This window comes from Camponotus floridanus, unplaced genomic scaffold (genome assembly GCF_003227725.1).
Source record: "Camponotus floridanus strain SB8 unplaced genomic scaffold, Cflo_v7.5 scaffold156, whole genome shotgun sequence".
Taxonomy (NCBI): domain Eukaryota; kingdom Metazoa; phylum Arthropoda; class Insecta; order Hymenoptera; family Formicidae; genus Camponotus; species Camponotus floridanus.
The window spans coordinates 560-118,931 of record NW_020229277.1 but is presented as its reverse complement, the minus strand read 5'-3'; the positions used below and the strand labels follow the sequence as shown (position 1 = coordinate 118,931).

Genomic DNA, 118,372 nt, shown 5'->3' with positions numbered 1-118,372 from the left:
AAATAAGCACGTCGCAATCGCGATTCAATACATAATATTCATATTTCAATTAGAAAAATATGTATCAATTACACATTATTCGCGAATGACTCATTTTTTTCGTTTCAATATTTTTGACATATTTCTATCAAATTAGTGATTCAATATTAGCTGTATATTCTTAATTTATTCTTACAATTAATTAAATATATTGTGCATGCAAATAGAAATAAAGTATGGCAAATTTTCGCAAACTCTCGAAACACAATAAATTATTCTTAAATTATATTTTGAACTAACATTTGTTTTGTAGTTATGAGTCAGACAAAAAAAAAACATTTCGCTCAAATAAAATCTATCGTTGATATTTCGCACATGTTTTGCACACAAATTTATATATGTACGTTCTTAAAACATAATATTTATTAGCGTATCGTGTTAGGATTTTGAAAAATCGTAAAGATAAAAGTACATAAAAGATGCAATTTTAACTTTTGAATATTTATGAATGTATTAAAAACGTAAACTAACAATAAACACATTTTTGTGAAAATCCTCACACACACAAGTTACATCCTTAAATTATTATTCTGAAGAAAGTCGGCGAAATTTGTGTCTTTTCGCAAGGTTGATCATTACCTTGGTGACACTCTCCTTCACAATTATGATTGGCGAATAATCTAGGTTGCACTATGTGCATGGTCAAATTGGCGCACGATGACGATTACAGTCGTTAATATCCGTGTCAGTTTCCGAAATACCAGACGTAGTTATTGCGAATATATCTGCTAACTTGTAGGACGCGTGTACAAACGCTGCGCTGGTTGAAAATAGAAATAGCGCTATATTTAGTCGACCTACGCTCGGTATCTAACTAAAAAGCTTAAGACTTTCGACTACGCGCACGTAGACATTCGGAGCACGTAGACTTCCTCTTTCGATTTTACGGTAGGTAAAATGACCCGGCGAAGCAATAAAGTGGGGTTCATAAGGTAAAAATATCGCTTACTGTAAACGCATGTGTCATTAAAACCGTGAGAACGATTTAGACTGCTGCTGAAAGCTGAAAGCGATATCGTTCGAATTTTTGCTGTAAAAAAATGTGTACAAAAAGTTACGCACCTTTTATGCTAATGTGCAATATTTTTGTGGAAATATATGAATATGACAAATGAGATGAATTGCGACTTAAGCATGTGATGCATTATGTTTAGTTTAAAATTAAATAGATGCTTGTAAATACATAGACATACACATGTACACACCCACACTATCGTTTCCAGTTGCCAAGATCTCTGGTATCAATGAACTCTAGCACAAACGAAATCTTTCGAAATAATTCATACTCTGTATGCTTCTAAAAATAATGCAAAGCCACTCTCACGAAATTACTTGCTTGTTACAAAATTGACAAATGATGGTTTAAAAATCATGTGAATTAATAGTCAAAGAAATAGAAATTTAATTATTATCAGATTCAGTTACTGAACTGACCTATTTATACGTATATTGTTTCCATTATTCTCTTACTCTCTCATTTATCAGCATACTCTTTGACATTTTGACATTATACATGTACATTTTATTTTCACATTAATGTGTAAAAGTTCATAGGTAATACCAGAGGATCGGGAAAGAATTATTTTATAAAAATAATTTATTACCTTTCTTTTTTTTCTATAGAGTAATTCGTTATTGTTATTAAATAGTAATGAATCGTTACAATTTCAATAATGTTATTTAATATTAATACAAAATAAAACATTCAAAATTTAAATACTCTCAAAATTTACATGTTTAAGAAATTAGAATTTACATACACTATTTTAAATTAAAATATATAAATATATATAAAAAATATATATAAAAATAATACAATTTTGATTACAATCTTAAAAGAATGCAAAATATCAAGATTTAAATGCTGTAAATATAAATACAAAAAGAACGAAAATGTTTTTATTTGTTTTTCCTTCAATAGATTTGTAAATATGATTAAAATCACATTTTTATGTATTTTTTACATATATTTAATCTTGAAAAATTTTTAAATCCTAAAACAATACACTCATTTTCACAATCTCGAACTCTTGAGTAATCACTAAATTATCTAACTACATATTTTTTTTAAATAGAGAGAAACGAGGTACAAAAAGTTTATATATAATGCCGCATTTCAACACAAAATGTGATCAATATGTTTCTCTGCATGAAAAATGTATCGAATAGATTCGAAGAAATAACAATAAAGATTAAATTCGTCACTCATTATCGAAAAGTGTAACTTTATAGTTTATTTTTCTCGTTAGAAATAAAATTTGTTTACCATACCATTATCGAAAAAAAATAACGTAACGAAAACAACATTACAAATAACGCATTATTTTTCAACCCTAAGTAATACATATGACAGTAGTCACCAATTTCGAAAAATTTTTGGCCATGCGCCACGTCAAATAGCCGACGCCATTATGCAGTCCAAAAAGTCTTCGATAAATATCTTCAAATTCGTTCTACAAAGTTTTATTTTCGCTTACCAGGCAATTGTCAGAGCGTGTCTTGTTTCATTGGTTATTTTCAACAAATCGAATTTTATTTTTTTCAAGATATTTATTATTTTTATTTTACCTCATTATTCTTTAATTTATCTAATATTTTTTACTTGATTGTGATTTATATTTTATTACGTATATATTTCATAATCAATAATAATATGCATGTGATATAAATTTCATAATATATAGAAATAATAGGTATAAAATAATAATAATAATAATAATTTTTATTTGTTTCAAAAATTGTTATGCGAATCCATTTTTTGATATATATTTAAACAAAAATCGCAGTAGTAATCTTTATAATAAAATTATAAATAAATAATAAATTAACTTTAGTTCTATAACATTATCTATAATATTTTTATAAATCTATTTTTAAATTAATTAATTTAAACTAAAAATTTGGCAAAATATATATAATTTGTATGTTATTTCTATCTCTTGTTAATCCTATAATTTTAAAACAGTTCTCTCGCGTGCTGCAGTTAAAAGACTAATTAAGATGTTTATCGGAAGCATCCAAGATAGTAGATTAACCGATAGTAATTAACCGCATGGCTATTTTCTTACAATTATTTATTAACACTATTATAAGATAGTTGCTGCACTTATGGATGTCAAATTAACATGCTACTTTTATCCAATATAAATCTAGATAGGATTTACAATTATTGCTCCAAATTATTGCTCCGGAAAATAGCATATACAACTTTTGTGAGTCTTAGGAATTGAAATAAAAATATGAATGTTTCTAGTATTAATCGACACTTAAATAATCAAGAATGCCTCTCGATTAAATCTTATCCTTGTAGCAATGCTGGTCTGTGAGCGAGGTGAAACGAAAAGTGATTCGAAGTAGTCCGAAATGTCGCAACAGCATCCGTCGAGGACACCTGGAGGCCACGTGCCTCCGGGGGGTGGCCGGTCAGGACGAGCTAATGCACCAAGCATGCCGAGCACCTTCAGGTCTGCCTCGCCGTATACACCCTCGTCGTCGCCTCATCCGCAAGGGCGGGTCCCCCGTGGACCTCCCACGCCGATTCACTCGGCTCGTCCTATGTCACCGCTTTCGTATCCTGGAATGATGATGCATCCGATGAGCCCGGTACCGATCGGGATGCCGATCTCGCCCGGCATGTCACCGGTCTTTGGCTGTCCTACTTCGAGTTACATCCAGTGTCCAAGACCACGGTGGCCCTCGCCGATCCCAGGCAGTCACGCACCGAAGCCGTTTATACCGATGCAGGTATTTAATCCTATGTATGACGAAGATCGATAATATTTGTTGGATCATTTAGATTCGGATGTTCAATTTAAGAATACATGAACAAATTGACTTAGTGTGAAGGAAAGATATATTTGGAAGAAAAACAGATTTGGAAAAAAAGTTAATAATTAGAATAATCACAGACTAATAGATTGTTCTCATGTTATTTTCTGAAGAAGATTAAGGAGAATAATTTGATGTAGAAATTAAGACGTAGCAAATAATTGTAAAACATTATTTTTCTTAACTTGCAGAGTTCCTTCAGAAGCGATTCGGCGTCGCCGATACCATGCGCGCCGCCGGAATATCTGATAGCACCCTATAGAGCCGGGGATTACGAATATATCGGGGTGCCCTTAGATCATACGCAGACAGACGAAGAAAGCAGTGGTCCTAGCACAGCCGAGATTATCGCCAGTCAGAGCCAAGATTACGTGGATGAAAAGCTTGCCGAATATCAAGCTACTATCCAGCAATTACAAGGTGAGTTGTACGATCCCCTATAGGGGATTGATTTGTTTTGCGATGGGATCGTATCGGTCATGTTACACAGGGAGCATAATGGACTAACATTAAACCCTCGCTCATCCTCCGATGAAATCCGTAATTATAGACTATTCCCCGATTCAAATCACGCGAAGCGTCGTTGTTACACACGCAAATTACGGGAGTATAATTGTTGAGATGGTATCGGAAGGATCTTCTGTGTTTCGTTAAAAAGAGAGATTCTTACCAAATATCATATGAAACTTATTTATTTCCTACATATATTTATTTCTGATATTTTCGTACAAATCGGTATAATATCAAATTCTGTGTACGTAGGAGAAATATGATTTCTCAAAAATATAATAATTAATATAATTGACATTAAGTATGATATTCTCACATTAAAAAAAATATTTAAATAAAAAATATAATAAATAAATATAATAAATATAATATAATAAATAAATATAATAAATATAATAAATAAAATATTTAAAAAAAGTATAGTACATTGTATTTGAAAGAGTGAAAATATACAGATGGCTTGAGAGTAAATTCTACATCTGCGATCCCGAATTTGTTAGAAAAAGGTGTAAGGAATAAACAGAAGTTAGTTATTGATATATTCACGATATGCATTCGCAGGCTCGTTTATGACTAATCGTTTTGCGCAGCTTGAGCATCTACTTGCGACATGACTCTCGCATTCTCGTCGAATCGAACTGTGGTGCAGAGAAAATAGGATAGAATCTGTAGAGTCGTGAACGAGTTATAAATAGAAGTGACGAACACCTGCTGCGCATTCGCAATCGTTACGTTCGCTTTTCCTGTCCGGAGACATTTCGTTGCTGGACATATTGCCTCGCTAATAGCGTGATAACACAAATGTCTCAAGATTGCTCTCGATTTCGACAAAATGTCTTCGACATTGTGCTCCAAAATTTGTTTTAGCTTGTTAGCTTAGTTTTTAGTTTTCAGAGAAAATTTCATTTTATCCTTTTACATCAAAACGTGAAATAAAATATTCTAATAAAATATTCTATAAAATATTATAATTAATTTCACTAATACTATTAAAATTTTTTACTGTTAAGTTTTCAAATTTTGGCAATATTTACATGCACATATACAAAATTTAAGATGCCTCTTAATATTATTTACAATAATAAGCATTTTATAGAAAAATTGTTTATGTTTATGTTTAATAATTATGTCAGAATAATTGGAATTTAAATCAATTGGAATTTAAATCAATTGGAATTTAAATATTAATAGCACATGACGAATCCAGATGCGTTCATTAAAATTCGCGGCTCGTCCTCGCCGCCTGGTTTACGTATGCTTAATAAATCTTGCAACTTGTGTGCAGCGTGAGCATGACTCATGCTTCAACGAGATAAATGTGTATGAAACTGACATCGCGCCTCCTGATTAAATCCAATGTCGGATAACTGGATTCCCAAGTTGACGATGCTGGATATCGCGTCTTGTATCAAAATGCAGGATGCTTTATGATTGTGGAGAACACTTTGTATGCCCCGTGAATTGCAACATGCAATGTTTAAGTGGTTGAAGTAGTTTAGTAGTTCATGACAATCATAATCGGCCAATATTAAAAATATTATATTGTTAGTTTCTAGATTTTTTAGGAAAAGAGGGATTCAGTTGATAACTATAATTTAGTTGTTATAAATAATAATAAATATGGACAATTAAGTTGCAATTTTTTCGATCTATAAAACAATCAAATCAATTGTGTTACATTCACGTGATTCAATTTCTGGGATTTGTATTTAATTACATCTGCTAATAAATAGCAATATATTCGAATTACATATTAATTATATATTATTATATATTAATTAAAATCTGGAGTTTTATCTTTTCTCTAGAGATCTTTAAATTGTCGTATAGTTTAGAAGAGAAGAGGAAGTATATGTGTTTTTATATCTTAGGATCTTAACTTTATATCAAATATTTTTAAATTATCTCATTTTGTTTCTATAACATCCCCAATTCGCCATACAATTTATTTCAGTACATTTTAACTTCAGTTTAACAAGAAGTAATAAATAAAATTTTAGAAGGAAAGAATAAAGAGAGAGTTAAATAACAGATATTGTAATCGTTCAATTCATAGTCCTCTGAAAAAGTGCTCCAAATTTTTGGATAAAAATAATCTTACCTGTATAAAGAATATTTATACATATACATCTGTATAAAAGTTTTCTTATCTACAGTTGTTATCATAGAGGTTTCTCCATCTTCCTTATGGTTACCATAAACTCGTTTATATGTCAAAACATATTTTAGATCCACGATTACACAATGAACGATTAATTGTAAAACCACCCGAAATTTCGACCTCTAAAAGGGGCAACACCTGAACCGAATCGATCGATCGGCGTCGCAGATAAACCGAGCGATCGAGGGCTCGGAAGGAAGAGGCAGGATATGAGAATTGATCGGACCGAGGAGAAAAAGAAGGCCACAGGATGAGCCATGAGTTCCCTTCTTCGGAGGGGGATAATCGGTTTTACAATCGGGTCTGCCAGCATGAACGCTGCGCATCGTTCCGTGTCGCGTCATCGCGAGCAGGGGGAATGGCGGTGATACGAGGTGGAGGAGACCTCGACAAGCCGGCAGTATCGAACCGCCGGTCGTCGCGCGCGGTCACCGTTTACATTCCGTATTTGTGCATTCCACATGCGCGCGTCCCATATAATACATATAAGTATACACGCATGTACATAGTACCGGCGCGCGCGCACCCGCCTTTGATGAAATCTATACGTAGGTGCGCGCTCTGCTGTCGTGGGTGCTGAAAAACCAGCCCCGAGAAATATTCCGAAGGATTGCTATCCATCGATTCGATTGATAAGACGCTGGTCGACTCTTTCCTAGTCGCCACTCGCAGGCTCGGAGTAACCACTGAAACGAGGTGACGTCGGCGCAACATATGCGTCATATGCAACCCAGTGTATAAGGTGTGGTGTCGAGAGAACAGGTGTTAGGTAGCCGAGTCCTAAAGCGTGAAACTAGAAGGAAGGGGAGAAGAGATCCCAGGTGAACTCGAGACATGTCGATTCCTGGGTGATGAAGTAGAAGAATAATCTCCCGAATATGTCGTGGACAACCCCACCTAGAGGTAGTCCGACTCCTCCGAGGGTGGATAGCCCAGGTGGTGGCGGCACTGGTGGTACCGGCGACACCGGCAGTCCTAGGACGCCACGCGGTGGCCGGCTGCGTGATCGGGTGAGCTTTTTCGAACAGATCTGGTCGGCTGGGCGTAGTCCTAGCACCGAGGATCTTTTGGAGAACGCGGATGCACGCAGATCCTTTCAGTCGCCCACGCACCGGCGACCATCCTCCAGAGCGAGCGACTCCTCGTTCGAGGAGAGCTTCGAGCGACTGGTGGAGGAGGGCGAGTTAAACGGCGCCAGGGTTGTAAAATTTGAGAAAATCACCGTGAAAAAGAGCGTCCGGGAGATCAGTCTGGATAATGCGAGCGGCGATGACACTGCGATCGTTCAGCAACACATGTTGACGGAGTCCAACAGGACTCCCAGCGAGGAACATCCTCTCGAGGACTCGGCCTATCAGAGTCATAGTCACGGTGTGCATAGTCATGGCAGTAAATCTAGCTCGGTTACTTCCTTTATGAGATTCCCCTCGGAAGAGAGTCTCTCGCATAGGAGATGCAGCAGTCCTCGACTCCAGCAATCGGGCCCAGACGATCGGCCACCCTCGGAGTGGTATGCCGAGTATCGGAATCAGAGTTTCCTAAATGTCGCAGCGAGAATCGACTATATGCGCAGCAGAAGCGAGTACGACGCTCACATTGCCGAGATCAAAGGTACAAATGTCATTGTCTTGATCCGAGACTTAAGAACTTCTAGGCTGCTGTCAATTCTCTTATCATCTCTAATGATGCTCTAGCACATCCACGCCGGCCGGCGAGATTCGTTTGATGATCTTTCAGAAATTATTGGAAATTTTCGCGCAAATATCTCTGATGGACAAATATTGTGGACACTATTTAATGATAGATTAATAAGTTGGTAATTGTAGTTATTGATTATCCGCAATATTTTCCGCAATATTATATTTGATTAAATAATAAGAGACATTTTAGCTTAGGATTATTTAATATATTGGATCTTGGGCATTTAACATGTGATACATTGAAAATTAGATTGACAGGAATTGCGGAATCGAATTTATTTAATTATTTGAAGTTAGATCATAGAACTGAATTAGATCATAGAACTTTCAAATTCTTAACCATCTTAGTTTTTTTTAAAATACACACATTTCATTTTAAAATAAATAGAATATAATATAATTTCTTGTAGGAAATTAGGGATAGTATTTCCTAAAATTTTTAATTCATAAATATATACATATATATAATTTCTACAGGATAATTATGATATTATGCATAACACTATTCATATTGATTCAATAAGAAATTACATATAAAACACTCATCTCAAAGTTCGTATCTCGTTCTCCTATTTCTAATGCTTTACCAAGATAGGAAATTGGAAAACAATTCTGCAATTATAACATTACATAATTTGAACATTCTTGATACATGTGTAGAAAATATAAATAAAATTTAAGATTAGATAAACATAAGTATCGTACGATAAATGAGACTACGATTCAAGTTATTTTCACTTTTCGCACGTCTGTAGCGAAATTCTGTCGTAATGTTGGCTCTCATCAATGACGGATTAATCGAGCCTGCCAAATTTTGAGAAGCAAGCTCATTAGCGAGGGTACGTGCCCACGCACCCTCTCATATCATATCTTCGCGCGTATGCACATGGAAAGGTTGCCGATCATCCTTAATGATAGAAAACTAGTATCTCTGGCATGAGTTGTGTGGCACTCTCGCATGCCGCAGTTTCTGCAATTTGCCTGATGAAGTGACGTGCATGTACTCCGTAACATGCGATCATACTTCATCATTTGTGAAATACCAATTATCAAGTAATTAAGAAACAATTTCGCAAACAAATATAGAATCCGCGGGACTAATGAAAATTGATACTAATGAACTTTGATCTTAAATAGTACAAGTTCATTTGCGACAAGTCTTTGTTTGATTTTTGATATCGTACTTTGTTTTGATCAAAGTTTTATCTTCTAAGATCTTATATCGTTAAAAAGTATAATGTATGTGTGCGAAAAGCTTAATGTGAAATTTTCAAGGCTATAACAAATTAAAATTCTTATCAAATTGTTCGAGGAAATTTATTTTAAATTTGCTTTTACTAAATTTATTTCTATTCTAAAAAGAAAGTTTGATATTTTAACGTAGCTAATAGTGTTAGAGAGAAAGAGATACACGCAATAATCACTATTATTTGTACGTTTACGTGTATAAATTACACACATGTTATTACGTATGTAAAAATTTTTATTTTTATCATTTAAATTATTTATTAATCTTATTTCTGATATCGATCAACGAGTATTTGACACGCTACGCTTCGAATTAAATGCCGCGATAAGACAACACCTTTCCATAAAGAATAGATATATTCGCATGTCTGATAAATCGCTTTGAGTTATCGTATGAATGTCAAGGCCAATGCTTAGTTATCTCTAATCTCAGGGCTGGCTCTTCGATTGGTGTTGAAGTCTTTAAGCCTACTTTACTGGTCAAACATGAAGTAGGTCAGCGGTTGGCCATTAGACATACTAGATCGGATTGTTGTCAGAAGAAAGGCTTCCCTTGTCATAACAATGTAATATACATATCTTACATATCCGCTGATTTCTGCACACATTTCTGAAATATAATAAGAATCCTCTCCTGAATTTTTTATTTTGCTAAACATTTGCTTGTTTATATATTTTTACATCAGTATTTTAATGATAAAATGCAAGAAATAAATGTTTTGCAAATTTTTATGCGATAGTAAAATAATACTAAAACTGTAATAATTTTAGTTTTATTATTTAGAAATAAATTTATTGGCTGTTTTTTATGACAATATATTTTTACACAATATATTTAATAGCCATATTGCGAGCATTAATTTAATAAAACATGATTTTCATGAAATATTGGCATCTATGGTTACAAACATGGTAAAGTAACTGAATAAAGTAACGTATCATATGTTATATCATGTTATCATATGTTATATGTATTAACATTTCAAAAGTAAAATATAAATGAAGCCAATATAATTATGAGACAAAGAAATAAAAAGAAATATAAATTTAAATCATTATGAATATTGCTTGCATTATAATTTATATCGATTTTGTCATTTATTCTTTACAAAAAGACTGTAATGATTAATATATTATAGTTTTTGCAGTTTATTCAATGGAATATATTCTTTGATAATAACTGTCGAATAACATTTTTTCGAACAAGGTACACTTATATATAGTATATAATACATATTCTGATAATTTTGTGACATGATTCAACAATTATTTGTAATCATTTTTTTTTTACAAAACGTAATGCAAAAAAATCCTAATGTTGTTTATTTTTTAATAAAAATTATGAATATTATTATTTATATCATAAAAAAATTTGTATAAAAATATGTCACTTAAATTACATAAAATGATTGAGAATAAATTATATATTACATGTATAAGAAATGATATAATTTAAATATTTTCAGGAAAATTAATAAATTTAAATTTAATTATAATAAACTTACTTAAACAATAAATTTTCGCCTTAAATTTTATTGAAACTAAAGACCGAAATGATTACAAAATCTTATATTTATAATTAATTCGAATCAATCGAACATTTCCAGAAGTTTTCGGATATATATTATAGAAATCTGTGATTCTTAAATCTAATGAACTGCCACACACAGTTACATATTATTGCAATATTTTAGTGAAAAATTCGATAATGCAAAATGTCGTCATAAATATGTAATATACTAATTTATAAGATTCATTCAGTTTTTTGGCTGTTTTCCTCTTTCATAATTCATTCTGTCTCGTCCGAGAAGAAGAGTCATCTGACCTCATTCTCAAGAACTTGTCCTACTTTATTGATGTTCTTTTCCCTTCTCTCATGAAAACCAAACTGACTCTAGACGTTGCCATCTCTTGCACGTACATATATCTTTTATGGTATCGTTTGACAATTACAAATATGGTAGCAAAATCATTTTATAGTATCCTTGCGAAAATAATTAAAATACATATTCTGGAAAACAATTCTGTTCTGTATTCTGTTTAAATAGAATAATCTGCTAAGAAACGCGTTATGCAAATAATTCAAGATTATGATATTATAATGAGATTCAAGATTATATATTCAAAAAGTAATAAAGATACTAAATATTTCACAACGTATGGTAGATATATATTTTCTTTGATATTATAGTTCTGGAGTGTGTATTGTTTTAGATTTTGCATAAACACAATGTACGTAATAATAATCAGGGATTTGCAAATTTATATGATTGAGATGAATCTACGCATTTAACTAACTATATTACACAGTTCAAAAATAACTTTTTTCGAATATAAGAACAAGAGTTACTTCCTGTAATTATTTTAATACTAAATATAATTCTATTTTTCAAATTGCTGCATCGTAATTTTGAGACAATTTAAAGTTATTAAAAAAAATTATAATTTTAATATATTTTTTTATGTTTTATTTACGATATATGCAGGTGTTAAACAAATTTTAGTTACAAAATTAAATATGTTGCTCAGATTTTTAGCTCTCAGAAATAATTCATTATGTCGAATAGAATTAATAAGATATTTAAGGTGAAATATAAGGTTTATTGCATTTATAAAGTTGAAAATTTTAACATTTTTAAAAATTAAGATTTTAAAATTTTACTTAATTTTTGCGTGCAATAAAATGTCTCCTACACGTTACATATTATAGTTACAAATATATGACAAAATATATTGAAATAGCTATTTATATTACAACATTTACATTTACGGCAAATTTCTCAGAACTGTGACATAATGAAATAATTTAAAAATTGACATTATATTTACCGCCCAAAAAACTACGAAAAAATATTAGTCCTGTTCTTTTTGTTGAATTATATTATTGGCCATGTCTACCTTACATGATTCTTTGTAACGGCACGCGATTGTTTTTGGGTACTGTAAACGACCAACATTTATTTCTTTCTTGCATGATTAGTTAAACAACGACAAGTAATATTTAGCGCTGAAAATGTTGCAATTCCCTTGTTATCATTTTGACCGTCGTATAGTTATCTTCCGTAACGCCTATAATGAGACCTATTAATATACTGCCTTTAGCCTTTAACTACCTTTTTCAAAGCAGACAAACTTGTGAATACAGAAGTACTTTACCATTTAGAATTGTCACGGAAACCGAGAATCACGACATTCGATATAGGGTCGACTGAAATTAAACTTACATAATCAATATGTCGCGTGTTTCTGCTTATGATAAAGATGCATCCGTGTTCTTTATCATAATGTCGATTGGAAAACGCAGTATAATAAAAAAGAAAAAGTAATTTTCCATATAAAAATAAATAAAAAATGTCGAGTAAAATTTTTGTTATTTTCAAGATTTTCTTTTCGAAAAAATTGATTATAAATTAATAATATATATTTACGCTTTTTTATGATTGAATTACTTTTAATAATCTTATATCATACATTATCGAATTTGTTTTGCAATTAAACAGTTCAATAAAAAATAATTTTTTTCTTGTGTGGTTTTTTTATTGAATTGTATTATTAAAGTACATATAAACAAATATATATAATAATACAATATTTTATTCAATAAAAAAACAATTTATATAATTTATATTACATTGAAAATAAAGGAAAAAAGACAAAGAAAGAGAGAGAGAGAAATTGTGTAAGATATATTAAGATGAACTTTATTTTTTCAATAGAGGGAATATTATATTTCCTTTTATACGTACATGTTTTATATAACTACTATCATATATAAATTTAATAAAATATAAAATACGATTAATGATTATTTAAATTTAAAAAATCATAAATATACTATCTTATTTTTTTCAATTTTCTCGAAATTTTCCTCTCTCTCATACAAAAATATTTCTCGATTTCAGTAATCAAATATCTGCTATTATATGAGAAAAATTTAATAACCAACATAAAAATAATATACGTGATAATATAGAAAGAAATAAAACTATTCAACAAAGGACTATTCAACGTTAGTGACATCATAGATAATCTTGTCGCAGAATTCTAAATGTTATTTTCGAAAGCGAATATATCGCGCATGTTACAAAATAATATTTCCGCTCGTTTATATTTATTTTGGATGTCGACACGGACATAAGTGCTTAACAAACATTACGCAAAGTATTTACATTTCACTCGATATAATTTCGAACATTTTCAAATACGAGGATCTATAATATATTTTGTCATATGAATCATGCTCTGATTGATTACATCTAAAATTAGAAATGATACAAGCGTAAAAGATTTTTATAAATATTTATAAAAATTTTGACAACAAATATTTACAAAAATTACTATATGCTAAATACATTGAAAGAGATCGTTTGTTGAATAAAATTTAAAATCAGTACAATAAGGAATATTCTTTTTTTAATTTGCAAACAAAGGAAGACTTGAAATTGAAATCCATCGATTTAAATGAAAATTGGTAAGATTAAATTAGTTTCCTAGAGTATAAACGAGTTCCCTTATTTGACTACAGGCAGTCAACCGATATATTTCAATGTTAAATTTGTGGCATCTTAAATACAATTTATTAGCATGTTTACGCTAGGGTGTTCATAATATATAGTGGGTATGAAATCTGCGCATTAATTTATAGACTTGAGTTTAATTCTTACATTTATCTTTTTTTGTATCATATAATAAATATTATATAATCTTTTATAACAAAATTAATATATTAAATATTACATATTAAACATTATATATATATATATATATATATATATATATATATACACATATATATTAAATTATTTTAAATATGGAAATAAAAAAAGTTTATCGTGAAAATAAAAACAAAGTTATCGTGATATTAGTTTTTAAGCCTTTCAAATTTTCGAATAATAATTATTATTCCGGACTTTAATGCATTTAAAAATTAAATATTAAAAAGAATGTTTAAAAAGAGATTATTTATTACTAATAATTTTATTTTATTCATGATAAAATTTTTATCCCAAAAATAAGACTACGTTAAAATATGAGTTAATATTAGTACTCTTTGTAAAAATCCTCTTGCCTAATTCTTGCTCTTAATATCATAATTCAAGGTAACCTAGACAGCGGAGAACTTTCGAAAATTATGTAATTGGCATTCATTAGAGACACGGCCTTTTGCGTATGTTTACTCGCCAAACAATCGTAACCATGACATTCATAATGAATGGTAATGAGAATACGTGGAAATATCCTGTCTTTTTAATGTTACTAACCGATCTGCAACGCAATAAATAGTTTCTAACTTTCGGCCTTAGTTTGCGATCAAACATCACAATATCTGTTATAAATAAAGCAATGATAAAGACCAGTGATAATAATTTACCAAACATATAGTTTTCCAAGCATATCGCTAAAGTTCAATAAGTCACTGTTTCTCTAAACCACTATCACGCATCGAGATTTCACAAGTTCTAATTATCATTAAAATTTATTTATTTTATCTCATTTATCAATTTTTCGATTTTTATTATAAAATCGATTTAATCCTGACTTTTATTATAAATAAAAAAAATATCTTATTATAAATTTTCGATTATAAAATCGACTTAATCCTAAGATATATTTTCGCTAAAATTATAGCAAATGAATTATATATACATTTATTAATACAAGATAACAAAAGAAGACATTTTCGGCATATTTTAATAATCTTTATCATAGAATAAGAGTGATTGCAACCAAAGGAACTTATTCATTTTCGATGTATTTTGCAAGAAAAAAGTTTATACATAATTTCTCGCTTCTGGCGTCATAATTTAATATAGCTACAGAGAATACAAAAGCTTTATAATATTCCGTTTTTTACCATCTAGTTATCTTTATATGGATAAAATGCGAATTTGAGATTATGCATTCTCGTTAATCTTATCGAGAAAAGATTTCGTAAAGCGGAACGCTGTAGCTTAAATACGAAAACAAATGCTCTTTTAATATTTTCTTGAACATTTTTTAATTGCAAATTTGTAAAGTCGTATAATTGATTTCTATATTTTTCGAGACAGTTTGTAAAAAAAAAATTAGAAAATTTATGTGAAAATAACTCGATTTATATATATCATCCGAGTGAGAAATTAAATAATGAGTTTCGAAGAATTCGTTAATTCCATAAATAAAGAAAAACTGTGTCAAACGATACGTTTTCGTTAATTGTCAGTTTTTGCTCATTATATTTGCGCATAATAAACGAATCGCGCGTTGATGCGTAGATCCCATGAGTCCACAAAATAATTGCATTACAACGTAGAGATATAATATGTTGCGACGAGACTCTATTGAGGGCTCGGTGAAAAGGAACTCTGTTTTACAAAGCAATGGTGTTGGTGTCCGCTGGTGACATCAAACGCCGTTTTATTTTGGGGACAGGCAGATTTTTGCTTCCAGGAATTATCAACACTATTTCGCAAGCGCATGTGTTGACAGAAAAAAGAATCACAATTTAAAATGCATACATTAAATTTTGCGGCTATGAATATTTTTATTGTAAAATAAATATTATCTTCGTATTTTTTTCATGTGCAAAGAGATAATTGAATATCCATTTAAAAGACCATTTTCAAAAATAAGCGAGATATTTTAACTTCATCACACATATATTTATTATAAAGATATGTGTAACTGAAAATATGTATAAATAAAGTGTTAAAAGTGATATTTTGTGAGAAAATTTTAAAACGTTTCTATTGCACAATCAAAAAACGTAATCTATTTCGTCGCTCATATTCTTCTATTGACTTTTACATAATTAGTTTTACTTCCTGCAAATCATATTGAGAATGAAGGCGCATATCACGAACAATTTATGTGACAATTTAATGTGACAATTTAATGTTCTTACGATTATGCACCTGCAGGTCCAACATCTGCCGGTTGCATTTATTCACGCTTATATCCCTCACACATTGTATAACACAACCTTAGGTGGGAAGATAGCAAAAGTGACGGTATATTTAAAAATAAAACGACACTAATGTATTTTGCGTAATCTTCATAATTGATTTCAACGATCCGATAAAAAGCCATGAGAAATTACGAACTCTATTTCACATGTCCTTCATCATACGCACAAATACACATTTCTTTATTTTTACGTAAAATATATATTCATTCTCAAAAAATATTTGCCGCAATTTCAAGGCTCAACTCCTAAATTTTACGAAAATAAATTCTTATTTAATTCAACCTTGCAATGGCAATAAAAATCAACATCTGACTTTTGTTTCTTCTTTTAGATGAACAAGAACGCGTGCAGAAAAAGACTTTCATAAACTGGATTAACTCTCATTTGTCGAAGGTGAGTCAAGAGTAAATATTTTTGCCTTCATAAAAGGTAGCGAAGATATTTGCGTGTAACAACCTGTGCTACGCGTTTACGATAGCGTACTATGTTTCATCGACGATAGTTGATAACGATAATGTGATAGAAACCATCGATGAGCCAACTCTACTTTTTTCTCGTTATGTAATGGTCTACATCCTTACGTGACGCGTAATAGAACGTGACGCTGTCTCTTGTATCATGCTATCGAAACTTGAACGGCTGATCTAGTCCGTACCTGGCTCTCGAGTTTCGATACTCCCCTACTTCCGCATCCTTCAGAACTTACCTTACTACGGAAACTCCACTTGTCATGTATCAAAAGTAGGAAAGTTGTTAAAACGAGCGGCCACCATTGGTGCGCAAAATAATCGTTTTGGCACGAAGTACATTATCAAACAAAGAGCAAGTAATGCAAATCTACTCTATGTATTGTTTTACAAATAAAAAAAATGTCTACCAATGCATAAAAATATAAGCATTGATGCATATAATATGGACATAAAATATTCTCTGAGAAAAACATGTCATTTTAAAAATAGTTTAAGATAATCATTTAATAAGAAAATGTTACCATTTCTTTTATGCTTTGTGAAAACAAATTTGATATAAGGTTTATACTTAACGAATAAAATCACAAAATTATTCATTGTTGTGAGTCCTTGAATATTCGAGCCATCAAAATATGCAATCTTTTTGATGACTTCCGTTCGACAACGTTTTTGATGTAAACTCGGAATAAATAATAATAATTAACAATAATTTCCTTTGTTTTTCAAAAATAATACATTAAACTTGAATGAATAAAATCATATTGCTATTTTTAAATGTACAATTTCGCTCACGTAATAAACACAGTGAAAGAATTAATTAATACCATGGAAAAGAGGCAACCAATAAATTTTGATTTTCGATTTAATTGACTTTACATTGTTTCCTGGAAAATGGAATTCCAATTTATCGAATGTTATATGAATCGTCTATCATTATATTATATAATTTAACAAATGTTTATTTTTGGCAGAGAGTTCCAACACTTCATATCAATGATTTAATCGAGGATTTGAAAGATGGCACGCGTCTTCTCGCGCTACTTGAAGTTCTTTCAGGGGAGAAACTGGTAATGAAATATTTACGAATCTAATCATTATTTGAAACAAATATTATTAAAATCTTTTGTCAAAATCATGTATAATCTTCCAGCCCGTAGAAAGAGGCCGTAATTTGAAGAGACCGCATTTTCTCAGTAATGCCAATACTGCGCTACAATTTTTACAAAGCAAAAAAGTAAGTATTGCATATTCTATTTTAAATTAATAAAATAAAATTTATTTATTAATTATTTATTTATTAATTAATATATTAAATTGAAAAAGTTGATATATACAAACTTTTTTATCTAATATTTTAGATCAAATTAGTGAACATAAATTCATCCGATTTGGTTGACGGACGACCGCCAGTAGTATTGGGTTTAATATGGACCATCATTCTGTATTTCCAGGTATTTATAGTCGTTCGGACATTAAAATTACATGTAAAAGAGCACCATTATAATTATTATACTACTTATATTACGGTAGCTGCTTAAATGTAGCGCTCATAATAAAAACATCACGTAATTAAAGTATTATATTTTGATTCAGCAGCACTATAACTCTTATACTACTATACGAGGATTAATTTTGCATTTTCTATTGCATTTTATGCTAAGTAAAAATTTAAGTTGGATTCACGAATTGATTGTCGAAATTAAACAAAAGAAAAATGTACGAGACTACAAAAAATTCTAAGCATATGTATAAATTCTAATTCTGTGATATAAATTCACATAGATATATTTAGCAAGTTTACTATCTCAAATTAATTCTTAAATGTTAATTATAATTGATAAAAATTGATAAAATTTTTTTCTGCAAGTTAAGTAACTCAACTGACGCGATGACGTGATTCAAATAAATTAATCCTCGTTGCAAAAATAGTAAGTTATGTCATTCTGCTAACCGTATGTTCCAATAAACAAGCTACGATCAAAGGATCGCAAGCGGGTGAGTAGTGAAAAAAAAACAAGATCGTTATGATCGTATAAATGATTTTGACGAGAAGACAAAGTGCACTTGCATGATATTGCGCATTTCATTAATACGCACGCCAGATTATTTTATTTCTAGGCTTGAAAAGGAGGAAACGTCATACTTGATTTAATTAAGCATTTTTTTTTTAGATCGAGGAGAACACGAGAGCTCTCGAATACCTTGGACAAACTTGGGGCAGCCAGAGCAGCCTGGAAAGCCTTGGCACTCAAGGCTCGGCGGCAAGCGAAAGAAAACGCATCAGTAGCGAAAAGTGGAAACAAGGAGCACGGAAAACCTTGCTTCAGTGGGTCACCAATGCCTTACCCAAGTCAGTACTTTATCGAGTCGCATTTTGTATAATATATTTACCTACGTGGAGTTCTTTATTTTACAATGTCGGGATTGGAAATTTTTTATTCTTCAGGGGTATTAATATTCAAGTTCGAGATTTTGGTGAAAGTTGGAGAGACGGAAATGCCTTCTTAGCTATTATCGATGCCATAAAGGCTAATTTAGTGAATATAGCAGCTATGAGAGAAGCATCGAACAAAACTCGGCTGGAAACAGCCTTCCAAGTCGCCGAAGTCGAATTAGGTATTGCCCGATTGTTGGATCCCGAGGACGTTGACGTGCCACAACCTGACGAAAAATCGATTATGACATACGTTGCCCAATTTTTGCACAAATATCCGGAACCAGGAAACATAGCTCCTGATTCTTTCGCTGCCATACAAGAAGAATACGACACTCTTCTTAATTGGTTAAATGAGAGAGTCAGGCATCTCGAGCAACTTGATAGAAACAATGCTTTCCCACAAAGCTATGCGGTACTTTTTAAGGCTTTAATTTTCAATGACATGAAATAATTTTATATAATTTTACTTAAGTTTTTAATATCATTATTTATAAAATTTATAAAATTTAAATTCATTAAAATCATAAAAAAGCTTAAAAAATTTTTATTATTGCAATATTAAATCATTTAATAGTGCATTTCTTTTTTAGGAATATATGCTATTTAAAGCAGAAAATGACGAAAAATTAATTATATACAAAAAAATGCAAAGTTTAGTTGACACACTCAGCATGATAAGTATTACTCGAGATTCTTGGAGAGATATACAAATGTTGTGGCAACAAATGGAACTATTTGTAAGTTTTTTTATACATTTCTAAATGAACGAACGGAATTTTGCGTTTTACAATTTCTTTTAGGAAATATTATATATTCGTCTTTAGATGCTACATTGGTGTTGGTGTTTGGATTCGGCATTACCAGGGGAATTCGGTGAAATTGGCAGGTGGTTGGCGAAAGCCGAAACTCTCTTGCATTCGGACAATGATATACCGCAGGAAATGACAGAAAGCACAGCGAATATAATCTCGAAGAAGCTAGAGGAGCATAAGAAATTCTTCCTCGATTTGCCGACTATGTCAGAGAAATTCCAGCAGGCCAAGAACTCGCCACTGGCCCGGCAAATCCAGTCTGAACAATTAGAAAACATGTCCGCGCGACTTGACAGCTTGCCGAATCGCGCAGCTAAGAGAAGAGTGAAATTAAAATTCTTAGAACACAAATGCTGTTTGGTCGCTTTTCTATATCTCGTCGAGACCAAGTTGAAAGGCTGGAACATTAAATATGGCACGGAAGAAAAAGTGCATCAAATGCTGGAGCAATATCGTAATTTTGTCTCCCGAAACAGAATATTCCAGGAGTTTCAAAAGGCTTATTTGGATATGCAGCAGGTTGCTGAAGAATACAAGCGCGACGGTGATATTGGTAAATAATAATATCTTGCTTAATTATTGATTAATTTATTTGACTATGATTTATTTATTTATGATTGTTAATATGGATTTTTCACATAAAAGTTATATAAAAATGTATTTAAATTTAAATTAAACATACATATATTAATTAGAATAATTGAATACTAATTTAATTAATTTAAATAATGAAGTTAATTACGATCTTTAATTAATTATAAATTAATTAAATATAATATAAATTATTTAATTAATTATATGTTCAAAAAATAATTTGAATGAATAATAACACATCTTTTGTATCTTTTAGATCGTGAAGAGAGCTTGAATATCGATCGCTTTATGCGTGAAACGGCTGATAAGTGGAAGAACGTATCAATGGACTTGCGTTGCGCCCAAAGCATGCTCGAGGAAGTTGTCGCTTATTGGCGTCGTTGGATCACCGTTTCAGATGAATTCGAGGCATGGTTACTTCACGCCGAGCCTGCTTTAAATCTTCCAGAGGAGGAAAAGATGGAGTTCTTCCAAGATATCAGCGTATGGAAGGACAAACATCAGCAATTGTCGGATACTGTGAGCTTCCTGATTGCTACGTCCGATGAATCGGTCGCGTATCGCCTGAAAGAACGTTATGCAAATCTGACAGCGAGATGGGAACAGCTCTTCCAAGAAGCTAAACAATATATGCATGCAGGTGATCTGATTCGAACGAGGAAGGATTATAAAGCGGGGGTGGAGACTTTACAAAACTGGTTAAGAGATGCAGAAGCTGCTTTATCGATCACTGGATTGAACTCGACGGAACGGATAAAGGCTTATGGAGAAAAATTGCAGACTCTTCATAATGAGGTTGAAGGCATTGAAGATCTTTTCAAGAATATCAGCAAAAAGTTTCAAGCTCTTATTCAGGATTTGTCCCGCGACGAAGTCGACAGGATGATGAACACTCTAAAAAAAGAGAAAGAAGTACTTGTTAAGGTACGCGCTTTGATACCGATGCAACTTCACTTGTACCATCAATTGCTAGTACAACAAGAATCCTTAGAAGCAGGACAGAAAGAGATATCTGCATGGCTGGACGAATTCGAGAATTTTATGGCCAGTATCAATCTCGCAGGTGGCAGGGATGCTGCACTGGCTCAATTAGATCGTCACAAAGCCTTCCTCTCGAGAATGCTCTATTACAAGTCTATGTTAGAATCTAAAAATAAAGTATTTGCTAGCATTGCCAAGACCGTAGGTACTTGCGTCGATGCGGAAACTGCCGAAGGTACAGCCACTCTGAAAGAGCTCAATGATCGATTTGTTAAAGTTTCCCAGGCGGCACAAGTCTGGGAGCAACGTTTGCAAGAATCGATGCGACGCTGGACGAAGTTTAAGGAATGCGAGCGGCAAATCACCGAATGGCTTTCGGTTGCGGAGACAATGATCAACGACAAACATCTCGATAATCGTCAGTCCGTCGATTCCCACAAAAATTTCTTCGGTAAGGTCAATGAAAAATGGATACAGGATCTTGTGAAAGCTGGTCAAGATCTCCAGAATACATTGCCAGCTGACCAGCAGCTGCCTATCGCGAATACAGTGGAGGCACTTCAGAATCGTTGGAGAGAAGTTCTCACTTTCGCGCCACTTCATCTAATGAAGCTCGAATTTCGCCTGGATGAGGCTAGCTTTCTTCAATATCTCAAAGATATTGAAATGGAGATTAGTTCCGAGCAGCAAGCGCTCATTAATAACGATGATGTGGATGGTATTCAGCAGCGTAATAAAGAGTTCTTCGTGAACCGTGGTACTATTCTCGAGGTCGAGCGTTGTCTACAGACTCTGAAGAAGATCAGCGACGCCTACAACAAACTTAAGCCGAAAGATACTAGTCTGGCTAATGCCGCGCAAAACGCCGAACATTTGTGGGAAGAAACCGCACAGAAGGTGGAAAATCTGAGAGAACAATTGCGCGAAGTTCCGCAACAATGGGCAGCTTACAGACAGAAGTAAGCATTCGTACGATTTTATTACTAGATCGATATCGATTTTTTTTCTTAAACACACTATATATTTGATTCTAGATTCGATGAGATGGTACATTGGATGGATCATGTTGATAGTACTCTGAGAACTATTTTACGCGAAGTCAACACTCTAGAAGAATTCGAAAAGGAAAAGGCCATATTCCAGGTAAATTCCGACCAATTTTTTATAGAATTTTTTGTCAAATCATTAATATATAAAAATACTGCTTAAATACTTCGATTTTCTGCGTTCCTCCCGGATAGCTCCAAACCTTGACGGTAAATATATATGCATCTGTATTTTCTTATTCCTTGTAATATTGCTACATGCTCAAGAATTTAAAAATTACTCTCGAAATAAAATGTTTACTAAACATCGCGACTTAGTTTTAATATTTTTTAAATGTTTATTTAATTTATTCTAAAAATATAAATTATATATATTCATGTTTACTTGCGACTATGCTAATGTTCACTTAAAAATTCATTTTCTGAAAAATAGTACTCTTTTTTATTAAAAGATTGATACGTCGTTTAAATTGAATGTAACGAAAACGTAAATGTTAACTTACAGAAAATTTGCTGCGAAGCTGATAACAAACGCGAAGAGATGAAATGGCTGGTTCAAACTCTTGACAATCTAACATTGAATCGTTCAGATCGCGATGCACTCACGGCACAACAAAATTTGGAACAGCTGATAACTCGTTATAAAATCTTATACCGACGATTGAAATTACAATGACAAAGACAGACATCTATTCGAAAAGTTATACCTACCGAAAGGAAGTGCATGAAGTGTGCATTTTGTTGCGCAAAGTTCGCGAACAATCAGAAGTCGAGATTACGTCCGAAATTCCTGAAAGCTAGAAAACGCGGTGGCTCATCAGGAATCTCGTCTTAATCAATTAGAACAACAGCGAGCTACTATTGTCAGCATGTTACAACGCGGCAAAGATATTCTTAAGGATCAGCACGCGCCATCCTTCGTTTCCTCCGAGATCCAACAGTTGGAAACCAATTGGAACGACACGTATGGTCAAAGTATGGAAAGGCTAAAATCTCTGAAGGATTCGCAAAAACTCTGGAACACCTATCAAGAGCAAAAGGATGAAATTTACAAATTGATCGAGCAGGCCGAACAAGAGTTGCGACAAATTGACTTGACATCTTATTATGATGCCGCTCAAGTAACTACTGATCTGCAGAAAAAACAAGAATTTAACGCTAATTTGAGAAAATCAGCCGAAGAGATAATGAGAAAATTACGCGAAACGCATATTAATCTTTCTCAAACGTTGACACTCGCACCGCCAAGCAAGAAGGAGACACTGGAAAAAGAAGTGGTAGAAACTGAGCAGAAGTTGGAACACACGCTAAAGGTTGTGCATGAAAAAATCGTTTATCTTCAAGAACACAGTACTCGATGGAACAAATTTCAATCAAAACTTATGGAACTTCGAACCTGGATTCAGCAAACCGCCCCTCAATTAATCGCAGATATCGAAGATTCAACGCCTTCCCCTGAGGAAAGAGTTCGTAAAACAGAAAATTTGCAAAAAGAAATAAAGGAGAAAGAGCCGATTTTAAATGTCCTTAAAGAAGAATCTCGGAAACTCCTAAAAAGTGAGTATCAATTTTTGTTGCTTTACTTATAGCATGTGTGAAAATTTAAACTTGTAAATTTTCTCTTTTTATGTTAATTAATATAACTTTATATAAATTTTAAATATATAATAATTTTTATTATTTTATTATATAATTATATAATTTAATTTTATATAAATTTTTTCGCATATATTATATTTGTTATTATTTTACTAAGGTTTATTTAATAAAAAAAACCTTAGTTATTACAAAAAAATTAAAGTAAATTATTATATATAATTTTTGCTGTTTCCATTGTATATAACTATATAATTTTTTTTATATGAATTCTTTTATGTATATTATATTTTCTATTATTTAAGATTTATTCGGTAAGAAATATTCTGATTAATATTACAAAGAAATTAGAGTAGTAATAAAATTTATTTATTAAATTTAATTATGATAATTAAAGAGATTAAAATATAACATAATGTAATTGAAATTGAATATAATATATTTAACAGGTTTAAATTGAGATTTAGATAATATATTGACTGAGATTTAAATATATTTAATAGAATATATTTAAGATAAAATTTAATATCCAATATTTACAAAAAACTTAAATATATTCTACGTAGATAAAATTTTTTTTCTCTTTCTGTTTAAAAGACGACGATGATGGATTGGCAAAACAACTTCGTAACGACATTGAAAATATTCACAAGGCGGTTGAATCATTGAACAAAAGCATAGTAACGCAACGTGAATTAGCCATGCAAAATCTTACCACATGGAAAGAATACGAAGAAGGTATTCGAAAAATAAAACCTTGGATTGAAGAAGCGGAATCTAAAGCAGCTACGATGGGCAGCAAACCCACCACTCTAGCCCAAGCTACGCAAATGTTAGAAGAGGCTAAAACTTTTGAAGTTCAATGTCAGCAACATCTTCCAAAGGTTCAAAATTTATCAATGATTAGCCAACAAATAACTGGAAGAGCAGTGGCATCTGATGAAGTTGATGCTGTATACACACGATGGAACGCAGTTCATGATGTAGCAGTGCAAACGATGACTAAATTGGATAAATTAGTCGCGTCATGGAATACCTTCGAGTCGGAAGCAAAAGAATTCAACGAATGGTTGCAAAATAGCGAAGAAAAAGCTCTTAAAGAACCCAACGTTCAAACACCCGAAGCTGCCAAATTGGAAAAGGAATTGGTGAAATTAAAGGAATTCAACAAAAGCATATCCGATCACCAGGCTCAATTAATATCACTTACACAAGTTTCCGATCACATCAGCCATGGTTTATCGTTGGATGCTGCCTCTGCGCTGAAGAATCGCGTCGTCGAAATGAAAACTAGAGTGAGCAAACTTGCAGATACAGTTCGACATCACATTAATCGTGTCTCTGATTCGTTGTTGGCACGTCAAGAGTTTCAAATGAAAATCACCGACTTCGAAAACTGGATGACGAGGCTGAGATCCAATATCAACGAGATCGAAGACATGAACGTAGATAACGTCGATACTAATCTACAAGCGGTGCACGCTTATCTTCAAGAACATTCGGAAAAACAATCAACATTTACGACAATATATAACGAAGTGAAGCAATTATCATCACAAGGTTCTGTGTTGGAAGCTGCTGCATTAGACGAAACTTATACATCTTTGGCAAAGAAATACAAAGCGCTGGAAGATGATTTGAGAGAAAAGAAAAACGGTTTGGAGAAGTGGACCGAACTTTTAAGTTGGCACAATGACGCCAACGCACAATTGAATCATTGCAAATACGAGGCTGAAGCTAGAAAACCAGCTATTGCTGATCTTGACAGGCTTTCGTCGGAACTTCAAACTGTATGTACAAAGATCAACACTTGGAAGGAACATGTTCCACTAATGGACAGTACTCTGGGACTACATATTCGTGACAAACAACAAAGACCAATTACTGCGACTATTTTACTGAACGAACTCGAATCTAAGGCCATAACATTAAAGACCGATTTATCCACTAAACGCGACAAGTTGGAGAATCTTGGTGCTAAATGGGATAACTTCAGGAAATTGCAACAAAAGATTACGGAGGAAATTGTCAATACTCAAAGCAGTCTACAAGATATTACGTATACCGTTGATACTTGCAAACAACTCGCGCCGGCAATCGAGAAGATTGACGATCTGATTAAAGAGCATCAGAGACGAGAACCAGAAAAAGAAATTCTTCATCGAGAAGGTGATAACTTGATAAAGGAAGATCAACGAGCAATAACTAATATTCAGGTGGTAATTTCTTCGGTTGAAGGTAATTGGGAAAAAGTCAACGAACTTTTGCATAAGCAAAGAAAGCAATATGCCGAAATGGACGCTGATTGGAAACAGTATCAGGAAGCCAAGGACAAGTTAAACAAATCTATCGACGAGGCGAAGAATCTTTGCGAATTGGTAAAACACGTGTCAACCGATACCACCCAGGCGAACATGGCTTTAGATAAATATAAAAGAGCTTTGGAAAATTTGAAAAAGGGTAAACAATTTTTAGATAAAATGGATGCTAAAGCACAACAGTTAGTGAAGGAGACGTCGTTAATGCCGAATTTCAAAGCTAATGTAATTGAGTCGGATTTGTCCGATATACGAAAAAAATATCATGAAATTTACGCCAAGATAACTGATCGAACTCAAATGTACGAAACGCAGGTTATTATCTGGAAACAAATCGAAGAAGCCAAATACCAACTTACAAGGTGGCTCAGTGATACGAACGAAGCACTCAATGCGGTTTGCGAATGTTTACTTGACGCTGAAAACGGACAAGCGCGATTAGCTAGATATAACGAAGAATTGCCAACGTATCAGCAACTTCGTCAAGGTATCGCCACGAAGACTGAACAGCTCGTAAAATTAAACGACGATACGGATATACCGACATTGAGATCGCTTAACACTCTATTAGATGATCAATTTAAGCTTATTAAAGAGACCGCAGATAAACTCGCATCAATCACATCAATTTTTAATGAGAAGAAGAAAAGTATCAAACAGGAGTTGAAAAAATGCAGTGACATGATATCGAAAATCCGCGAGGAGATAATCAAATGCGACGATTTGACTGGCGAGAACATTAAGATTCTGCAGAGAATTAATAAGTGTCAAGAATTAAAAGCTGAGGTGGAGAAATGCGATTATACTATTTCGGAAATTGGTGAGAGATTGACGAAAATGGCGTCAGAGTATCCGATTATATCAAAATCCAATTTGCCAAAAGAGTTGCAGGCACTACAACTTCGCAGAGATGGTGTGGCCGGTCATGCCGACAAAGTCAACGCCACTTTGGTGGCCTTTCTAACGAAACTCTATCACGAGAAATTCGGTGTTTTGCAGCGCATGGTGACGACTCATAAAGAAAAAGTAGCTTGGTGCGAGCCCGAACAGAGTAGCGATCGCTACAATCTCGAAGTAAAAATGACCTCGCTGACCGATGTCGAGGCTGGCATTGCCGATTGCGAGGCGAGAAAGATAGATACGGACAATTCGTTGAAACTTCTGAGCACTGTCGAGAGTAGCGAAATTATTTCTACTCTGAAAAATGAACACAACAAAGTCGCTGCCGACTTGGAATCCTTAAAGGATAACTATTGGAAAATCAAATCTGTGCTGGAGGAGAATATTGCTTTATGGCAGCGATACGAACTCATGTCGGAAAATGTTATTTCCTGGATCAAAGAGTACGAAAATAGAATTAGAATAGAAGCCACAACGCTCTTAAATCCGGACGAAATTGATACGAAGATTTCCGAAATAATACAACTCGAGACGAAGGTCAAGGATTACGAGAATGAGATGAAGGATCTGATTGCGCTTGGAGAAGAGATTACCAAAGTTAGTCCGGATTCACGTGTGGCTCAATACGTGGGACATTTAAATACGCGTTATTATTCAGTTCTCAAGTTCTTGGCTCAACATTTAGACAGACTTAAGGAATTTAAACAGATCAAGGATCATTACGTTACCAATGTGAAGGAATTGGAATCGTGGCTGCAAAATGCGGAACAGAAATTAAGAACCTTCGATGAGATCAGCGGCCCGAAGCCGATGACATTTTATCAGTCGAAATTAAAAGAATTGAAGGCGTTTGAAAAGGAACGCGAAACTGGACAAGCTATCTTGAATCGAACAACGGAAACGGGTGAAATGCTTTTTGTGAGAATAACACCAGACTACAGGGAACTTATCAGAAGTGAGTTAAGGAACTTACGCAACCGTGTGGAAGCCTTAACCGATCGCACAAACGTAAACTACAAGAAAATTGAGAGCGACATGATGCATCGATCTTCATTCGAGGACAAATATTCCCAGATAAAACAGTGGATAATTGAGGCACAGAAAAAGTTGGGAGACAAGCAGATCCTGCTACCGACACTTCAAGAAAAGAAACTCGCCTTGCATTTGTATAAAACTATCGCGCAAGACGTTGGAGCTCATCGAAGTATTCTGCAACAACTTCAGGACAAACTCGGATCGACACCGGATGACGAGGCCAGCGATATGCTTAATAGTGTGATTGAAGCACACGATAAATTATCCGAGGATGTAGCAGATCGAATTAATGTGGCAGAAAAACACGTTGCCAATCATGAAGCCTATTTTCAGACGTTTGAGAAAACGCGAGATTGGATCAATACGATAGTAAATGAGACGGCGTCCATCGCCGAGGATCTGTCGATAGATCGAGACATAGCTAATTCCAAGATTGCTTTAATTGAAAATGTGTTGCAGCAGAAGTCTGAAGGCGATAGGATTATAGATGATTGTAATCAACAATTGAATATCATTTTGGAGCAGACTTCGATAGCTGGTCATCCTGCATTGCTAACAGGCTTCGAACAACAGAAGAAAGTATGGGAGGATTTCCTTCAACGATGTATCACGAGTAAAAATAAATTAAATCATCTATTCGATCAATGGTCTGAATTTGAAAGAATGGTTGAAAATCTAGATTCCTGGCTCAAGCAAATCGAGACGCAAGTCAAGGATCAAAGCTTGAAAAGTTCTGAGGAAACGAAACGCGCGCATTTGCAGAAGTTAAAATCATTAGAAGAGACTATTATGGCAAAGGGTGCAGAGATCAACGCGATAGTCGAGAAAAGTCAAAATGTAGAAGCAGATTTGGCTACTAAAGTGTCCCGTCAAGCTACCAGGTATCAAGCCATCAAGAATCAAGCGAGGGAGGCTATAGCAAGATACGAACAATACATGAAAGAGCACAGTTTATTTAATGAGAGATACAATCAATTTTTGGATTGGATCACCGAAGTTCAGGACGAGTTAAAAAAATATAGCGAGATTGTCGGTGATTTGGCGATCCTACAAAGCAGGCAGAAACACATCAGAAATCTCAGTGATGTCAGGACTCGCGAAAATGTTCGTTTCGAATCCATTATTGATCTCGGCGAGAAGCTGTATGTCCACACTTCACCAGATGGTAGGGAGATAATTCGACAGCAGCTGAGAAATCTACGCGGTTTATGGGATGGTTTCTCCGAAGATCTACAGAACTCGACGCAGAAGTTGGACCAATGTCTGATGCAGTTTGCCGAATTTTCTTTGTCCCAGGAACAATTAACGGCTTGGCTGCGAGACGTCGAGCGCGCGATGCATCAGCATACAGAATTGAAATCCTCGCTAGAGGAAAAACGCGCGCAATTGCAGAACCACAAGATTATGCATCAGGAGATCATGTCGCATCAGACGTTAATCGAATCGGTTTGCGACAAAGCGCAACAGTTGGTCGATCAGACTAAAGACACTTCGTTGAACGTCTACCTGCAATCCATCAAGCAGCTATTCCAGAATATTGTTATCAAGTCGCGAGATTTGCTAGAAAATTTGGAAGACTGCTGTGAGAAACATCACCGTTTCAATCTTCAATGCAAATGTATCTCCGATTGGTTAAGTCGAGAACGAGAGAAACTGATCGAATATAATGATGTAACGGGCGAACGATCCGAAATCTCTCGCAGATTAACGAATTTGACGATATTGAAAGGCAATCAGGCACAGGGAAGAGAACATCTCGTGAGATTGAAGGAAATCAGTGAGGCTGTGTCTAATAGTACTGCATTGAAGGGTCGAGAAGTTATACATAAGGAAGTGATCACCTTGGAAAATAATCTGCGTCAATTCCTGAGTGAAATTGGTAAATATACGTTGTAAATAATTTCTAAAAAATTATAATACGCGGAAAAATTTTATTTTATAAATTGTCCCGGTCAAAAAATTATTGACAAGAAATGTTGCTTGAATATAAATTTTTTAAATTGTTTTTTAAATGATTGAATGATTGAATGATTAAATGATTGAATTTGATCGATTGGACTTTGCATTATTGGCATTTTCATTTAAAGCATATAGAGTAAAATTAAAGACACTTTTGATTTAATTCGTTCCATTTAATAATTTTATATTTACCGTAATTTTTCTTTTATTGCTAAATTCAATTCTTCAGAATCTGTGGAAGAGCGACAGAAAACGGCTTTGGAGAAATGGCAGAACTTCGAAGATCAGCTGGAAGCTCACACAAAATGGTTCCGTTCCATGGAAGCGATATTCCGAGATCAACAACTTCAACCCACATTGAAAGATAAAGAAGCACGACTTCGCGCATGTAAAGAGGAACGTGAGACTATCGCGCGAAAAGAACGAGAGATAGACGAGTTTGTGGATAAATCACATAATTTACTACAAACAAGCAATATTGAACGCATCAAACCGTTGATTTCCCAAGTCACTAACAGGTGTGTTAAATTATTTTCAATAAAAAGATTGCTACTCTTTTCTTTATCAATCGCACATATGCATATATAAATTTTATCATAATATAAATGGATTCTGGAAAATGTAATCATAATCATAAAATACATAAAACCTAACACATTTTTTAAAGTTCTAGATAGCATCTTTAAAGTTCTATAAAAATATTATAACTCAAATTGATTTTGATTAAAATAAAAAATTCATTCAATTATCAACTTTCGTATAACGAGAACATAAATAGCATTTATTTCCGCAAAAGAGATATTCAATTTTTTATATTTAATCAAAATTATTTTAAAAATGTATAAGAAACTGATCTCAACAACATCACACAACATTTAAAAAACCTAGTACTTTATTAATTATATTGAAAATTTAAAAATACTTTATTAATTTCATAGAAACCGTTATACTTTATTGTATTTTACTTGTTTATAAAAATTTCTATTGCTATTTAAATAAAGAGATGTAACAAAGGTAAATATGTACATGCACAAAATAATAAAATTTTTAGGTATCAGTCGCTGCATGTGCTCAGTAAGGAAGTGATAAATCATTGCCAAAGTATCGTAGACGATCATCGTGCTTACGAAGAGAAATTGACAGCCATTGACGTTTGGCTTACACCTCTTGAGAAAAATCTAGCCACCTTGAAGGAAGATGAGATCAGCGCAGATCTCGAAGTGAGAAATTCGCGTTTGCAAGTTTTATTAGCTGAGAAAGAACAGGCTGAACGCCGTTTAGACAGTCTAACGTCTCTCGGAGAAAGAATTCTTCCAGACACTTCCGCTCAAGGACGCGAAACAATTAGACACGAATTGCGACATGCTCGTGAACGATGGGATCGCTTAGCCGAAGGTATCACAGAGCAACAGAAAAAGCAGGATGCTCAATCCTTGCAATGGTTCAGCTATCAAGAGACTATGCAACAGATTCTGACTTGGTTGGATATGATGGAACGTGCCATTAAGCAAGATTCTTCGATTGTGTGGTCCTCTTTGCAGGAAATAAAGTCGAAACTACTCAAATTAAAGGTCTGTGTTTATTTGTGTATGAAAAGGAGAAAGGAGCATTAATTATATTATCTGCGACATTTTATTGCAGGCATTACATCAAGAGATTCTGGCTCATAAACGCATTATCGAAGGTGTTTCCGAAAAAGCGAACGCTCTGGGACAAGTCACCCAAGTTCAACCGGATGTTCATGAAAAAGTCACTTCAGTATCGAAAAGATACGAGAAGCTAATAGATACATCTCAAAAAGGAATATCCAGCTTAGAAACATTACTAAATATTTTCCAACAATTCCATGATCTTCAGAAAGCTTATCAAGATTATCAGAAACGTCAGTGGGAACGCTTAGCAAATTATAACGATTATACTGGGAACAAAACTACTTTGCAAGCCAGATTGGCTAAAGTTTTAGAAATACAAGACAGTCAGAGCGAAGGTGAGATGAAATTGAACGTTCTTGAGGAACACGTAATACAAAGTGCGCATATTTTACCATCTCGGTCACAGGAATCTATGGAAAGAGATTTAGCCAATCTTAGGTGAATAGTAGTTTACAAAATAAAAAATAAAAAATTATTTTATTTGTATAGTTAAGAAATATTTAAAATTAAAATTAATAATTTTTTAAATAAATATATATGTTGAGGGATTTGTTTTTTTAGATTCGAGAATAAGAAATTTGCTACAGCCGTATGCGATACGCTACATTGCATCGAAGAAAGAATACAACAATGGAGCGAATATGAAAATTTGTTGGAACGACTACTTGCTTGGCTTTCTGACGCCGAAACATCGTTGAAGAACTATAGCCTGAAAAACACACTCGAGGAAAAGCAGGAGCAGCTTGAAAAATATCAAGTAAGTTTGGAATTACAATAATATTGCGTTACAGAAATGCAGTTTTGTTCGCTTTATGCAAATCTGATAAATGTCCCGAATATTTAATATTTAACGAATATTAATTTATTACCTTGTTTATTTCTCTTATGTCATAGAATTTTCTCCAATTTTCATCGATATGAAATAGTACCATAATTTGAAAAGTGTGCACATTTAAAATGTTCAATTTTAATCTCATAGATATAATCGTTTCTTAGCTCTTTTATTTACCGCATTATTAAAATGTAACACTAATATAAATTTTAGTAGTATTAATAATTTACTTTTTTATATGTTCGATACGATAAGTTATGCAGATATTTTTGAATCGACAAAAAAAAGAGGAAACCACGTCCTATCTACGCTTTTAGCTTCAATCCAAGAGCATAATAATTTCCCATGCACAATGATTCTATATAATAAACTTTCCTAGGAACTACAAAAAGTTGCCGATTCGCAGAACACGGATGTGGAAGAACTAGTTGTACTTGGTGATCATCTCGAACAAGTAAGAAAGTAATGTGCGAAACTGCAAATATTACCTTATAAAAAGGCAAGATTGTGCGAGAAAAGCGGATGATTGCAACAGCTTTACAAAAGGAGGAGTCTCTCCGATATGATTGCTCTTTTCTTTAATCTTTCAGCTTTATAACTTTTGCCAAAGATGGAGGATATCAACGCTTCATTATTTTGCGATTCTATTCTTTCTATTCTGAGCAATACGCACAATTAATGAGATACGATGATATGTCTGTCATTTTACTGAATAAAATCTTTATTTTTCATCAATACCAATAGATCTAGTTTTAAAGTTTGGAAAATTAAAAATTATCTAAATTATTTTATGACTGTTAAACACTTCAAATATAAACAATTATTGATAAATATTTGCTTTAAAAAATAGTTGACTAATCAGATGATCTTTAATAATCTTTAAGAGATTTTAGCCATTGCATTGTTTATTAAAAAATTATAGACAAATGAAAAGCTATATATTGCTACATGGAAAGCAAAATTTGAACTGACAATGAAAAATTCCATACAGTTTATGTGCATATTATTCTATCCATTCTTTACACATGTACATATTTATAATTAAACAGATTTTTATGTGAAGAAAGTGTTTAAAATCGTTCCAAAATTAAAAAATATATTCATATATAAAAATATATGGATATTATACATATATATGAGCAATTTTTTCACTTGACATTACATTTGAAATTGTATTGTTTTTAAGAAAATATAATTTAAAAATATTCTTATTAATTATTTTGTGTGTGTGTATATATATATATATATATATATATATATATATATATATATATATATACAAAGATTATGAGAAAGAAAATATATTTTATATATAATTATATATATTTATACGTAAATATATGTAATATTTATTGACATCTCACATATATAATTGTATATAATAATAATATAATGATTACATGTATAAATGTATGTAATCATATTATTATATATCTATTTTTATTCAAGCATTATCAATTTTTTTATGTTCAGAGAAGATATCTAAATCTATTTATTTGTTAATAATTTTTGTTCAAAACAATATAAACAACGGCTAAAATCTTACGGAGTATTGATAACATATGTTAAGATCGAAATCATTGAATGATATCTTAAAATAAATATAATCAATTATTTATTTTTCATATCAACAAGAATCTCAATCTTTGTTAAATTTTTGCGATCTATTGACGTATATTTAATGAATATTGCGCTTTCAACTTCAAAATTCGTAATAAGAGAATTTTGTTTTTTGCTGCACGGAAGTAGAGCTTTTTTAGCGCTAAGATTTATATCGATAAGCGATTCTGACTTGGATATAACATTAAACTTTTTATAATTTTTTATATATAACGCATATTTTTTTGTAATAAGAAAATCTAACTCTAAGTAATTAACTTACTATTAAGCAGGTCTCTATTAGACAGCCTCTCTTCTGCTCACGCAGGAAGAGAGTTCTCTACCTTTTGTATATACATAAATTATGCAGAACAATTCTTTAACGAATCTTACATAAATAGATGAAATATACTAAAAGTTTTTTTTTTTGCAGTCATTGATCGTGAATCTTCGACAAAATGAGGCTGAGTTCGATAAAATGAGCGACGATTCGTCAGAATTGATGCAGATTAGTGGCGAAACTAGATTTTCTGTCAGCGTTCAACAAGTGACATCACGTTTCCAATCAATTCAGGCAACTGCAAAGGTAGGCATAATAATATCATCACAAAATATATAAAAGGATAAAGTATAATTTTATAATAATATGTAATAATATGTATAATTTATATAATTTTATTTCTCTTATTTAAAATTTCATTTTGCTTTCTCAAAAAATCATTATTATTAATGTATATTTAATATATAAATAATATATAAATGATTTTGTCATCATAATTAATATTATTTAATTTACTTTTTTTAAATAAAATTAATATATTAACAAAGAAGAAAAAGAGGAAGGAAAATGAGAATTCTTCTTCTATTTAATATATAATAATTAATGAAATAACTAACAATAATATTATATATGCTATGCCAATCAATCTTTAGTTTTTCGTATAAAAATCATTATACAATTCTACTTCAGGAACTCATAAAGAAATGTGAACAAGCGGCCATAGATCACGCCAGTTACTTGGATCGTTACAAGCAATGTTCCGAATGTCTAGCAAATGCGAGAGCCAGTTATCACTCTACCAAGGAAACTGCCAGTAGTACTCGTCAAGAGCTGATGTCGAATGTCGATATCTTGAAAGAACTTTTGTCCCGTCAGTCTTCATCTACACTTTTGATAAACACCACTGTCGAAGCTGGAGAACGATTGTATCCAACGACAGGCACGGACGGCCGAGAGATTATTCGTCAGCAGCTGCTGGATCTCCAGCAAGCCTTCGAAGAACTTTATGATGCTGTTGCTTCAACCGAACGTGAATTGCAAGCGAAGATCTCGCGGTGGTCTGGTTTCAACGAATGCAGCGAGGCCATCGAAAACTGGTTGAAGATCACAGAGGCTCAGTTAAAGCCAGAAATCGAACTGAAAACTACTCTGGACGAGAAACGCGCTCAGCTACAAATCTACCGCACTATTTTGCACGATGCTCAAACGCATCAGCAAAATCTACTAGATCTCCGTGATAAGGCGGATAACTTACCCGATCGCACCGACAGAATCGATCAAACGCTGAACAATTTGACAAACAGATACGATATATTATTAAAACGCGCGGCTAAATTCGTGGAAAGATACGAAGGTATAGTGAGCGATCATCAGCAATATAGCAAGTCTGTTTTAGACACGCACGAATGGTTGGATGCCACGCATAACGCCATAAATATCTGGGGTGATGTGGAGCTGGAGAGAGTGTCTCTACACACAAACCTAGATCGTTTAAAAAATCTATTGCATAGTCTGCCAGAAGATGAGTCGCGAGTTCAACAAATCAGATTTTTGGGTGAGAAAGTAATACCCGGCACTTTGGAATCAGGACAGATAAATATTCGTTCGCAGATCGATTCCTCACAGCAAGAATGGGAAGGTCTGATCTCTACCATTAAATTCACCATTGAAGCGTTGGAAAACAAGCTCCAACAATGGAACGAGTTCGAAACGTTGAAAGAGCGATGTCTAGTGTGGATGAAAGACACCGATACAAAGTTACACGCCATCGATCTTAAATCTACTTTGGCAGAGAAGAAGACTCAACTCGAAAAATTGCGTGCTCTTCAAGGTGAGGTTCGCGCCAAGGAGTTGGAAATCGATGCTGTCGCCGAGCGAGCTCAGCAGCTTCATAAGAATATTACTTCCCGCACTTCCTATATGTCAGAATTGAGTATCAAATACCAACAGATTTCTAGCAAAGTAAAAGAACTTAATAACCGTTGGCATCAATATGTCACCACGCATCAAGATTTTGATACTCAACTAGTAGAGTGCACTACATGGCTAACAGATATCAAAAACAAATTGGCCTACTGCTCTGATTTAAGTGCATCCTCGCAGAAAGATTTGGAACAAAAGATGGATATCGTGCAAGCTCTATTATTGTACAAAGAAGACGGTTTTGCAAAAGTTCAGAGTATCATTGAATTAGCCCAGGCCGTTTTAGCAAATACAGCTCCGGCTGGTCATCAGATAATTAATGATGCCGTAGCGAAACTTCAGGAACAGTGGAGTGCCTTAGCGTCGAAGATGTTAGAGACAAAAACAAACTTAGATGACTCAATAAATAAATGGGCCGGTTTGTTGGAGCAGATACAATCTATCAATAACACGGTGGAATATATGCAGAAGTCGGTTGATGAGATTTCGCAGTTCCAGACGACGATGTCGGAGAAGAGAAGTCAACTGGAACGAATCAAGGTGCTCGAAGAAAAAATTCGCTGCGAGAATATCGAAGTCGATGCGCTCAAATCCAAGGTCAGTGAAATGATTGCGAGCAGTCAGCAAGGTTTGGCTGCCTCTCAGGCCCAGGACATACTTAACAGATTCGACGAGCTTTTCGAAAAGATCAAATCTTTATTGGCCGAACGGGAAGAACAGTATAAGGATCATCGTCTTTACAAAGAGGCTCATGACGACCTCATCGGCTGGCTCAGTCGGGCTCGCGAGAAAATACCATCTATGAAGCAGAAATCACTCAGCGATAAGTTAGCGATCGAAAACGCAGTATTGCCACTCGAGAGTTTGTTGAACAAGAAAGCTCAGGGCGAATTGTTGGTAGAGCATTTACAACATACAGGAAAAGTTGCCTGCGCTAGCACCAATCCCGCTGGACAAGAAGTTATCAGGAATGAAATACGAGCACTTACGGAAAGTTTTGAAGGCTTATTTAAAGGTAAAATCATTTAAATAATATTTATATTTTATTATATAATATTTAAATAATATTTATATTTATCATAATTATATTTAGCATTACACGATTTACAAATATATTAATTAACAAACTTATATTTTCTTATAGAAATTCAGCAGCAAAAGAATCAATTGGAAGCTACTGTAAGTCAATGGCGTGACTATAAGGATGAATACGAAAGGCTCAGCGATTGGTTACAACAATTCGACATTCTTATTAAAGCTCAGAAAAATGCTCTTTTGCCAAATTTGGAAGAGAAGGAAAAGCAGGTACAAGAGGTGAAAAAATTGCGCGATGACTTGACAAAAGGTCAAGAGCAGATTGATAAATTCAACAAAACAGCTTCTGGTCTACTTTCGTCCCATTTAGACACTTATGTTAACAATCAACTGCGGCATTTGAATTCACGTTATCAGGTGCAAGTAAATCTCGTCAAAGATGTATTGAACAAAGTTGAGACCAATCTGGCTCAACATCAAGAATACGAGAATAATCTTGAGAAAGCCAGTGATTGGATTAAGAATGCCAAACAAATCGTACGTCAAGGAACAGAAGCGGCCTCGAGCAGCAGTCGTGAAGAATTACAAAGCAGACTTAACAAGATCCAGGAACTGTTGAGAAAACGCGAGGAAGGTCAGAATCTGGTACACCTGACCGTGAATTGCGGCGAGAAGATCATGAGAAACACACGATCGGACGGTCGAGAGGAGATCAACAATCAGTTGAAGGAGATTCAAAACGATTGGGAGCGACTGGTAAAGAAAATCTCAACCACGAAGGTGCATCTTGAAACGAGTCTGTTACAATGGGCGGACTACAGTTCTTCGTATTCGCAACTGCAACAATGGATCAACGATCGCGAAGCCAAGCTACAGCAGGTGTGCGAACAGAAAGTCTCCAAAGCTCGGAAAGGTTTAGCCGGATTGAGTTCTTTGGCGATCGGAGAAAGAAAAGCGAATTTACGACAGACGAACAGTATCGTACAAGATATCGTGGCATTCGAGCCTATAATTCAATCAGTCGCTACGAAGGCTGAAGATTTGCAACAGGCGACGCCGGCTACGGAAATCTCGATTAAATATGAAACTTTGAGCAAGCAAGCTCAAGAACTGTATGCAAAGCAGAAAGAGACTGTCGAACAACATCAAGCGTTCATCGACAGTGGCAACGAATTTATTCAATGGATACGGGCAGCTAAAGAGAGACTCAGCAAGTGCTCAGAACCTACAGGAGACAAGGAATCCTTGGCCAGTAAAATCACGCAGCTCAAAGTTTTAGAAAGTGAATGTCCCGAAGGCCAGAAAAAACTGGAGAAAGCTCTGGAACAGGGCAATGCCGCCTGTCAAATTGCAGATGCCGAAGATAAAGAGATAATCGAGGAAGAAGTGGCAATTTTACAAGAAGAATATGATAATTATGTGTAAGTAGTAGATGAAATTTAATTTTCTAAAGCATATACAAAATGTATAACTATATATTTTTATTTTATAAATTTATTTTTAAGTGTATTTTTATTTTTATATTTATTTTTTTTATTTTTTCTATTAACATTTATTTTTATATTTTTATTTTATATTTTTATATTCCTTATTTTATATTCACATCTTTTATACATATATGACATGTATAATTAATTATATATACATATATATAATTAATTATACAAATATATAAATATTTTCTAATCTATTATAGAGATTCATTAAATAACACGAAGAGTTTGCTCGAAGTCGGCATAGTAAAGTGGACGGAATATGAGGATCAGTTCTCCGAAGCTACAGAGTGGCTTACGCAAACTGAGCAATTAGTTCAAACGTTTAATAAGTTACAGGACAGTCTCGAAGAGAAGAAAAATGTTCTCGAGCAATTCCAAGTTCATTTACAGACATTGTTTGATTGGCAGAAAGAATTAGATCGCTTAAATATGAAAGCTCAAATTCTGCTGGAAACATGCGCCGATACGAGAATTTCTAACGCCATAACGCAACTCACCACCAAATATAACGCACTGTTGTCTCTCGCTAAGGAAATCATGCGGCGATTGGAATTGCATTATCAGGTAATTGCTATTTACTATGTAATTGTTGGAAATATATTTATGAATTTATATTCTTTCAATATTTCAATTTCTTATAGTTATTTATTTACATATGTTTACCTTTTTTGATATAGAAATTATATAAGATTGTGTATACAGATAAAAAATAATATGTTATTTTATATAAAATATGAATTATAGGAGCATCAACAGCACAATACTTTGTATCAAGAATGCCAAGATTGGATTGAGCGCACGCGAGAAAAATTAAACGAATGCAAAAGTATTCCTAGCACATTGACCGAGGTTAACAATAAATTACACACGTGTAAAGCTATTCGACAGACATTGGAGCAAGGGCAAAACAAATTGCGTTACGCTTTGGAATTGAAAGAAAAAGTCATTATGAACACCGAACAAAACGGTGCGGCAAAAATTCAAGAAGACACTGAAAACTTGAAGAGCGAATTTGATAAGTTATTGGCCGATGTCGAAGATGTTAGACAAAAATTGTCAGCGAGAACGAGCATGTTAGAGGAACTCAACAAGATTCACCGACTCATCTCAGATTGGCTGGAAGAAATTGAAGGCAAAGTTCAACCAGGAGATGCCTGCAGAAACGACCTCAGCGAGAAACGCGCTCTGTTGGAAAAATATAAGATCTTGCAAAAAGACATTCATAGTTATGGTGAAACGGTAGATCACTTGAAGGCTCACCTTAATGAAAATCCCAGCATATCGAAAAGTCCTTACGAATTGGCTATCAATAAGTACGACAGCTTAAAGAAACTGATTTCCGACAAGATTCGTGTAAGTAAAATTTCTTTACAAAACTGCGGACCAAAATATTATAATAATATTTTATATAATAATAATATATATATAATATATATAATAATAATATAATAATATATAATAATATATAATAATATTTTATATAATGGTAATAAAGTTTTATAACATTGTTTTCATTATTTTAGAATCTGGAAAATCAAGTCAAGGATCACGAGAAATTCCAACAAGCTCTGAATGAGATAAATGACTGGGTACGTCACACAAAGGTCGAGCTTCAACAATATAGTGATACTCACGGTGAAAAGGAACAAATTATCGAACGAGAAAATAAAGTCAACCAAATTATTTCATCCTTACCGAAGGGCGACGCTTTGATTTCAAAGATGCTGGAGTTAAGCGACGTCGTGATTTCTAAAACAGGACCCGAGGGTCAAGATTCTATCAAGCAGGACATGAAACAGATACAAGCGGATTGGAAATCTTTGCAAGCACAATGCTACGATTCGCAACGTACTCTAGCCAACTGTATTTCAAGCTGGTCCCAGTTTACCAACGCGTTAGATGGCATGAAGCGATGGATAGATAACTTCCAGAAGAAAATCACTGACGAACAAGCTAAAGACAATAATACTCCGGATGATTTAGAACGTTGCAAGCATTTAATGGAGGAGGCGATTAAACAGAAACCAATCTTAGAGGACTTTAATGATAAATGTGAAGCTTTGCTGGAGATCAGTGCTTGCAGTTGGGCTCGAGATAAGACGGTACAATTGCAGTCGGCATATATGTCTCTTCTAACTGAAGTGCAAGGGCTCGTCTCGAAGGTCGAAAAGAATTTGGCGGATCATACCGAATTCTTAAAAGCCAAAAAGGAGATGGAAGATTGGCTACGTACGGCTTACGGTTCAGTAGAAGATTGCATCGGTGTAGGAGACACGACTTGGGCAAAGGATAAATTAGAAACCTTGAAGGTGAGTTATCTCAAGCAACATAATGTATGATATTTTCCTAAGTAAAATTTAATTAAATTTATATTATATTTAATTATATTTTGAATTAATTATATTTATATTATATTTAATTAATATTATATTTGATTATATTTAATTATTATATTTAATTATATTTAATTATATTAAATTAAATTTTTTTCTTAAACATTTGGCCAAATCAAAATATTTTACTAATTGCAGTAAAAAAAGTATCATATAACTAAATTTAAAATTGTATATTTTTTCTGAAAACAGACTTTTTGACAGACTTTAAAAATTGAAAGAAAATATTTTTGCGTTACATGTATAATTTTCTATCAGTGATTAATGAAATATGTAGGATTTGAGGAAAAAATCAAATATTTTAGAAAATAGCTTATGGATTAAATAATTAATAATACGTACTTTTGTATTGTAATATTTATTTCAAATTAAATATGTTATAATAATTCACGCAATAGCTGGTTGCAACACGCATGACGGAAGGTCAACATCTATTATCAACGTTGCAAAATGCCTTCACAAAGGCAATTAACATAGCTCTTCCAGAGCAACAAGATCAATTACGATCGGATATGGCTAATCTACGTTCTAGTTGGGAACAATTGAGCATAGACCTCAATACGGTGCAAGCGAAAGTAAAATCGGTCTTGAGTCGTTGGGAGGATCATGCAGATGCCCACGATAAATTTGCAAAATGGTTAGAGGAGAACGAGAATGTTGTAAGAAATTTTTCGGACACAAAGGGCGAGTTTAGCGAGATGAAAACAATGCTCGAACGATACAAGCATATTCAAGAAGAGGTTTGCGATAGAAAATCCGATTTGGATCACTTGATGGAAGAAGCAACGGAATTATCAGAGTGGGCAAAGAATGACATGATATTGAATGAAACGAAACAATTTCTAGATCGATGGAAGGCGTTAAGCGATCTTGCTGATGAGAGGAAAAAGTTAATAGAAAACGAAATACAGGAATACAATACATATCACACGGCTCTGCAGGAAACAGAAAAGTGGCTATTGCAGATCTCTTTCCAACTAATGGCACACAATTCTCTCTACATCACCAACAAAGAACAAACAATCGATCAAATCAAACAGCATGAGGCGTTATTAACTGAAATCCAGAACTATCAAGAAATATTAGAGGAACTCAAGCTGAAGGGTCATAGCCAAATAAATCGATATGTTGATGCGAATCCCGCTATTAAATCGACTATAGAGACGCAATTGCAGAATGTGCAAGATAGTTATAATTCTCTGTTAAATACCGCTTTGCAAATCAAGAACAGATTAGCGGAGTCTCTAGCCAAATTCCAGGAATACGAAAACATTCTGGAGAGCATCATGAAGAACCTGGACACGTATGAAACGGAAATGACTCAGGAACTAGATGCTCCACTAGATAGCTTGACTTCTGCCGAGCAGAGCCTCGAGACTGCTCGTACTTTGCATAACAAGTTGCAAGCCGAGAAAGCTCGATTAGCATTAGCAGTGGAAGCTTGCGAAGCTGCGGCGACATGTGTTTCTAGACCCGGAAGTCCTCTCGATGCTCCACCTATTCAAGTTCCTGCGAGGGAAGTTGAAGTTAGAACAAGACTCGACGATCTCATTGATCAGGTATGCATTTAAATTCATTTATTAATCGATAATTACTAACACAATTAATAATTAATAATAAAATTAATTAATTAATTTCATTAAGTCAAACATATTTAAATTTCCGCAATATATAAGTAAAAATATATAATTAAGAATGTTTTGTATCCAAGATCTTTGTATTAGAAAATTTTTTTATTTGAATCTATAACATTTTTATATTAATTTTATTTCAACTTGATTATTTTATATTTTTAAAATTGCCAGATGCAAACACACTTAGCAAATGTAATGAAAACTGTAAGCGAGCTTGAGGAACAATCACAGCAGAAAAAGGCGCTTCGTGCTTGGATTAATCAGCAACGAGCACTTTGTGCCGAATGGAAATCAAGACCGGCAAAATTGCGAGCGGAGGCTGCCCAGGCCGAATTACAAGCAATGAACGAGTTACTCACCAACGTGTGTGAACGTCGCACTCGTGCATTAACAGAATTATCGATTCAAGATAAGGACCAAGATATCGAAGAGGGCTTGAATAAACTAGAGGCCGAGTTGATCGATGCCATCGCAGGAAAGCAAGCAGCGCAAGATTTTATTCAGAAATACAGATCGCAAGTGCAGGATATCCAAGGGTGGTTCGATAGTCTGTCAAAAAAAGTCGATGTAATTGAAAAAGGTAGCGGATTAACTATCGATCAAAAGATTTCGAATCTCAAGGATATCACGGCTGAATTCGAGTCACAGGGGCCAGAGAAACTGGCAGAGATCAAGAAACTAGGCGACCAGGTAATGGATTCGGTCAGCAATTTGGATTCTCAACAGATCGAAGAACAAATCAAGTCAGTGGAAAGACGCTACGCGGATATCAGCAAGAAGCTGCAAAGAAAAGCTCAGATTCTGGACATGACAGTGCAAGGTATCGAAGCAACTAAGCGAGAAATCGAGGAGAATCGCGAATGGATTGAACAAAAGAAGCAGCAAGTGAAGATGCCCGAGTTGCTTGGCTTTGAAAGCAAGCAGGCAGAAGAAAGAATCCTCGTACTCAAGGTAAAGAAATTTTATTTATTATTTTAACTTTAAAAAATTAATTATACATATTAGTCTTTAATTAATATATTACGTTAAATTTTTTTTTATATAGGCTATGTTAAAAGAAGCGGACGGAAAACAACTGATCATCGATACGTTGGAAAAGAGAGTCGTTAATATGCAAAACGAATTGGAAACTAGCGAGCAACAACAATTAGAAGCCGATACGAGGGCTTTGCGGGGCGAACAGAATGAGTTATGCACCCTTTTAAGGGAAGAAATATCCATCGTTAGTGTGGCGGCTGAAGCACGTCGTAAATTAGAATCTGATATCGAGCAAGCTCGAAATTGGATAAGATCCAAAGGCAATGATCTGAAGAAACTTAGCGGATATTTACCTCTGAAAGCGTCGAAAGTAGAGCAAGATATTATACAACATAGGAAACTGGAAACGGATATCGATTCTTTTAATGAAGGCACTCTTAAAGACATTCAAAAACAGGGACATAATTTACTGAAGGATTGCAATGCAGAAAGTCGCGTTAAACTCCAGGCCCTCTTGGACGATCTGACTAAAGATTACGAAGAGTTAAAGAAAGAGGCAAAGGAGAAGCAAGCTTCCTTAGCAGATCTTCTTCAGGGCCGCAAAGCCTTCGAAAGTGAATTCGATAAATGCCAACGATGGGTCAAGGAAGCTGAAGTGGCTACGTCTTCCGAATTGCGACCTTCTAGCCTTGATATTCTCCATGAGCAACTTGCTAAGGTATAATATATATCTTTCAAATATAGAAATAATCATTTCCAAATCGACTAATAAAAAAATTATAATCAAAAGATTTAGAAATATTCATATACATTATTATTCTACATTATTTATAATGTGTGCATTTAATATAACAATTTCTTTTTTTTTCAGTATGATCGATTAAAAAAGGAAGCGCAAGAATATGGCGAAGACATAGAAAAGATAAACCAACAAGGAAAATCAATTTTGCCAACCGTGAGCGACGCGGATAAACAGGAATTGAGCGAGCAATTGAAGAACATGAAGGAAGCTCACGGACGAGTAGCAAATGTAATAAATGATAGAGCGATCGCGCTTCAAAAGAGCATAGATGAAGCTGAGGAAGCTGCCGCACGAGTGGCGGAGGCCATTCAATTCATGGCAGATATTCAGAAAGAGCTGCACGAGTTGAATAAGCCCATAGGTGCTCGTATAGAGGACGTGGAAGGAATGTTAACTGCTTACGAAAAAATTCTCGACGATCTCAAGGCAAACAAAGCAAAATTATTCGATCTTCAATCCACTAACGTTGGAGATTTACATGGCGTGCTAGCTCAACAGGATGATCTAATAAGAGCTCTCGAAGCGCAAATAGCGAAACTTCGTCAATTACTATTGCTACGACAACAATTTATTGCCTTAATCGCAGAGATTACTACTTTTATTACTAAATATACTGAAATTGTTCGCGATATCGAGAAATCCGGGCAAACGACGGAAGAGAAAATTAAAAGGTAACTATAATTACTGATCAGGTAAATATAATATAGGCAATATTTTAAATTAAATTTTATTTTATTAATTATTTTATTAACTTTATTAATTATTTTCAATTTTTATTGATTTATATTATTTATAAAACAATAATAATCTTGTGAATTTAATAGATACGACGACGCTATATTAAAAATTCAAGAATGCGAAGCCACTCTTGCAAGCGCGACAGACAAGGGACAGCAAATAGCGACGGAAGGTTCAGCTGTGGATAGGAACAATGTGACAGAACAGCTTCAGTCATTAAAACAACAATTACAAGCTCTTCGCAGAGCAGTAGAGACCCAAAGAGAACAGCACGAACTGGCGGCAGCCGAGCATAGAAGACTCGCTGATGAACTGGCCGACATCCTCGACTGGCTTGAGAGTAAAGAGAAAGAAGTCAAGTCCAGACCACTTCTGGCGAGAGATCCAACTAGCGTCGAGGCAGAATTGAAGAAACATCAAACTCTCTGTACCGATGTGAACGAGTATCTCGATAGGATTAGAAATTTAAAGCAATCGGTGCGCCATGAAGAAGGAATGCCTGGATCCTTGAAGGAGATGTTAAGCGAAGCGATGTCTCTGGTGACGTCTTTACCGCGAGAGATGGAAGAGCGAGGAAATTATCTCGAGAATAATATGCAGATGAGGTTGGATTACGCCGCTCTTACCGATAAGCTTCATAATTGGGCTCGCGAAGCTGAAATTCGGTTGGAGAGTAATAAAGAAGGTCTCGATTTTGAGAACATTTTTAATGATCTGGAAGAACACAAGGTGAAAAGAGAGAAATTTTTTCTTGTTTTTTTTTTTACTTTTTGGATTATTTAATAAGCCTGGTAATCAACTGTATATTTCTTTTATAGATATACTTTAGTACTGAATCTTCGATTCGTGAGCTCGTGTCACAACAAATCCAACAAGCGGCGGACAAAATTTGGCCTTCTTTAGACAGTTACGAGCAAGAAGAGCTGAGTGCCCAGCAACAACAACACACTCAGTTATTGAAAAATACTCTCAATACAGCTAAATCGCAACGTTCACGTTTAGAACAAGGTGCAGAGATGTGGAGAGATTATACGCAGAGTTTGGAACGTGTTCGTTCTGTTATCAGTAGGACTAGATTCACAGATGAACCGGTCACCACGTTAGCTGGATTACAATTCAATATTCAGAAAATTACGCATGTCCTGAATGACATCCAGGTAATTAAAAAGCAGCAAAACACGAACAATTATTTCCCTCTATTTAAACTTTTGCAATATTTTTATACAGAATTTAAAAAAATAGTGTTGAATCTTTTTATTAAATCATATTAAATTTATATTTCTAGATATTTATAGTAAAATATCGTTTTCATATGTATAAAATGAATAAAAAAGTATTTTAACAAATGTTATACTAAATTTTTTTATAAGATATATATTTATAAGATATATCTTAAAGAAAAAAAATAATTTGTGCTTACTGCATAATAACTTGATTAATTATTTTTGATATTTTATCGTTGTTTTTCGCAGAATCAACAATTCGAGCTGGATCTATTAAACGAACGTGGACAAGAGGTTCTTCAACTTGCAGACGCCAATAATAAAAAAGCAATAGAATTGCAGCTTTCAGAGATCAGTGCAGAATGGCACGAATTAATATCAGGTTTTGAAGGACGTAGAAATGCCCTCGATGCGCTTTTACAGCATTGGGAAGATTTGGAAACGCAATGGGCTCTCATCGAAACGCGATTAACTGCGATCGAAGAGAAGAACAAACTTATAGATCCAGTGATACGATCGAAGCAACATTTGATTGATACCGTTAAAGCATTGGAAGTAAGTAATGCTTCTTATAGTCATAATTTTTCTATTTTAATTACCATTAAAATTGTATTGCATCAGAAAAGTCCTGGGAATTTAAATTTATTATATAAGAATAATTAAAGATACCGAAATATCGTGCTCGATAGTTATTACTTATGTATAGAAATATAAAACTGGTTGCAATAACATGTACGTCACGCAAGGCATATTTTTGATCCTTTAAATGGCCTGTACGGTGTCGCATTTTATGTGAATACATATTCTTATCGATTTACTGTGGGCCAACGGTACAGATATACAATTAGTTCTGTCTTTCTCTCTTTCCGGTGCACCCTTTATAAATGCCAAACGTGTCGGACTAGTACAGCCAGGCACCACAGGTGCTCGGTCCTCCAAAACTATCTATTTTAGTCTCTCACGAATTATCAAACGGTGAACGCTCGTGAAGAATCGTCGCATATGTCGGCGGCATTTTTATTTTTATAAAATTACTTATTTTCACATATATGCCTTATCAAAAGTTATTGCTTCAGTTTGAAATTTATAACTGACGTTATAAATTAAAATATTTTTATTAAATTTTATAATAAATCGCTCTTCGAATTTGGTGTAAATTGATCGCCGATGATAGATTTAACAAACTTCTTCTGATCTTGTTGCAAACAGGAACTCGTAACGGAAACTGAAAATCTTAAACCTGCGACGGAAGAAGTGAAAAATTTGGCAGGAACTGTACTCGCGTACCTCGCAGCCTTTTCAGAAGCATCAGCACGAAATCTCGAGGAACGCCTCGAAAAACTACAAAAGTTCAACGAATCGTGAGTTAGAAAATGCATTGTTTTGTTTTTGTAAATATCTGCTCAGTATGGACCAGCACCATCTTACCTGATTGGCCAATTAAGTCAGTCGATGATCGTTTAATATTATTTTAATAACAATTAAGTGACAAATATTAATACGATAGAATTTTCAATAAGTTAATGAGAAGTAATAGAAACAATATAATTTTAATATTTGTTAAAATATTTTTATTCTGAGAAAAAGAGATTTTCTTCTTCTTTTCATCTCCTTCTAAATTCATTTTATAATATGTATATATTATCAAAATATAATTTCATATTTATATTATAAATTTACTCCGAATTTATAAAGTATAATAATTTCATATTTATATTATAAATTTACTCCGAATTTATAAAGTTGAACTTTCAGATATTAAAGTCTTTCTTTATTGATGTTACATCGTGATATTGGAAATAAAATATGAAATAGAATATTAGGAAATTCGTATATTCATTTTCATTATTTGATGACGATATAAACTTGACTATATTTTAAATTGTAATTTAAGTTTTTAATTTTTAGTTTAGAAAATTTTATATTACATTATATATATTATTATATGTAACTTTATATTAATTTCTGTAATTTATATTAGTATAATTTTAAGTTAGTTTACACGATCTTTCTTTGACTGACCGCGGTGCTAAAAGTCCTTTTGCGAGCAGATTTGCATGCGCATGCATAATTGTGAATCTGAGGCTTCTGCTTATATGCTTTCTTTTTCCTTTATACATGCATTTTTTCTTTCAGCAATTCTATATTCATCTTTATATTTTTATTGATATAATCAGCATTTATAATATTTCTTTCAGGTGATCTTATTGTTTTAGTCGCATAACATATTATAAAAAGATATTATAAAAATAATAATAAATCCACATGTACATATGTATGTAGGTAATATAAATATTTATATGTGTTTATTTGCATATAGGTATAATTTATTTCTTTAATTTTAGTATCGCACGTTTAGAAAAGGATTTTATATACATATATAATTCTAGAAGAAGTTAAATTGCATTTTTCTTTATAAACCAACTTGATAACCAACAATATATGCTGCAGTTTTTGGCAAAGCTTTCCAAAATATGATTTTATTCCGCGTCACGTAGGATTTAAAACATTGCCAAAACATGTGACATAAACAATCAATCTTTGGGTCACAAAGTGGCGAGATATTTCGTTAATAAATAAAAAAACTAAAATTTTAATACGATATAATTGCAATAATATATATGACAATTATTATAAAACAATTATTAGACCGTAATATCGCAAATCAGTACGATTCTTTTAAAAGGCCATATCCTTAAAGAACAAAAAAAGGACATATTTTTAAGAAACAAAATAATAATAACAAGAAACAATTAAAAATTATTAAAGCGGATTTAAATTTCCAATTAATTCGTATAGCTGCGAAAATTAAATCACGTATATTGATATTTAATCAATATCCATCGATTCACTGCTACTCCATTACACATCGTGCTATGTCACCGCCAAATTCATCGTATGACGTAACACGACGCTGTGTAACACTCGATATAAGAAGGTTGTAGCCGAGGAAGGTCGATATGCATTCTAGAGGAAAATGTGTGGCCCCTCTACCATACTTTTTGCCGTCTCGTATATGACCACGCGTTAATTTATCCAGTCATATCCGTGTCGGCATCGACAATACGTCGCGCACGACGCTAACAATCGCATCTTGCGTTACCGGCGAATATCATCGATAATCGCGCGTGTTTATAAACGTTTAAAACGGATAACGTGTCGCTATGTGACGTGCATGTTGACATTTTGCCAAGTGGGAAATCGCCATCAAAAATAACATTTTCGTAGCATAATTACAGTTGACACGTGTGTTGCACTGTCAATGTACGAGTGGCGTAATTTTTATTTGCACGCGGGACGCAGCTCGCGAAAAAGAAACTGTCATAGATACTGTTATTTGGACAGAAATGAGCTTACACTTTGGGAGACCCGCTCTTCCGAGGTACGGCATTACTTGTTTACATCAAATGTCAACGAGGAAAAAGAGAGAAAGATAGAAGAAGACGGAAAAAGAGAAAAGGGAGAGCGGAGGAAGAGAGAGAGAGAGAGGAATAATTGTATCAATTCGATTGGGAATACTCGCAGAATTACATTCCTCCATAGTACAAATTAATCGTAGCAATGTATTGCTGAAACTTGTGAAACCGTATCTTTCTCACGGCGCAAACGTCATACAAGAACGTTCATTCTTGTATATATATAATATATACACGCATGCGCGCAAAACGCAACAAAATATATTGTCCCGATATCGACACATGTATATTCTGAGATAAATTGAAAGATAAATTGAGAGATAAATTACTTATAATTGGGAAAAATTAAAATAATTAAACTCATGGTTTTATTTCAATGAGAAAACATTTAATACTTTGTAAAATTAAATTTTTCGGTGCGAATCCTGCTTACAATTTTGTTTTCTAAATTTTTTCTGTTCCATTATTTGGGATTAATAACTAAAAAGTATAATTAAAAATTATTTAAGTTAAGATGCATTATATATATTTTTAAATTATTATGTAATTGGTTTACACATCTCATATATAAAATGTTACATATAGACAGAAATTGATCTCTCTCTGAAAACGTTTACACACATTTATTGTAAATATCGTAGATTTCGTAAAGTTATTTAACATTAGTGTCATCGATACACAGTTCGCTGGCCGATCACAAGATATGATGCCAATCGAATACGCGCTAAATATAAGTATGATGCCCGAAACAGAATCAAACTTCTAAATTGTGTATTACAACATACTGCGTAACATATGCAATACAAGAAACGATGTATCTATGATACTTATGTAATAACATGTGCCATAATAGTGCTATAATACTTGATGCCATAATAGTAGCTGCCATAATATCTTGATAAATATTTCGCATTAGCGCATACAAATTGATTATCAATTTTTTACTAATTATACATGTACAGAGTTATTTTAATAATCAAGAAGAGCTATAATTTTTGTTAAATAAAAATAGAAAAAAATAATAGGAAAAAATGTTACGTTAAAAATGTACAATTCGTCATTAATCAAAACGTGTATCAAAACACAATCAGCATGAGAGATTATGCTGTTTATAAATTCTTGAAAGAGTATATTTAATAATCAACAACAATTTTGGTTTTGTATAATTAAAATTCAGAAAAAGCGCGAAAAGAAACAAAACTTTAAGAAACATATTGATTGGATTCTGATCGATATTTATATATTTTTTATATATTTATATATTTATATATTATATATTTATATATTTTTATATTTTTATATATTTTTATATATATTTATATATTATATATTTATATATTTTTATAAGTTAGAATTTAATCTACATTTTTTCTAAAAATTGATAAAAGAGATATCAACAACAGAAGATAATGATAGAAAATAAAAATTTTCTTCTATTAATAGTGTCTTTTATCAATAGTGTCTCTTTTAATTAACTCGCAAGAGTTAATATATAAAATTATCTAAAAGATATCTGTTTTTAAATCCACAATTCATTGCATTTTAAAAATTCAAAAAAATTACATATTTTAATTTTCTTTCGAATACAATTTAAAGCTTCAAAATCAAATTCAAAGGCTGAATTGCTACCTAAATTTCTTGAAATGAATTACAAAAGAAACAAACATTTTTGTTTCCAGATTTTTATGGGCAATTTAATAATTTTTCAGCATAACTTTTTGATAGTTTTTTATAGATGAATTACATTGCGCTTTGCAACTATGTCCGTAAAATACATAAAAATAATATAGAAATGTGCCGTATTTAACAAAAATTATTTCTAATTTTGCTTAATAATATTTTTCTTTTATCTTTAACTATTTTAAAAAAAACAACCAAGTTACGTGGATCTAATTCATCTCTATTGGTATATATCTCTTCTGTTAAAGATATATTTAAATAAAAATGTATTTTTAAATATATCTATTTATAAATAAAAAAATCAATCAATTCTTTTATATGCTCATAAATATGCTTATAGAGATTCCGCATATAAATATTTATATTACAAAAATTAATTTTATATAAGAGAATGTTCAATTTTTACATTATTTTATATTACTTTTTAATATAAATACTTTCTTGTATTAAACAAATATAACTGCTTGATCTTTCAATTTTCCTTCAGATTAGTTATCTGAAAAAATATATAAATATAAATATAGATCATATCATTATTGTATATAATATATATATTAGCATATTAAATAATAAAAATTACATGATATATTATGCGATTTGTTTCGAAATATATAATTACGATATATATATATATATATATATATATATATAAATTCTCTACAAGTCTCTACATATTCTCGTCAATTCTCTACATATTTAAGATATGCAAAATTAATTTATTTTCCTCATCAATTGATTTTAATAAAGATTAAATTGATAGATTGATTCAGGTTCTCTTTTTATTATATTTTTTTCATACTTTTATCTTAATTTATATCTTCTAACATTTATATATCTCTGTCTTTTTGAACAATAGTATATGCATGTAATCTTCGTCACGATTTCAATCGTCATACTATTACGGAATTGTTTTTATGACTCGTGTTTCATTATGATAGTCACAGTACCGATTAAATTTAATATGCAATACAAATGTAAAAATCTACTGGCTCAGTTTGATTGAAGTATAAACTTTTGCCATTTCTTTTACATCTTCATCAAGAAAAAATTAATGACAAATTACAAAAAAATATATAACGCATCGTGCAAAAAACGTTTATAATAAAAAGCTAAGAAACTATGAAACTAGCTATAGTAAATGTTCTGGTTACAAATCGCGCGATATAAATGCTATATTTTTTCATTCAAATTGTTTTATCATTCAAAATTGTTTCACATGATCCCCGTAACTCATCGGTCTTCAGCCGATTATTCTTAGGATGTCGTTCTTGGCTAGTTGAGCCGGTCTTAAGACCAGGCCGCATGCGTCGCGGCGCCTGGCCAATGCGTCTCGACGAACATGCCGACGAAAGCTAGCTTTAGCGACCACATCTGACTACATCCTTCCAATAACGTTTCGAACTACGAACCCTGCTGTTTAGCTTGATAGTGCCGCGCCATATTGTTGTCCGAATAAACGCGAGAACAAGAACGAGGATTAAAGAAAAAAATAAGCGGAGAGAAAAAAAAAGAGAAGAAAGTGAGAAGTTTGCATTCAGTTCGCCATCGATTATATTGTGAAAACCGCGAATACCGCGCGATTATCGCATAACGGATACATAGGTACATATTGTTGACTTACCACGCGTTGATTATGACTATAAATATCGTGTAGAGAGGGATATTCGTATAGAGAAATTAAAAGTGATTTCATTCAAATGTTAGCGTTAATGAGAAATTTTTATAGCAGCTATATTAATGAAATAATCGCACAATCCGTGATTAGCAAATTACGCGATCGATGAAATCATTGTGAATTACGCGAAACCGCGTGAGAACAGATAATCATTTTGCACTCGACACATAGCGCCGGAAATAGATTGTAATATGTAAATGTTAATAATTTCTCAAACGAAACTCATTAATAAATTTAATTCGGCTGTTGTGGCACGCAATACGCAATTTATTAAATTCTTATTGATTTAGATACGCAATTTTGTTATTGCGTGGGCATAAAGCGGTATAAAAAATTGTTATCATATAAATTTGAATAAGTTTCTCTCGCCTGAAAGATCCACGTTTTTTTAATATTACGCACAACGAAATTATTATATTTAGCAAGAGATTGCATCCAACCGATGATTTAATTTTATGTGATGATGTCATCACAAGAAGAAAATCTACAAGAAAAGAGTTGTTTCGAGCAACGGAACAAAAATCAGCAAAAATGCGATGATAATTTATTATAATTGTACATTCAAATTAAGAGATTATGCTGTAACGCGATCAATTATAATAGATTAATAATTACATTTTTTCATCAGGAGTAAACTTTCTCTTTATGAAGGATAAGAAGACAAAATCATGATATATTTTAAAGCTGTAATTTTGCACATTTTTAACAAGTAAAAATATATGTTGTAATCATTGAAAAATTGATTATTTCGTGTTAACTAAATTGAAATTATGACGCTTTTTTTCGAAAGGATGATGACAGCATGCAAATTCTTGGCAGATGACATCAATATTTAAATTATTCTGCATTATATTGACTGCGTATTTGATAGCTGACATGAAAAGATTATATACTTGCATTATCTCTGTATTTAAATAAAAAGCTTCTTTACATTTACACTAAAAAAATGAAAACATTTTTCGTGCGGAGAATAAAATAAAAAAAAATTACATTTATAATTTGTCTTACTACAAGAATCAATATTTTATTTAATCTTAGGCGCATTTTTATTGTCTTGAATAGCTTATTTGATTTAAAAATTATGGAAAGAGTAAAAATAAAAATGTAATAACATTTCGCTTCAAAGGGCACCGATTATTAAATAAAACATTAATTATTAAATTAAAATTCCAAAACTAAAAATACATAATAGCATTAAATAAAATAATCGCCTTTCTCAAAAAATTGTGTGTAGTAGTCTTCCTCGTAGTGTGCCACAAATATGCATAGTTAGCTAAGTTCCCGTTGGTACATACTTTCTTCGTCTACTTTTAGCCAAGGCTGCCCCGACTCTGCGACTTCGCCTGGGATCGGGCCAGGCGAAAACACAACGACACGCATTTCCGATTCTAAATTTGTCTCACCTCGCTGTAAATAATTAGTTTTTCAATCTACTAATTTCATAAAATCTTTTTTACGCGAATCTTTAATGTAATATATCTGTCTCTCTAATTTATACTTATTTGTACTATTATGTCGTCGGAGCAATATTTCAAAGAGTTATGCAATGTTGCCGAAAATAAAAATTATTTTTAATTATACATTTTATACCACTTAATTTATAAATAATCTGTACTATAAAATTTTTGATAATTAATGGTATTTATATCCAATCTTTTCTATCAGGAGAGATATTATAGGAATAAATATGTTAATCAGATATATAGTTTTATTTAAACAATAAAACGTTCTTAAAAAATCTTCCTTTAAATGTTTAATTGTATTTATTTACATTATCATGCATTCAATGCGTCTATGTAAAAATAGTATATCTTTAAGCGCCGCTTCTTTAATCTCTGCGAGAAGTGTTCTCGCTATTCACAAAAAGTCACTGTCTGAATCGTCATTTCAGACTCATTGGCTCGCTTCGTGGCAAGTCCGAAAAGGCGAGCGAAGATTTGGAGGCGCTCGAGAACATTGAGCGTGAGATCGAGCGTTTGCGGAAACGATTGAACGAGGCGCGCGAAAGCGCCTCGAACTTATACGTTTACGGCATTGATCAAGACGCAATCGAGGCTGAACTAGGCGGCTTGCAGTCGCAAGTCGAGGACTTCGTCGAGACTGCGAAAAAATTCTCAGGAAGCATTAAGGCGCGGTACCAAGCTAGCCAGCAGCTGGTACCGAGCGACATTACTCAGCATTTGACCGCACTCGAACTCTGTGCCGAGGCAACAGCACAAGCGATGGAGGAGAAACAGAGAGAGCAGAAACGAGCCAGGACCACCAGATCGGACTATCTGACCGACGTGGATGAAGTGCAGGCATGGATCCGACAGGCTGAACTCAAGGTGCAAAACAGATCGATCGAGCCGGCCGTTCTCAGGGAACATCTCAGACAGATACAGAATGAGCTGGGCACAATCAGTGACAGGCTCGAACGATTGACGAAAAACGGGCAAACCATCATTAAGAATACAAGAGATGACGCCGAGAAGGAGTTGATCAACAGCACAATCAACAATCTCACCGAGCAGTTGGCGCAAGTCAAAAGCTGGTTGGAGGAGAAGAAACAAATTGTAGGCGACACCTTAGATGCCTGGCAGAGGTTCCTAACTCTTTATGCGGATGTTAAAGCATGGACGGAAGAAAAGAAACAATTTCTAGTCGAGCCGCTCAAGCTCAGCACCCTTGTGCAATCCAGACAAAGACTGCACGAATACTCGGTATGTGGAGAAACAGTCATTTTCGCATTCTAGAATATACATAACGGTACTCAGCTGACACTATCTTCATTTTATAGACGGCGGTCAAGAGCTGCAAGCAAGTGAATAAAAATCTTAGCGATATGAGTAGAGAATTAGAAAATATCGGTCAGGTAACTAGCGTAGGGGATTTGCCAGAAAAGCTGGCCGAAGCGGAAGAGGGCAAAGTACAGGTCGAGGGTCAGCTATTGGAAAGGGTTAGTGAATAACTAGTGAATCTTGAATTGATATCTAAACAATTATTATTTCAATTAAACCGAAAGTCCCCGTATTGCAGAACGCATTGCTGCAAGAGGCCAGCGAAGAATGGGAGCAATGTGAGAAGAAAATGAAGGACGCGCGAAATTGGATGGAGAAAGCCAGACAGACATTGGAGTCGCCGCAGAACAAGAAGAAATCGTTGCGCGATCAGCATGCGATCCGCGAGAAAATGCTTAGCGACATCGCGATCCAAAAGACGAAGATCACAATCTCGGTAGAGAAGCTCGAGGTGCACTTTAGGTCCGGTATCGGCGGTGATAACCGAGTGAGAAACGCAGCTGACGATTTGATCGCCGAACTCAATGCTCTTCACAACACTGTCAAAGAACAAACCAGTTCTCTAGAAGTCTGTTTAGCGCAGATAGATCAATATCAACAGGTTAGCGGATTGGGAAAAAGTGCCGATCGATCACAAATCATTCACAATTCTCTTTTTCTCTGTATCGCGAGCGAAAGATGGTTTTGTTTTCGTTTCAGGAAATTCAACAATTGAGACAATGTATCGTGCAGGTGGAGCAACAGCTGAGAACAGTGCTCAGCCCGACGTATATGACAAACGATCGAGAAAAGGCTTTCCAAGAGCAACAGGTAGGCTAATCTTTTTTCCATTACTTGCACAAGTGCGCTGAAGCAGCAGTTAATTTTGGCATTTAATGACATTTTCGATACCAACTCAAAACCACCACCAAGAAAAAACGCGTTCCTTTATTATTATAACTCTTTGAATTATTGTATCGTGCGTGCTATTGTCGGAGGTAGTTTTCAGCGTTTTCACGTGCGCGGTTAGGCAAATTTTTTTTTTTTATTTAAAAATAGCAATAGAGCACAATCAGAAATGCACTTCTAACTAACCGTCGATCGAGCCACTAACCATATATGTATATAGAACATGTTTCCGAGTTATTAGCCATTTTATCTTACCATGTCAGAAAGAAACCTATATTTCGAAATATTTCTAAAATAAATTCCACAAACTTATAATGATGAAAAGAATATTATCGAGTAATATTTTTTCAATATAAAATTTTATTAAGAAATGGCGAATAACTATATGTATAAACAACCATCAGCGAAAACATCTTCTTGGATGAAACATTTTCATCAGTTTATGATCGAATTTATCAAGTCGAAATTATTATATTTAATTATCAAATAATATGAATTAATTAAATTATATTAAAAATTTAATAATATTAATATAATTAATTTGTATGAAGATGTTTTTGGTCATGTGTATATTATACCCGCTTTCATTTCATAACATCTTACATTTTTCTTTCATTTGCAAACCTTATTTTCGTATCCTCACCTGCAAAACTTTATTTATCAATCAAACTCCTTGTTATTATTTATATTAAATTTTAGATAAATTACCTGCCTAACGCATAATTCTAAAAAAAAATGTCTAATTAAAAATTCTTATATCAAATCTTACTATCATATAATTATATAATCTACTAATAATTATTAAATTTGCCTATCCTACGCTTCTTGCAATAAACAATGCGAAAATTGGAAATTGATTAGGAAGTAATTTATTCTACTCTTCTTTACATGATAATATTTATCACTTGTTAACAAATTGGAAAATGAAAGATTTTGGTTCTACGTGTTCATCATGGTGGTACATTATTTTACGGGGTGCTGGTTGGTATCATGTTCTAACTATTTTGTTTCGTTTTTCTTTCTCACACTTACGTATACACATAATCTACTTCACAGACGTACGTACCTTAGTTCCTAAAATGATTCGAACTGTTGTTCTGAAGGAGATTACTTGATTTTGCTTGTTTTCTGTGTTTCTTTTTCTGGTTTATTTTTTTTATTGTTTACTTCGTACGATGTACATCGCTACATTTTCGTATATATTCGCTCTTACACGTATATACATATGTGTCTACACGGGCACGTGCGCGCGCGCGTGTGCATCAACGTAAATAAGCAATCACGCACACACGCTAATTAGGATGAAAGATCATGGCAAAACGCGAAGTATATTCTCGCACATTCACTTAAAATGTGTCATGCACCGTTCACATATACACATTCCTTATGTAATCTTTGGACCTTTATTTAACGTGGAAACGGGCACTTACGAAAGTCCCACGAAAATCAAGTGACCTCCGATGTCAAGAAGCGTGTCGAGAGACCGTGCAGGACATACAGACAGAATACCCAAGCCTTCTTTTCTTACGATTTATAATTAGATTCTGTTGATTATTATTTTGTTGCTCACATTTGACCAATTATTTCATTTATGAATTTTTCTTTGCTATACTTCCTATTCCTTTACACCTTCGCTACTTCCAACGATTGCCTGTGCTACTTTATCTGTCACTATCACATCCTTTTATCTCATCACCTTGGTCGTTATCGTATCTCGTCCCTTTTTGCAATCATTATCGTCTACGCCATCCTCGGGGCTGCTATCGGGATCGTCTTCATTTTGCTCATCATTCGTCATTTCTGATTGTCACTTCTTTTATTCTATACTCTTCCTCCTCCTCAACATCCCTATTCCTCACTCTTTTTCTCTCGCTCGTTCGACGTGTTATGCGCTCTCATTTTGCGTTTACGATTCTATGCGCGATTAGATCTGCCGCGAAAAAATCAAATCCTTGCAAAGTAAAATTCAGGCACGTACTGAAAGATCCAAGCTAATCGTGCAACGAGGGACACCGGATTTAGAACCCTCGGACCCATGATAATAAAGATCTATTGCCGTTGGATGTGTTCGGATCTGATTGTCGTTAACTTCGGTTATTAATTATACGAATCAAATCACTCTTGAGTTTTTTTAATATCTTTATTTGCTACCGTGACAATCGAAGAATAACGATGACGATAACTGCCACGTATCAAGTTCCATGTCTAAAACTTGATCGGAGGCGATATTAACGACAAGGACAAACTAGTGAAAATATAATATGAAACTTTCGTCTTCGTCGTCGGCGTTCCTCGATAAAATCAAGCATTATATATTTTTAGCTTTACACAACTTTTCTAAGTAAGAGTTTTTATCGATTTTTGATTTTCTAATCGAATATTTTAAACGGGATTATATTATCTTTGATAATAAAGGAAAAAAAAGGATTATGTTATCATGTATATGAGCGCTCTCTTTCGTCTTAAATATCTTTGCTTAAATAGCCACACGATATAATTAAGGGAAATAAAAGTCCTGTTTATTGCCAATCGAGTATTGTTGATTCATTCACGAAACCCATTCAGTTAACTTGTGTATCTTGCGAGATTCGATAGAGATTTTTTTTCATACCCTCGCTCAAATAAATCTTAGCTTGAAAAATAATTATTGCCCCTATCCCATAATGAGAATGTAAAAAGAATCCTCGAAATTGACATATGTATTCCATTGTTGTGCCTTGGCTGACCTTCCGTGATGGATAAAGCAGAGCCTGCAGGAACGGATGGAAGATTGGAAGCAACGCAGCAAAACACTGCTGGATCAAATATACGCGGTAGATCCGTACTACGTATCTTCAAACGAATACCGGCTCATCGGTCAGGCCTCGTATGCCGATATCGCAGCGGGACGTACTAGCCCGAGTTCGAGAAACTGTAGTCCGTACAGACAGCAACGGGATGTTACCCCTTCTACCACGGTCACGCAAGTATTACGACCTGCGCTTATAGTTCAGAAATCGACCGTAGAATGTCTTCCATTAAATGAAGCACAGATGTCCAAAGCACAAATTCAGGAAATTGACTTTGACCCCAAAACTTGGACCCCAAAACCAAAGACGCAACCACAAACTAAAATGCAGGCGCAATGCGGGCAGACATTGGACGATCAAGCTGCAATAGGAGTAGAAGAGAATCAGCAAGATACGCCTGAAGTTCTTGAATCGCCCGTAACTCATCGAGGACGATCACCTACGCGCAAGATGAACTCGTCTAATGGGAGAGGTTCGAAGGCGATTCAAGAGGAACAAGTTGACAGATACGACAATCGTCGATTTAACGCGACTCGCAGGCAAGAAGCCCGAACCGAATCCTCAAGAAACATTCTGGCACCGCGTGAAGAACAAAAAGGACGTTCGCCCAGTCCTATGTGGGTTCCCGGTTCCACTTCCTATGCCGATATCCTTCGCGGATGTATGCAGACGACGCAGGCTAACACTGCTTTTGCGGAGCCAGCCAGGCAAGAGATGGTTCCTTTATCCGGGGACTCTTCACGCTGTCGAACTCAATCTCCCCGCACGGAACAAATCACCGTGAGCTTCGCTGCGAACGTAGACGAAGCTCAACAAATCGCCGAAGCTTCTCAAGTCGCGCCAACGCAAGAGACGCAGGTAGAAAATGTACAAATCGCGGAGGCTTACTGCCAAACTTCTGAAATTTCCGCGATAAAAGGAGAGGAACAAAGCTACGCCGAATCTGGGCCGAGCAACTGGGCCGACAAAGACTTGGAAGATATGCTGCAACACGCCAAGCCTTACGAGAACGTGCCGAGACAGCCAGTCGCCGAGACAGTGCAGTCAACCGAGATCTACGATTATATACCGGAACCGATGCCGAAGTTGATAGGTTTTATCGGGTCTCAGCTCAGAACGTATCCAGTAAGTTCGTATGTTTATCCGTCTTCCGGTCATCAACAAGTGCAACAGCTCGATCCTACAAACTTGAATCCCTATAATAACAGCTCTTTAACTTACGCGCCCGAGCATTATGTGGTGCAAACTGCATATCTCCCAACGTCGGATGTTTATCAACAAACTCCGATGCAACAACAATGTTCTATTAATGACGGGAGACACGAGATGTTAGTAGAGAAGCCTATTGAAGCACCAGTAGCTAGACAGGAAATTCCCGAAGACGCGATTATGACTGAATCTGTCGACAAATCTAAACAGGAAGAGCTTGTAAATGTCTCGGAAGCTTCTCCAGCCAAAACGGAAGGAAGAGATGAGTTGAATGATATTGAAACCAAAGCGCAAATCTTTTCTTACGCGCAAATACTTTCGCAGGGACTTAGTCCGCGCATTACTTCAACACGTGTCACCAACAAATCGCCGACCGTGGATCAACAGAATAAGGAGCAATCCTCTCTATCACTCAATGAATTATCGCCGTTGCAAGAATCGAAGTGCGAGGAAGATTCGCATTCGATTTCAAAATCCAAGCAATTTAAACAGTCCAAGAAGAACGACTGGGACATGATAAAGAAACGGGAGACGAAAAAGAAGCAGTCGAATGAAACTGAACAAACAGATGAGAAAAAATCTCGAAAGCTTGTTGATAAGCCAATAGAGAAACAGAAAAAGGAAAAATTAAATCCGTCGAAACAATTGGAAACGCAAGACGAATCTAATATCATCAGTGATAACTCAGAAAAGGAGAAAAGAGAAGAAAAACCAGTGCAACGAGAAAAACAAATGATTGAATCCAAAGATACGAATCTGCTGAAAGAAAAGAAACGTAAGCAAAAGAAAAGAAAGGTAAACAAATCTGTAGGAGATGAAATTGACAAAGCTCTTAAAGAGATCGAAGATATGGATAAGCAGAAAATAAAATCCCAAAGAGAAAAGCTTAAAGATCAAATCGAAGAACAAAACAAATCTCAAAATTCTGCTAACGAGGCGCTGGGAAAATCTAAAGATGATGCTGATAAAAAACAGAAAAAATCTAGCGAAACATCCGTGAAGTCAAGAAAGGCTAAAGAAATAACGAAAATAAAAGAAAATGTATTGTCAGAAACTACATTGCAAAATAAAGAAAATAAAGAAGAAAATACAGAAGATACAAAAATGAAAGTTTCAAATTCTAACGGTGAAGAGAAAGTCCAGAAAGACATTTCCAACGAAATATTAAGAAACCAATCTCAAATCAGTAACGATAGCCAAGCTAATTCTAACAAATCCGATGTTAAAACGAAACATAAAACGGATAAGCATACAAAAGACAAAGAACAAAATAAAGAATCTTCCGAGAATAAAGTCCAGAAACAATCCGATATTCTAAATAAGAAAAATGATAAAATAAACATAGAAGAAAGCAATATAACAGAAATTGCAGAACTGTCAGTCGCTCGCAAGATCGAGTTGGATAATGAGAAATCAAATACGGAAAAAATTGAAAGCACAAAGAGACAGAAAGATACTTCAAAGAAAGAGAAAAAAGCAAAATTGAAAAAGTCAGAATTCGACGCTGAGAGTAATAAAATTCAAGAAAAACTTGAAAAAGATGCTAAAGAAACAACTGACGATAAATATCTGAAGTCTATTGAATCAGTAATTAATATCAAAACAAAAGATTCAAATTTAAAGGCACTTGACACAGCAGAAATTGCAAATAAAGTAAATAGCAATGCGAAAGATAAAACTAATTCTAAAAAGAAAGACAAAGCTAAAAGCAAAATAAAATCTGAGGCTGCAATCGATCATACATTAATTCCGCCAAGCAAAGATCTAGATGAAACTAAAATAAATTTGAATGACACGGAAATCAAGGAATCGAAAAATCAAGAAATTAATGTTCCAAAATCAGAACAGATAATCGAAACTGAAATTGCAGAAACAGCAGAAATAATTGCCAATCTTGAAATTCCATCAGAAGAAATCATATTACCATCTAATATACTTTCAAAAACACAAGATACAGTACAAACTGATATTACGTGTAAAAATGGTAAAATATGTTACGATAGAAATAAAGCTGAAGAATTGACAGAAAATAAAAAACTGGAACTTAACGAAGCAAAATTAGAAACGGAAAACCTTACAAGAGAAGCCGCAGATGCAATGGATGAGAAAAAAGCTATCAGTAGCCATATTAAAATGATTGAGAAAACTGAGAAACGCGAGACAGAGAAACGTCAGATGAAAACGGGGAAACACAAGAAATCTCAGAAAGCCAAATTGAATGCTCAAGATAAAAATAAAATAAGCAAAGATGACATTAAAACACCGCAGCTTGTTGAAAGCGAAAATAAATCTGTTGGAGAAAAAGATGAATTTAATACCGAATCTTTCTCAAAATCTTCAGATACATCTGCGATAGAAAATGCCATTCAAGATCAATCTGTAGAAAAAACAAATTTGACTGAGCATGTACCCGATAACAGTTGTGTTACTCAATCAAAAGCGGATGCTGAAAATAGCCTTAATAAAATAGATGAAAGTGAGAATGCGACGCTTGGCCAAGTTAATAAACGCGTACCATCTGTTTCTAAAAGTAAGAAAAAGGACAAGTCCAAGAGCAAAACTGTCATTCAATCTACCACATCAGCAACTGATATAAAAGCTGCAAAGAAAGCCGAATTGAAAGATGTGGATCAGACTGCAATCGTCGAGCCAGTTACATCAATAACGGAAAATGAACATAGCAAAACTATGGAGTTTATCAAAGATGCTGATAAACCAGAAGCAGTCTCTACGTCGATTGCAGAAGTTACAGTACTGGAAAAGGAATTGACTGATTCTACCGCATTTGAAAATTTACCTGAAATTATTTCTGCTACAGAAACTTCTCTTGCATTATCTGAGCGATCTCCAGAAGTGGATGATATGAATGTGGAAGAAAAACATGAAATTATCGAAGAAGGGAAATTTGATCAAAAATCAATTAAACAAAAATCAATTGTCAAAGACAACGAAGATATTAAGACCGATATTATCGATAAAGATCTTCCAATAAAAATTGAAAAATCAGAAAATGTTGCGTCCAAAAAAGCAATATCGAAATGCACGAAAAGGAAAGAAGTCTTACCTCCTAAACAAATCACTGAACAGACAAAGCATTCTTCTTCCTTTCACGATAAGTTCCAAGAAACAATTGTTTTCAAGGAACATTTAATAAAGAAAAAAGACATTTCGGAGGCAAAAATTTGTCCCAAAGAAGAAGAATTAGACAAAAATCCATCTTCGCCTGCAAAAATTGATAACGTTAAGACCGATGAGACGCAAGAATTATCAAAAGACACTGAATCTGAATCCGATTCTAAAGTTTCAAGCTATTCGGTAGGCGAGGCTGAAATACATGAGCAACACGAGGAAAATATTTCTAACAATTTAGAATCCGAGCAATCGCCAACAGGAAAGGCTTTAATCATAGAAAAAACGGTTATTACCGTAACCACTACCAGCACCAGTGTCCCAGGATCGATAACAGTCAAACCTGCCGATGTCAAATCCGTTAAGTCGGTGGAGATTTTAGAAAATATACCCCTACCCAAAATCGTAGGCTCCAAAGTTACCGAATTGATCACTTTGCGTCCTGAAACCGTAGAGGCTAGTCTCACCACTACTTACGCTAGGGTACCGAACGATTTTCCCGCTTCTAATTGTCCGGCACAATCAGATCAGGCGATAAATTTTGAAAAAATAGGTTTAATTTCCGCGAGTTCCACTGAGAACGTAACGACATCCGATGAATCAGCTTCGTTAGATAACATGCAAAATAGGAAGATTTGCCCGGGTATTTCGGAAAAATTCCATGATGCATCGATCATTGCGCATGAGGACAAGAAAGAAGAACTTGTTACTCATTTAGATGATAACGTCGAAAAACAGGAACAATCAATTTTATTAAATGAATTTACAATTAAGCAGGAAGAACCTCATCAATCGGACATAAAAATTTCTGAAGAAAATACGGAGAAAGAAGAAACGTTCTCCAACGACATTATTTCACCGAATAATGATAATATTACACAAAATCAAGATGCTAATAATTCTGAAACGGATACTGCATTAATTAACAAAATTAATCAAGACGAATATATTCCGAATATAGAAAAGAAAGAACCAGAAGAAAATAAAGTCAGTGTCGAAATAATAACTCAGAATAATCAAGAAAAAGCGGTAGATGAACCAACAGAAATTGAGACGAAATGTGAAGATGCTCTCACAATCAGTAAAATAAAGAGTGAGAATATATCCGAAAATGTAAAGACAAAGAAGCAAATAATACCTGATTATTTATTAGATATTATCAAGCCTTATGCCATGGATCGCCACGCTTATAATCATGCAGAAAGTAATTTCTACCGTCATTTCAAAATAGTCAAAGTTGTGAAAGAGGCTCAACCGCCCCCTACTGTAATTCCAGCAAAATCCGAAGAGAGAAGTATAGAAAGAATTGTACAAGAATCAGTGATGAAACCTAAATCAACGAACCAAGGAATGTCTGAAATTAATCGCAGAAGACACGCTCTTATCATAGAGACATCAAAATATCCGATCAGCAGTTTTTACGAGATTGAATCACAATGGATTAAAAATAAGTCCATCTCTGAAAAATCTATATCTACATCAACTGATGATTCCGATTCTGCAGTAGATAGTATTGAACAAACTATTGAAAAGGAAATGACAATAGATGCATGGTCAGCTGAAGAAACTTTACAACAAGATGTAACATTAATTGACACATCTGCTAATACTATATCACTTACTGATATAACGGAAGATATAAATAGTACTAGCATTGATTCAGCATCGCAAGCAATCAGCGAAATTACAGAATTAAATACTTCCATTGTATTACCCGTTGAAAAAATCAATGATAATCAATTGATAGATGATGGAGCAATAACAGACACAAATATACAAGTGGAAGAAGCTGTTACGAAAGATAATATTAAGACCGAGCAAGAATTACTAGAAATTAAAACGATACCATCTATAAACTTGAAATCTGATGATGCTTGGATTGATCTTCTGGACGAGGAAATAATACTTGATGATGACTTTGACGTTCCGGAAACTCAAACAATAACAGATGTCACTTTGGACGATCAAACTAAAAATAAAGAAGAAGATATTGAGAAGAAAGAACCAATTATTGAAAAACGAGAAGAGGAAAGTGAAAAAGAAGCAAAGATTGAAAAACCAGAAGAAGAGAATGAAAAGATAGAAATAATGATTGAAAACCAAGAAGAAAAAATTGAAAAGAGGGAAATTAAAACAACACCAGTAATATCATCTATAAACTTGAAATCTGATGATGCTTGGATTGATCTTCTTGACGAGGAAATAATACTTGATGACGACTTTGATGTCCTAGAAACTCAAACAATAACAAATGTCACTCTTGACGATCAAGCTAAAAATAAAGAAGAAAATATTGAGAAGGAAGAACCAGTTATTGAAAAACGAGAAGAAGAGATTGAGAAAGAAGCAAAGATTGAAAAATCAGAAGAAGAGGATAAAAAGAAAGAAATAATAATTGAAAAAGAAGAAGAAAAAATTGAAAAGAGGGAAATAATGATCGAAGAGTCGGAGGAAAAAATTGAGAAGGAAGAGGCACAAATTGAAACCTTAGATAATGCAACTCTAATGGAAATTGCTGTTAAGGATGAATATCATATTGGCATAGAAGATATTCAAAATAATATTTTGTATACGGATAGCAAGAAGCAAAGCGACAAAATGGAGAACCAGCTAAAGAAGAAAAAGGAACCAAAACATAAAGATGCAAAATCCAAAGATACAAAGATTAAATCTGCATCTAAGAAACAAAACGACGTTGAAATTAAAACAGATGCTACTGAAAGCGAAACTGCAAAATTGAAAGTTTTAAATGAGTCTTTATCGAAAGAAAAAGATACTCTTGATGAAGCACACGAAAAACCATTGTCAAAGGAAAACAAATCAAAATCTAGTAAAAAATCTAAGAAGCAAATGGAAAAGTCTGCAATCAAATTGAAAGATAAATCAGCAATATCGAAACATCAAGAAGATCAGAGTAGCTCATCTTCTACAACGGAAATCGAACCGAATGTACTTGAAACATCATTGATTGTACAAGAACAACAAGAATCAATAGAGAATAACGTGCCTAAATACGACAGTCCATTAAATTCGAATGCCAAATCGTGGGCAAATATCGTCGGGACTAAAGATGTAGAAACAACTATTTTGAAAGATGATTCTTTGAATACTCAAACATTCGCTATTATTTGTCAAGATACAATAAATGACGCCAAAAATATTGTGGAACAACCACAAGCGTCCGTCGTGGATAATTCGTGTGAAATTTCATCAAAACAAGATATATATTCCTCTCCATTAGAAGATCAAACAAGCAAAGATATTAACGACGAGTTAAAAACAACAGATGAAACTATCGAACCAATCGCGGAAAAATCTATTGAATCAAATAAACAGCTTAAAGAAACCAATAAATCTTATGCACAAGTCGCAGCCTCTTCTCGACGAACTCCTTCCGAGACTCAAGAAGAAATATGCGTTACTCCTAACACATGTGTTGAACCTATTCAATTGAAGCTCGATGATAAAGACAATGCAAAAGTATCTACTTCCAACGAGATGCATGAAAATTTAAATACGGAAAAATTATTAGAGCAGGATAAACAAGTTGATAAAATAATGCATCAATCTGCCGATCAAAAAACAGACATAGCAAATCCTATTTTCCAAAACGAGTCAATTTCTTGGATAGAAGAAATGGAGAAAGAAACATCTCTCTCGTCTACTTGTGTTAATTATACTGAATCAAAAGACGACGAAATATGTACGAAAGCGGAAACATGGGCTGCAGTAGTTGGCAAAAAATCGATAGAATTGCCAGACGTTAATAATGTTCCTAGTCCCGAGCAAAATCTTTCTAAGCTAGAACAGGCTGTAGGACAACGACCTTTGGCGCAGGTTCAAATTTATGTACAAGAAACCTTGGAACCAAAACCGATAGAGAATTTGATTCAAGTAGACGAACAAGGTTTCATGGAATTTGTCAATCGAAAAGAATTGCGCTCTAGACGTTCTAGATCGCGTTCTCGAAGTGCTAGACGAAATGAAGGACACGCAATTGAAAGAGAAATTTCAAATTTGGACAAAAAGAAAATTAAAAATGTAGAATCTGAAAATATTAAAACCAAGAAAAAAATCGAAGATAAGAATAAGGAACCTACACAAAGTTATGAAAATGAACAAAAAGTAAGTGACGTGGAACGCGATGAGTTAGCGAGTATTATTAAAAAAGATGTTGTGCAAGAACTTGCTGAACCATCTGAAAAGATGAATGTATCTAAGAATAAAAATGCAAAGCGGCAAAAAGATTCAAAACGTAAAAAAGAAAATGAAAAATTACTTACCGAGAGTGAAATTCAGAATGTTGAGAGTGAAACTATTCAAGAAATAAAGCCCGAACAAGATGAAACATTTGAAGCCAGAAAAAGTAAGCCGGAGAAGAACAAGCTTAGCAAGGGTCAAATAAAACAACACACTCAAGTTAATGAGCAAGAAGAATTAACGCATATCGAAAAACCAAAAGAGGAGCAGAAATTTGAGGTGGAAATATCTAATTTTCCTTCAGAAAATATTGCGACTGAAAATCAGGAAATTAAAAATATAGAAGACCAATCGATAAAAGAAACACAATTAATTAAAGATACAAATGCGCAAGAGAATGAATGTAAAAATGTAAAAACATGTCCAATTACAAAGCAGAGTAATGTTACGAAATCTAAGAAAAAATCGAAAAATAAGAAAGTAAAAGTCGTTACTGAACAATTGATTGAAGATGTATCCGATACAAGTAAGGAAGCGGTTGTAACTGGAGATTTGGAAGAGAAGAAGGAATTAGCGGAGCCAAAATTAGACGACGAAGTAAAAATAAAACTCGAAGAAGCAGGTACTACAGATATAGCATGTAGTAAATCAACGAATTCGGAGAGTGAACAAATTCCAGCGGAGGAGATTAACAAACAAGAAAATATTGAACAGACTATGATTTTTGATAAAACTATAGAACAAGAAAGCGAGCAGAACATAACAGTTGACGAACCAAAAGATACAAAGATGTATGAAAAATCGAACATAAAACCAATAGAAGAAAATATAATGAAACAGAAAGAAATTTCTAAACTTACAAGAGCGGAGAAACGAAGGCAAAAGAAAAAAGCAAAAACTTTATTGCAAAATGAGCCAAGCGAGAAAAAAGAATTTGATGTGGAAGAAGATGCTGTTCAAAACAAATCCATCGACTCAATTGACAACACAAATATTACCGAAGATATTAAAGTCGAAAAAACAGTTGAAATAACAGAAGAAGATACAAATATTGCGTTAAAAGATAGAATAGATGTTGCATCTGCAGAGAAAAATGATCAATCGTCATCTGAAATACAAACTACAATAGAAACCACTGAGAAGTCTTCAGAAACATCTAAAGCCGTAACCGAAAATAAAACATTACTTTCACAAATAAATCCTATAAAAGATAAAGAAAAATACAAGAGTAAAGCTAAAGCAAAGAAAGAAAAACGGTCAAATAAATCCAAGCCTCAAGATTCCATAAAGACATTTACGGCTGATTCCACGGAAGGTGAAACTCTATTTACTGCAGAAAACGTTGAGATTATAAATGTGTCTAAAGATGTAATACCTGATATTACACAGACCAAAGAGGAAGATGACAAAAATCAAAAAGTAGAGGACGAATCAACTAAAACTTCACAAATTTTGATAGACACAATTGATAAAAACGATTCCTCTGTCACATCAGAAACAATTAAACAAGAAAATATTGAGAAATCTAAATTACTTTCATCTTCTATAGAAACGGAAATATCTGAAATTAAAAATCCGCCATCTGAAAAGGGAGATGAACTTGAAGAAAAATCCTTGAAAAAGTATGATGCTAAAATCGAAGATATACAAGAGTCTCAGGAACAAAAAGATTTGTCAAAATGTCCGACAGAAGATATTATCAACATTATAGATGAAAATGCACCGACTACGAGCAAAATGATTGATGTAACTGAAAAAGAAATAGACTTGAAAACAGAATCTACTTTCGATTCCAGGGAAGAAGAAGAACATGTTTCAATTGAGATGAAACTTGAGGAAAATTTTGAAACATCTAATAAAGAAATAAAAGAAGATATTATTGATATTATAACTGAAAATGTACCGACTACAAGCAAAATGATTGATGTAACTGAAAAAGAAATAGACTTGAAAACAGAATCTAGTTTCGCTTCCAGGGAAGAAGAAGAACATGTTTCAATTGAGAAACTTGAAGAAAACTTTGAAACATCTAATAAAGAAATAAAAGGAGAAACGCAAGAACAGGAAACTTATGAAAAACAAATAGAAACATTAGAAAAGAATAATGCTGCAGAATCAATAGTAGATTCAGAAAAGATGGAAACTATCACGGAGACTGAACAAATTATTGATCAAAAAGAAAAATTCATTAAACCCGAAGAAGCTGCATCCGACTGCAACATCACTTTGACGATAGCTGATACAAAAGAAACCGAATTGCCTCAAATACAAAAACTCGATCCTGAATCTGATGACACTTTGGAATTACACGATATTCCGATGATTCACAGAGACGTCACAGAAATAAAATCAATCCCAGATGATATTGAAATAAATAAATCTGATAAAATTAGAATAGATCAATCCAATCAAATTAGTGATGTTCAGCAAATTAATGACACGCCGGTAGAATCTTCGAGCGACTTGAATAGCGCTATAAAGCATTCATTACCCCTCGGTGAATTATCATCGGCCGGGCAACACTCCTTCAAAGATGAAGACGAGTTGAAACGCGTTGAGAGCATCGAACAAGAGAACTTCGATGTTTCAATCGAGCCCCTGAAGGGGTCCAAAGTACAATTCTACATAGCGGATGAGATTTTAGTTTTAAGTCCTGACCGACGTAAGAACGTCTCATCGGTATCTTTCCTGCAGGAGCAACCTACGTCCAAATTATCTAATTCGCAATGCCTCTCCATCGACCATGGTTTTTGGCCTGACAAACGACGCTATCACGAAGCTGAACGCGATCACTTCGAGAACTTAGCCTTTCACATGAAAAAAAGACTCTCACGCAGTAACGTCCGCGATTCCGACGATCGTCATCGTCCCAGAGATCGTGACGATGATCGCGACGGCGACAATTCGGGCGGTAGATCACGGGACACTTATGGAGATTCGCGTTTCTTTTTCGGCACACCCAATACGGAGCGTATGATAGCCGATTTGCCCGGTGGCATATGTAGCTGGAGAGACTATAGCACTTATCTATCGAATGAGAGCGAGCGAAGACCGGATCATAGCTTGTCACTTGACGTGATTAACAATCAAGCGATCGATTCAGACTTGTCGTTGGATCGTTGCTTGCCAAACAATGTCCGATTGTCGTCCCCCGATCTCCCTTTAACGTCTCCTCCTTCCCACGATCCACGGACAGAGTCGTATACAAAGTCTCTCGTAGACGCTTCCGAAGTAAATCCGAAGGAGTGTCCCGCCACCTCTTCTTCGAATAGCTTCCAAAGTCCCGATCATCCTAGCACTTGCATCCAATCGTCGACCTCCGCCCATCTTCGTCCACGATCCAAACTGCATTTAGGTAAAGAGACGACGCAAGGATCTGTGCAGCGGTGCAGTTCGGATGAGGGAGTGGAGAAAGAAACGGCCGAAGACGAGATTGAAAAGAGGATACACAGGATCCAGGTGCGATCACCGTCATGGCCAGTGTTCGGTCTTCTAGTCGAGTTTGAACCAAGTCCACTGTCATATGTGTATATACATGTACATGTATATACTCGTTTCCTTCTATTGTTTACCGCTAGTTTTTTCATTCCCTCTCTATCTCTCATTTTATATAACGATTACGTTTTCTTTTTGCTGTTGAATACGTCCAGTATGTGTAATTTTCCTGTGTGGTGATCCATTGGTGTAGCGTGCATGTGTGTGTGTATGTGTGTATGTATGTGTACATTTATTTGTATATGTATATGTATTTTATATGTATATATTACTCTCTCTCTCTCTTTCTCTCTCTCTCTCTCTCTCTCTCTCTCTCTCTCTCTCTCTCTCTCTTCCTGCTATTGCTCGATATTTATTATTATTTTAACTTTCCTCTAATCCTTCACAGCAGGACATTTAATCTTCTATCAATAAATGGAACAAATTAAAGTTAATTAATAAAATATATTTTGTCGTTTGCATGAAATAGTGATAATTTAATCATCTTTTTATAATATTTATCTGCATTATATTTACGTGCTTATTCCGCTCTTACGTAAATATATATACAAAAATATTATTACCTGCAATAGTATCTTCACATTACGCACACTTCACATGCCTATCTTTTATTATTTTATTATTGTTATATTATTTTACGGCTTGTAATACCAAAGATTAAAATATAAATAAAAAAAATTAAAATTAAAATATAAATAAACGAAAATTTATATAATAAAGAATTAGCAGCTAATAAGGAATAAAAATTGATTTTAATTTTTTTGATCTTTGGTTACTGGCAACTTTACGTGTTAGGTCTTTGCATTCGAATTGCTTAGCAAAATATTCACTGACATGTTGCATGAAAATTTTTTCGTTCCATATAGTAACAAAAATATTTTTATATACGGATGATTATAAACGCTAAAGGAATGATATTCATTTCGATATGCCTTATTAAATGTGTTTCATACTGTGGCATTTTGTAACCTCATATCATACAACACCTTCTTTTACAGGTTTTCTTAAAGTTTTCGATGCTAACGAAATTAATGCGCAGCGTGAAAAAATTGATTGGACTTCGTCGTGTGCACAGCATAATTGAAATAGTAATAAATCTCACAATCAATAAAATTACTAATAAGCATTTATGTTTTAGGATACCGTTGAGGAAGGCCTCGCTTCTCTGCAAATAAGATTTTCAACTTTCGAAGAAACACTATCTCATTTGCCTGTGGACAGCATAGAATCCATATTATCATCTCTCATGGTAAGAATGTAAAATGAATGATTCTAGATCAATTGAAAAAAGAGAAAAATAAAAGAGACTTTTAAATTTATATTATTATTCTTGCTAATTTTATATTTATTGTACAAGAAAATTAAAAGATGAATATATATATATTATGTTATAAAATCACAAGAAATCCTCTTTATCTATTTTAGACCATGTTGACGGAGCTTCGCACCTACGATGAGGAAGTTGCACAACTTCAAAGTCGATTACGCGAGATTCCTGCTGATATTGAATCTCAAAGACTTTTAGTAGCTTTGACGGAAATTCACACGCGTGTTACTTCCCTTTTCAATCAAGCGGAACAAGGACGGGCAGCTGTCGAACAGGCACGAGAAAGCCAAGAAAGACGAAGCCAAGAAATTCATGCCTACAAATTATTCCTCGAAGAAACAGACACTTGGCTAAGAAGTGTCATATCGAAAATAGACGAACAGCATTCGTTTAACACCAACAAGGTTGGTCTGTTGGATCATTTATCGGCATAATAATATAATTAATTCTAATGGTTTAGTGAAACATACATTTAACGTTCTTATTTTTTTCATTAATGATTAAATAATTATATATTAAATTTAAGATATCGCAATTTCTCAATATCGAGACTTAATTTCATCAAATAATTATATAATACAATTATTTCACCGCACGTGAAATAATATCGATATTTCGCTTGTCGCAATCGGCAGATTTTACAGGAAGAATTAAGGAGTCGCGTGCATCGAGTCTCAGAACTCGAGTCATTACCAGAAGTGAACACGCTGGCGATAGAACTGAAGAAAGCCCTCGTGAGCACAATTAATCAGCTCTCACAAAAGCAGCAGGTATTCAACGTTTTCCAAAGTTTGGGGGCTTTCGCAAACATTACTCTTTTTGGTGCCTCGATCGCTTAAAATAATATTACAAATGATTCGAGAAAATCAATTCTGGTTTCGAAAGTTGCCAAAGTTTCATGCCATACGGAAGAAAATATAAAAGGCTTGCAAGTTGCGGTTATTACAAAGTTGATGGCTTCGTAAATGCAAATTATAAGAACTGTAAATATCAGAGAAAAATTATTAAGCTATTAATTAATAGCTGCACGTAAGATAAAAAGAATTTTCGGATGTGAATATCGTAATGTGAACATCTGCATTGAAACTATTCTGCTTTTTCCTCGAGTAAGAATTTGAAATATTTGCTTTAAATTTGGATAGTCATAAGAAACAATGTGTAATGTTTAATCATAAACGCTAAATTCTTTGTAATAAGCGGTAAACACACACAACGCATTATTCGACATATGGTACAGCCATATATGAGCCATTCTAGTCATCGAGCTTAATAATACAATTTCTTTTGCACGGCTTACGGACATAAATAATTCAATTATATAGAAAGCATTATTCTGAGTATATATTTTTTTCTTTATCATTGTCGCTGCAAACGGACATATGCGCTTCTCATCACGCACATTTCATTATAGATATCACGCATCGTACATTATTTCTTATTGTTGATTTATTGTACATTATTTGTATCATGATTGTTATGTATTTTTCTGTTTATCTTAAGGTGATGGATGTAGTATAGGCATTGCATGTAATTAGTAAAAGGAATGTTAATACATTGCTGTAATATTTCATGTCAATTAAAGAATTCTCATTAATCCTCTGTTCCCCTTTACTTTCCACTTGTTAATCATTGTAGTTATATGCCATACTTAGCGATGTGAATAATTAATGATAATATTATCATAAATATAATTTTTTTATGCGTAAAGTATATACAACATGTTTATTTTATTATTAAGATGATAGATTATTAAGATTCAATAAACGCGTTATCTCTCAGAAATATTATATAATTTTCATATTCAATAGAATATCAATATTCCATAGAAAATACACGACAAATATATTATTCATATTACTTAAAAACTTTATATATGTAAAGATTATTTAAGTGCAACATAAATACTTTTAATTATAATTTATTTTATATATATATATATATATATATATATATATATTAATAAATATTAAATAAAAACTTTTAGAAGAACATGTATAAAGATACGAAAAATAATGGGAATTTTTGGAATTGCTTCTTCACAAACGATTTATTAAATAAACAAAAAGAAACATGTTGCATTACCAAAAAAGAAATACAGTATAAAAAGATTATTTTGTTGAATCATATAATCAACGAAGTAAATAAAATTTATAAACTCTAAATAATCGTGTAGTATCCAATTTAAATTTCTGTTCTTATCCGTTTAACAAGGAAAATTTTACATTGCATATACATACACAAAATTACACTAATATTCCATTTATTTTTCATCAATAAAATAATCAGTAACAATAAAGTGACGCATTTTTGAAACTTAAAATATAGAAAGTACAAGTATATTTGTGCGCACGCACGCCCGCACACATACATACAATAATTATTCAAGATATAATGGTGTATATAGCGTCACATTTTTTCAAGACAATTGTTATCTCGTAGGAAATCTGTGATGAGCAAGCACAAGCTGACGATGAATCGACAGAGAGAGATAATGCTACTCTGGACGAAGCACCTTCGATTAATTCTTCCCTGGGAGGCGGTCCGCCATCTTTGGCTGATGTTTCTTTACAAACGGGTCAAAGTTTATTAATCGACGACGTTGTAGAGAAGAAAGCCCAATTCACAAAACAAACATCTACGACGCAAATTCCATCGTCGACTACATGTCATTCTCTCACGACGCAGACAACGCAAGTTTTACTACCGAGCGAGGGTGCTCAAACGCAGGAGGCTATAAAGATCTTAAAAACCACGAAAGGTGATCACGACGTAATCGAGATAGCGACCAAGTCCTTGCCAGCTAATTCCAGCCAAGAACTAGTACAGGAACAACCTGGTGCCTTGTCTAGTGAAGACATTGTCGTCAATATGAAGTATCAAGATGCGAAACAAACCGACAGCGCGACAAGTGAATTAAACATTGTCCATGCTGCGCCACAGTCTTTTGAGACGGTTTTAGTCGAACCGGATGACATTACCACTGAGGTAGTTGTCGATGCTGATGGCACCAAAAGAATCATAGTAAGAAAATTACGACGTACTACCACGGTCAGTAAACAAACTACGCAGCAGCACATGTCTACTCTGTCGACAGCACTCGGAGACACGCCGTTGATGATGCAAGCTTTTTCAGAGGCTGCGATGAGAGATCAGCAAGTCACCGTAACTAAAACGAGACCAGATGGTACCATAGAGACTATAACGAGACAGATTTACGGTGGTAAAGTCACCACGGGCGCCGGCGAAGGTATCAACGTGGAGGAGTACGAATCCGAACCTCAGTACACGCACATGGTGACGCAAGGCCAAATAGGAGATATCAGTTGCCAACCGGTCGAAGAGGAAATATTGATGGAGGGTGGTGAATATCAAACGAGGACTGCAAGCGTTCATGCTGTGGTGCAGCAAGTCACTAAGCGAGTCATCAAAAAGACGCGCAAAATTATTCGGAAAGTTACTATTATAGATGGTAAGGAAACTACCACCGAAGAAGTGATCGAGGAGCCCGAAGAGATAGAGATAAACGAGCAAGACATACCGCATATTAGTATCAATGTGGTTAAAAACGAGGATCACAAAATATTAGTTCCTGCGGAAGAGTCAACTGAAACACAACAGGAGAGATCGGAGATACCAATGCCACATACTTCCGATACTTCGATGCAAGGACCGTTTTTCGGGCCATTTGCTAAGGATATGATGAGTACGCGTCAAGATAAAACGAAAGAAGAAATCACAGAGAAGCCGATGACGATCGCGGAGAAAAATGATGACATTATGGAAGCTGACACATTGAATATTGTGGATGAAAGCGCGTCGTTAAAAGAACCTTTGACGACAGAGTCTAAGATAAAATTAACAGATTCCGAACAAACTATGGTGCAGGAAATGCTCCCTTCTCTGGGAGAGCATGTATCGCAATCGGAAAATTTAACTAATCTTCCAGATGATGAAAACATTTCTAGTTTACAACGTGATGAAAATATAGTGCCAAAAGAAATGGAAACAGTAACGATGAAAGAACACAAATACGAACATTTTCCTACTGAGGTAAATGGCATAAATACACTCGCTGTCGATAATCAAGCGTTAATTGATGCTGAGCGATCTGCTGTTTTGCAGACTCCTGTCGAAGATGTCTATGTTACACATGCAGTACAGCCGGAATCTCTAAAATCGCCATTAGAGCCGACCATAACAGATGACGAATCGATGGTTACCAAGACTACTTGTAAGTCTGACGATGCACCAATAAAAATCGAAACACTCAATATCGAGCTAGAAAACGGCACGGTAGAAGTAGAAATGCACCATGATGTTAGCAGCACTGTAGAAGCTGATACAAATGTCGATATATCGAATGTCATTCTGTTAGAGGAAGAAGATAAAAAGGAAGGAATATCAAAACAAGACGAATTGTTTGAACTATCCAAGAGTAAAGAAGAAGATATAACATCGCAACAATTAGAGCCACAAAATGGATCGATCACTTTACCGTGTGAATTCGAAATTGAATCCGACAAACGCGTAGAAAAATCTGTTTCAAAAGATGTCGAAGCATCACTTAAAGAACGAGAAATTTCAGAATTGTTTATGGAAGAAGAAGATGATAATTTAAGGGATCAAGCACTCAAGCCCGAGTATAAGCCAATATTCCATAAGGTTGAGATAGCTTTATCTGTGAGTAAAGAAGATGAGGAAATGGAACCATTGGTCTCTATTAAAACTCAAGCAGAGCGATCCGAGATTGTTCCATATAGCATTGTTAAAGAGGATGTGGATATTAGTCTTCCAACAGATAAAAGAACGACAGGAATAATACATGATAAGATCGTGCAAACCAGCGCTTTTCTTACAGCTGAAAAAGGAACAGAAACCTTACAACAGACGGCAGACAAAGTAATCGATGTTCATATCGAATCCTCGGAGCAAAGCAAATCAGACACAAGTCATAAAAGTAGAAAAAAGAAGCGCCACAAAGATAAGACAGAGTCTTTAGAAAAGCCCGTAGAAGAAGAATCTAGCACTTCTATCGCTACATCGATTGCTGAATCTATGGAGATTAATGTCCCATCATCTGATTCGTCTAAACATGCTAGCGAACAGCCGCAACCGGATATTGTGGAGATTATCAAATCTAACATTGAATCGTCTTTAAGCTTAGATGACGATTTTGTGGCCGAAGAAAATGGATATCAACCGGATGATAATGATGTATTATCGATTCCATTGAAAGATGAAAATAGCACGAAAAGAAAGAGAAAAACGAAGAAAAAGCAAAAAATTCGATTAATTCAAGATGAGGATCTAACTCAAGTACCCAAAACTAGTAGTGATGATGCGACATTTACAGATGATGGATTTTATTTAGAGATTCCTAAATCTGAAGTAGAAGATAATATAAAAGAAAACGATGAAATAAAAGCAGATAAAGCAATAGAAAAAAATAATTTAGAAGATATAACGGAACAAGAAGATCAGACGAAAGAAATTAAAACCGAAGATGTAATGGAACAAGAAGATCAGACGAAAGAAATTAAAACCGAAGATGTAATGGAACAAGAAGATCAGACGAAAGAAATTAAAACCGAAGATGCAATGGAACAAGAAGATCAGACGAAAGAAATTAAAATCGAAGATGTAATGGAACAAGAAGATCAGACGAAAGAAATTAAAATCGAAGATGTAATGGGACAAGAAGATCAGACGAAAGAAATTAAAATCGAAGAAATAATAGAAGAAGAAGATCAGGCGAAAGAAATTAAAATCGAAGGTATAATGGAACAAGAGGATCAGACAAAAGAAACTGAAACTGAAGATATAATGGAGCAAGAAGATCAGACGAAAGAAATTGAAACCGAAACGATACTACAACAAGAGAATATTATTGAATATAAAGCTGTGTTAGATGACGCAAACACTCAAACAACTGTAGAAACATGCGATGTTTCAACTTCACTTACTCCAAAGATAGAGGAGAGCTTTTCTACATTTATACAAACATCTCCTGAACCGCTACCGTTAACTTTAGAAGAAGAGAGTCAAACAGAAAAAACTGAAGAGATTCATATTGAAACACAAACAATTTTAGAACCAGAACTTGATTTTATTTCACAAAATATCGTGGAAGGAATCCCGGAAGTCGAAGATTTAGGCATACAGACTATGACACCCATAGCCACGCCAAGGGAGGAGTTTGCTATTCAAACTAGTCCAATTGAGGATGTCCCTTTTATTGAAACGGAAATGGAAGATTCTCAAGCACAAACAACCGAAATTGATGTTTTTTCGACGGAAATGCAGACTTCACCTATTGAAGTAGCTTCAATGATAACAAATGAAACTCAGACAACGATAAATACCGCGATGGAAGTCGAGCAACAAACTACTCCACCACCAATAGCAGAGAAAGTCATTCTGCAGGAAAGTGGTATGCAAACATTACCTCCAGAAGTACCAGAATCTTTGGAAAAAGATGTACAAACAAGTGTCCCGACTAGTCCGGAGCAACCGAATGTTTTGCATGCAGATACTCAAACAATCACAATACCGGCGCCTACTGATACAATTGAAACACAAACAACGCCTGAAGAAAGCCCTCGAAAAGTAGAGGCGGAAACTGAAATGCCAATAAAATCAATCAAAGAGGCTACCATGCAGACCAGTCCAATCATTGTCAGTCCAGAACCTATACAAGTATGCGAAGAATTTATTCAAACCAGCCTCGAAGAAACGAAACAGACTATCGAGGAAGAATCGCAGACTAGTTCTCCAGCGAAAATTCAAACTTTCGATAGTTCGATGCAAATAGAAACAGACCTGATACCACAAATCGAAAAAAGTATACAAAATATTCCTGACATGTGTGAAATCAGTGCACAAACATCATTAGAGAAAGACAGCCAACCAGTCGAGATGACATCGATATCTCAACAAACAACATTAATTTCAACTCATACTGTTGAAACATTTACGGAAGATTCTAAAGTAGAAGAAATTGAAAAAGAAGAGGCGCAGGAAACGCCTGTTTTAACGGAAGCGGACATCTTGAAAGAGACGAAAGAAGAAGGAATAATATTTACGGAAATAACGGAAACTCCAGTAGCACCTGATGTACAAGTACGAAAAATAGAAGAAGTAAGAGAAATGGAAGTTGCGAGTGACAAACCAATATCGGAGATTTCCACAACGGAAAATATCGAGCAAAGAAAAGCATCTGTTGAGGAAGAGATGCACCAATTTTCTGAAACACCTATAGTAAAAGATAGTTTAAAATCATTAGATATTAGCGCAAAAACAGAAGAATCTACGATACCATCTTCGACATCGGAAAAAAGCACTACTCCGGATACATCATTTGAAATCCACGTGCACGCGAGCATAGAATTATCTGCCAGTGACACGCTCGATACTGTTAGCAAAGAAACACCTGATAGTTCGCAGGAGACAACAGTTGCCGAAGACCTCAACAACGACGCGGATGTTGCAGAGCACAATAGCAAAGCGATTAAACGACAAAAAAGGAAAAGAAAACACAAGACCATGGAAATTAATTTACCTAACAAAGACAAGTCGGAATTTGAATCCATATTTGGGCAGCCAATGAAATCCCAAGATACTACCTTGAAATTGTCTTATTGCGATGTAGCCAAGAAAAATGTCAGCAGGCGAACATCTTTAGTAGGAAATAATGATGTTTTAGATGACGTAGTACACGAATATTCTTCTCAAATCGATTCAGATCAAATAAAATCGGAGGATGTTGCATCGGGAACTGTAGAAAGCAGGAATCGAGATAAAGAAGACATAAAAGATATCTCAACTACCTCAGAAACAATTATGTCAGATCAATTTATAATTGATTCAAATCGTCACATTCCAGAAACAACAATATCTGAAGTAGCAGCAGTACAAATGCCATTTTTACCTGATAAACCGATGATGGAGTCGTCATTGATGTCGACGGACCAAGAGAAATCATCCATAATTGTACCTACACAATTATCTCCTGAACTAATGGATACCACTGACGAGCTATTGTCACCCATAAAAATCGAGCAATCTATTTGCGATAAAGAAATCACCGATTCGTTCCAAGCAGAGACCCCGACATACGCCGAAGTGATATCGGAATCGCACAAAAAGCTTACATCAGCGTTACCTAGCACCGAAATACACGAGAAAAAAGATACGAATTTATGGCAAGAATCCGAAGTACCATCTCTCAACACTCTATCTGCAACTTCTCTTCTAGAAAGACCTTTGGAATGTGACATTAAATCGCAATATCAGAGGATACCACAAGCGATGCAAGCTGCTAAAATAATAACTAATCGAGTGAAAAATCTACAGAATACCAACGAATCGAGTTATCTAGGTAACATTTTGCACATCGCACATCTCGAACAAGTCACTACGGAAAAGCTTGTGGAGGAACGCTCTTCGGATGTTCGCAAGGAATTGGCGCAGCTAAGAAATGCTATTCAAGAGAACGACGTGATAATCATCGAGGAAACCTTTGTCACTGTCATCGAAACAATCTCAATTTGGTTGGAAACTATTGAGTATCGAATCTTTCTAAACAAAGAATGTCCGAGTGGACCTTCTCACGAGGACGTTAAAACGTTCATCGAATTGAGAGAAGAGATGAATCATGTCAAGGAAAATATTTGCGAACTTGATAACATTTGGAAGCAATTAGAGCCAAGCTATCCGGAACAGGAACATGAAAGATTACGAAAATGTATGGACGCTGTTGAACATCAAATGAAAATCATCGAGCATATTACGATTGATGAAGAGGAACATGCCAGCAAACAACTCGCAAAATGGGACGAATTTATAAATGGCATAAACAATGTGTATAGGTAAGATATTAAGAAAAAATATTAATTAAATATTAATTAAATTTTTATTAAATGTAATATATTTTGTTGCATATTTTTTTAAACTAAATTTAGAAATAAAGTCTGAAATAAAAGAGAGAAAATTTAAATAATTTTATTATTGTTTAATGCACGCATTTTTTTCTGTATTAAAATAGTCAAAATTCTTGTTACAGGCTAGTCGATGAACAACGTAAACAGCTCGATTATATAATTGAAAGTGAAAATTCCACACTTTGGAAATTACAAGAACTCGATAAATTGGAGAACACAAATCGTTGTCACATGTGGAAAACGAGTCAACTCCTCGATGTTACTTGCGGATTATTGCACGATTATCCAGGCAAAGTTATACCCGATGAAACGTACGCTGCGCACGAAATGACAAAGATTATCGGGCATAATGTGTACGTCGAACGAGAGCGTCTTCTCCAATTGCTCGTCTTAGCTGAAGAATACGAGCAAACACTTCAGGAATTTGCGCAAATTACCGAAATTGCTGAAAATCTACTAGACAGTCCGATATCGGTGATGAGCCTAGAATATCTTCAAGAAGAGATGCAAAAACACAGAAAATTCTTCGTCAACTTAAATCACTGTCGCGCGATTCTCGAATCGCTGGAAGGCAATCTAGATCCTGAAACCAGGGCCAAACATTCAGATCTGCATAAAGAACTTCATGATAAAGCGACAGTGTTACTCGATCAAGCGGCTTCAAGAGCGCAACAAATGGCGTTGGCCGCGTCAAGATGGATGCTACTGGAGCAAAGTATGAAAGAAGAGAAAGGATGGCTCCAAGTTGCACATCAACGTGTCCCTGATCTCCAAACAGTGACTTCGACCGATTACGATCAATACATCTCTTTATATCAAGTTAGTAATTTTATATTAATTCCATTTATTAAGAGTAATTTTATATTAATTTCACTTATTAAATAATTTTATATTAATTCCACTTTTATACTTAAATAATAATTGCACGCCTTTCGTAAGTATACATGTATACTTTTCACATACGTAATGGCTGAATGTGATAAAAAGTGTCGGAAGTAAGCATAAAAGATGTCTTTAAATATACACGCAATAGACATAGTTTCAGTAGAACATTAAATTTTTTGTATTACATTTTTTTTACTTTTAATTAACATAAAATTCAAAAAATATTTTATATGTTACATTATATTATATATATTATATATTAATTGATCTTGAAAGAAAAACTATTATTAAAATATATACTAAATATATGCTGACAAATTTATTTATATGCAGACATTTTCTAAGTTTAATTTAATTTAAATATATTATTTTTAATCTATTATTTTTTATCTGTACCATGTGGATAAAAAATATATGTTCAGGGCTATTTTTAATGTCATTCAGAAAAGCATTAATCACATGGTGTTTAGCCGGTTGTTACGAAAAATTCTAGCTACAAAAAGCATTATTGTTCTTTTGATATTGACAAATTTGTACTATTTATGTGATTATTCCATAAATTTAACTTTAATTATTTGTCAATTTGTTACATTTTAGTCTCTATCATCAGACGTAGCAACCCATCGTGCACGATTAATTCAATTATTCGACGTGGCCTGTAGTCTTCGCGATCTCATCAATATCGAGGATCCCGAAGATCATTACGGGGAAATCTTAGATGTGATCGTAAAACTGCAAGATAACATTGAATCCTCCTTGAGAAGACTATTGGCCTTCAGAGAGAGTTGGAATAATCAAGAGACATTAATGAGTCGTGTGGAACAGTGGATGACAATGGCTGAGAAGGAGCTTGCCATACTACGCGATCCCTCAGGAAGTTCTATGCGTCAATTCTGGGTAAGCACTTTCGATCTTTCTCTAAAATCTTGTAAATGTATTTATAATACGATAATCTAACGAGAACATCCATTGGTGGGCTGTATCCGCATATGCATCTGGGTCACGTTTTTCCAACGCATTTGGCCTCGTGCCATCGGAGGCACATGTTCGAGATCCGTATTTTTAGCACGATTAAAATTGGAAAACGAAAGTATTACGTAATCGTTATCAGCATCATTTTTTATCAAACTTTTTATCTACAAACTTTAATACATAACAGTCTTTATACATATGTGTGTACATATATAATATATTATATTGTAGAATATTATCTCTTGTTATATGAGGCATAAACATTTTTAAAACTATTAGCGATAAAAAAAATTCTTCAGATAAAATTGAATAATTTTGAAAAGGATGATCTGATTTTAAGAATGTATTGGACGGACCGTCTCAAAAATTAATCCAAAGTATCAAAAAATTAAAGTTGGGCAGAATACAAATTCTAATTGATCAAAAATTTTTTAAAAATCACGAAATTATACTTCAAAGTATTCTTTAATATAAATAGGTCTTAATTTCCAATAAAATTTTGCCACGTTTTATCATCAATATTGCGTTAAACCGATAATCACAGTTATTTTTTAATAATAATTTCAAAACGAGCAAGTAAATCGTTTTAAAACTTTATGGAAACATTTTTACACGTATGAAGAATATAATATTACAAAATGAAATTTTTATCATTGTTTTTTTATAGTTTGTGAATAATTTATTACCTGTCTCTTGAACGTTTACATAAGATCCTATGTTAAAATCGCAAAATTCAAAAATTAATAACTTTTAAAGGAGCAAGTAATAAAATTTAAAATAATTCATGACGATTTAGAATGCTATTAAGAAGTTAAATTAAAAATTCACGGCAATCTCATTGATTGTAATATATCTCCAATACATCCTTAAGTTTTTCTAAATCTAAATATAAAAAAAATATAAGGACTAACTTCATTTAAAAAATATATATATTTTCGTGCTAAAAATTAAATTCGATTAGATTCAATTAATTTTCAATCAGATTTGAAAAATCTTATATCAATATTATTATAGGAATTGAAGGCACAATACGAAGTTAACAACAACATGCGTAATGAAGCAGACAATGGTTTCGAGCAAGCTTTACGAATTATACCTTTGTCGGACGAAATATTACAGCGACAATTCCACTACGAATTGCAAGGTCGTTGGAAGGAGATTAGCAATAAGATCAGCGAGATTCAGATGGATGTCACTCGCAGCATTTCCTCGGAGGAGATCTCATCGAACGACAAACTGAAGCTACTCGAAAAGGAGCTGAACGAATTACGAACAACTATCAATAGCTTCTATGGGGTATTGAAGACCAAAGAAGAACTCGACTTGTACATCGAGAGACTCACTGTGCTATTCGACAGAATCTCTTTGATTCAGGACGAGATAGGTCGATTGGGTCTTTTACCAGCAACGGAAAGCGAAAGAGTCGGATTTTTACTATCATCGGCTCGTTGCATAGAGGGACAGATAAGCGAAGAGCTAGATTCGGCGCAATTACTTCGAGAAAAAATTCAACTTCTTCAACGCGGATTAAATCGCTTCAGGAAGGCTTACAAAAGATTGTCGACAATACTGGATCAATGCGAGGGCAGCGAGAAACAAGAAAGCGACTTAGTAGCCGCGGCTGTGAATCAATGTCAATCAGTCGCAAATGAGTTGGCGGTTCTCTGGCAAGATCTAATGGCTTTAAGACAGACGCTGCATAATTTGCCGACTGGCATGAGAGTAACAGTATCGCCGGTAGGCATCGAAAGGGATCTATCCAATATACAAGACGTTCATACTGAACTCGAATCGAGATGCACGCGTCTGCTTTCATTGCTGACGAATAGATTGGAGTTGTGGCGACGATTCGAAAGACAGTTGGAAACTGTACAACAATCTGTTCAAGAAGCGGATTATATGATGGAACTATTAACCGTCCAAGGCTCTGTCGATTACGAAAGATTACTAAAGGCTACCGAGCGACTCGAGGTAAGTCTTTTTTTTCTACATTATATATAAAAAAGGTCAAGCGATGAGATTTGCTTATCGCATTGAGAAATAGGTCAATAAAATCATCAGCGTCTTGTATAATTCTTTTTATAAAATTGGCATGATTCCGGTACAATATTATATTTTTTATTCTCTGCAAATGAATTTAATGCTATTTAATCAAAAGCGCCAAATTGAGCAATACGAAGTAGGACTGAAGTCCAATTTTAAGTAAACTTTCGAGTAATTTATCTCGAGGTTCATGGATAGTCAATTAAATTCTTCTCCTTATAATTTCATGATTCATCAGGCGTTATTAAACAGATCTACAAATACAAGAGTACACACACGTTACGCGCAGGCGTCGCATTTTCGCTCTCACTCGTTCAGGCTTGAGAGCCGCGTTATCGCCGCGGCACCTATCAGTACCGCTAGACCCATGGTCACGTTTACGTCGCTGCCGAGAATATCTCCGAACCTGTGTAAATATATTTCAACGCGTGTTATTGGTATTTTTGACCTGTATTATCGCTCGGTCGCGACGACAGATAAACGCGCATCATTTGCAAGTCGTTCGAATGAGATTTATTCTTCACAAATTCGCGCAATTCTCTATCTAAGTTGAAGCTTCACGACGAAGACCAAATACGATAAATAACTTCAAGGTAATGTCGCATTAAATATCGTAGATATCAAACATTTTCCTGAATGATGCAGAACGTTTCCGTTTCGCGTCTCGTGCCAAAACACTCAGACTGCACGAAGAATAGTCGGAACAGGATTTCCGGAGTTGCATATCTGCAGAAGGTTGATATGAATGTTGAAGTTAAAAGAATGCTCCGTTATTAGTGATGATTTAATATAACGATGATTCAAAGTGTTTTCAATATTTATTGTAATGCGCAAAAACGTATTAATATGATAATTAAAACTGACTGTATTTTTAATCAGCCATGCATCTTTAAAAAAAAAGCAGCGGTATTTATGTCAGTCTGGCATGAATATATATACGTATATATATCTGGTTTTCTATTTTTATCAAAAATATACTGACTGTATTTTACACATTTCATAAACTGATTATTGATTTAAAAAAAAATCCGCTCCATCCTCGCAGAATAAAACTACTTACGTACTATCTAGTAAAAGAAAAAACAAATGTATATATATTTATTCCAGACAGACATAAATGCCGCTGTATTTTTTAAGATGTACGGTTAATTACTCTACAAAAGTTTGCATACAAGAACAATTATTTGTTGCACATGTGTGAGTTTCTTCTTCATGAATTATCATTTTGTACATCTTACCACATATGTTTATTTCGAGGGCGCATGAATGGGCCCTTTTCGGCCGACCCTTTGCAGAGCAATCATTCATACCGTTGAAAAAACTTGTAAAGTTCTTCGTTGATTTCTTGGCATATCACGCGTTCATGATTTTTATTAGTATTCCGGAAGTGGTCGGTTATTTTCCGCGAATGCATGCACGAGAAAATAATTTTGTAAGAATTTATTTCCGTTAGATCATTGCATCTGTTCTTTTTTTTTTGCACCCAATACCGTTGCGTTGTTTATGCATCACGACGAAACATATAAAGTAATCCTCTTTATCCACATCGATGCATAATATGTATTAAATCAGCATATATTACAGGTGTACAGTCGTTGCAAGCAACAGGTTGTCTGTAACAAAAATAATGTAGCTAAACCAACGAGAATATGTGCATGCATAACTTGTGAATCTCTCTCTTTCATATGTCGCTTAATCGAAATAAAAGACGATTATATTAAATATATAGTTATTATCATAATTTCTTTCTCGTGACCACGTGAAATTACATGTTCGTCACAATACGTCTATAAACAATCGACATTATGAACGATCAACAGACATCAACATAACTTAAAGAACATTAGATTAAACGCAATTAATTATATATGCTAATTTTATACAAAATCTTTATCCCCGATTCTTTCTTCGGAAAACAAATTAATATTAAAACAATATGCATAGATGATACAATGCCCGTGTGTTGCAACGATGCGTTTTAATTGCATATAATTAACTGTAACATCGTTTAATTGCAAATAATGTGAAACGTTCCGACTTTCTGAGATGCAATCACTTCAATTAGCTAGATGTTAATGCATGAGATATAATTTTTTTTGTAAGATCCTCCAATGATAAGATCCCTCCAAAGATAAAATTCGCAACTACAGCAATAATGCACGCATAATTAATGATAATGTCTTTATGGATAAATATACTTAAAAATTTTCTTTTCTTTAGTGCAACAGATATAGTGCGTGCATCAGAGCGAATTATCTAATTTATTTTAAAAATAATTACGAAAGATATAAATGATTAAAATCATTAATGAATAAATAACGCGATGGGTATTTCAACTATGGTGGGAATGTCTATGTTTAGAGTCGTTGCTACTACCCGAACGTATATATATATATATATGATTTCCTTTTCTTATACTATGAATTTATTTTCATATTTCTCTGAACGTCGAAAAACTAACGAATTATCAATTAATATTAGTTGTATAAATTTAGTTGCATACAATATACAAGAGAAAATAAAATAGAATAAAATATCTATCATAAATAGCTAGAATAATTTATTTATTTACGAATTATTTTTAATAATTTACAAAAAAATATTTTTTCTATAAATTTATTATATCTGATAGAAATATTCGATACATCAAGAGGTAGTTTCCACGTATGATTTCTTTTGCAAAATTCGTAGAGAGGTGAACGAACTCAAGTACGCGCGACATAGAATTATTTCAACCACGTTGTGACCGAATTCATGTAAGTCTCGTGCGCATATATGGTTTGAGGTGTTGCGGTATGTCGCGAATTTATTTATAGCGAGTTTTAAAGCAGAACCGACATGCCTATACTTTCTTTGAATTGTCTGGCATGTGAAGCTTTAGTAGACAAAATATAATTTTTATTATTATTTTCAAAATATATGAATAATATGGAAAAAAAGGAGATTAATAAAAAATTAATAAGTTCTACTCCTATCAATCTCATTATACATTAATAGCGTTCTATGAGATTCAAATTAACAGCAAAATATTTTTGACAAATTTATTATTAATCTGTTATAATTATATAATTTAAACCGTCTTAATTAAAATATTATTTAACTATTAATTTAAATTTAAATATTAATTAACTCAAAAAGTGTGTATTATGTCAAAGAAGTGATGCATTTAATTTCTATATTCATGACAATATTTGCAAATATTAAACATGCTCTTCCTTTTTCTTTTTTTTTAATGATAGGGTCTAAACGGTGATTTGGGCGCCAGAGAAGTTCTCATTGGCGAATTACGTGCCGCTGCCGAACCTCTGCGGGAGAGCTGCGCTGTAGAAGTCCGCGAAAGAGTCGATGCCATAGTAAATGAAGCCGTACAGGCTTGGGAAGATACGAGGGCCGAATTGAACGCCCTTTGCACCCGATACCAGCACGCGTGCAGGCTCTGGCAGCAATATAGGGACTCCAGCGCCGCGGTAAAGGACTGGGTAGACACTCAAATGAACACTGTGGTAAATTTGCCACCGGAGGAAGCAGTCAAGCAGGTCAAGGTAGGTGATGTTGACCTAGACTTTTTACCACTGTCATAAGTTAAATATGAGGAGCTCTTATTTTTAAAATAGTTTACTCTCTAAAATCTTCCGGAAACGAAAGATACATAAGAGAACTTGCTAATGCTAATAAGTAATAGATAAATACGTTACCTTTTTAATGACTTTTGCAAAAATTTAAGAAATATGTAATAGATAATGCCGATATTTTAAAATTAATATTAAGGATCAGAATAAGAGAGAGAGATTTGTTAAATTTTGAAATTTTTTTTTGTGACAAATAGATTTATCTATTCTTTCCTTTGGAATTTTGATTACAAAGTTTGATTCAAAATACAAGCTTAGAATATAAAATATGAATATTAAATAAATTATAATAATTACTATAAAATTATGTTTAAATTTATAATTAAAAAGTTATTTTAAAATAAATAAAAATAAAAATTAAGATTTACCGATAAAAGCAATGAAAATGAACTACAAAACATCGCAGGATCATTGCATCATTTGCTAATAATGGATCACTACATCACTTGCTATTAATGGATTCTTGACATAACTTGGAGATCATTTTTCTTTAGCAAAAATTTCGAAAAATCGTCATCATATCTTTGTAACAAAGTCTTAAATTAAAATTGTATTAAAGTAAATTTAACTTAAAATTAACTGAAGAGTTTTGTTAATCTCTCATCTTTGTTAAATTAAATTTGCGGAAAACTCTCCTTTTTTTTAACTCATTTATATTTTAAAAATTTTATTGATACTTATATATGGATGTTTTGACAAATGATAAGTGCAACTATACACACATATTGTTTTATCTAATAAGTAATGATGAGTATGAAAGAAAAAAAGGAAAGAGAAAAGTGAATGCTGACTTAAAACTTGTTTGCGAGAACAGTTAAGCAATAACTGTTAATCAAGTATCCGATAACTAAGACACTTAACAATCAATATCGCAGCTGAGACAATAATAATTCTCTTTGTTTATATTTAAAAATGTTGATTCATTTTAATATTACATACATTTTAAATTGTGTATTGCATATTAATAATAATTGATTCTTGTACACATACATGTTTTCTGTTAATCTTATTGATCTTTTGAGCCAATACGATTCATTTTTTTGTCAACGAAATATTATATTCATAATTATATTTAAATATTATATTTAATATTAAAATATTATATTTAAATATTATACACATCTATTAAAAAATATTAAATATTTTTACAATTCGTATCTTATACGCATCTCAGTATATGAGGAAAGCTATTTTTTTCAAGATTCAGTTAGGATCATAAAAATATCAGATTAACAGATTATCATACCTTGAATGAAGGAACCTATATCATTCTTTATTTACACACGTACCATAGTATTATCACTACTACTATGCTACCGTGGGACACAAGAAGGGACGAACAAGAGTAAAGGTTGACTCATTATCATCTCCTCGCTCTAGTCAGAGACATAAGCTAGCCAAGGGTAGGTCGTTGAGAGAATAGGGGGCAAGAGGGTGAGCCATACGGACGCGCGCATCGATCCCTCGGAGACTACGCCAGTTAGATTCAGGGCGTTGCAACGTTTACAGCATCCAGCTACTCTCTCGATACGCGTTCTCAAAGTATTCATTTATCTCGACGCAAACACATATTTCTGTTATCGTACCGCCTTATCAGGGAGCGGGGGAGGATTTTTTAAACATTCGCGCCGTATTTGTTAGGCATGCCAGAGAACGTGAACAGATGCGCGTCCATGACGTGTAAATGTGTGTATATGCGTGCGAGTGTGGCAGTGTATGCGCGTTTATGAATACGCATCGACAATTTGGACCATGTGCTCAGACGACGGGGAGCTGTATAGCGGCGCACGTGTGCGTCTAGTTTCGGAGCAGTATTTTATAAGAACGCGCATCAAAAAGCAGAAAGTATGAGTGACAAACTGGACTAAAGACATGTGCACGCCGGAAGAAATAAAGGTAACACAATGACAGACGGATACAATAGAGATACGAAAAGTCCTGATTGTTCGCTACGGACCGGAGATTCCTACCGAATGTAACAATGCGACAGAAATAACTTTAGTGCTACGAAAATTGCGCGTGTATCGTCCGTATTTCCATCGTCGCTTCTATCTCAATGACATGAGAAAAATTCTGGCAAGGAAGAGGAAAACAAATTAGATGAAATTAAATTTTAATTAAAGATCCCTTGGAAGATTTTTCATATTATAATATTAATATTTAATTTTCAAATAATATTTACGAAAACTATATAATACAAAAAATTTTGAAAAGAATTTTCTATATAACTTTTGACGTATCATAGTTTCTTCAAAAACATAATTTTTATGGATTAAACGTAATTAAAGTAATCTGCACATGAGTATTTTTTCTTTCCCGTGCGATGGAAAGAGTGAACGTTACATATATATATATATATATATATAAATAATAAATATGTTATATATATATATATATGAGACAAGTTTGTCGAAAATTTGGAAATTCTTTGTAGTTTCTATATACTACTAAAAATTAAGTAAATAACTATTAATTTATTATTTATTTAATTAATAATTTAATCATTATTATTTGTTTAATTTAAAATTTTATTGTATTTAATATTATTTAATTATGTCATATATAATTATATTTTATTTTACAATTATATATTAAATATGTTATTTTCTACAATTATATCGACTTTATAATTTTAATAATATTTTTAAATATGTTATTAAATAATATTTTAATAATATTTTTAAATATGTTATTAAGTATATATATATATATATATATATATATATATATATATAAATATTTATTGCTACTTTAGAAATTAAATTACAATTGATATAAAAATTGTGAGAATTGTGAAGTATAACATGAAATATATTCGTATATAATTTTTACGAGGAAAACAATTTTATTAAAATTTATAATGTATCGAGAGGACTTGCAACTATGATATATACGATGTAAAATAAAATATAAAATTAAAAATAATAAATAATAATAAATAAATAATGATAAAAAAAAATAATAAATAATGATCACGATTATGAAAAATAAAGAGTAATAATAAATCATAAACAATAATATAAAACTATTTGTAAAAATTATTACACAATATTTATATTATATGCTGTGTAAAATTAAAATTAAAGATTTAAGATTTAGATTCGAGATTTGCTCTAGCGGTAAAAGCTTGAGCAGTTAACACAGACATGTTAAATATTGAGCGTATTTAAAATTCATTTCAGATTTGCGAGGAGACATTGGCAGAACACAAGGAGAGACTAGCGGAACTACGCGGTCTAGTAGCACAGATTGCTTCGGACGTAGGTTTGAACGCCGATGGACCGCTGCACTGCGAAGTCGAAGCGCTCGGTCAACGACTCGAGGATGTTCGGGAAACCTTGTCGACTCTCGCAGATACGGTAGATGCTCATGTTCTCAACCAGGAACTTGCTCGTAGTGATCTATGCCAGACAAAAAATTTTCTAGACTCTGTCCAACAGGTATGTGCCTCCGATATGCTGCTTCTGCTTCTATCTAATCATATGTCAATCAAATCTTTTCCACTCCTTATAACACATGACGCATTCAACCATTATAAGTGTTATGATGTATATAAAGATTTAAGAAAATTATATATCTTCTGCTTTTAATGTAGAAGAGAATAGCAAGTTTGTAAAAGAATTATAAAGAACGAAAGAGATTTTGATTTTTGATTCCATATCTTTAAAAATATTTAAAAAATACGTGTACATGACGATATAATTTTACAAGATCCAGGTGTATTCAGCGCGTTAGTTAATTATATTCTAGCATATTTCATTGTATATGTGTAAACGAATTCAAAACCTTGGAGAACAAGACCTTCCTCGAATATCTCACAATTAAAATATTTTTCAAGGATCGATGTACACATTTGCCGGTACTTAGAAAGTGATAGTTAGACCCGCGGCGTTAGGCCGCTTTAGTCTCATGTATTAAGGCGTCCATCAGTTCTCGGGCGGTGCACCATTGGTGCTTGGCACAACCTCGATCATCGCTTCGCACGCGCGTTTATATTTTAATCGCAGTAGTTCCGAAACAATTTGTTATGTCAAGGCCGAAGGGCTTAACCCGTGGTGGCAATTACATCAGTCACGAAATCTGCAACAGCTGAATGGCTGCAACGCCCGTGCACACATCGTCGGCCGAAACTTTCGAACTTGAGAACTGGTGCCGCGTCGAGTTACATTTTTCAACGCGAATTCATAGCGTTCACTGTCAACGTCGATCGGTATAAAAGCGATTACATACGATTACACTTGCTAGGAGGACGTTATTAATCATGATTTCTTCGAGACTGTTAAAAATTGTGCTCCATAAATCATGTTATCGAAGATTCGCGGAATCAATTGCGTATATCAAATTTATTCCTATCTTTTTCCTCTTATTTTTTAATCTATTTCTTAAGAACCCCCCCGAATCGACAAATCGTAATCAGAAGAGCTTATCCAATTTTCAGAATCTGATGACGGTGGATCAAGGTGAGTCCAACGAGCAGCTGACAGTGCTGCGGAACCATCTTCTTGCGTTGACTCGAACTGAACCGCAGCTTCAATTCATCAAGGATCGCGCGTTAGATATGTCCGTACAGGAACCGTCGATAGTCGAGGTGATCCGATTATGGCAACGTGTATTTCAAGAAACCTTCCAACAGTATCATCGTTTGTCGACGCGGTTGATCCGCTCGCAAGACGTAATCGCCGCACTGAAACTCTGGGAGGAATATCTGACACATGTGCAGGACTTCCTGTCGACCGGCGTACCTAGTGACTACAACGGTCTATCGGAACATCGGAATCTCTGCGAGATCCATCGGAAGCTTCTACCTGAGCAACAAAACCTCATGTTAACGGTACGGCAAGAGGAGGAACATGACAGGTCGGTCGCCGAGCAGTTCAACGCTTTGACTAGTCTGCACAACGAGACATTGGCGAGAATATTAGAACGACACGGGGCGGTGCGCGACAGAATATCGGCCTGGGACAAGTACAGGCTGGATCAAAGTAAATTGCTAACATGGCTAAAAGAAGTCGAGAAAGAACGGCAACGTATGCATCTGCAGTTTATTCACCTGAGACGGCTCGACAAGATCCTACAGAGAATTCAGGCATTATTGGATAAGGTACCAACCGGCGAGACGCAGATAGAATCCCTTCAGAAGCAACAGGAATACCTTCTGACTAATTGCGAGGAAGCACTAGCCGTTTCGATACGCATGGAACATGCTGCGAATGCGCAACGGATTGCCAATCTGCGTGCCGGCCTCGAGACCTGGAGAGACTTTGTTCAGAGAGTACAGAAGTTGTACGAGGAACACATCGAACAGTCCAACGTAATCACTGCGATCTTCCAAGAAATCAGTCAGGCGTTGAGTGCGGCTTTTCACGCGAAACCGACGAGTCTATTCAAAACGAAGGAACAATTAGATTCACTTCAGCATTTGAGAACTCGTCTGGCTGATGCACAACGTAATCTCGAATCTCTCGGTGTCATAACGGAACAGTTGAGGGAATGCCTAAGTCCGAGTGACATGAAGACGTTAAACCAGCATGATGCACTTCTGTCACAACAGTACGGCGACCTTGAGTATCAATTGGCCCTGTTAGCGTATAGGCTTACGGAACGTTGCAATCTTCATGGTCGATGGGAAAATAGGTTAAACAAGTTGTTGTCATGGATAGAAGACACCACGCTCCGAATGCAGGACTATAACACAGTAGCGTTGGACGAGCCCGAGGAAACAGTGAAGCGACTCGCAAATGAGCTGCAAGCGGAGATGAGTTTGAAACAGCGCGAACTCGAATGGTTGCAAAATACCGGACAGGAGCTGATAGATATCGCTGAGGAGACGGAGAAAGCAAAGCTCCAGCAATCCTTGGCCGAAGTTAATAAAAAATGGAATCACCTGATGGTTGATGGCAAAGCGAGAACCAGCAAACTAGTCGATCTAATTCAAACTATGAACTCGTTACTGAAGAAGATAATTGATCTACGAGCTTGGTTGACAGGCATCGAGAGTCAGTTATCGGAGGCTCTCATAATCGAGAAACCCATGCAGAAAAGTATCGATAAGAAACTCGAAGATCACGAATATCTCAAGACCACTATCGAGACCGAAAGCAGTAATATCAGCCAAGTGTTGAATCTGTGCGAGCTCTTGTTGAGCGATTGTGACACGTGGAAAGCCTCCTTTAACACAGATGCAATAAAGAATGGTATGAACTACCTGGAGAAACGATGGAGAGCTGTATGTATCAAGACTACTGAGCGCAAAAGAAGAATCATGACGATTTGGAAATGGTTGCAAGAACTAGATAAAATTAAACACGAGTATGAACCGTGGCTGTCCAAAACGGAGAAGTCTCTATCGGAACTGGAGAAAAATCTCACCGAGGTCTCGAAGGAAGAATCAGAAAAGTTAATGGAGAAAGCTAAGTCGATCGCTAGAGACATCGAGGCGCATCAAAAAGCCTTGAAAGTCCTCGAACAAACGTTCGGACGTTTGGCCAAGTCTGGACTGGATCCTGATAATTTCAAATCGCTCACGAGTGAGACGCGGAAGATTATCGACAGGTGGTTGGCTGTCGGAATGAAAATCAACGCAATTATCCCGAGCCTCCAACAAGAACAAAAGACCTATCGCGAGTTCGTATTCATGCATGGCGCAGCGGTAGTAGGCCTGACACAGGTAGACGTTCGCTTGACGCAGATGCAACATCTCGCTACGCCCGAACAGAAATCATCCTTACGACGAAGACGTCAACAGTTGAAGGAGATTGAGGAAGAGCTCGACACTCAAAACGTCACGTTGCGAAAGGCGGATGAGCTTGCATTAAAGGTCATGCAGGAGAGCAATTCTGATGACGTGGCCGCGATTCAGGAACTGGTAGACGAGTACCAATTATTGTGGCGGGATATCAAGGGACGGGTAACCGTGCTGAAAACGGACTTGGAGATGCAAGAAAAATCGGAAGTGGACGAGGCGGTGCAAGTGGAGACCTTAAAATTCGAGCAGGACACTGCAGTTCAGGTGGATACTCTACCGAGACTTATCAAGATGACCTCGTGCGATGCTTATCTGATGGAACTGGAAGCTGCTTTGAATGAATGTAATAACGCCCTGAACACTCTGGAAGCAGCGGTGACGCCTGATCCCGTTTCCGGTCCTGGACTCAACACAGCTGCGAAGAATATCGTAAGACTTTTATCAGTTAATTCTGTTATGTTTTGTTTGTATATATGTACACATTTATTCCAATCGAATTCAAACGAGCACCTATATATATAGTTTAATATGATTTTCAAATATATCCATTTTTCTTATCTTAAAAATTTATTATATATATATATAAATTTTATTTATATAAATTTATTATATATATATCCATTTTTCTTATCTTAAAAATTTATTTAAGAAGTGGAAGATTGAGAAAGTCATAAAATTATATAAAAAAACATCAGAAGTTAGAGTGTATTTAAATAATGAAAATTGTTCAAAAAGTTAATTAGAAGAAAATAATAACGTTAAATACGTTAATCGATATTTCTCTGATGTGAAAATTATTATAAGCTACTGAAAATTATTATAAGCTAACGCGCCTATTACAGGCTAAACTGATTGGAAGTTGTCAGTCTTCAATAGAACTAGTACGCCACTTTCATACTCTACTCATGGAAGATGGCAAACTGAGTTTAGGAGTTGCTAAAAGTAGCGAAGTAACAACACTAGAAGCACGATACGACACACTTATTGCATTAGCAAGAGCACGTGAACAACAAATCAGAGAGCTCAGGTAATTTTTTTTTAATTTCATTTCAATGTTTATGCAAGTCTCAATAATGCATTTATTTTATTAAAAATCGTTGAAAATATTGCTCGACGAATTAAAAAAGCGTGAATTGATTATTTGATTATAAAAACAAATAGAAATAATTGTGTATAACGTGATCTTTGAAAATGCTAACTCTTGTTATTATTTACATACATACTTCAAAGTCGATCTCGAGAACAAAATCTTGTATAAAAAAATTTTATTCTATAAGTTCACTTATATTTACATGAAAAATTACTTGCATTTTATTTGTATTACAATTTTCAATATTTTATATATATATATATATATATATATATATATATATATACGCAATTATTTCTTATACATATATACTTGATATTTATTTTTAACAATATTTCATAAAATTATTAATATAATAAATTAATATAATTATTAATATAATTATTAATATAATCTAATAAATTAAATATAATCGCATCCATTCAGACGCATGCACTTTTTTTTATTTCCATGCCATTAACGCTTTAAATAATAAATTAAATAATAATCGATTATTGTATCATCTCTAACTATATCTCATAAACTTCTTCAAACATTGCTTCAATTTTTTATTTTTTTTCGCCAGTATAAATGCAATAATATTGATTCGTATAATTTTTAATGCAGATGATAATGCTTAAGCCGATTAAAATAATGCCTATCCATTATTCTACACAGATCGCCCATCACTGATGCTTACGCTTTTCCATGTGATCAGTGAGTAACTAATCATATAAAAATTTTTAATGTATTGTCAAAATACAAGTTATGAATATAGTATCTTATGTATAACAAATTAAAATATATCTAACACGCTTTTATAAATGTTAATGCTTCACAAATATTAAATGAATTCTAAAAATGTTATTATTTATAATTTTAACATATATATATATATATATATATATATATATATATACATTAAATAATAAATAATTCATTCAAAAAATATTTGTTTAATCTGTTTAAATTATAATTTAAAAAAATATTACACATTTTAAAGATAATCATAATTCTTACAGCGATAATGGCAGACTGACCTGTCCACTATGCTCTCGCCGCAATTGGGCTCAGTTGGACAATGACTTCTGGCGTTTGGATAAATGGTTAGAGTATGCCGAAGGTACGCAAAGTGAGCAACACTCGCCACCCAGTGACATAGAACAACTAGAAGATGTGATTCAAGATCATCGCGAATTCTTACTTGATCTTGACAGCCACAAGAGTATCGTAACAAGTTTGAATATAGTCGGCGCTCACTTGGCCGATCATACCGAAGACATAGAACGCGCGAAAGAGCTTCGCGATCGATTATCTGTGGCGAACAACAGATGGGAAAAAATTTGTACAGCTGCCGTGCAATGGCAAGAACAATTGCAAAATGCCCTCATGACAAATCATCAGTTTTACCGCATTATAGAGGAATTGTTAGCTTGGCTCGAGCGCACCGAAGTTAATATTCGAGCCAGCGAACCGATTGATCTGACTGAATCTACCAATGTTATAGAAGTAAAATATAATAAATTTAGGTAAAAATTATAGAGATGTATCGCGTTTAACAAATACGATATATCGAAAAGTATTTTCATACATAGAAAAGTATATTATACCAAATTCTTAGTTTATCTTTATTTTCAGGGAACTGCGAAATGATCTTGAGCGTTGCGAGCCACGAGTAATATCGTTGCAAGAGGCGACTAATCATCTTTTAGATGAACAGACGGAAACTAGAATACGTTTGCAGGAACTACGATTAAGACTGCAATCGTTAAGAAGATTAACCGGAATCTATACTCTTAAATTAGGAGCTGCCCTTGGGCTGGACCCGCGAGATGTTGGTCTCGCCGCTACATCAACATCTCTCGCATCTCTTTCACATGACGTAAGTTAAATTATCTATCTACACTAATAAATCTATGTCTGATTAAAACAATCGTATAATTTCATTAATATTTAAATATTACTATCGAGCTTATATATATAGTCCTGAAGCAAATTTCGCATGATACGATTGATGACACTGGCATATATATATGTATATTAAATCTAGACTGGATAATAGTAGATGATATTGGTATACATAATATTACAATATTATACAAATCTCAACAAAGGTATATTTATAATTGAAAATGAAAAGAAAATTTCGCCTTTCGCGTCGAAAATTATTGCGAAAAAATTCTAATTTTGTAATGCATTATCACATATTATCACATATGTAAATTTATTTATTAATATGCAAAATAATTTATATATATTATAATTACTTGTGAAATATTATATAATATTATATAGAATTTTATTGTATTTATTATGATCACTTGAATTATTACTTTCTTGAAAAATAAATTTTTGATAGATTTATGTTGAGCTTCAAGAGATTGACAAAATGATAAAAATAAATATTTTTATATTGATTTTCTAGAGATAAATTTTCAAATTATTCTTATTTTTAGATATAATAAAATCAATTATTTTTATCATAAACCATTTTTGTAGATTTTATAGTTCTTTTATTTAAGAAATTCTTGCATTTTTGTGTCCATTTAAGATACCATTTAAAATTTATAAAATTTTATCTCTAAAAACTTTACATTCAAAATAACTTTAAAAATATTTACTATTACATGTTCATTTGTATTGTATTATTTCTTTTTTTTTTTAAATAATTCAAACTTGCTATTATCAATTAATTTAGTTGTTATCAATTTTTTTGAAAATAAACTTGTTATCATTACTGTTATTCAATAATAACGAAATATTACAATTTTGGTATCTCTTGATAAAGGCGCATTTTTTTGGTTTTTTTCTAAGAATGCAATTCGATTATGATTCGTGTTGAACTAATTTTTTTATTTTTCACATAAATCATAATCTTGACATTTCAGTATTTTAAAAATTTTCGTTGTTAATTTACTTTTTTCTTTTTTCTAGTAGAGTAATATAAAATAAGTTTTAAATATGCATTAAAAAATGCATATTTAAAACTTATTTTATATTACATTAAAATATGCATTAAAAAATTCGTATTTGCATTTTATAATTTCTACAATAATCACTCTTATATCACTCGAAGAAAAATGATATTTGTTTTTATTTATATTTCTATATAGGTAGTTCTATATAGGTTCTATATAGGTTTATTGTAAATTATTGCACAATGTATTGTTAATAAAATCACACGACTTTAACTTTTCAAGGCGAGAAGCTTCGTCTCATGATTATATATATATAAAAAACAATTGAATAAATTTCGATTTTGTATTCATTGAGAGAGATGACGCTTCTATGCCTGAATTATTCGTAGTGATCACTTGCACAGTATCTTATTGTTTGTTTTCTGTTTTATTAAACTGTAGCTACTCGACGAAGCTGCCTCTGGAACTGATCAGCCTCACACCAGCACAAAGTATGTTATTTTCTTTTTTCATCTTTTATTGCATAATATTTGTAGATTAGCATTGTGATAAAACTTCATTTATCGCGCGTGAGTGTGTGTGCGTGCATGAATGTATGTACGTATGTGCATATGTATGTATATTGTATGTATGTATGTACACAAACACAACGGTATATACAAAGTATGTAATTTAAAGTATATAATTTGCCACTGTGTGTGAATGTTGTGTACAAGGTGATTTAATTTAAATTATCCATTTTTATATTGCCAAAATTTTTGATTAAAAAAAAATTCTATATAAAAGTTGCAGAATTTATAAAAGAATATGTATAAAGGAAAATATTCAAAGAAAATATAAAAATGCTGATGCTATTGCTTTCGATATCTTTTTTAAAAAATCATATAAAAGTCTTGATCTTTTTAAGATCAATTTTTTAAAATAGAAACTTCCATTTCTTTATTGCATATTTTTTGTAATCTTAATGTCTATAATTATGTATATAATTTTTATTCTCAAGTGACGCAATTTTCTAATACCATTTCGGTATAATCACATTTATAAAAAAACAAAAATTGTAAAAATATAAAATTAACATTAAAAAATAACTCTTCTTTATATAATAATTTTTGATCATTCTGAAAATGCTCTCTATAATTTCAAGAAAATATTCCATCAGGCACTGCATAAATTATGTTACATAGAGACATATCTCTTTCCTCTTTATTTATTCTAATAAATAAAATTTATTATATTCGTAATAAATTCTAATAAATAAAATTTATTATATTCGTAAAATATCTCCGCTCCAATGGAAAATTCCATTAAATTTTTCATTGTTGAAAACTTGTTTTAGTGGTGACGAAAACAACGGAACAGTGTTGGCGCGAGGATATCGCTTCCTAGGAAGAGTCCTACGAGTTTCTATACCGATTCAAGCGCTAATGCTATTATTGCTTGGCGTCGCATCGTTGGTACCGTCTGCAGAAGAAGATTACAGTTGTATGCTCTCTAATAATCTCGCCAGGAGCTTTACGCCGATTGCCCTTTATCCGAATGGACCGCCACCAGTGTAATGAATGAACGCGATGTATTGGTCGCTCTCATTTCGCTGTGTACATGACTCGAAATTGGTCCTCCGCAAATATTAGCAAGCCAATGTAAGAAGCATAATAAACAAATTTCTTTTACTTTCCCTCTACAATCAGAGGACATAAAAAAAGATAAGATTCGTACTGTCCTAAGTTTGCCTCATTAGTATTTCCATCGGTCGCAATTATAATACATATAGAAAAATCTTTATATACTATAAATATAGTAATTTTACATATGACGTATTTCTACGTAAATTATGTAACGGACCAAGCGGTAATTGAGAATATGTATAAACCGCACGACAAGAACGCATTCTTTAATTTATTGTACATATATGATATTGTATATCCTCCCGATGTTTCGCTATGCAAAATCTCATGCTATTCCCGCGCGAAATATGCGCGATCGAATATTTCAGTATGACAATGAATCCTCAAGAAAATATTCGTTGTAAAAAAAAACAGCTGATTTGCTCTCGAAGCGTTCGTATATACATATAAGCTTATGTCATAATCAAACGATGTGTTTAAGTTGAAATTAGAATACGATTCTATCGTCATGCTTCGCGTTTGCTAATTTCTATTGTACAGAGTTTATTTTTATTTCTAAACGCGAAATGTGTATACAACGAAACACGATAAAAAAGAACTTTAATGATACATCTTTCCAGCATATAATAAAACATATGTATGCGTTAAACCTGGATTAACGCGCGTTTCTACTATATGCAATATTCATGATAGAGGACATAAGAAATAACTTGCCTAACTTTATTTTTTATACGTTGCGTTTATATATCGAAACGTCGCGTTGAATCGGTTTTGGAGAGCAGAAGGTCCGACTTGGAATCTCTTTCTCTCTCTCTCTTTCTCCCTCGATTCAACGTAATATTATGATAGTTGATGGTGCTAATTCAGAACACAATTTCTTCCATAAGGAAGAATGGCTTGAAAAGAAACATCAATTGCAATCGATTTGCTGTTACATTAATATTCCATGAATAAAGTTAAGAGAGAAGTTAAATAATGACTGTGTGATCTATTTCTAAGAATAACGAGACAAAAATAATACCAACGCACAGAACGAACGCATTTAATTCATCTTATTCAAAGATTAATTAGCTTGTGCTCACTAATTATTTATTTTGGAATTTTAAATTCATTGTAAATTAGCATCTGAAATACTTCACGTATGTATATTTCAAACTTCCACAAATGTCCTTTTAATAACAGATTTTTTGATTAATTTGGAGATTTTACGTTATTTACCTTAATAAAAGTATGAAGAAAAATCGTTATTTTTTATAAATTTCCAATTTTTATCATTATATATCTTTGTAACTAAATTTTAAATTAAAATTCTATTAAAATAAACTTTAAGATTAAATAAAGAATGTTTTGTGCTAATCTTTTAACTTAACAAAGTTTAATTAGTAAAAGACTCTTTTTCTTGAATTGCTTATAACTGAAATTTATTAATACCATTTTCATGCAGGAAAAATTATTTCCAAATTGACGAAAAAAATCAGTTATTAAAAAGACAATTGATGCTTTTGGAATACTCTATGTATACATACATACATGAACACGCGCGTATATGCATACATATAAAAAATTTACCTGTATCGTCATTATCCGCATCCATTTTCCTAAAGTAATTCATCCATTGTAAAAAATGGGATTAAAATCGGATAATTTTTTCATGTGTGATAAATGCTATTGTACTAAATGTTGTTTATTCCTTATAATACATTTATACCTCAAGTGTGGTATGCCAAACTGCAAATGTTATAAAAACTGTACAGTCTTACACATCCATAATATCTTTAACATTATACAATATGTGATATCTAAAAGAAAACATGAATTGTTTTGAAACAATGAATTTGCATTGTAATGAATGAATTAATTAACTTGATTTTTCAGTGTCGTTAATTGCTCCGAATACTCGAGGTATAACCTTTGCCAACGAAGATGACTACCAATTACAGTTAATACATCACCCAAAAGTTTATGCTTCTTTACTCCCTATATTCGGATATAAAAAATAAGTTAATTATTTGATATAATTAAAAATTAATGATATATAAATAATATTACCAAAATTGCAGGCTCCCATATGCTCTTAGAAGCTGATGTGTGACTTGGGCCCAAAAGATCATCCAAAATTAATCTTAGACGTTTCTCCAAACCATCTAAAAAGATATTATAAAAATAATTCAATAGATAGATGCACGAAAATACGATACAAATTGCATGACTTACCTTGCGTTAATAAAAATGACACTAAAGCCATGAGCCAATAAATATATTCTTGAGCGCTTCCAAGAGCTTTAGATGCGAGTAACTGTTGTTCTAAATAAGAAACCACGCTTGGTGCGCTATGCGGTAACCGCGGATTTGGCAAAGTATTCCCTGCAGTTCTGAGTAATCCTTCTTGCAATGACGATAAAGGTCCTCTAGGAGCTCTATTTCCAGAAGTGCTCAGTACATTGAATGACGACCATCGCCATATAGGATCTTGGCTATCTCCAATTAACAACCATGTTCCTATACAATATTCAATGATCGTTTATGCATAATGAACAATCATACGAGCGAAAAAAGAAAAAATAAACTTACCCATGTCTTTATGGTATATATATGCTCGTGCATTAGTAAACGCTATATGAGGCATTCCGTTGTACAGAGTGCACGTCAGTAAAGATGTTCCAGGCGGAGCCAAATGAGCAGCTGAGGTTGAAACAATCATTCTACACGTATTCCCTATTTCCCACACACGAATTGCACCACAGCTTGATATTACCATCACCTATTATATAAATTATTTCATAAATAAACAATATTACATGTAATATTACATATAACATTTGTTTAACATAGTATAACATTTGTTTAAAATTGTAAAATTTAAAATCATTATAATTCAATTTCTTATTTGCTATAGATATACATTTATGTCGATTGCTAAATTTTGTTTATTCGTGAATGTAAAGATTACTATCGAATCTAAATTATGAATCTTGTCATACATCATATGCATCATATGCATATATATATATATATATATATATATATATATATGCATATGATGCATATGATGTATGTGTCTCATAAGTACAAAACTATGACTATAATATATAAGAAAAATAATCGACTAACAATCGGAAATTGAATAAATTACCGTATTTCCAACAGCATGAACTTTTGCCAACGGTGCTGGTGGTGCTAATGGCGGTGCTGGTCGGGATCCTTTTACGGGATGAAATGTGTGAAGACTTCCGTCTTCCAAACCCAAAGCTATCACAGCTGGTGATGCCGCTAACGCTACAGCGCTATATCCTAAGTAAAGGTCCCATGTCGATTCGGAATCTGTGCCTCTGAATACTTGCAAATGAGCTAAGCCCTGACTATTAGTGACTGTCACAGCATAATGACCTGCCTGCTGAGACAATGAGCTGGATGGCTTCAGCGGAGGCAGTAGCATCTGACCTCCAGCCTTGTCAGATACAAATTTAGGTTTTTTATTCGGTGAGGAATGATGTATTTTCGGCGTTGTTTGTTCCTTGCGTTTCAATGTAAGAGAGACTGCCGGAATATCGATAGCAGGTGATTTTACGGACGATGAAGTAACATTAGGCGCGACAACATCGTTGCGTTTCTCTATCACAATTAAACTTTTTGTTTGTACTTTACTTGTAAATGTCGGTGTGCCTAAACTATTGCTGATATTTGTATCCCTAAAAATTGACAATAGATTCAATGCAAGATTAAAGATTAAATTCAAAATTGCGACAAATTAACTTACGTTGTATCTGCTGGCGGTGGAATAAACATAGGTGTAATTCTTCTTTTACCATCCGAAGTCCTTGTTTCAATTTGTTTATTAATAGGTCCTTTAACCAAAGTAGCCGAACTATTAGTGGTCGGTGGAATGCTTGGAGCAGATGACATTTGAAGAGATTGATTTGACACGGGTGGTTTTAAATTGAGAAGTTCCGGAGCTTCCATCACCATACAACTTCCTTGAACTAATGGTTTGCCATACAATCGCTCATGAAGGCTGCTCTACAAATGCAAAGAAATAAATAACCCATTCTCAAATAAAATATTTAAAAATAATAAAAACTGCATATGTAATATGTATAATTACTTGTTCAGCAGGATCGAGAGGTTGTCCTAATTCCTGTTGAGTGAATTCAATAAACACAGCAGTACCATCCCAAGAACATGCAGTAAGGCGAAGACCACATGGTGACCAACTAGCATCTAATACAGAATGTGTAAACAATTCATGTATTACAACGAGAGGTCTTTTTAATGATGTTAACCACACAGATAAAGAACGATCTCGTGATCCTATTGCAACACAGCAATACTGTTGTGGTTTAGAGGAACCTGGCTGCTTCTTCTGTAGAATATTACCATTAAATCTCTATAAAGAAAAAGAAGAGGATGTAAATATGTATATCTCATTTATAAATATCTTAATATTACTTTTGGTAGAAGTATATTTTCAATCCAAAAAACAAAATAAAATGTTTTTAATACATACAACACAAGTTACTGCTTTCCTATGTCCAACAAAATCTTTATCTTGTGTCCAACCATCTCTTTCTATTATTTGTGCTGTAGGTCCTCCCCCATTCATTGCATGGGCAGACACTAAATACTGACCATCCGGACTCCAAGAAAGCCTCAGGACATGAGTTGTTCCACCACATTCATCAAAAGGTTCAGATATCAATGCTGCTTCCGTCCAATCCGTTGTACGCCACACTCTCAATGTTTTGTCATCAGATTGAGATGCTAAGTATTTTCCCACAGGATCCCAAGTAATACCTTTTACAAAACCTGTGTGTCCTTTTAACACAGCAACAACTGCAGGAAATTTTGAAGCATCCCACACTATCACACTGTTATCTACTGAAGCTGAAGCCAGCCATGGACTGTGTGGTGCCCATGCAAGATCTAGCACATCAGCTTCGTGTGAACGTAAAGTTGCAATACATCTCCAAGCTTCCACACTGGCCTTTCCACCAAAAATAGAACTTCCACCTGATCCTGATAATCTCCAAATCATAATAAGTTTATCCACACCACCTGATGCCAATAATCCACTGTTGCTCCATCTCACACAATTTACACAGGCTATATGCAAAAAATAAAACATATGTATATATGTTTTATAAGTTATACATATATGTATAACTTTTATATACATATATGTCAATTTATAATATATAGAAAATAAGAGATAAATTATTACCTAGATGATTATCTAATTGGCAAAGCATTTTTGGAACATTAGGATCCATTTCAGCAGTCTCATCAACTACTGGTTCCATGTTCCATATGACAACTCTTCCAGAATCACCACCTAATATTTAAATATACAAAGAATGAGAATAAAATTTTCAGCATTATTCTAACTAATTATTTTAACTTAGCAAATATGATTTCCATTAAATAATAAAATATTAGAGGAAAAAAAAAACAAAATACCTTGACCACCGGTCGCAAATCTTCTCCCATCGGGATGTATATCAATGGAAAATATCGGATATCCTGATGAAAAAAAAAGATTAATAATAGATTTTTCGTAACAACAGAATTGTAAAACTATTCAAAATAGTGCGATAAACTTTACGAACCATCATGAGTAACCCAATTCGGTTTGACTAGCTTCATTTTCTGTTATTATCGTTTGAGACTATGTAATTGTTCACAAACTTGATAAAAAGAACCCTTAAATTTCGTTACATCTTAGGTCTGTACAGATCTACAATAATTCATTCCCCATAAAAAGGGAATATGCCTCCGGCACAATTTAAAAATTTGCACAGAGCATAACCTCCCATCAGTCATATATACTTTAAGGCTATCACACACGAAATTCCACGGCTGTAAGCATAAAGGTACCTTTAAAGGTGCAATTTCATTGACGCGAAAAAGTAGCGTCAACCATTGGTTGAACAATGAAAACACTACTTTCTTTTTAGCGTCAATAAATAAAGTTCAAAGGTGCGGCTCATTGACGCTAAAAATAGCGTCAACCATGGTTGAAACTGTTTAGGTGCGGCCTCATTGACGCTAAAAAGTAGCGTCAACCATTGGTTGAACAAAGAGGTAAGTATAGTTGCTTCATTGTTCAACCAATGGTTGACTCTACTTTTTAGCGTCAATGAGGCCGCATCTTAAAGCGGCCTTTTCATTGACGCTACTTTTTAGCGTCAATGAAATTGAACCTTAACAGTTGGCAGCCCTACGAGATAGGCTGTGCAGCACTGCGCGTATATAAAATAAATTTGAAATCGCTTCTAGCCTAACCATCTTCACGCGATCGACTTTATTTGAATTGCACGGCATCGCATCGAATTATGATGCGGCGTCGATTTGTTCGAACGTAATTCGGGACATCGCGATGCTGTATAAGCGTCGAATGAGCACGAATTGTCACGCAAATATGATAAATCACATCTACTCACCGTTCACCGGCTGTTCCACAGGCCGCTACACTCGCTCGCCTCGGGACGTCCCATTCCGATCTTGATGCACACGATGTCATCAACGCGAACGCGCGACACTTTATTCGGCACTCCCGATATTCGCTCGCATCCGATAATCATCATCAAGGGCGCAAATAACGCGACGCGACTTCGCTCCATCTTCGCGATCGCGCTATCACTGAACTGTGAAAAATAGCTGTCGCGCACTTTCACCGACATATTATGAAAGTCGCGCGATCATCCTTGGACACTTTCGACGCTCTTTCACTCGCGATATTCTTTTAAAAACGGTTAAAAGACGCGAAAAATGCGGACGTACGACGATCCGTGTAACTGCGTATGACTCCGATTCACGTATGACGCGTATGACGTAGCAGTCACGCGCTAACATGGCGGCCGAACCAGTGCGCATTTGTTACTGCGCACTGGTTCGGCCGCCATGTTGGCGCATGACTGTACGTCATACGCGTCACTGCTACGTCATACGCGTCATACGTAAATCGGAGTCATACGCAGTTACACGGATCGTCGTACGTCCGCATTTTTCGCGTCTTTTAACCGTTTTTAAACGAATATCGCGAGTGAAAGAGCGTCGAAAGTGTCCAAGGATGATCGCGCGACTTTCATAATATGTCGGTGAAAGTGCGCGACAGCCGTTTTCGACAATTCAGTGATAGCGCGATCGCGAAGATGGAGCGAAGTCGCGTCGCGTTATTTGCGCCCTTGATGATGATTATCGGATGCGAGCGAGTATCGGGAGTGCCGAATAAAGTGTTGCGCGTTCGCGTTGATGATATCGTGTGAGTTTGTGTGCATCAAGATCGGAATGGGACGTCCGGAGGCGAGCGAGTGGAGCGGCCTGTGGAACAGCCGGTGCGTAGATTTGATTTATCATATTTGCGTGACAATTCGTGCTCATTCGACGCTTATACAGCATCGCGATGTCCCGAATTACATTCGGACAAATCGGCGCCGCATCATAATTCGATTCGGTGCAATTCAAATAAGTCGATCGCGTGAAGATGATTTTGCTAGAAGCGATTTGAATTTTGTATACGCGCGCGCAGTGCTGCACAGACAGCCTATCTCGTAGGGTTGCCATCTGTTAAACGATAAATTTGTTTGATCTAACCTAACCTAACCTCTCAGTGTCTTTGGATATCGAATGTAAACACAAGCGTATGCTGCCTGGATTGTATCATGCTTTAAAAAATAGTATTTAATTATTTCATTAGTTTATTACATTTTATTACGTAATATATTAATCGTATTAAATGTGCGACGTAGAGTTTTACACATTTTAATGAGTAGCATATAATATAATTGGTTAGGTTAGATTAAATTAAAACAAGTTGCTGTGATTCATTTAACGTAATAGGATTAATTTGACGAATGTGCAGCTATTGAAGTTACATGATATTTGTGGACACATTTTTAAAGTAATCATGAGTGTCTTATCACATCTCGATTACATGAAATTAAAATATAAAATATTTATGTATTCCACATTAACGTTATTCATTACAAGTACTATATTACTACATTACAAGTACTTTTCTTATATCTCAATCATATTCAACCATTTATTTCATCGATGAAGCTTTTCATATATCGCAGACAATATGATACTGCGTGTGGAATTTTACACAGGTAATACATGGCACAAAAATAATTTGCTCTCAAGTATTGTGTGCATTTCTCAAAAATAAATCAAATTAAATTATTTTCAGAATCCAAACATCGCTACATTGCCAGGATTGTATCTTATTATAACTGCGATATTATCACCTTTTAATATGTGTGCGCAGTATTACATACATAAAATATATAAATTTATTTGAAACGTACTGAAATCTTTATCTTATTTATAATATTCGTGATATTATAAAAGAAAATTGCAACTGTAATGAAACAGAGCGGTGGAATAATTGGTTGATTGGTTAATTGCAGGTAATTATGTTATACTTATATATCGTAAGAAAGAGAAAATAAAATAAAAGTTGAATACTGAATGTGCTCTAAAGTAAATCTCATCTAAATAAATAAATGCATAAATGTGCGCCCCACATTCCTCATGAAAAAAATACATAATATTAATCTTTATGTATTATTATTTTTAGATTTGTTTTTTATTCTTTTAAATTCTCTAGATACACTTTTCATTTCTCCTCTCTTTCTTTTCAACTACTAAATATAGATCTATCATTTTTAATATAGATCTGTCATTTTTAGTGTACATTATTGTAGTAAGTGGAATAAAGAGCAAATCTTTTGGCACATTTAGAATGTACAGGAAAGTCAGTTTTATCTGATGCGTTTTTTTCAATAGAAATATCTGAAAAAATTCATACGTCTTTTTTAATCTTAATCTTTCTAAATAAAAATTAGAATAATAAATTTGCAAAATAATTTGGTTTAATATATTTTTATTGCAAACATATGAAGCAAAGTGCTCAAGGTGCATCACTATGAAAACATCGATAGAATAAATAGTAGATAGTATATAAAAAAATTAAAATATTTACACTATATATTTGATATAGCATTTAATCGATATGTTCAGTAATACGATAAAATCTAATTTTCTCTCGAATTTTTTCACGAAATTTAAACTACTAGAAAAATATCAAATATTCAAATTGTTCAATAGTCTTGCGAAAGAAGCAGTTTTCGCTTAAAGAATCTTTAGAAAAAAAAAATAAAAAAATTCTAAAGAAAAAAAAGGACAAAAAATTTTTAATCTGACATGGATATTTAATTTTATACTAATATTTTTAATGTAACACTTCATTTATAAAGATTTTATTTTGTGAAACGTTTATACATAAAAGTACAATGATTATAAGGCTTCTTTAATCTATTGTTTCATCTTCGCATGTTTTTCGTCTATAAAATATTTGTGCTTCTGGATACTTTTCTCTGGAAGCTTTATGCAATGTGTGTAAACTAAATCTGTTAACGTACAAGTATTAGAGTAACGGAATAAGTATATGTAATTTGATTAAAAATACGTTTCTTATATGAATTTTTAATTACATATTTTATTATACTACAAATAAAAAAAATCATGCTTGCGCGACGTGATTCTAACAATTTACCGACATGCACAAAATGATGATTGCCGGTAAGGCAGTCGAAGTATTTAGACTACGTAATTCTGGCGTTTAACGCGAATGCAGATGGCGATACTAAACAGCAAAAAAGATGGCCGCATTGTGTGAGACGCGAGGCGCGAAATATTGCATTTCGTATATCAATTTATAAATGCATGAAGAAATCCATTGCTTCTAACTCTCCGTTGGCGGGACAATACGCGAGCAAAAACTAAAGTGAAAAAGTAAAGGAAAAATTAAGCAGCAGCAGCAGCAGCGGGCAGCGGGCAGCGAGCAGCAGCAGCCGGCAGCGGGCATTTTTTTTTTTTTAATTTGATACTCTTTCTTTTTACAGTTTCGAGCTTTCGCTCATATCCGTCTTTTGTCTCTAATTTTCCTATTTCCCTACTTTTATGTTTAAGGATCCTTTTATTTAAACTTTATTCTTTATTTTAATTTGTTTCTCTTCTTATTCTAATTTGTTCCCTTCTTTTTCTTATTTTTTTTTTCTTTTTCAGAATTTCGGTCTGTCAGCCGACATCAGCAGCAGCGGGCAGCGGGCAGCGGCAGCGGGAAGCGGACAGCGGACAGCGGCAGCGGGAAGCGGACAGCGGCAGCGGAAAGCGGACAGCGGCAGCGGGAAGCGGACAGCGGACAGCGGACAGCGGGAAGCGGACAGCGGACAGCGGGAAGCAGACAGCGGACAGCGGGAAGCGGACAGTGGACAGCGGACAGCGCGAAGCGGACAGCGGACGGTGGGAAGCGGAAAGCGCGAAGCGGACAGCGGACGGTGGGAAGCGGACAGCGGGAAGCGGACAGCAGACAGCGGGAAGCGGACAGCGGGAAGCGGACAGCGGACAGCGGACAGCGGGAAGCGGACAGCGAGAAGCTGACAGCGGACAGCGGGAAGCGGACAGTGGACAGCGGGAAGCGGACAGCGAGAAGCGGACAGCGGACAGCGGAAAGCGGACAGCGGACAGCAGCAGCAGCAGCGGGCATTTTTTTTTTTTTTTTTTTTTTTTTTATTTAATTCTCTTTCCTTTTACAGTTTCGAGCTTTCGCTCATCTCTGTCTTTTGTCTCTAATTTTTCTATTTCCCTACTTTTATGTTTAAGGAGCCTTTTATTTAAACTTTATTCTTTATTTTAATTTGTTTCTCTTTTTATTCTAATTTGTTCCCTTCTTTTTCTTATTTTTCTTTCTTTTTCAGAATGTGGGTCTCTCAGCCGACATCAGCAACAGCAGGCAGCGGGCAGCAACAGCAGCAGCAACGGGAACCATCAGCAGTAGCGGACAGCGGACAGCGGCAGCGGGAAGCGGACAGCTGGAAGCGGACAGCGGGAAGCGGACAGCGGACAGCGGGAAGCGGACAGCGGACAGCGGGAAGCGGACAGCGGGAAGCGGACAGCGAGAAGCTGACAGCGGACAACGGGAAGCGGACAGCGGACAGCGGGAAGCGGACAGAGGACAGCGGGAAGCGGACAGAGGACAGCGGGAAGCGGACAGCGGACGGCAGCAGCAGCAACGGGCATTTTTTTTTTTTTTTTTTTTATTTAATTCTCTTTCCTTTTACAGTTTCGAGCTTTCGCTCATATCTGTCTTTTGTCTCCAACGTTTCTATTTCCCTACTTTTATGTTTAAGGAGCCTTTTATTTAAACTTTATTCTTTATTTTAATTTGTTTATCTTTTTATTCTAATTTGTTCTCTTCTTTTTCTTATTTTTCTTTCTTTTTCAGAATGTGGGTCTCTCAGCCGACATCAGCAGCAGCGGGCAGCGGACAGCAGCAGCAGCAGCAACGAGAACCATCAGCAGTAGCGGACAGCGGGAAGCGGACAGCGGACAGCGGGAAGCGTACAGCGGACAGCGAGAAGCGGACAGCGGAAGCGGACAGCGGACAGCGGGAAGCGGACAGCGGGAAGCGGACAGCGGACAGCGAGAAGCGGACAGCGAGAAGCGGTTAGCGGACAGCGAGAAGCGGACAGCGAGAAGCGGACAGCGGACAGCGGGAAGCGGACAGCGGACAGCGGGAAGCGGACAGCGGACAGCGGGAAGCGGACAGTGGACAGCGGACAGCGCGAAGCGGACAGCGGACGGTGGGAAGCGGAAAGCGCGAAGCGGACAGCGGACGGTGGGAAGCGGACAGCGAGAAGCGGACAGCGGACAGCGGGAAGCGGACAGCGGGAAGCGGAGAGCGGAGAGCGGGAAGCGGAGAGCGGATAGCGGGAAGCGGGAAGCGGACAGCGGACAGCGGGAAGCGGACAGCGGACGGCAGCAGCAGCAGCGGGCATTTTTTTTTTTTTTTTTTTATTTAATTCTTTTTCCTTTTACAGTTTCGAGCTTTCGCTCATATCTGTCTTTTGTCTCCAATGTTTCTATTTCCCTACTTTTATGTTTAAGGAGCCTTTTATTCTTTATTTTAATTTGTTTATCTTTTTATTCTAATTTGTTCTCTTCTTTTTCTTATCTTTTTTTCTTTTTCAGAATGTGGGTCTCTCAGCCGACATCAGCAGCAGCGGGCAGCGGGCAGCAGCAGCAGCAGCAGCAGCAGCAACGAGAACCATCAGCAGTAGCGGACAGCGGGAAGCGGACAGCGGACAGCGGGAAGCGTACAGCGGGACAGCGGAGAAAGCGGGACAGCGGAAGCGGACAGCGGACAGCGGGAAGCGGACAGCGGACGGCGGGAAGCGGACAACGGACGGCGGGAAGCGGTGAGCGGGAAGCGGGAAGCGGACAGCGGACAGCGAGAAGCGGACAGCGGGAAGCGGACAGCGGACAGCGGTAAGCGGACAGCGGACAGCGGGAAGCGGACAGCGGGAAGCGAGACAGCGGGAAGCGGACAGCGGACAGCGGGAAGCGGAACAGCGTGGAAGCGGACAGCGGACAGCGGGAAACGGACAGCGGGAAGCGGACAGCGGACAGCGGGATGCTGTCAGGGGGAAGCGGGGCAGCGGACAGCGGACAGCGGACAGCGGGAAGCGGACAGCGGACAGCGGGAAGCGGACAGTGGACAGCGGGAAGCGGACAGCGGGAAGCGGACAGCGGACAGCGGACAGCGGGAAGCGGATAGCGGGAAGCGGTCAGCGGACAGCGGGAAACGCACAGCGGAAGCGGACAGCGGGAAAGCGGCAGCGGACAGCGGAGAGCGGGAAGCGACAGGAGCCGACAGTCGGACAGCGGGAAGCGGACAGTGGACAGCGGGAAGCGGTCAGGGGGAAGCGAGACAGCGGACAGCGGGAAGCGGACAGGCGGACAGCGGGGAAGCGGAACAGCGGGAAGCGGAGAGCGGGAAGCGGACAGCGTGGAAAGCGGACCAGCGGACAGACGGGAAGCGGACAGCGGGACAGCGGAACAGCGGGAAGCGGACAGCGGAAGCGGAGGAGCGGAGAAGCGGGAAAGCCGGACAGCGGACAGCGGGAAGAGCGGACAGCGGGACAGCGGCACAGCGGACAGCGGACAGCGGAAGCGAGCGGAAGCGGACAAGTGGACAGCGGAAGCGGACAGCGCGACAGCGGCAGCGGAAACAGTGAACCCAGGCGGGAAGCGGAACAGCGGGAAGCGGAAGCGGGAAGCGGACAGCGGAAGCGGACAGCGGACGGCAAGCAGCAGCAGCGGGATTTTTTTTTTTTTTTTTTATTTAATTCTTTTTCCTTTTTACAGTTTTGAGCTTTCGCTCATATCTGTCTTTTGTCTCCAATGTTTTCTATTTCCCTACTTTTTATGTTTAAGGAGCCTTTCATTTAAACTTTATTCTTTATTTTAATTTGTTTATCTTTTTTATTCTAATTTGTTCTCCTTCTTTTTCTTATTTTTTTTTTTCTTTTTCAGAATGTGGGTCTCTCAGCCGACATCAGCAAGCAGCGGGCAGCGGGCAGCAGCCAGCAGCAGCAGCGGGAACCATCAGCAGCAGCGGACAGCGGACAGCGGGAACAGCGAACGCGGACAAGCGGGAACGGACAGCGGGAAGCGCGACAGCGGACAGCGGACAGCGGGAAGCGGACAGCGGGAAGCGGACAGCGGACAGCGGGAAAGCGGACAGTGGACAGCGTGAGGGACAGCGACACGGGAAGCTGACTGCGCGAAAGCGGACACCGGACGGCGGGAAGCGGAGAGCGGGAAGCGGACACGACGCGAAAGCGGAAGCGGACAGCGGACAGCGGGAAGCGGACAGCGGACAGCGGGAAGCGGACAGCGGACAGCGGGAAGCGGAGAGCGGGAAGCGGACAGCGGACAGCGGGAAGCGGACAGCGGACAGCGGACAGCGGGAAGCGGACGCGGGAAGCGGACAGCGGGAAAGCGGACAAGCGGACAGACGGGTAGCGGGTAGCGGACAGCGGGAAGCGGAGAAGCGGAGAGCGGGAGCGGAGAGCGAGAGCGGGAACGTGGAAGCGGAACAGCGGGACAGCGGAGAAAGCGGACAGCGGACGCAGCAGCAGCAGCGGGCATTTTTTTTTTTTTTTTTTTTTTATTTAATTCTTTTTGCTTTTACAGTTTTCGAGCTTTCGCTCATATCTGTCTTTTGTCTCCAATGTTTTCTATTTTCCCTACTTTTATGTTTAAGGGAGCCTTTTATTTAAACTTTATTCTTTAATTTTAATTTGTTTTCTTTTTTATTCTAATTTGTTCTCTTCTTTTTCTTATTTTTTTTCCTTTTTCAGAATGTGGGTCTCTCAGCCGACATCAGCAGCAGCGGGCAGCGGCAGCAGCAGCAGCAGCAGCAACGAGAACCATCAGCAGTAAGCGGACCAGCGGGAAGCGGACGCGGACAGCGGAAAGCGTACAGCGAGACCAGCGGAAGCGGACAGCGGACGGCGGGAAGCGGACAACGGACGGCGGGAAGCGGTGAGCGGGAAGCGGGAAGCGGACACGGAAGCGGAAGCGGACAGCGGAAGCGGAAAGCGGACAGCGGACAGCGGGAAGCGACAGCGGGAAGCGGAAGCGGACAGCGGGAAGCGGACAGCGGAGCGGACAGCGGATTCGAAGCGGGAACGGGAACAGCGGGAAAGGACAGCGGAAGCGCACGCGGACCGGGATGCTGTCAGGGGAGAAGCGGGCAGCGGACAGCGGACAGCGACAGCGGGAGCGGACAGCGGACAGCGGAAAGCGCGGACAGTGGCGACAGCGGGGGAAGCGGACACGCGGAACAGCGAGCAAGCGGACAGCGGACAGCGGGAAGCGGAACAGCGGGAAGCGAACAGCGGACAGCGGTACAAGCGAGACAGCGGACAGCGGGAAGCGGACAGCGGGAAGCGGACAGCGGACAGCGGGAAGCGGACAGCGTGAGCGGACAGCGGACAGCGGGAACGGAACGCGGGAACGGGACAGCGGGACGGACAGCGGACAGCGGGAGTGCTGTCAGGGGAAGCGGCAGCGGACAGCGGACAGCGGACAGCGGGAACGACAGCGGACAGCGGGAAGCGGACAGTGGGCGCGGAAGCGGCAGCGGCAGCGAGAAGCGGACAGCGGGAAGCGGACGCGGAGCGAACAGCGGACAGCGGGAAAGCGAACGCGGACAGCGGACAGCGGGAAGCTGATAGCGGGAAGCGGTCCAGCGGACCAGCGGGCAAGCCAGCAGCAAGGAGGGCGGACAGCGGAACAGCGGTATTACAGCGCGAGAGCGGAGAGCGGAGGAAGCGACGTTAGTCGGACAGCGGAAGCGGACAGTGGACAGCGGGGCAGCGGTCAGGGGGAAGCGAACAGCGGACAGCGGGAGCGGAACAGCGGGACAGCGGGAGCGGGAGCGGAAGCGGACAGCCGGACAGCGGGAAGCGGACAAAGCGGACAGCGGACAGCGGGAAGCGGAGAGCGGAGAGCGGGAAGCGGACAGTGGACAGCGGGAAGCGGACAGCGGGAAGCGGGACGCAGCGGACAGCGGACAGCGGGACAGCGGAAGCGGACAGGTGGGACAGCGGGAAGCGGAACAGCGGAAACAGCGGGAAGCGGACAGTGGCAGCGGAACAGCGGGAAGCGGAGAAGCGGGAAGCGCGGACAGCGGGACAGCGGGAACGCAGCGGAAGCGGACAGCGGGACAGCGGATCAGCGGGAAAGCGGAGAGCGGGGAAGCGGACCAGAGCGGGAAGCGGAGCGGACAGCGGGAAAGCGACAGCGGACAGCGGGAAGCGGCACCAGACGGACAGCGGGAAGCGGACAGCGGGAAGCGGAGAGCGGAGAGGCGGGAAGCGGACAGTGGACAGCGGGAAGCCGGACAGCGTGAAGCGGACAGTGTGGAGCGGACGCGGACAGCG

At 35.2% G+C, this 118,372-nt stretch overlaps 3 protein-coding genes across 3 annotated transcripts; 2 read left to right on the top strand and 1 right to left on the bottom strand.

The window, feature by feature from the left end:
- Positions 1 to 3,402: 3,402 nt before the first annotated feature.
- Positions 3,403 to 4,374, top strand: LOC105254156 (proline-rich protein HaeIII subfamily 1). The gene is made up of 3 exons (XM_011262660.2): positions 3,403 to 3,783; positions 4,059 to 4,287; positions 4,358 to 4,374. The coding sequence occupies exons 1-3, from the start codon at positions 3,403 to 3,405 to the stop codon at positions 4,372 to 4,374; spliced, it is 627 nt and encodes a 208-aa protein (XP_011260962.2).
- A 2,760-nt stretch (positions 4,375 to 7,134) lies between these two features.
- Positions 7,135 to 102,509, top strand: LOC105254148 (nesprin-1). Its single transcript, XM_025406823.1, is given in 54 exon segments — positions 7,135 to 8,149; positions 16,764 to 16,825; positions 17,874 to 17,969; positions 18,053 to 18,136; positions 18,261 to 18,353; positions 19,074 to 19,252; positions 19,349 to 19,751; positions 19,930 to 20,076; positions 20,164 to 20,704; positions 21,002 to 22,685; positions 22,761 to 22,869; positions 23,278 to 23,413; positions 23,416 to 23,562; positions 23,565 to 24,329; positions 24,966 to 30,500; positions 30,810 to 31,098; positions 31,632 to 32,151; positions 32,222 to 32,670; positions 32,794 to 32,989; positions 35,097 to 35,249; positions 35,634 to 37,881; positions 38,011 to 39,322; positions 39,598 to 39,961; positions 40,142 to 40,750; positions 40,921 to 41,706; positions 42,189 to 43,349; positions 43,596 to 44,375; positions 44,470 to 45,120; positions 45,274 to 45,875; positions 46,029 to 46,671; positions 46,761 to 47,099; positions 47,415 to 47,720; positions 48,375 to 48,526; positions 55,828 to 56,638; positions 56,716 to 56,874; positions 56,955 to 57,317; positions 57,416 to 57,526; positions 60,349 to 72,390; positions 73,565 to 73,675; positions 73,852 to 74,157; positions 74,389 to 74,523; positions 76,193 to 82,620; positions 82,815 to 83,511; positions 84,175 to 84,474; positions 85,564 to 86,520; positions 89,832 to 90,134; positions 93,404 to 93,661; positions 94,660 to 97,395; positions 97,809 to 97,993; positions 98,714 to 98,752; positions 99,058 to 99,564; positions 99,674 to 99,917; positions 101,395 to 101,444; positions 102,290 to 102,509. Coding segments are annotated over 54 exon segments (49,236 nt in total). The 5' UTR covers positions 7,135 to 7,416.
- Positions 102,510 to 104,332: 1,823 nt separating this feature from the next.
- LOC105254147 (protein HIRA homolog) lies at positions 104,333 to 108,424 on the bottom strand. Its single transcript, XM_011262649.3, has 11 exons — positions 108,182 to 108,424; positions 108,033 to 108,095; positions 107,797 to 107,907; positions 107,083 to 107,678; positions 106,681 to 106,962; positions 106,336 to 106,595; positions 105,712 to 106,267; positions 105,150 to 105,339; positions 104,793 to 105,077; positions 104,628 to 104,722; positions 104,333 to 104,555 (listed from the first exon to the last, which is right to left on the bottom strand). Exons 1-11 carry the CDS (start codon positions 108,216 to 108,218, stop codon positions 104,433 to 104,435), a joined length of 2,598 nt encoding a protein of 865 aa, XP_011260951.1. The 5' UTR covers positions 108,219 to 108,424; the 3' UTR covers positions 104,333 to 104,432.
- Positions 108,425 to 118,372: the final 9,948 nt, after the last annotated feature.

Coding starts and splice junctions, on each gene's coding strand:
- LOC105254147 (XM_011262649.3), bottom strand. CDS start 108,218: ATGAAGCTAGTCAAACCGAATTGGGTTACTCATGATG. Junction 107,679..107,796: donor CCAATTAGATAATCATCTAG/GTAATAATTTAT, acceptor TTTTGCATATAG/CCTGTGTAAATTGTGTGAGA. Junction 106,963..107,082: donor GGAAAGCAGTAACTTGTGTT/GTATGTATTAAA, acceptor TTTTCTTTATAG/AGATTTAATGGTAATATTCT.
- LOC105254156 (XM_011262660.2), top strand. CDS start 3,403: ATGTCGCAACAGCATCCGTCGAGGACACCTGGAGGCCACGTGCCTCCG. Junction 3,784..4,058: donor AGCCGTTTATACCGATGCAG/GTATTTAATCCT, acceptor CTTAACTTGCAG/AGTTCCTTCAGAAGCGATTC.